Here is a 130,247-nt window from a genome sequence, read left to right on the forward strand (position 1 = left end):
TCCCCTCTGCTTCTGTCAGGGTAGGTATCCTGGCTATGCCCACCAGTGGACAGTTGTGGCTCTTCCTCCATCTGTCTGGGAGGGAGGCAAGGCCCCCTCACTACAATGATTCTTTCCTATCTGTTCTTGGCTATCTTCTCTCTCCTATAGCTCTCTAATCCCTTTAGCACTCCTCTGTACTTCAGCTTCTCTTTGATCATCTGCTATCTGTCCCAGCTTCATGCCTCCTCTTCCTGCAATGCCTTGCTTCTTCTAAGGGTATGTCTACACTACGAAATTAGGTCGAACTTATAGAAGTTGTTTTTTTAGAAATCGTTTTTATATATTCGAGTGTGTGTGTCCCCACAGAAAATGCTCTAAGTGCATTAAGTGCATTAACTCGGCGGAGTGCTTCCACAGTACCGAGGCAAGCGTCGACTTCCGGAGTGTTGCACTGTGGGTAGCTATCCCACAGTTCCCGCAGTCTCCGGAAATGAGATTCAAAAGTTCGTGGTTCTTGTCCTGTCTACCTGGCCAGTGCATCTGAGTTGAGAGTGCTGTCCAGAGTGGTCACAATGGAGCACTCTGGGATAGCTCCCGGAGGCCAATACCGTCGAATTGTGTCCACAGTACCCCAAATTTGACTTGGCAAGGCTGATTTAAGCGCTAATCCAATTTTCAGGGGTGGAGTAAGGAAATCGATTTTAAGAGCCCTTTAAGTCAAAAAAAGGGCTTCATCGTGTGGACTGGTGCAGGTTTACATCGATTTAACGCTGCTAAATTCGACCTAAAGTCCTAGTGTAGACCAGGGCTAAATGCTTCACACTCCCATGCCGCATTCCCCCTAGAGTGCTCACTTCAGGAAGTCGTTTTAGTGTGATTAGCAGTGATTTTCTATGTCAACGGCACATGCTTATTACCTCTGAAGTATGTGCACTTGCTAAAATTTAGAAGAGCTACAGTCATAGAAATTATTCATTTTTGAATAGGTTTCAGAGTAACAGCCGTGTTAGTCTGTATTCGCAAAAAGAAAAGGAGTACTTGTGGCACCTTAGAGACTAACCAATTTATTTGAGCATAAGCTTTCGTGAGCTACAGCTCACTTCATCGGATGCATACTGTGGAAACTGCAGAAGACATTATATACATAGAGACCATGAAACAATACCCCCTCCCACCCCACCGTCCTGCTGGTAATAGCTTATCTAAAGTGATCACTCTCCTTACAATGTGTATGATAATCAAGTTGGGCCATTTCCAGCACGAATCCAGGTTTTCTCACCCTCCGCCCCCCTAAACACAAACTCACTCTCCTGCTGGTAATAGCCCATCCAAAGTGACCACTCTCTTTACAATGTGTATGATAATCAAGGTGGGCCATTTCCAATCATACACATTGTAAAGAGAGTGGTCACTTTGGATGGGCTATTACCAGCAGGAGAGTGAGTTTGTGTGTTTGTGGGGGGGGGCGGAGGGTGAGAAAACCTGGATTTGTGCTGGAAATGGCCCAACTTGATGATCACTTTAGATAAGCTATTACCAGCAGGACAGTGGGGTGGGAGGAGGTATTGTTTCATGGTCTCTGTGTATATAATGTCTTCTGCAGTTTCCAAAGTATGCATCCGATGAAGTGAGCTGTAGCTCACGAAAGCTCATGCTCAAATAAATTGGTTAGTCTCTAAGGTGCCACAAGTACTCCTTTTCTTTTTGAATAGGTATATTTTAAACTTACAAAGCGTCAGTTGGTTTAAAATGACATGGTGGGAGAGGACCAAGTTCTAGCTTCTCTGAAAAATTGTATTTTATTTTAAACTGTCCTTTTGAAAGTACAAAAAACGGAGCCCTTGCAAAATGGGACTGTTCTAATGTTAGCAATATAGTAGCTCCCAGTCTGGGTTACCTCAATGTGCCTTTGGGTTGAGCTCATGAATATCGTAACATAGAAATGTAGGGCTAGAAGGAACCTTGAAAAGTCATCCAGTCCAGTACTCTGTGCTGAGGCAGGATCAAATAATCCCAAACCATCCCTGGCAGGTGTTTGTCCAACCTGTTCATAAAAATCTCCAGTGATAGGGATTCCACCACCTCCCTGGGAAGCCTATTCCAGAGCTTAACTACCCTTAGAGTTAGAAAGCGCTTCCTAATACCTAACTTAAATCTCCTTTGCTGCAATTTAAGCCCATTATTACTATTTTTTTTTTTTTACCTTCAGTGGACATGGAGAACAGTTGATCACAATCCTCTTTATAACAGCTCATAACATATTTGAAGACTGTTATGAAGTCTCTGCTCAGTCTTCTTTTCTCAAGACTAAGCATGCCCACTTTTTGTAACCTTTCCTGATAGATCCGTGTAATGCTGGCAGACCAGGTACCAGATCTTATAAAATCTGTAAGTGCCAGTTGAGCACCGACAAATTCATAGCTGGAAACCAGATCAGCTCACCTATATGTTCGTATTCTTTGAGATAGGTGTTAGACTTGTAAGGATGTGTTTAGACTCTATAAAATGCTTGTAAGTTCTTGCATGCATTAATCTTACTCATAACATCTGTATCCTATGTATAAGGTAATATGAAAGTTTTGCTTTATAATTGTAAAAATGCCTGCTCTGAACTTTTGAACTCAGACAGGAGGAGTGGGTCCCCCACCCATCAAGAAGAACTATCAAAAGTAAATGGGTAATTGTAGGACAAAAACTTTGATTGCCCCATCCACCCATGAAGAAGTTACCTGCAAGAGTGCTCATTCCATCGGTTTTGAACTCTGGAGGACGGGCATATAAAGATGCTCACAAAAATAAATAGTTATCTCTTTGCTGTTTGGACTCGCACAAGAGCTGGAACTAAGAAACAAAAGCAGAGCTCCCCAGGATCAACCTGGGTTAGCCCTAAAAGACACTCAGAGGACAGATTACTACATCGGTCTCCTTTTAGAACCATAGACTAACTCATTTGTGCAAATATTTGCCTACTTTAACCTGTAAATAACACTCACTCTTCTTTTTCCCAGTTAATAAATACTTACTTAGTTTATTATAGAATTGGTGTGAGATTAGAGGTACAAATTCACCTGGGCAAGTGACTGACTGGTCTTTTGGGGCTGGGAGCAACCTGAATATTTTGTGATCTTTGGTGTGAGTGACTATTTATCACTACGTCCAGCTTCTCTGAGTGGCAAAAGAGACTGGAGTCCTTAAGGGGACTGACTCTGACTCCATGGTACGACTGTTACAGTGATCCAGGAGTTCACTTTTGTTACTGGGTTGGTGAAATCTAATTATGCAACATACCACCAATTTGGGGTCTCTGCCCGGCTTTTTGTATGTAGTGTAGTTGTAGCTGTGTCAGTCCCAGGATATGAGAGAGACAAGGTGGGTAAGGTAATATCTTTTACTGGACCAACTTCTGCTGGTGAGAGAGACACGCTTTCGAGCTACAAAAAGCTCTTCTTCAGAGACCTGAAGCTCTGTATGGCTCAGAAGCTGTCTCTCTGACCACCAGAAGTTGGTCCAATAAAAGATATTACCTCACCCACCTTGCCCTGCTTTTTGACAGTCTTCTCTGAGGTTGGCATGCACAGTTGTGAACCACTCCAGACAGTGTGACTATCACGTTTTCAAAACCTTTTATCATTTATGTTGCTGTCTTCTGGACTCTCTGCAGTTTGTCCACATCTTTCCTAAAGTGTGGTGCCCAGCTAAGATCTCACACTTCACAGTGGCATTGTACTACTGTGCTGCTTCTTGTTCCATTCTTGTGAGCCTGTAGGTATTTGAAACTGATATTCAAGCCACCACATGTGGAACCAGATGCACACCAATCCTGGGTGGTGAAAGCCAGCATAGAACAACTGTGTCTGCTGCTAATGGAAATCAATACCTCCATTAGAGAAAGGAACCTGGCAGTCTTCTTGAAAAATGCCAATAGATCACCCAGTTCTGAAAGCCAGCACTGTATAGGAAAACCTTTCTATCACCTTGTTTCCAATAGCTTATTCTCAGGCAAAACCACAGTGAAACTAGACAATCCAGCTCCAGAAGGATGACATCAGCCAAAAGTCTGGATTCTTGGTTGTCAGGCTTCAGATTGGGGTACAGCCTGGAGACAGCCCTAGTAACACTAAAAGACAACCTCCTTATGGCAGTGAATGTCGCAATAGGTGTATACAAGCTCTTTAGCCTCCCTGCAGCTATTGACACACATGACCACAAGGTTTTGCTGACCTAGTTGCGTGATCCGTGTATTCTGGTCTCTGAGCACTGCAGGGAACATCAATTTTGTCAATTTCACTTACTGACTGGTTGACAAGAAGAGCAGAGAATCAGTGTGACAAACAGATGTGAATTTGTTAATCTGAATTTTGCTACATCACTTAATTAAGGAGCTAGTGTGCATTTCAGTTTATTATTTTCATGGGGACAGAAAATGTTGTTTGTAACTGAAGAGGAAATTAATCAAATCTGGTGTGTTTCAAACTTGACAGCATCTCTTTAAAATGTACTTGAACCTGTTTTACCCATCCCTAGTTTTCACCACTCCCTGGGAACATGCACCACTAAGAGTATCTTGTAAATCAAGAAAAACCAAACTCAGCGATTTATCATCCAGCTTAGTGTGGGCATTTTAATACACACCCAAGTCAATCGTGTAATTAAGGTGCAATGCAGTGTGTCAACTCAGTTTTCTTATTCAGCTTAAAATAGTAAAACTGAAAATTCAAGGGGCTCAAGCATGTCAGGCAGTGCTTAATTTGTAATGAAAGAAGTGCCGGGCCTCAAACAACCTTTTTACTTTCATAAGTGACATGGCAAGCCCAGGGGTTTCTCTCCAGGGCTATGAACTGCCAAGCCTAGAGGTGCCAGGCCACAGCCCTGGCAAGCCCTGGCACAAATTAAGCACTGAGTTCAGGTCCCAATTAATTTTAAATTAGAATGAATTTAAGAACAACTTAAAGAATTAGGTTGTGCACAATGTCATGGAGGTGCCCCTCACAGTTCCATAGCTAAGGTAAAGTCCATTTACATTGGTTTATCCACAGCTGATAGATCTGAACTAATTGTCTTTGTTTAACTGCAGCCAAGACCTACACATTATCCAACAATCACTGCTGGAAAACCTAAATCTTCCAGGTTTCAGAGTAGCAGCCGTGTTAGTCTGTATTCGCAAAAAGAAAAGGAGTACTTGTGGCACCTGAGAGACTAACAGTGTATTTTCCACTGAATGCATCCGATGAAGTGAGCTGTAGCTCACGAAAGCTTATGCTCAAATAAATCGGTTAGTCTCTAAGGTGCCACAAGTACTCCTTTTCTAAATCTTCCAGTTATATGGACAGAATTCAAATCTCTAGAGAATGACCTGATTTATAGAAGAACCTTATCCAGAAATAGAAGGACTGTATATTTCTATGCCCATGTGTGGAGGGGGAGGAATTACCCAAAAAAGTACTCCCAGGTTTGTTTATTTCCACGGTGTCATCCCCTTCTGAGCAGTGGGGGATGCAATGGTGCAGATCTTCATGAGATCGTGGGCTGTAGAGCACATGGAGACTAAGGGAAACACAGGATTAGCAGAGGAGAATCCATTCCATATATTTTGTACACAACGAACTTGTCTTCATGACCATTCTGTTCCCCTTTCTCAGCACTTTCAATAGAAATGAAATGAGAATCATGCTGCCAGTGTATTTGCTCTGTTTAAGATTCTTGTGACTTCTCTGGTGGAGGTCACAGTGCGAAGAGGCTACAAGATCTGCCATATTGCACGCAGAGTAGCTGTTTCCCAACCACTCTCTGCTTTTCTCCAGGCTGTTCTCCTTTATCAAGTTATGGACAACAAGTAATTTGCTCAGAAGGGCTGCTGGCAACTAATCAGGAGGGGGAGAGCTTATTATACAACCACACTTCCTCTTCACGTTCCCATGCCAGCTACCCTCCAGGACTTTCACTTTCCTCTGAGATATGTGAGTGAAGGGGCATACTGGAAAAAATATAAACAAACAACAATATAAACCCCCCAATTCTTCCCTGACCTATGCATGCTCAACTCCCACTGACTTCCTTTTGCTTGTGGATGCTTGACACCTCTGAGAATTCAGACCACTTATTTAGGTGCCTAAATCTGGATTTGGGTGCTTCATGTCAAGTTCACAAGTTTGAAAAGTTTAGAGGGGAAATGAAGGCTGCTACATACATTATTTTTATAACAAATGAAACAAAGAGGAAGTTGATAGTAATGAATATAAAACAGAAACTAGAAAGTCTAGAAAGCTGATGAGGAAAATCAAGGGACACAAAAAGAAATCTATGGCCAGCAGAATTAGGGACAATAATAAGGAGTCTTTTAAGTATATTAAGAACAGAAAGAATCCTGACAACAGTATTGGTTCATTACTAGAAAGAAATAGTAGAACTATAAATAATAAAGCAGAAGTGTCAATAAATATTTCTGTTCTATGTTTGGGAAAAAACAGATGATGTGGTCTTATCTTATAATGATAACACTCTTTCCATTTCACTGGCATCACAGGAGGATGTTTAACAGCAGCTACTAAAGTTAGATATTTTAAAATCAGTCCAGATAACTTGCATCAAAGAGTTTTAAAAGAGCTGGCTGAGAAGCTCACTGGACCACTAATACTGATTTTCAATATGTCTTGGAAAACTGGGGAAGTTCCAGAAGTGTAGAAGAAAGCTAATGTTGTGCCAATATTTAAAAATGGTGACTGGGATGAACCAGGTAATTATAGGCCTGTCAGTCTGATATCAATCCCAGGCAAGAAAATTGAGCAGATGATATGGGTCTCAATTCTTAAAGAATTAAAGTCCGGTAATATAATTAAAGCCAATCAAAAGGTGTTTATGGAAAATAGATCCTGTAAAAGTAAGCTGATATCTTTTTTTATGTGATTACAGATATGGTAGATAAAGTTAATAGTGGTGAGGTAATGTACTTAGGCTTCTGTAAGGTTTTTGACTTAGTACCCCCTGATATTTTCATTTAAAAAACTAGAATAATATAAAATTAAAATGGCACATATTAAATGAACTAAACACTGGCTAACTGATTGATAGGTCTCAAAATGTAATTGTAAATGGGGAATCATCATCGAATGAATGTGTTTTTTTGTGGAGTCCTGCAGGGATCTGTTTTTGGCCCTGTGCTATTTTAACACTAACCTGGAAAAAAACCTGAAATCATCACTGATAAAGTTTGCAAATGACACAAAAATTATGGGAGTGGTAAATAATGAAGACAAGAAGTCAATAACACATTGTGATCTGAATTGTTTGGTAAGCTGGTCTTAAGCAAACAATATGTGTTTTAATATGGCTCAAAGTAAATGTATGCATCTAGAAACGAAGAATGTAGGCCATATTTGCAGAATGGGGTATGTTATCCTGGGAAACAGTGACTCTGAAAAAAAAAAGATTTGGGGGTCATAGTGGATAATCAGCTGAACATGAATTCCCAAGGTAACGCTGTGGCCAAAAGGGCTAACGCAATCTTTGGATGCATAAACAGGAGAATCTCATGTAGGAATCGAAAGGGTATTTTACCTCTGTATTTGGCACTGGTGAGACCACTGCTGGAATACTGTGTTCAGTTCTGGTGTCCACAATTCAAGAAGGATGTTGATAAATTGGACAGGATTCAGAAAAGAGCCACAAGAATAATTAAAAGTTTAGAAAACCTGTCTTATAGTTTAGACCCAAGGGGCTCAATCTGTTTATCTTAACAAAGGGAACGTTAAGGAGTGAGTTCATTACAGTCTATAAATATCTATGTGGGGAGCAAATATTTAATAATGGGCTCTTCAATCTAGCAGAGAAAAGTGGAACATAATCCATTGGGTGGAAGTTGAAGACAGACAAATTCAGACTGGATATAAGGCATACATTTATAACAGTGAGTATAATTAAGCATTGGAACAATTTACCAAGTGTCATGGGAGAGTCTCCATCCCTGACAACTTTTAAATCAAGATTGGATGTTTTTCTAAAAGATATGCTTTAAGAATTACTTTTGGAAAGTTCTGTGGCTGGTGTTTTACGGGAGGCCAGACTAGATGATCACAATGGTCCCTTTTGGCTTTGGAATCTCTAAAAATTTTGACCAGCATCCAGAAAAACTAGTAATCAAAAGAACACCATTTATAGTTGACACTGTATGAGCTACTGCTTGATATTAGTGCTGTACAAATATTAGCTAATTAATTGAGGTTACTAATTGTCTGTAGTAATGTACTTCAATACAACTCATTATTTATCCATATGTTTGTGAGTATATAGTAAACAATATAAATTGAACATTAGTACTCAGATTAATTAGTATCCAAAGAGATTAGAGCTGGTTGGAGAATGGAAGAGGGGGAGTGTTCCCTGCAGCAAATTTCAACTTTTTGGCAAAACATTGAAAAGCAAAAACTTTTGGTTGAAAACTGATTGTAAATGCGTATGATACCAAATTGGGAGGGGTTGCAAGAGCTTTGGAGGACAGGATTAGAATTCAAAAGGACGTTGACAAATTGGAGAATAGGTCTGAAATCAATAAGGTTAAACTGAAGAAAAACGAAGTGCAAAGTACTACATTTAGGAAGGAAAAATCTAATGCATAAGTACAAAATGGGGAATAACTGGCTAGCTGGTAGTACTGCTGAAAAGGATCTGGGGCTTATAGTGGTTCACAAACTGAACACGAGTCAATAATGTGATGCAGTGGCGAAAAAGGCTAATATCCTTCTGTGGTGTGTTAATATGAGTGTTGTTTTATGTAAGATACAGGGGGTAATTGTTCTGCTCTACTCAGCACTGGTGAGGCTGGAGTACTTGTTCCAATTCTGGGCACCACACTTTAGGAAAGATGTGGACAAACTGGAGAGAGTCCAGAGTTTAATGATAAGGGTAGTGAAACTCTGGAATAGGTTTCCAAGGGAGGAATGGAATAACATCTGTCAGGCACAGTATAGGTTTACTTGGTCTTGCCACAGCACAAGAGGGCTGGACTTGGTAACTTGGATTCATAGATACTAAGATCAGAAGGGACCATTATGATCATCTAGTCTGACCTCCTGCACAACGCAGGCCACAGAATCTCACCCACCCACTCCTGCGAAAAACCTCTCACCTATGTTTGAGCTACTGAAGTCCTCAAATCGTGGTTTAAAGACTTCAAGGAGCAGAGAATCCTTCAGCAAGTGACCCATGCCCCATGCTACAGAGGAAGGTGAAAAACCTCCAGGGCCTCTTCCAATCTGCCCTGGAGGAAAATTCCTTCCCGACCCCAAATATGGCGATCAGCTAAACCCTGAGCATATGGGCAAGATTCATCAGTCAGATACTACAGAAAATTCTTTCCTGGGTAACTCAGATCCCACCCAATTACAGGCCATTAGGCCTATTTACCATGAATATTTAAAGATCAATTAATTACCAAAATCATGTTATCCCATCATAGCATCTCCTCCATAAACTTATCGAGTTTAATCGAAAAGCCAGATAGATCTTCCAAGGTCCTTTTCAGCTCTACATTTCTGAGATTCTATAATTCTATGATTGTTTGTCTAACATTTTAAATTTGATTAATTTCACTCTCTTGTTTGCTTTAGCTCTTCCCAAGGGCTACCAACAACAATTACACACACCTGCAAATTCTAAGTTCTGCTTGCCCTCCATACACATACCTTATCCAGTCATAACTCTGTCCCACCCCACTATTACCTGGTTTGGAACCCAGAATCCTGAGAAATTAACCTATCTAACCTTCCTTTCTCTAGCCACACTCTTCCCACACGCTTGATGTTCATTATACCAGATGGCAATAAAACAAACATATAAGCTGTTTATCAATAACATAAGCTACAAATAGGCTCTACCCATTCAGCTTCTGTCTAACTGATATCTCATCTCTGCCAGTTTTCAGCACTTTTTCCTTGGACAACTATGATTTTATCAGTAACTCTCTTTGTATTCTTTTCGCTAGTGTAGCAATGACAGTGATGCTAGATGTGAACATACAAATGGAGCACAGCATGAGCTAAGCTTGCCTTGCTGATTAGTACCTTACTCATCTGAGCAGTCCCATTGATTCATGAAGTAAGCTAGTATCCAGTGCCAGCGTGGCAGAAGCTGGCCTTAACTTAACCCCTTTGCACTGAAGATCACATACCTTCATGAAACGTGCTTTAAAAAGGAAAATAAGAGCCTGTATAGCAGTTTTCTGATGAAACTATGAGCAATGAAGGCGTTAGGGCATTTTTGTGCATCTCTCTTAGAGCAGCTCCTCCTTGCTATCTCTGGCGTATGAACTTCTCCACACCTTCTCTCCGTGCCACACCTTGTAGGAGAATAATACCCTGCCCGATACTTTTTCATTGTCACTGAAGGATTGCTTGGCATCTAAAAAATGTATTTGCAAAGCTTTGACGGCTCTGGCAGTGCTCTTTCTTGTGCTTAGAAAGGTGTGGCACAGATATCGTGCTACATACCTTAAACTTCAGAACTGGAGTGCCTTCCCTGAGAAAGGCTATGTACAATAACAGTGGTTGCTAGGACTGATGCAACTTATGTTGCAAGAATTAATCCATGAGGCAAGGCACAGCCACTGGTGCATTTTTCAGGGTGCATTGCTTATCAATTTGTGGCCCCCTGAAATATATTCATTTTGATAACTGCAAACATTGAAAACAGCCTTAACTTGTTTGCCTCTGCATAACAGCTCCTGTCACATGATATCGCTCCTCTCTCTACCCTTGTTAACATTCCAGTGGACATGCCACTGCAGAGGAAGACACAGAAGAGTGTGGCGTCTCTATGTAGCTAGAGATTTCCTTCTTGGAAAAGGAAGGAGAAGAGAGAGGATTTTGGGGAAGAGTTAAAGAAAGGAATGCTCTCAGGACAAACCAGTTGCATGGTTGGAGGACAACATACTTTTCATTCTACATAGACACATATACGTAGTTATAACATATGAGAAAAGGCTGGCTTCCAACTGAGGCTAGTTTAGCACTGCTCCTACTGATTTAGGCCCAGGTTTTTAAAGTTATTTAGACAATGTTGCATGAAGTGATGCCTAAATATCTTAAAAATCTGGGCTGTAGGTAGAACCACGGTCGCTACTGGACAATAAGAATATCCACACTGGATCTGACCAGTAATCCATCTAGTCCAGTGTTCCGTCACTAACAGTGGCGGTGCCTGATACTTTAGAGGAAAGTTCAAGAAATTCCATAGTTAGGGCCCTACCAAATTCATGGCCCATTTTGGTCAATTTCATGGTCAAGGGATTATAAAAACCGTAAACTTTCATGATGTCAGCTATTTAAATCTGAAATTTCATGGTGTTGTAATTGTAGGGATCCTGACCCAAAAAGGAGCTGTGTGTGTGTGTGTGTGTGTGGTGGTGGTGGTGTCACAAAGTTATTGTAGGGGGGTCTGTGGTACTGCTACCCTTACTTCTGCACTGTTGCTGATGGCGGTGCTGCGTTCAGAGCTGGGCAGCTGAAGAGTGGTGGCTGCTGGCTGGGAACCCAGCTCTGAAGGCAGAGCTGCCGCCAGCAGCACTGCAGAAGTAAGGCTGGCATGATATGGTATTGCCACCCTTACTTCTGCTCTACTACCTGCAGAGCTGGGCCCTCAGTCAGCAGCCACCACTCTCTGGCTGCCCAGCTCTGAAGGCAACAGCGCAGAAGTAAGCGTGGCGTAGTATGGTATTGTCACCCTTAAGTCTGTGCTGCTGCTGGCAGGGTGCTGCCGTCAGAACTGGGCGCCTGGCCAGCAGCTGCCGCTCTCCGTCTGCCAAGCTCTGAAGGCAGCGCAGAAGTAAGGGTGGCAATACCGTGACCTTCCTAAAATAACCTTGTGACCCCCCTGCAATTCCCTTTTGGGTCAGGACCCCCGATTTCAGAAACTCTTGTCTCCTCTGTGAAATCTATATAGTATAGTGTAAAAGCACACAAAAGACCAGATTTCATGGTGGGAAACCAGACTTCATGGTCCATGATGCGTTTTTCATGGCTGTGAATTTGGTAGGGCTCTACCCATAGTGGACAATTATAGAACACCTGCCCACAGAGAAATTTCTTCCTAATCCTGTCAGTTGTCAATGTATGCCCTGAAGCATGAAGATTTATAGCCATTTTTAAGGTTAAAATTTTGGCACAGGAATTTTTATTAAAATTCACAGGCAGGATGCAGGCAATAAACCATAAATCATGGAAACTGGAGTGCTGAAGCTGAACCCTGCACAGGGGTGGGGGACTAATTGTCCGAGCCCCGCTGGCCCTTATGGGGGTCTGAAGCGAAAGTTGCACATGGGGATCTATTAAAGTCACAGAATCCTTGACCTCCATGACCAAATCGTATCCTTAACCATTGTTTATTTCCTTTCCTCTTCAATGTAACTGTGGATGTTCCGATTATCCATATAAATGTCCAATCCTTTTCTGAGTCATACTTAGCCCTTGGCCTCATTGATGTTTGATGGTAATGAGTTGCCAAAATTAATTATGCATTGTGGATGAAAGCCAGCCCTGTATTTAGGACTTAACTGGGACTTAGATGGTGAATATGTCTTATCCTGATTCTCTGGGAGAGATGGTTTTTTCAGTGGTTTGGTATTTGTTGTTTTTCACTTTCACTGACTGCCCCCATATGACTCACTTGAAAAGCTGCTGCCTACAGACCTTGTAGGTTCAAGATCAGGTTTCAATTAGAAAAATGTGCCACATGCATGAACAGAATCCAGCCACCAGATGGGGATTGCACTAGTTAGTTAACTCTGTTTTAGTGTCTGGCCATTGGCTAGCACACACAACAGAGATGCTATATGTATTTCTAGAGAACTGAGGTTCGGTTAGCACACTCACTTCAGCAACAGTTATGGCAGCACTTCTGAAAAATCAGGTCCACAGTGTCTTAAACTGAGGTACCACAAATTAGTGATACTTCTGAAAATTTTGGCCATAATAATGATAGGTCCTGGAGGAAATAATGTACAAATCCAACCTGCAGGATTCTGAATAGTATGGGAATCTTTCTTGGAAGACTGCAGAAAGGAAACATTACATCAGACAAGTAGCTGCATACTCCCTGTTTTGGAATTGTCACAAATGATACTCCTCCTAAGTATTCCTGGCTGCAGGATATACCTGGTGAATCAATTGTCAACCCTCTCTCTCTCTCTCTCATACATTTGTGTAACAGCTGTACTGCACTAGACTATATTCTGATGTTTTCATATGGCTATCTTGCTAAACCCTTAGCAAGAATATGGGGTGGGAACATGAATTTGTAATAGGTTTTTATATTTAAAAACACAACAGGTAAATCAAGTACAGAAAATACATCTCGCTGAATATCAAGACACAGTGACCTCACAGCAAAGGATAGGTTAAAACTAACTAAACAACACAATACCATCTTGTTAACTCAGGGTAAAATAGAAATCAGGAAGCAATACAGCATATTAACACTGTATGGTGTGAAATCATTTGCTACACTAACAGTACTACAGTGGGGTTCAATCTCTATGCAAACCCTAATGTTCCTATACTGGTGTCATTAGAGGAGGTTTTGGAACAAATTGATAAATTAAACAGTAATAAGTCACCAGGACCAGATGGTATTCACCCAAGTGTTCTGAAGAAACTCAAATGTGAAATTGCAGAAAATATCATGTTGCCTCTATATACAGTAGAACCTCAAAGATACGAACACCAGAGTTATGGACTGACTGGTCAACCGGGCACCATATGGAATTAGAAGTAATCAATCAGGCAGCAGTGGAGACAAAAAAAAAAAGAAAAAGAAGCCAATACTGTCCTGTGCCTGTATTGTATTTTAAAGGTAGGCACATCTGGGCTGCCTGTCTCTATCCCTACCCCTATACCCACTCGCATGCGTGGGGCACCCACTTACAGCTAGGAGTTGAAGATGTTGAGATTCCCGGGCAAAGCTGCAAGGCCCTGCAAGGCAGGCGGAGCAGGAGCGGGATTGGGGTCTGCGCTGCTTTTCTGTAAGCCATGTGTGCTGTTTTCACTCCCCTCCACCAGCTGGAGGGGGACACACTGCTTTCACCACCACTCTCTACCCTGAGTTGTGAGAGGGACAAGCTTGCTCAGGCTGGGAAAGAAGCTGCCTACTTGCCTCTGGAACCTGGCCCAGAGTGTGAACTCCTGGAGCCGGAGCTACGTTTTGTTCAGAGTTACAAACATTTCAAAGTTATGGACAACCTCCATTCCTGAGGTATCCATAACTCTGTGGTTCTACTGTAAATCCATGGTTTGCCCACATCTTGAATACTGCATGCAGATGTGGTCACCCCATCTCAAAAAAGATATATTGGCATTGGAAAAGGTTCAGAAATGGGCAACAAAAATGATTAGGGGTATGGAACAGCTTTCATATGAGGAGAGATTAATAAATCTGGGACTTTTCAGCTTGGAAAAGAGACAACTAAGGGGGGATATAATAGAGGTCTATAAAATCATGATTGGTGTGGAAAAAGTAAATAAGGAAGTGTTATTTACTCCTTCTCATAACACAAGAACTAGGGGTCACCAAACGGCAGCAGGTTTAAAACAAACAAAAGGAAATATTTCTTCACACAATGCACAGTCAACCGGTGGAACTCTTTGCCAGAGGATGTTGTGAAGGCCAAGACTATAACAGGGTCCCAAAAAGAACTAGAAAAAATCATGGACGATAGGTCCATCAATGGTTATTTGCCAGGATGAGCAGGGATGGTGTCCCTAGCCTCTGTTTGCCAGAAGCTGGGAATGGGCAACAGGGGATGGATTGCTTGATGATTGCCTGTTCTGTTCATGCCTTCTGGGGCACATAGCATTGGCCACTGTCAGAGGACAGGACACTCGGCTAGATGGACCCTTTTGTCTGACCCAGGATGGCTGTTCTTATGGTTATGAACAGTTTTATCTTAATGCCACTGAATTTTAAAAGTCAACAGCCATTACTGGCAATTTCCCAGAAGCCATTTTAACAGCTCTTTGAAGCATAAGTATCAACTGTTCACTTTTGATCAATGATATTTAAATTGAAGCTGATTTACATGGTTTCCTAACCATCTAGTCAGTTAGGGAAGCTGACCTTTGATTACTTGTTAATAAATTCTCTATGCTGGTTATCATTAGGAAATTTTGGAAAGTGTTTGCAGATAAATGGGTCGTATCAGAGACCCCAACTCAGATCTTCTCAAGACTTTTTCTTGATTCCTCCCTTAAGCCTTATGCTTTTGGTATACCATGACTTTTTTGGGCCAGATTCTAAATCAGCATAATACTATTAAATTCAGTAGAGCTGCACCAGTTTACACCAGGTGAGCACCTGGCCCCTTATTCATATGCTTATTTTGGGGGCTGTTTCTCTTTTGTTTTCTAAGATTTTTTGTAACGCTCTAGCAATTTAACGCTAAGTGCATGCCCTAGTATGCTCCAGCCAATGGTATTTGATTATCTCCTAAGAACAATGAACCATGACTGTTTACATAAGGCACCAAAGCAGTAGATAGGGATCAAACGGGGGCTGTTATGAACAAACCACAGGACTTTACTGCTTGAGCTAAAGGAGAATTCCTTAGCTCTGAGTAAAATAGCAGGCTCTCGGAGCAAACCATGATCCCATGCCTTAAGCTAGTGTATTAGGTAAGAGATGAATCAGAAATTATGTCCTTTGGGGAAGAAAGCTATTGGTGGGTGACATTTAGGTATGTGGTCCTCTGCATTTGTTGCGCTGCTCTGCAAAGCTGTTCTCGGAAGAACACAGAACATGTTTTTGTCCGCAAGGTTACCTAGCTCTGGGAAAACTGCAGCAATTTTGAATGGTTCTTTGATGGAGGAGATGGTGATGCTGCCTGTGCGGTGAGGATGCACTATGATAGTTACGTGGACGGGTTTTCTTCTCTCTTTTACAGCTACTTAGGCTGGGCATGTCTACAAGGAGCAAGTGGGGAGCTAAATCTACCATGCGCAAGCGGGGAGCTAAATCTACCATGTGCTAGCCTGCGATGCACTAAAAGTTCCGTAGTGCACTTCGTGTACTGCTGTTTCAAAAAGCAGTAGAACAAATAATATGATAATACAAATAATAATTAAATAATTTATGAAGCACTGTATACTAGAAATAAGCAGAGTTCAGAACTCTGAGTGTGCAGTTCAAAATGTCTGGGGATTTGTGGTCTTGGTTTGACCTCTCATATTGAGATCCAGACATAAAGTATGTGTCCTAATCTGAATTTCCTAAGAGTTTGGGGATGTTTGTTTCTGAGGGTGGATTTGGGTCATTTTTATTGTGTATATATTTTTAAATGTTTATTTTTTGGCATACTGTGTGGGTATTTCTTTTTGACCATATAGTTCACTTGCACATGACAGCAACAGAGATAGAGGAGAATGGCTTGTAATCTGTGTGATGGGCTGCTGTACTCTGTAGAAATGTGTAAAAGTTTTCTCTCTTTTCCTTCTTCCAGTTTCAGCCTTGAAATATGGGTAAGCCACACAATCAACTTCTGTAGCATTCCTCTTTATCAAACAGCCTCCATTTATTGAATCTGCAGACAGCACAAGAGTAATTTGTTTTGTGATAGGTCTACTCTATACTTAAGGGAAACCCAGTATCATTCCATATTTATCTTATATTTATCAACATTTTCATGTACAGCTTTCACTTGTTGTATCAACACCTGTTCAGGGAAGCTCTGCTTATGGTTAACGAATAGAGCCCTGCATGGATACAAAAATTTGGATCTGTACCTGATCTGCATCCCTGGTAATTAAATTGTATCCAACCCGTGATCTGCACTCCACCTTTTATATAGATCTTCATCTGCACCCACAGCAGCATCCTCTAGAGCAGCAGTTCTCAACTGGGTGTCTGTTGAGCCCCGGGGGGCTGTAAGCTGGTTTCAGGGGGTCCGTGGTCCCACAGGGCTGAAGCTCCAAGCCCCGGTGCTCCCCCACCCCCGCAGAGCTAAAGCCCGGAGCTGCAATGTCCTCCCCCCCACAGGGTTAGAGCCTGGAGCCTCAGCGCTACCCACCATATGGGCCACCAGGGCTTGGGGCTTTAGCTCCACAGCATCACCAGAGCTTGGTGCTCTAGGCTTCAGCCCTGCAGGCAGACCCTTGAAACCGTGGCCCCCTTGAGAACTGCTGCTGTAGAGCCTGAGCCCCAATGTCTCCTCCTCTCCCATGGGGCTAAAGCCCAGAGCCTGCTGGCGCCTCCCCTCCCCCAAGCCTGGAGCTTCGAGCCTCGGTACTCCCTTCCTGCAGGGCTCCAAGCTTTAGCCCTGTTGGGGATGCCAGGTCTCGGGGCTTCAGCCTCACAGTGGGCACCAGTGCTCTGGGCTTTGGATTGAAGCCCACATTGAGATCCACTAATCTAGAGCCCTGCACAGATTGAAAAAAAATTAGATCCACATCCAATCTGTGATCCGCAAAGATGGGAAACAAATAACCTCATTCGCATCCGCGGATATCCGCAGATTTGCAGGGCTCTATATGCTGTCTGTCTGTCTGTCTCTGGTGCAGTTTCTTCTCTGAGTTTCAAAGCTGTGATACAGAGTGTGACCTTTTCGAAGCTGGATGTTAATTTTTCCAAAACTCTATCGGAAACTGATAGCAGTCTTCTGAAATTTTTGGCTAAATGGGGCAGCACTGGAAGACAGTTGGAGGTTACCTCTATGTGCTTTGTGAGCAGCATTTGACTAGCAAATGTAGAATGATGACCAATGGATCATACCCAGCACCTGAACTCTGAGTTAGAATCATAGCAATGAAGGACTGGAAGAGACCTTGAGAAGTTGTCAAGTCCAGCCCTCTGTGCTGTGGTAGGACCAAGTAAACCGGTCCTAGACCATCCCAGTCAGGTTTTGTCCAACCTGTTTTTAAACACCTCCATTGATGGGGATTCCACAACCTCCCTTGGAAGCCAATTCCAGAGCTTAACTACCCATACAGTTAGAAAGGGCATGGCTACACTTGCAGATGTAGAGCGCTTTGAGTTAAACCCGCCTTCGGAGAGTGCAGTAGGGAAAGTGCTGCAGTCTGTCCACACTGACAGCTCCAAGTGCACTGGTGGGGTCACATTTGTGGCACTTGCAGTGGCATTGGGAGCAGTGCATTATGGGCACTTATCCCACAGAGCACCTCTTCCCATTCTGGCGCTGTGGCTTGTGGGAAGGGGGCGGGGGCTGCAGGGCATTCTGGATCCTGGCCCAACACTCCATGATGCATCGGTTCGCATCCCAGCAATCCCTATGTCTCCATCCAAATTTGGCGCCATCTTTCAATGGTTTTTGTACTGTGCACTCTGTCTGCCCTTTCGGTCTGCGGGAATGGAGCCTGAATTACTGAGGAGTATGCTGACGAGTCTCACCAGCATGTCACATTTGGCAGTCAAGTTATTCCTTAAGATCCAAAGTGACAGTGAGGGCTCTGACGATGATATCGACTCGAGTATCGCATATGACACAAGTTTGCTTGTGGCATTCACGGACATGCTCACCACCATGGAACGGCGCTTTTGGGCTTGGGAAACAAGCACCGAGTGGTGGGATCACATCATTCTGCAAGTCTGGGATGACGAGCAGTGGCTGCAGAACTTTTGGATGAGAAAAGCCACTTTCATGGGACTGTGTGAGGAGCTCGTCCCCACCCTGTGGCGCAAGGACATGAGATTGAGAGCTGCCCTGATGGTGGAGAAGCAGGTTGCAATCTGGAAGCTAGCAACTCCAGACAGCTACCGATTGGTCGCTAATCAGTTTGGAGTGGGAAAGTCGACCGCTGGAATCGTGTTGATGCAAGTTTGCAGGGCCATTAATCTTATCCTGCTCAGAAGAACCGTGACTCTGGGTAAAGTGCATGACATTGTGGCTGGCTTTGCACAAATGGGTTTCCCTAACTGTGGAGGGGCAATACATGGCACATGTATTCCAATTCTGGCACCAGTCCACATAGCCTCCGAGTACGTTAATCAGAAGGGGTATTTCTCTATGGTTCTCCAGGTGCTTGTGGATCACCGTGGGCGTTTCATTGACATTAATGCAGGCTGGCCCAGAAAGGTGCATGACTCACGCATCTTTTGGAACATGGGCCTGTTCAGGAAGCTGCAAGCCAGGACTTTTTTCCCAGACCAGAAGATCACCATAGGGGAAGTCGAAATGCCCATTGTGATCCTTGGAGACCACGCTTACCCTTTAATGCTGTGGCTCATGAAACCCTACACAGGGAGCCTTGACAGCAGCAAGGAGCAGTTCAGCAACAGGCTGAGCCGATGCAGAATGACTGTGGAGTGTGCTTTTGGCCACTTAAAGGGCTGCTGGCGCTCTCTGTATGGGAAGCTGGACCTGACCGATGACAGCACCTCTGCTGTTATATCTGCATGCTGTACCCTCCATAACATTTGTGAAGGGAAGGGTGAACAATTCATTCAGGCATGGAACTCGGAGGTTCAACACCTGGAGGCTGAATTTGAACATCCAGAGAGCAGGGCTCTTAGAGGGGCCCAGCGCGGGGCTGCAAGGATTAGGGATGCCTTGAGGGAACAATTTGAGACTGAAATGTCTGGTGCCCTGCACAGGAGTGAAGTGCAGTGATTCCAATGTTAGTAGGAATCTGTGTTTGCTACGCTGACTTGCAGTGCCTGGGCTAAGGTATCTTTTACTTTATGCAATAATAAAGAATGTTTTTAAAGCCAAAAATCCAGTTATTGAAAAGAAAATTCATTTATTGAAAAGAAACACAACTGCTTGGGAAACAGAAAGGGCAAGGGGGTGGGGTGGGGAACGATACAATCACAGATTTGTGTATGTCCTGTTATCATACTCAGCCCTCCTGTCTGGAGTGCTGTGCAATGAGTGCTGCATTTCAGGATGGCTATACAGCATCGTGATGGGGGTTGAGTGCAGTGGGTAAGGGTCGTGGTTTTCAGGGCTGGGTGGTGAAGCTACAGGTGTTGGAGGCAGCTGGTGGTGGTAAGAACCCGGATGTTGGGGAAAGTGGTTTGGAGGTGACATGGGAGTGCAAGGGAAAGAGTTTTGGGACAAGGGCTGCGGGGAGGACAGGCGAGGTAGTGCTCCGCCTGCATGGCTACGAGCGCCTGGATAGAGTCCGCTTGGCGCTCCATTATGCTTATCAGCCGAGCCGTGCTTTGCTGCCGGAGCATTGTGCTTTTGTGCCGGAGCGCCTCATTCTGCTGGCGGATCCTCCTTTTACTCTCCCTCCACTCCTGCACTTTTTGATTTTCATTACTTGAATGCTGCATTACTTCATGCAACATGTCTTCCTTGCTTCTACGTGGCCTCTTTCTGATTCGTTGGAGTCTTTTGGCCAGTGATAACACAGATGGCTGCGATCTCAAGGTTGCATCTGTAAAGGCAAAATGCAACACTTAACAAAGGCAGCATTGTTCACACCAGACAGAGCAATGATTCCCCTATACTTAAGGGCAAGTACAGTCTACACAACAGCATAATTTGCCCATCCCAAAGCGAGCACACATAACCCACAGGAACCCCAAAATGGTGAGTAAGCACAGGGTCAAGCGTGACTGACTGTTTCATGGCTGTGCTGTCCTCTGGGTTTCTGTGCCTTGGGGAGAGCCAACAGCGGCAGGGGACCCCTATGCTGAACACTGTCCCCATGTTTTCCACAGGAGTTCGTCCTGGAAGATATCTTGCTGCTGAGGGTGACCTGGGAAGTAAGGGAGGGTCTTCTACTGCAATGTGGATTCCACCTTGGCCCATATGCAGCTTGCCTGTGTGCAGCAATGGTCTCCCCACCCCTCACAGCACAGTGGTGCGGACAAGTTAGCCTTACTGGGACAAGGACCACAGTGGCTCTCCCGAGAAACCTGTGCAAGCGCATTGCCCAAGTTCTGGGTGAGATCTTTGAAGAGATCACTGAGGCCGATTGCTGCAATGTGAGAGAGCACATCAACGCCCTATTCCACATCTAGGCATGCATGCTGCCCTAACCCTCCTCGCCCCAAGAGCCCGCAACAAATAACTTCCTTCCCAAAATAAAAGCCCCTTATCAGGAACCTGCTCTGGTATTTGTCCTTCCCCAAGCATCGGCTGCCGCGACTGGCTACCTTCCTCCTGGCTTGAGAACAGCTCCTGGCTGCATGCATCTAGGGTTTCTGGCGTGTCTTCCTCCACCTCAGCACCCTTGCTCTCACTTTGCTCCTCCTCCCCCTCCTCCCTCCTTGTTGGACTGGGCTTTGAAGTGTCCATGGTGGTACTCGGAGTGGAGGTGGGTTCACTCCCAAGTATTGCAGCCAGCTCTTTGTAGAAACTGCAGGTCTCCGGGGCAGCACCAGAGCAGCTTTTTGCCTCATGGGCTTTGCGGTAGGCATTCCACAGCTCCTTAACTTTAACCCTGCACTGCAATGCGTCCCGGTCATGGCCCCTTTCCAGCCTGTCCCTTGATATCTGCCCGAAGGTATCGTAATTCCTATGGCTGGAGCGTGGCTGGGACTGGACAGCTTCCTCCCGCCAAACACTGATGAGGTCCAGCACCTCGCCATTGCTCCATACTGGGGATCGGCTGGCGCGTGGAGGCATGGACACCTGGAAAGATTCGCTGAGAGCATTCCATGCCTGGCTGAGCAAACAGGAAGGGGATTTTCAAAATTACCAGAAAATTTAAAAGGTGGGTGTGACGGTTGGTCACCTGAGGGCAGGGCAGTAGAGTTCAAAGTGATGACCAGAGTGGCTAGAACAGGCATTGTGGGACACTTCTGGAGGCCGGTCAGAGTGCACTAGCAGATCAGGGAGTCCACACTGGCACCGCGGCGCTTCAGTGGGGGCGCACAAAACCTTATTCCACTCGCCGAGGTGGAGTACCAGGAGCACTCTAGCTGCAGAGTCAGAGTGCTCTACGTGCCTTGCCAGTGTGGACGGGTAGTGAGCTAGTGCGCCTGGGGCTCCTTTAATGCGCCCCAACTCGCAAGTGTAGCCAAGCCCAAAGGTTTTCCTCATATCTAACATTTATTTAGAAGGATGGATTCACTCAGCAGTTTGTTTGATATTGAAAAGATAAACATACTGAATAGTTTCCCTGAACATGCCCTATCTCCTGTAAATATTTCACCTCTAGAAACCAGGTAATTCAGAGGTATAGAAAGGCCCATTAGCTTCCATTAATTAATTCTGAAGTTTGTGGTGGTTGGCAACTTATATACTACTTTTACTTTTCAAGAGCTGCCCCGCTGGCAGAATTATTTTAATCAACTGTGTTTTGTAAAATATAAGACATGTGCAGAATATATCTTCATTCAGCAAAGTACGGAGCTTACTTTTCTGACATGAAGTACCCTTTACCAAGAACAGAGGTTACAAAATTTTGCTCTAAAGGCACATTTGCTATGTTAATACATCTACACACCTGATCTTATGGGGGGCTGAGCAATGTCAACTCCCAGTGAAGTCAGCTTGCAATATCCGGTCTTACATTTGTTACTATAAAAATGTCCCCAAATTATAGAACCAATGTGGGCCTGTTTAATATGCACTTTTTGTCGCCCCTAGATCTTGAGCGTGGCCGTTTCAGTGCTATAGAATCCTGTGTTCCTTTGTCCCTTGCTCATGGATAGAGCCTCTTCTTAACGTACAGAGTAATGAATTGCAACAGCAGAGGAAAATGGAGGCAATCTTTTGCCTTTGCCCTGTTAATATTAGCAGTAATAAAATGAAACACAAATGGCAGGGATTTGAAACAGGTTCTGGCATGAGATTTTTTTTTCTTGGCTGGTGGTTTTTCTCTTCTAACATAACAAAATGAGACAGCTATTTAATGGGTGTCAGATTCCAGTGTACATTCCTCGCATAACACTTCTGGAGACCTTTCCTTTATGAAAGATGGTGCTTCCTCACATACTTTTTGCATGTAAATATGTGTATTACATTCATTAAAACCTCTATTTGAGAGGCAGGTCCATTGCCCAGTGAGCTTTTATTTGCGTGGAGAATCCAGACTAAATCATGTATAGTATAGGTATCAACAGCCTGTGGGCTATTTCTGGGTCCATGAAAGCATTTTTACTTTGTGAACCCAGCCCTGCTTTATGTAAAGAATACAGAAGTACAGGACTATAGTAATCTCACAGGTATTTTTAATTGAATTAGTATTTGTACTGGGTGACACCCTTTTCCACACCTCCCACCTCCTCCATAAGTGACTCAGCCTCTGAAGGAGAAACCTCTGAGCCTTTCAGACAGTCAGATGGAGTGTGATACTGCTCTCTGTGAACTTTAACTACACATCAGTTCCAGGTGACCACCAAGACAATCACTGGAGTGGGCCAGCTACAGAGGACTTATTTATCGTATAGTGGTAAGCTTTACTTTTTAAAATATACCATATGTTTAAAGTGCAAGATTTTAAGAAGTGTGCAGTAATTTAGGATGCCCAATTTGTGCCCCATAAAGGGGCCTGATTTTTCAGAAAGGACTGCACGCCCTGTGAAAGTCAAGCAACTTTATGGTGTCTCAAGCTGGAAACCCAAAATCACTGCACACTTTTAGAAATTTTGGCCACAGTGTGTGCATTACATTATATATTATCATTTGTTATCTTGCGTTTGATTTTATTTAATTATATTTTTTATTTCTCAATCGACAAACTGGCTGCTCACCCAGCTTTCAATGAGAGGTGTTTTACTGGTATTTTCCCTTTGTTTTGATGCTTCTTTATAATTTCTATGGCATTTCTTCTTTAAAATGAAAATATCACAGGAAATAGAGGTGATAAAATAAACAGATCTCATTTTACTTGAACTTATGGTAAATGCTGAAAACACCATCAGTAGTTAACCTTTTAGGGGTAAATTATCAGTAAAGTATCTAGAAGATACTAACACACTTGCAAAGTGTGTATAAAGGAGTAAAATAGCTGTTTAGATACAAGACAGTCATTTTAGTGCATCATGAAATGAAACATATGCTTATGGATAACAAGGCATTTAGTTTCTTCACTGAAAATATTTCAGAGATATTCAGGTTGCAGTAAAAGTTATACAGTTGAAAAAAAAACCCTGCTGCACTGTATGCAAAATTTTAAAATTAATCTTTCATATATTTCTTAGTGAAAACAAGGTGCATAAAACTCAGTGTTCTGACCTTGTAGGGTGTTTTTTCTACTAGTTACAATTTCAAAGCTTAATTTCTTTCAAAACAGAATCTTCTCCACCCATGTCCTGAAAAACCAGTTTTGGTAGCTCTCTGTGCTGTGGATTGACAACTTATTTCTGTCTTACACTCATCTGCTCTTTTGGTAAACTTTTTCCTTTTTAACTTGTAATTTTTCCTGTAATTCAGATATATGGGATATTAATGACCTCTCTTAAAGTTATGAGCAACTCCTCAGCCCAATCTAAATGTTAAAATATCCTATAAAGTACACGGACCTGTTTTTTGAACTGTGCTGTAACAATGTTGCTAAAGCCTGAGTCTTGAGAAGAAATTTTGAGCCTGGGAGTCATTTTTTATTTAAATTTGTGTAAAATGTGTGTGGCTACTTGGAAGTGTGGCTCTCAACAATAAGGGCACTTGAAATAGTCAGCCCTTGCTAGGTAAACTCCAATTTGGGATTAAAAAAATTGTGAGTCAATTTCTCAAGGGTGTAAATGAGGGTGGAATTTAACTGTGTGTATTTATTTGCTAGGCACAACAATGTACTAGGTATTGTGTTTACTTAGCAACTGAATTTCCCTACTTTTAGTCTCCTTGTCTCCACTTCAGAATTGAAGGCAAGGTTCTGCTCTGGTAATAGATCGGGGGAAATAGCACCTGATCAGCCCCCCTTGTGCAGGATCCCAGCTGAAAAGCTGGAACTCTGACTCAGGCCTTGTCTACACTGCCAAGTTTGGTTGACAAAAGTGATGTTGACACTCAAAAATCGGCATAATAAAAATCAGAATTGTGATGGCTTGGATCACAAAAAATCCCCTTAGGAACTGCCAAGTGATGTGCTGAGACTACCCAGGTCTGAACCACATCCCCCAAATGCTGCAGGCTTAACTGAAAACAGCTTAAGAAGTGTTCCTGTCTCCAAGACTCAGGTACCCAGCTCCCAATGTGGTCCAAACCCCAAATAAATTTGTTTTACCCTTTTCATAAATATAAAGGGAAGGGTAAACACCTTTAAAATCCCTCCTGGCCAGAGGAAAAACCCTTTCACCTGTAAAGGGTTAAGAAGCTAGGATAACCTCGCTGGCACCTGACCAAAATGACCAAAGAAGAGACAAGATACTTTCAAAAGCTGGGGGGAGGGAGAAACAAAGCCTCTCTCTCTCGGTCAGTGTGATGCTTTTGCCGGGGACAGAACAGGAATGGAGTCTTAGAACTTAGTAAGTAATCTAGCTAGATATGCGTTAGATTCTGATTTCTTTAAATGGCTGAGAAAATAAGCTGTGCAGAATGGAATGGATATTCCTGGTTTTGTGTCTCTTTGTAACTTAAGGTTTTGCCTAGAGGGGTTCTCTATGTTTTGAATCTGATTACCCTGTAAGGTATTTAGCATCCTGGTTTTACAGAGGTGATTCTTTTTACTTTTTCTTCTATTAAAATTCTTCTTTTAAGAATCTGAATGCTTTTTCATTGTTCTTAAGATCCAAGGGTTTGGGTCTGTGTTCACCTATGCAAATTGGTGAGGATTTTTATCAAACCTTCCCCAGGAAAATGGGTGTAAATGGGTTTGGGAGGATTTTGGGGGGAAAGACGTTTCCAAATGGACTCTTTCCCAGTAATATACCGGTTAGACCTTTGGTGGTGGCAGCGATAAAGTCCAAGGGCAAAAGGTAAAATAGTTTGTACCTTGGGGAAGTTTTAACCTAAGCTGGTAAAAGTAAGCTTAGGGGGTTTTCATGCAGGTCCCCACATCTGTACCCTAGAGTTCAGAGTGGGGAAGGAACCTTGACAACCCTGTGTAAAGCTTAAGCAGGGCAAACTCATAAACTGTTCACCCTCTATAACACTGACAGAGAAATATGCAAAGCTGTTTGCCCTCCCCCCAAGGTATTAATACATACTCTGGGTTAATTAATAAGTAAAAAGTGATGTTATTAAATACAAAAAGTGGGATTTAAGTGGTTCCAAGTAATAAAAGACAGAACAAAGTGAATTACGAAGCAAAATAAAATAAAACACCCAAGTCTAAACTTAATATGGTAAGTAAGTGATTACAGATGAAATCTCTCCTTCTAGTCTGAGTCCAGCAATCACTCACACCCCTGTGGTTACTGTCCTTTGTTCCAGTTTCTTTCGGGTATCCTTTGGGAGTGGAGAGGCTATCTCTGGAACCAGCTGAAGACAAAATGGAGGGGTCTCCCAGGGGCTTAAATAAACTTTCTCTTGTGGGTGGAGACCCCCTCTTCTCTCCTATGCAGAATCCAGCTGCAAGCTGGAGTTTTGGAGTCACATCGGCAAGTCACATTTCTATGCATGACTCAGAACTTTACAGGTGGCAGTCATTGTTCACATGCTACCTTGAATGTCCCCAGGTAGACGTCTTATGTGGATTGGAGTCTTCCAAGGTTCCATTGTTCATTAAGTGTTTCTTGATTGGGCACTTAACTTGCAAATTCAGTTCTTAAGAAGCTGACCAAATGTCTTACTAGGGCTACTTAAAATCAAACAAGTACACAGTCAACATTCATAACTTTGAATACAAAAGTGATATATGCATACAAGTAGGATGAATATATTCAGTAGATCATATGTATGTTTACAGAGATATGTTACATGGCAAATGTAGCATAAGACATATTCCAGTTATGTCATATATACATCCATAAGCATATTTCCATAAAGCATTATGGGGTGCAACGTCACAGGAATGTCATGTTTACACTCGCTCCCTCTGTTGGCAGAGCGGGTACCTATCCCACAGTCCAGGTCGACGTCTTCTGTCGCTTGGTGTTGTGGGAAGGCGGAGTGGATTGCGGTGCATCTTGGGACCGGGCTCAATGTCCCATGATGCATTGCTTTCTGTCCCAGCACTCCATGGGCTTCTAGCTATCTTTCATGGCATTTTTCAATGGTCCTTCTTTGCTGTGCACCTTTGTGAGAAGAGATGGATCCCACTCCGCTCTCCTATGATCTGATAACTGTCATGAAGACATCATGGATAGCAATGCAATTAATCATGAAGTTCCTAATTGAAGAAGACTCCCAGTTGCTCAACACGCTGCATGATATGGATAGGAGCAACTTTAGATTGCTTTTGGCATTCACAAAACAGCTGCATAGGACAGATGTTGCTTTTGGGCTCGGGAAACAAGCACTGAATGGTGGGATTGTATCGTCATGCAGGTGTGGGAGGATGAGCAGTGGCTACAGAGCTTTTGGATGCAGAAAACCACCATCCTGCAACTGCGTGCGGAGCTCGCCCCAGCTCTGTGGTGCAAGGACACCAGAATGAGAGCTGCCCTATTGGTAGAGAAGCATGTGGCAAATGCTGTGTAGAAGCTGGCGACTCCAGATTGCTACCGGTCAGTCGCAAATCAATTTGGAGTTGTGAAGTCAACCATTGGGGCTGCTTTAATGCAAGTGTGCAGGGCAATTAATCACATCCTGCTACGAAGGACCATGACTCTGGGAAATGTGCCGGAAATAGTGGATGGCTTTGCAGAAATGGGTTTCCCTAACTGTGGCAGGGTGATAGATGGCACACATGTTTCAATTTTGGCACCAGACCACCTTGCGACAGAGTACATGAATAGGAAGAGGTACTTCTCCATGTACTTCTCCATGCAGGCACTTGTGGATCACTGAGGGCATTTCACTGACATCAGCATGGGGTGGTCCGGGAAGGTTCATGTCGCACACATCTTCAAGAACATCAGCCTGTATAGAAAGCTACAAGCAGGGACTTTCTTTGCAAACCAGAAGATTACAGTGCAGGATATTGAAATGCCCATAGTGATCCTGGAAGACCCAGCTTACCCCTTACAGCCGTGGCTCATGAAACCTTACACGGGACACCTGGATAGCAATAAGAAGCAGTTCAACAACAGGCTGAGTAGGTGCCGGATGACAGTGGAATGTACCTTTGGTAGATTAAAGGCACGCTGGCAATGCCTTTATGGCAGGTTAGACCTTAATATGGATAATATTCCCATGGTCATAGCCGCGTGTTGTATGTCGCATCATCTTTGTGAAGCTAAGGGTGAAAGGTTTGCTCAGGGGTGGAGTGTTGAGGCAGACCACTTGGCTGCTGATTTTGAGCAGCCAGATACCAGTGCTATCAGAGGAGCACAGAGGGGGGCAATTTGAAGCGTGGAGGCTTTGAAGCAACACTTTGAAAATGGGAACCAGTACTGTCACTCTGATTGGTGCTGCAAGGTTACATCACATGTAGTTTTCCCAGGAAGGAATGGTGACATTTGGGGCTTTACATTCCAGCAAGCACAGGAATAAACTGCCTGTGCATGTATTGGTAACGCCTGCAATCTCAATTCGTAGGAAACGAATAAAGCTGAGTTACCATTCAAAACCGTTGCTTTTGTTGCACAAGAAGCAACACACACACACACACACACACACACACAGATGCCTGCTGGGAAAGGAGGTACCAGGAAAGGGCAGACTTTCAAAGCTGTGTGTAGGTCCTGCTATCATTGTGAAAGTTGTCCAAGGGGATGGAGTGAAAGGGAAACCGAGAAATCCCGGAAAGCGGAAAGGACTGTGTGGGTGGAGTTTTGGGGGGGGAGCATGGAAAAGAATTCTGAATGTGCTGCAGGGGAGGGTGGGCACAGATCTGCTCAGTCTGCAGCATTATTAAGGACTTTAGCATCTGCGTTTGCTTCATCCACTCAGTTGCGTCCTTAACAAACTATTTTCTTTTCTGCCCTGCCTTTCAGCTTCCCACCACTCCTTGACATTCCCTTTTCTCTACATTGGAGTAGTGCAGTACCTCCCGGAACATGTCTTCTTTGCTCCATCTTGGGCACTTTTTTATTTGGCAGAGAGGCTCAGCCTACGTGTGAGGGGTGTTCCTGAAGGCCATATCTGCAGAAGCACAAGAAACAATGCACAGAAGCATGATTGTTAAATTCATGCACAGCATTGAAACATTTCAGTAAAATACACCTCTGGTAACAATCACTTTCTCACTGACCCTCGGCGAGCACACATCTCTGCGAACACTCAAAGCATGCTGAGTGTTGGCGGCGGCGTGGGGGTGCTCCACATGGGGAAGAGAGCACTCACTCTGCAAGGATTGTGGTGCAGCCAACTTGGGGAAAAATTCTAAAATTCTCCCACACTTTTCCATAGGCAGGTGTCATTCAAGCAGATATCTCACTGCTAAGGGTAACAGGGAAACAAGTACATTTACTACATGCTTGTGGCTCCTGTCCTGCTCCGTATGCTGCTCCCCTGTGTGCTGCTTTGGTCCCTGCACAAGTGATTGCCGAGTACCTCCAGGAAACTTTCCTGGAGATCTCTCTGGAGGATTCCTGTGGGAGCTCGGCGCGCATCAACTCCCTGTTCCATTGTACTGATTAGCTATGCAGGGAAATGCCCAGCTCACAGAATCACTGCCAGCCTCCCACATTTCTATGCCCTGAACCCACCTCCGGACTACACAAGCCACAGCTACTTATCAGGAGTCTCATCTCCTGCTGCTTGCTCACCTGGCTAGACACCTCTGAAGTGGAGAACAGTTCCTGGCTGCCTGCCCCCCCCCGGCCACATCCTCATCTAACTCCATCTCTTCATCAATAACTTCATCCTCCAAATTAGGACCTCTTTCCACTGCCTCTGTGCCCTCCAAAGTATCCACGAGGCTCTTGGCGATGCAAGTGGGCCACCACAGAGGATAGCGACCAGCTCCTTAGAGAACTGGCAGGTTTTAGGAGCAGCACTGGAGTGACAGTTTGCCTCCCTTGCCTTATGGTACACCTGCCTCAGCTCCTTTATCTTCGCTCTGCACTGCAGTGTGTCCCGATCACAGCCCTTTTCGCACAAGCCTCAAGAAATGTGCCCTTAGGTATCCCAATTCCTACGGCTCAAGCACAGCTGGGACTGCACAGCCTCCTCTCCCAATATTCTGAGCAGCTCCAGCAGCTCCACAGTGGTCCAAGCGGGACAGTGTTTGCTGCAATAACCTGCCAAGCTCACCTGGGAAGATGTGATGAGACCTCTCCATGCTGAGCTAACAGGAGATGGATTTCAAAAATTCCTGGGGCTTCTAAGAGGGAAGGGCAGATGGTTGTTTACCTGGCTGCAGGACAGTGGAGTTCAAACTGCTGACCGGAATGGTCACAATGGGCATTGTGGGACACCTCCTGGAAGCCAATTAAAGTGATAAAATCAAGCCTAACCCTACACTGGCATGTTGTCAACAAACATTTAGAGGAAAAAGACTTATGTCTCCCATCAGGGTGGTTGTATTTTGTTGCCAAAACAGGGCATTTTTGCTGCCAAAAATCGCATCGTAATGTGTATGCGTTCACTGTTTTGTCAACAAAACTTTGTAGTGTAGACAAGGCATCAGTTAAGGAGAAATGTTTCCCCTCTTATCACCCTACTCTTTCCAAAAGAATTAGCTTTGGAATGAGACGGGGTGGCACCACTGTGCTGTGGTAGATAAAGCTGGGTTTAGTGGGAGAGGAAGGAAGAGGCCCTATCTTCAATCAGGAAGGGAAAGCAAGGGCTGAAAAACACAACTAAACATTTGAATTGAGGCTTCATTAATAAGGACCAATAGCACAAGGGATGCCAGTCTTGATGGGGTATCTGGGCACCACTGCAATGAAATAATAAATAAGAATATACTGCTGGGTAGTCCAAATTCGGTGTCTAGACTAGGAGTGGAATTCTGGACTCATAGAAGTCAATAGCAAGCTATCATTGACTTCCAAAGAGTCAGGATTTCACCCCATGCACTGACACATATTGCACTGAAGAAATGTTATGGAATATAAGGGTGAAATTAATTCTAAAACTATCTAAATATGGATTCAAATGTTAGACTGATATTTCCAAATGATGATTAGTTGCCCATAATGTTTGCTTTCTAACACCTGGAAATCTCAAACAAGAGATTTATAATTGTTAGCATGGCGAAAAATACAGTTTAGGTTTAAATGAGTTTTTAGTTGTGTGGATAGTTACTATTCATTGACACATACTCATAAGCCTTGTTATTTTCATGGGAAAGAAGGGAGAACATAAAATTGTCGGACCTGATCTGACCAACTGCGTCATCAACTGATGGCAACTTTTAAGGAAATACTGTAGTTAACTTACTTTTGAAATTGGAGTTAAATAGGACTAAATGTATTTTTCAGTTAAAATGTCAGATATACCCTGGCCATATTTTACAAGTAAACAATAAGCCATGCAGAAGAGGATTAATAGTTGTTTCAAGAGAACAAAACAAAGTAGAGCAGAGAGATCCCTTTACTCTAATAATCTACCAGAATAGATTCTTACTGCCAAAATGTCTCTTGAACTTAAGCAAAAATAAATGCAATAAGTTAAAACAGGGAAAATGTAGAACATTAATTAGGAACATTCCTAACATGGAGGTGAATTAGACTGTGGCATAACTTATTAAGTGAAGCTGTGAAATCCCCATTTTTGGAGGCATTTAAATGCACAATCCATTAGAAAATGTGCAATTCATCCTTTCCTCTCCATTCTACTTGCTTAGATACTGTGATGTGGTATAAGAACCTAGATAGATCCCTGCTTCTAAAAGCTTTATTAAAATTCCTTTGCATGTGAAATAACAATCTATCACAACTAGGACTGGCTGGAAACCAATTCTACTTTGTGAAAAAACTTCCTGGTGTCACTCTCCACCTCACAATAGCCTGGTAGCTGGGCACTCATTTGAGATATCGGAGACCTAAATTCTGCCTGATTTGGAGCAGGGACTTGAACCTGGGTTCCCCACCTCATAGGCAAGTGTCTTTGTTGGATCATATTAAAGGAGTCCTGTATTAAAATCACAAATGAGTTTGATTCCCCAGAGTTTAAATTCCAGGGTATTACTAATTAAGAGGACTCTTGGTTTTTGGTACTGTTTCTCTCCCTCTATGTGTGAAACTTGCAAGCTGCTAATTGTGTTAGTACATTCTAAGACAGAGTCTGTTCTCAAAGCAATTGTTTGTAACAACAACTACTCACACAGAGAGAGACTCAAAGCAATACTCTGTAACAACAGAAACAGCACCCAGAGACTCCCTGCCCTTTTGTTGTATTCACCTCGCTTTGTTAACAATTGTGATTAAAATAGAGATAGAGGATGTATCTGGATGGATGCTTGGTGTGGATAATAACTGAATGATCAGGGAGGTGACAGCCTAAGAATCCAGTGTCCATCAGCTGAAGAAGGAGTCAAGTGGAAATAACCAGAGGACCCCCGGAAGGCAGACTGGAATCCACCCAATAGCCTCAAGAATGGGAGAACCAAAGAACAAGATAACATCTAGCAGCACGGAGCCGTCAGGAATGTGCCATCTGCTGATTGATTCAGCAACAGCTTGATGAAGCAATTCCCATAGACTGGCATAGGAAGAAATTCCTATAAAAATGGACTCTAGAAAGTGAGAACTTTGGGGTCTGATTCTGCAAACCAACTTCCAGGAGCATCAGATGAGCATCTGACAAGGCCCTGCTCCCTCCTCATGTCCAGGCCACCTGGCCAGTGGCTTGACATGAGCAACTCTAAGGCTGGTACCTATGATAACAACCTTGCAGAACCTCTGCGTGTGTGTGTGTATGAATGAATGAGTGAATAAATATGAGATTGAATGGAATGTTATAGCTACAACTAACTGCTTACTATGATTCTTTCTGTATTCACAATAAATGTGGCATTTTGCCTTTTCCCCTTTAATAAGATTTGGAGCAGGGACTTGAACCTGGGTTCCCCACCTCATAGGCAAGTCTTAATCACCAGGCTTCTGGCTATTGTGGGTTTTCATCTATGTTTTGACCAGAAATTCCATCCTGGATCTGAGAAACCTTCCTGAGAAAAAATTAATCAAAACCAATCGGTTTCTGCAAAACACTTTCGCTTCAATAGACAAATTTTGTCGAAAATTTGTAGAAAAATTCTAGTCATCGCTGTCTTCCCACCTCTCGTATTGTAAGCTTCCACTCTATTCAACATGCTACAATGAAAATAAGCTTCCACTCCAATCCCTTGCCTGCTGTCTGCTTCCCCATCACAATCAAACTCCTTATCCTTCCAGGTTTTACAAATCACATGGGTCCTACACTCTGTCCATTGCTCTCACCTTATTGTTCGCTTTGTCTCCTTTTGCATCTTGTGTTTTTTTGTGCTGCTTTCTACACTCAGAACAATCTCACTCCTCCTGTGTGCCCAGTGACTTTTCTTTCCTCCTTCAAATCCTCTCTGTAAGCCTAGCATTCTAACACTAATCTCCACGTGGGTATAGCTGCCATTCCCTTGCCTTGCCATTATAATGTTATAAAACTAAAACCAAAAATAAGTAAACATAGCAAAAAAAAAGATATTAACACAAGATAACACAAATCATTGTAACACTTTTCAGAGTAGCAGTCATGTTAGTCTGTATCCGCAAAAAGAGAAGGAGTACTTGTGGCACCGTAAGACTAACAAATTTATTTGAGCATAAGCTTTCGTGGAATTACTTCTGTCCCACAAAAAGAAAAGGAGTACTTGTGGTACCTTAGAGACTAACAAATTTATTTGAGCATAAACTTTTGTGAGCTACAGATCACTTCATCGGATGCATTCCCACAGAATTTCTCCTCTTACTTCAGTTTTGCAAGATATGATTTCCCTTGTCCTTCTGGTTTAATATCCTGATTCTGAAATAGATTGTAAGGTAGCTGGGAAGAAAACTTGTCATAGCAGATGTCCCTAAAGCACCATGCTTTACAGGCATCTAGTGCTTTTTTGTTTTGTTTTGTTTTGGTTGCTTATTTCTGTTCTATGGAGTAGGAAGGTGGAACAATGTATATCTATGAGAAACCCTGAATTGTATACTTTGTACAGCAAAAGCTTTGTTATCCAGCATGTTGGGGAAATGGAGGGTGCCGGTAAGCAAAATATTTTGGTTAACTAAGAGGGAGGGTATGTGGGTGCAGGAGGGGGCTCAGGGCAAAGGGTTGGGGCAAGGGTGTGTTTGTGTGCGGGGTGCTGGATCCAGGCGGTGTTTACCTCGGGTGGCTCCCTGCAAGAGGTGACATGTCCCTCCTGCTCCTAGGCAAAGGCACGTGCAGGTGGCTCTGCACGCTACCTCCACCCACAGGCACCACCCCCACAGCTCCCATTGGCCGCAGTTCCTCGCCAATGGGAGCTGCAGAGCCAGCACTTGGGGCAGGGTCAGTGCTCAGAGTCAACCAGCTGCGCCTCTGCCTAGAAGAAGCATGGACATGTCGCTGCTTGTGGGGAGCTGCCTGAGGTGAGCACCAGCTGGAGCCAGCACCCCACCCCCATTCCCTTGCTCCAACCCCCAGCCCCACATCCCCTACCGTACCCAAACTCCCTCCCAGAGCCTGAGCCCCGCACCCCCTGCTGCACTCTGAACCCCTTGTGACTGTTCCTCCACCCAGGAGCAACACGGACATGTCGCCACTTCCAGGGAGCCACGCGGAGGCAGGTTGGGAGCCTGCCGGCCCCGCGCCAACCAGACTGTAAACCAGACTTTCAATGAAGATCAGAAATGCTGGTTTATAGAGCCTTCCAGTTGGTAAACTGCTGGATAACACAGCTTTTACTGTAAATAAAAGGAGAAAAAAAAGTAACATTGAAACCTAAGACCATGTTCCGAAAAGCAGTTTTTTGACTGAAAAATTGAGTGGATTTCAGATGAGGAAATTTAAAATACAGAAATACGATGGGCCACTACAGAGAAACAGAAGGGTTTCATTGTCACTAAATTTTATTTTCTAGTTTGTGTATCGAATAGTTACCAAAACAACTTAGGCTTTTAAGATATTATATGTCTGGGAAATTCATCATAGTATTTAGTTATACTGATTAAACTTGCATGAGCTTTCTCCTTACAGTTTTAAAAAATAAGCAGTAGATTCATTTTCCTGAAAACAGGTTCTTTGACTGGCACCTTTGTGATGTCCTTTAAGGGCAAAGGGCTATAAAGTCAGAGGATGTCCCCATCTGGGAATTCCCCTGACACAGGACACTCCCCTACACTAACCATCAAAGGCCTGTGTGGGGTGCTGCTGCATCTGGCTATTTTCAGCTTGTGCAGGGACCTCCATGGGCCATTTTGAACCAGTGTATTTTAGAGCAGTCCTGAGTCCACGCTAAATTATGCTGCCACAGGGGCTGGTGCCAGGATCAGGAGCTGCAACTGGCTCCTTTGCAGCCTTGCCTGCAAGTCGACACAGATGTTAGCAAGCTCGCATTTTTTCTGTTCTTAAGAAAATCAGAAAACATCAGTATAATACTGAATGCTACAACTTTCAAGATATCTGGTACACACACACATGTCATTTCATCATTGCAGTGAATAAGGGCCACAGCTCTGCATTGCTAGTTCTGTATTTGGCTTAATCTACTGCTTATTGTGTCTACAATATGTAGAGTTTTATTAGGTGACACTGTGGCCTGACCGTTTGATTAAAAAAGATGCAAATAGAGCATACTCATGTTGTAACAGAATTTGAAAAAACCCTACTTTATCGGGAAGATCAAACTGAAGGTATTTTCATTCTGCTGGGGCACAAGGTTATGGCTAAATATAATGACCTAAACCAGGGATTGGCAATGTTTGGCATGCGGCCCGCCAGGGTAAGCTCCTTGGCGGGCCAGGCTGATTTGTTTACCTGCCACGTCTGCAGGTTTGGCTGATCGTGGCTCCCACTCGCCGCCGTTTGCCGCTCCAGGCCAATGGGGGCTGTGGGAAGCGGCAGGGGCTGATTGATGTGCTGGCCGCAGCTTCCCGCAGCCTTTATTGGCCTGCAGCGGCGAACCCTGGCCAGTGGGAGCCGCGATCGGCCAAACCTGCAAACATGGCAGGTAAACAACCAGCGTGCCAAATGTTGCCGATCCCTAGCCTAAACAGTTCTAAATATATCTGATAACAAATAATATTGGAATGTTACATACTTTAGAAACAGTAAGTATGGAGAGGAAAAGAGGGGAAAAAGAGAGCAACCAAAATCCTTATACCACAATGCGAGAATAGGATTTCTTGGATTTCTAATGGAATAAATGTCCAGTTTCTACTCTGATTGGTCACAAAGCTTTGGAGAGACAACCTGGTCTAGAGCTGAATATCACCTCAGGGAAGTATAATTTTGTGGGGAAATTCCACATTCTGGACAAAGCAGGAAATAATTATCTGTCTGCTTTATTCTTTTTAACAGCAAAGTTTTAAAGCTATTGAGAAGGCTGGAATATTAGAAGTACAATAGTTCCTGGGAGACAGATTGCAGGAGAGAATACAGGTGAATAATAAAAGCAGTTTATCCCAGAATTCTGCATAGTTTTATGGTGTGTAGAAGGAGTCTGCTTTATTTCATATGGGACTCTAAAGGAGGAAATACCAAAGTTAAAGTTTACTGTACAACTTTAGGGAGGACTTGTCTACACAGGGAACTGATCCTGGTGAACTATTCCCAATTTATTTCAGAATAAAGAGTGTCCATAGAGGAAGTTAATCAAGACTATTTAATCCATTTTAAATTCACCTAATCTTATTCTGAATTAACTTTCATGTGTAGACAAGCCCGTAGTCACATGAGAAGAAAGATGACAGGAGAGGCTCTGAATCTTTTTTTAACAAGGCAACAACTATCCTCTGCAAACTGGAATCTGCAGCATAAACACAACTGACCTCCGCTTTTTATGTGCTGAGTGTGTACCCCACATTCAGCCTTTAGTAAGAAGCCATATTTCCTCCTCCCTTGTGTACAGTGACAAGCTCATGACATGGTGTATTGATGTGCAGTACCTTAAAGATGGAAATTGAAAACTTGTCCATTAAAAGCAAAAAAAAAAAAAAGTATCTCTAAGTATTTATAAATAAGCACTTAATCATTGTCGTATTTAGATGCTAAAGAACAGAGAAACTTTCTTGTGAGTAAGTACAATTTGACATGGAGAAATGTGAACCTGATTTAGATTACTTGTATTATGATATTTTCAAATGAGGGATTTGGATAAGTGTTGCATACATGTGATGTATGGTTACATTTGTTTATGTGCAAGAAAACTTGACTATCCATATTCTGAATTGGAAGCTGGCTTTGTTTTGTTTTACACCAGCTGAAATTCAGCCCTGTGTGTAGAGGAGGCCTAGGAATCGCTTAAGCCCTATTTTGGGGGGTAAAGTGGTGCACAAGCCTTCTATTGGCTGTCTGCACTAGGGCAGATTCCACCCTCCGTGGGGCGCAGATGTGGAAGATGTCAGGGCCTCTATGCTGCCTGAAGGGTTGCAGCAGAGGGCAGTTTGTTGCCCCTGGTCTGAGAGTGATCACTTAGCAGCTTGGAGTGGCTTTTGGGCTTTGCTATGGCTGGTTTTGTACTCAGGTGGGGTCATTTTGAAGTTTTGCCTGCATTTCTTTGGTATTTTATTAGGGGGGGTGAGGAGGAAGAGAGAGATATTTCTAAGTATTTTGAGGGTTTCTGAGTCCAGCAGTACCTTTTTTTAAAATTTGTTGGAGGCTGCTTATGGGCCTGTCTGGAGCTGTTTTCATTTTCATTTAAAGTATCCTGGAGTTGTTTTTAAGCTTGAATTTCATTGGAACTGCATTCCAGTTTGTTTGTGTAGTGCTGGTGTTTTTCCTGTTTGAGCAGTTCTGCTCTGCTGGTTGAAATCTTATTGTGAACATCTGATACTTAATTTACTGCTACACTGAAATTGAGCCAAACTTCTTTTTCTCACTTTAACTTAGTTTTTCAAAAATTCTTTCTGATGTCAAGAACATAAGAATGGCCATAATGGGTCAGACCAAAGATCCATCCAGCCCAGTATCCTGTCTACAGACAGTGGCCAATACCAGGTGCCCCAGAGGGAGTGAACCTAATAGGTAATGATCTAGTGATCTCTCTCCTGCCATCCATCTCCACCCTCTGACAAACAGAGGCTAGGGACCTGGCTGTTAATAGCCATTAATGGACTTAACCTCCATGAATTTATCCAGTTCTCTTTTAAATCCTGTTATAGTCCTAGCTTTCACAACCTCATCAGGCAAGGAGTTCCACAGGTTGACTGTGCGCTGAGTGAAGAACTTCCTTTTATTTGTTTTAAACCTGCTACCTATTAATTTCATTTGGTGGCCCCTAGTTCTTATATTATAGGAATAAGTAAATAACTTTTCCTTATTCACTTTCTCCACACCACTCATGACTTTATATACCTCTATCATATCCCCCCTTAGTCTCCTCTTTTCCAAGCTGAAAAGTCCTAGCCTCTTTAATCTTTCCTCATATGGGACCCGTTCCAAACCCCTAATCATTTTACTTGCCCTTTTCTGAACCTTTTCTAATGCCAGTATATCTTTTTTGAGATGAAGGGACCACATCTGTATGCAGTATTCAAGATGTGGGCGTACCATGGATTTATATAAGGGCAATAAGATATTCTGTCTTATTCTCTATCCCTTTTTTAATGATTCCTAACATCCTGTTTGCTTTTTTGACTGCCGCTGCACACTGCGGGGACGTCTTCAGAGAACTATCCATGATGACGCCAAGATCTTTCTCCTGATTAGTTGTAGCTAAATTAGCTCCATCATATTCTATGTATAGTTGGGGTTATTTTTTCCAGTGTGCATTACTTTACATTTATCCACATTAAATTTCATTTGCCGTTTTGTTGCCCAATCACTTAGTTTTGTGAGATCTTTTTGAAGTTCTTCACAGTCTGCTTTGGTCTTAACTATCTTGAGCAGTCCTCTAAACAATGCTCAGAAGACTCATAGAATTACTTCAGAGTAATGTGATGTCTCCAATTCTTCAGCGCTGGAAGTGGGAGACTAAAGGAGGACTTTAGCATCCCTCACTTCCACCATCTATGGTTCACATTGGTGAAGGACAAGTTGAATAGTCTCTCTGTGGCATACACTGTCTCTTTAGGCTCGATCTCCTCCACACTATTAAGAGTCTGGATTCTATCCTGGAGCTGGAGGTGTAATTTCCAGCTTGGGTATGTATCATGATCAGTGGAATTGAAGTCAGAGGGTCGATGTTCCCTGGAGGAACTGTTATTGATGAGACATCAATGGAACAGGGAATGCAGAGAGTTAGGCTGGGAGCAACTTATGACACGAATAGAATAGTCCACAGGGTTTATTAAAGTTTCACTTGTTCAACTTAACCTGCATTTAGCTTCACTCATTGCAAATGAAATATGGTGGCAGTATCTGAGCTGGGAGTTTTCTGAAGTGCACCAGCTGGCAACATAAGTCATGGAACTTTGTCTGGAGCCCCCTGGAATGCTTGATTTTTAAGACAGAAACCTAGCCCAGCAATGGACCTGGTGGAACAAGGTGGGATCTACATCTGGGCGTACAAGAGGATAGCAACAGCAGGAAAAGAAAACTCTTACTTTACCTTATTGGGAAAAAAGGCAGAGAGATCTGCAGCACTTTGAAGCTCACCATAGCCTCAAACCTCACAATAGTGCTAGGAGCCATGAGGAAATATTGCTCCCCAAAGCAGAAGGAAACTATGGAGTAACACTGGTTTTTCACTAGACACCAATCTGAAGAGGAAGGCATACACCTCTGTGCTACTGCCTTATGGACACTGGCTGCTACATACCATTTTGGGAACTTGACAGACTCCCTGATTTGGGGCAAGGTAGTCTGTGGCACGTGGGATCACCACCTGAAGGAGCAGCTACTCCGGGAAGGCGATCTCACATTAGACAGATGCCTAGACGTGGGGCATACAGCGGAAGCCTCAAGAGAGAGGATGAAAGCCCAGAAATGCATGCAGGGAGATGACAGCAAAGGAGAGGAGCCAGGGTTCTATATCCATAGGAAGTTCCATTGGGGAAGGACAGCATTGGAAGGAATGTGGAAAGCTGAACCATTTTAGCAGTGTGTTTAAAAGCAGAGGATGGTCCCAGCATGATTCGGTCAGACTTGTACAAGATAGGGATGGCACATTAGACAGTGGTGATGACATCTTGAGTCTGAGAGCATAACAGGTTCAGACTAATGGAACAGGGAAGCAACAAGGGACAACACTAACCTCTGTGCTTGCAACAATATTAATAGGGAAATCCCCCATGTGATTTCAGCTGGACAGCAGGGCCTCCTGCAATGTGATTGCTCAGGCACAATCTAATAATGTACAATGAGAGCATAATGCAGTCCATAGGAAAATGTGACCTCATAGTAACTAACTTGAAAAATAACAGGCAGTACTGACTGAAGTTTGTGGTGGTGGATAGTAAGCACCACAGATCCCTCTTGGCCATACGTGCCATGGATCTGATCAGGATGCTGTAGTGCAAGAACCAAAAGGGGAGTTTCATGGACAATGGAGACCATTTTAAAAGCATATGGGGATGTTTTCAAAGGTGACAGGTGACTCAAAGGAAAGCTGTGATGGGAAGTCAACCCGACAGTCAAACCTGTGTGCTTACCACTAAGGAAATTCTGGTGGCACTATGAAAACCAATACACGAAAAGCTCAAAAGTTTGCAGAGCAGGGGTATCATAGCACCTGGAGATGACAGTTGGGCAAATTATCCATCTGCACAGACCCAGAGTCACTAAACCAGGCATTGAAAAGACAGAAAATTACAAGGTTTTCTAGACTGATACAGGGACAAGAGCATAAAATTCAATACAGAAATAATGCAACTCAAACAGCATGAGGTGGCATACATGGACATGTGCTCACAGTGGAGGAAGTGAAAACAGATCCCAACAAGATCAAGGCAGTCAGAAACATGCCAGCTCCAGTGGATGTGAAAGGGATACAGCACTTTATTGAAATGATAAATTTTCTGTCCAAGTTCTGTCCACATGTGGCTGGAGTAACAGAACCCATACATCAGCTCACAAGGCAGGATGTTGAGAGGGACTGAGTGGGTCCCCAACAGGAAGCATTTGACACACTGAAACAAATGATAATGGATGTCCCTGTCCAGAACTACTACCAGCTGGGAGAGCCACTGATACTCCAGTGTACTTCTGACCCTAATAGCATCCCAATGCCAGAGGGGAAGGGGCTCTCCGGTATGTAGTAGTGAGCCACAGCTGGCCAGACCAGCTCAGTGTACCCCAACTCACTGCTATCCTCTGTCATGTTAAGATATCAGAGGCAAACTGGCTGGTTATTAATATTATTGTGTAGTGTATGTATGGGTGATGTTTCCAGCACACATTTATAATTTTTCACATGTTCTGAAAAGGTGTAAGGCAGGGTGGTCTTAAGTCCCTCATCCTAGACAAAGGAATGTGGTTCTGGCTGCTTGAATGTGTCTCCAATGTAAATTAAGCAAGAAGAGACAACGAAATTACATTTATATGCAAGGTAGACAAAGCCATCTGGCAAACCAGGGTTGGGGAGGGCCACTTAACACTCTCAAGGAGGCGGGGAGGAGGGGCGCGGAATGGAAGCTGCAGCTCCAGGAAACCTTCCTGCCTCCTGAAACAAGGTCATTGAACTGTGGTAGATATAAGGAGAGAGAGAGAGAAATTTTGGCATTCTTCATGTGAGGAGACAAAGAAACCAACTGCTTTGTGCTCTGCATGTTCAATCCTGGCTAAGGACTGGCCAGCCATACTGGGAGAAGGACTGTGGTGAGAAAATTGCTGTCAACAAAAGACTCCAGTTTGCTCAGTGAGGTTTTAGTCTTAGAAGTGTATTTTTACTTTTGTTTGTAACCATTTCTATCCAAATTACTTCTACTTGGTATTACTTGCATATCTGTTCTTTGTTAATAAACTTCATCTCAGTAACTACCTCAGTTTAGTGTTTCAAATGGAACAGTGAAGCCAAATTAACAGGCTGGTGCTGTGTACTGTCTCTTTAAAGGAGCAGTGAACTTGTAAGGTTTGGTGTGTTCCAGTGAGAGGAGTGGACACTACAGGGGAGATGGTTTTGGGGAAACTCGGGGCTGGAGGGGCTGTTGGTGTAACCCTGCAAAGGAGTGACCAGGCTGGTGGAAGCCAGGGTGAGGCCACTGTGCTGTGAGCAGGCTGCTAGTATCAGGGCTCTGAGCCACAACTGCCCAGAACAAACAGCCAGAGCTACAGGGCAGGCGATTACTGGACTGGTTAGAACCCCAGCGCATCACAGTGATGCATCGGAGGAAGTTTTGGGTATAGCTCCTTTGCAGGAGAAGCCAGTCTCTTTTGCCAGCAGAGCCCTGTGAGACTGAATAGGGGCACACCCAAATAGAAAAAGAGCTTCTGGCTGTGGTATCTGGTGGAGCGATTATATCAGTACTTCTGTGGTCAGCTAGTAATAGTGCAATCAAACTACAAACTCCTAGAGACAATCATCACAAAGCCCCTTCTCAGTGCTCCAAAGAGATTGCAGTGCATGTTGAGGCACCTGTAGCGCTGCCAGGTAGAGATCAGATATTGTCCAGGACAATTATTGACGTTAGCTGACACCTTGAGCAGTGCATATATACCCAGCATGAGTGAGTTGGGGGGAAAGGGATGAGGGTATTGAATCCATTAATATTCTAGCTCCCACTAATGCCCAATTTCAATGGCAAAGCTGATGGAATCAAAGAGGCTATGGGAAAGGACATCTATGAGTACAGGCAGTCGAGAAAGCAATATTATCAATATCAATCTTTCTTGTCACGCAATTACAGACATGAAGGTTGCTATCTTACAACAAAAAAACTTCAAATCCAGACTCCAGCGAGAAACTGCTGAATTGGAATTCATTTGCAAATTGGATACTATTAATTTAGGCTTAAATAGACACTGGGAGTGGCTAAGTCATTATGCAAGGTAGCCTATTTCCCCTTGTTTTTTCCTACCCTCCCCCCAGACGTTCTGGTTAAACTTGGATTTATGCTGGAAATGGCCCACCTTGATTATCATACACATTGTAAGGAGAGTGGTCAGTTTGGATGAGCTATTACCAGCAGGAGAGTGAGTTTGTGTGTGGGGGGTGGGGGTGAGAAGACCTGGATTTGTGCTGGAAATGACCCACCTTGATTATCGTGCACATTGTGGGGAGAGTGGTCGCTTTGGATGGGCTGTTACCAGCAGGAGAGTGAGTTTGTGTGTGTGGGGGGGGGGCGGAGGGTGAGAAAACCTGGATTTGTGCTGGAAATGGCCCAACTTGATTATCATACACATTGTAAGGAGAGTGATCACTTTAGATAAGCTATTGCCAGCAGGAGAGTGGGGTGGGAGGAGGTATTGTTTCATGGTCTCTGTGTATATAATGTCTTCTGCAGTTTCCACAGTATGTATCCGATGAAGTGAGCTGTAGCTCACGAAAGCTTATGCTCTAATAAATTGGTTAGTCTCTAAGGTGCCACAAGTACTCCTTTTGTTTTTGCAAATACAGACTAACACAGTTGTTACTCTGAAACCAAATATTATGAGGCTGGCCAGAAGACAAAAGTCAAGTACTGGTAGGAGCATGGGGAGATAAAGGAAGAAGGAGGCATGCGTTGGGGCCCTATTTCACCCCGGGGTGTTTGCTACTTCCAACCACCCAACACAGATGTAATGAGGTGAAGTGGTGTCCGTATAGAATAAGTAAGCACTACTAATTATTCCTCAAGAAAGGCTTTTAATGATTTCCAACTACAATAACAGCATAAACAAAACAAGAAAAGGAAAACCAAAGACCAGCACTGAATAAGGATTAATACAAAAGGCAGATCATATTGAAGACAAGCGCAAGTACATGTAATACTGTGGACCATTTGCGAGTTCCTGAACAGTGACTCTAATATGCTGGTCCTGGGAGATCATAATAAAAACCCCGAAGACAAGCATAAGTAAAGCTATTATTCACCAGCTCTTTATTCCTGGTGACAAACTATTTCAAAGGCAACATAAAGCTGATGAATGACAGCACGACATGCATCTGCTCGGACTACTTAAAAGACAAGCACAAATACATGCAAAGCTATTATGCATCCGCCATCTACTATTGATTTTATGCTACAGTATCGATATAACTATGATCAATTTGGCTTGAGCGACCAAACTTCTTTACTCCATAGACTTACCCTGCATTCGACCGGAAATACGTTACCCTTCAGTTGGCCACTTTCCGCACTGACCAGGTACAGACAGTTGAGAAGTGCATGTCCCTTTGGTTTGGGGGTGTGGGTCAGGTTTACCAAAAACACACACACACACAGTCCCGTGCCTTCGTTCTTTTTATCTGGTCTGATGGCAGTGTTTTAGAACAGACCAACCAATCAGGGTGGGCCACATTGTTTATGTGGTTGCCCTAGTTGTATAATTGATGCGTATTTAATTTTTATGTCCAATTGTTAGTTGTTCATATAATTTAGGCCTATTTATTTTCTGTAGCCAATTAGATCTTGAATATGGGTAATTTGGGGTTGATAAGTACATAAGAGTTAGCATAAATTGTTATTTGGTTGCAGTGCGTCCTGGCCACAAGCTTAAGCTTTGTTTTTGCAAGGCTTACATTTTGAAGTATACGGAAGTTTGAGGCCTAACATTTGCAATACTTCTATTCCATTCAAGCTTGACAAGACAGTTGCTCAACTTATTCTCAGAGCAGAACCATATTTTCAAAATAAAGATGTGCTGAGTGAGCAGAATGGAATCATATTTCGAGGGCAGAGAGTTGTTTTTCTTGCCTCATTACAAAAGAGTGTTGTGGAAAAAATTCATACCTCACACCTGGACACTGACCGCTATTTTAGATGGGCATGAAAGCGTATTTACTGGCCATTAATGAATACACAACTGGACTCCTTGTTAGTAGGGTATGATACCTATCAGCTGTGTGATAATCACCAGTAGAAAGAGACCATGTGAGCTGCCCGCCTGACCATAGGAGAAGGTGGGAGTGGACTTATGTACCTTCAAAGAAAACCAGTACTTGATTACAGTGGATTCTACTCAAACTTCTTGGAGGTCAGTGCACTGCCTGATAAAAGAAGCAAGTCAGTGATTGGCAAACTGAAGGCCCACTTTGAAAGATATGGCATTCCGGACACCGTAGTCATTGATACCAGACCTCAATTTGCCTTGGAAGAATTCATGGAGTTTGTGCTCATATGGGAGTTTGACCACCACAATTCCTCCCTAAAATACCCACAGAGGAATGGTGAGATGGCCAAAAAAGTCCTGCACAAGCACTGATGGGATGAAGGACCAAAACCCTGCTACCTATTGCAGCCAGAAGGATGGATATACCTAAGAGAGTAGATGACCAATAATCAATGAAAGCTGGCAGTAGAGTATGGCAGGTCAGCCAAGGACCTACTGGCCCTGGAGACTCCTGTGAAGATCTAACCATTAGAGAGACACCAGAAGGAGTGGACTAAAGAAGTTGTGAGGACTGCAGAGGCACCCAGGTCGTATGAGGCAACTATGCAAGAGGGACAGGTGATCTCAAGGAACAGAAGACTCTTATAAGTCAGCAGATACAACACCCAGAGAGAGCCTGCAGAGATACAGAGATTGTCACTGAATGGAGAGACAGAGAACCATCCCGAAGCCAATCCCACAAGGAGGGAGGAGACTCCTCAGAGAGATAGAGTAGGCCAGACTCAGAGACAGGTGACAAAGACAGAGATAGCTCTTTCCCAGTGGGGTTGTCTGTTGAGGAGACCAAGCTATCTCAAAGACTCTGTAACCAGCTGAGTCTGTGGTAAAGACAAGACACCAACTTGGCAGTATGCTAGCAACATCTTACCGAAGGGACATGGGTTGGAACTTGGACATCAATTATTTGTTTTTAGTGTTTATGTTAAAATGTTTTGAAAGAGGGAAGGTGTGCCATGAAGTCAGAGGGTCAATGTTCCCTGGAGAGATGGTTATTGACAGACACAAATGGAACAGGGAACACCAGAGAGTAAGGCTGGGAGAAACTCAGCCACATGGGCAGAGAGCAGTCCACAGGGTCTAATAAAGGTTCACTTGTTCAAATTAATTTGCATTCCTCTTCACTTGTTGGGAATGAAACAGAGTAGGTGTATGTACATTAGCTTTGATGGAGCTAGGGTGCTAAAAATAGGAGTGTAGCTGTGACAGCGTGGGCTGCAGCTTGGGCTAGCCGCCTGAGTATAATTCCTCCCAGGACCATAGGTACTTTCTTGGGCAACTAGCCCATGCCACCACCCGTGCTGCCACAACTACACTTTTGTTTTTAGTGCACTAGCTCGATCAAAGCTAGCATGGTATGGAGCTGGAAACTACACCTTCTACTTGAAATGTAGCTGTACCCAATAACTGACTCCTGTGTTCCTGATTGACTATGCTGGAGCGTAGAGCAGGAAATCTTATATTGCATTTAAACCTTTAATGCAGTGGTGGGCAACCTGAGGCCTGCAGGCCACATGTGACCCATCAGGGTAATCTGATTGCGGGCCGCGAGACATTTTGCTGATGCTGACCACCTGCAGGCATGGCCTCCTGCAGCTCCCAGTGGCCGCGGTTTGCCACAGGGATGTGCTGGCTACTGCTTCCCACAGCTCCCATTGCTGGGAACGGCAAACCGCAGCCATTGGGAGCTGTGGGAGGCCGTGCCTGCAGACGGTCAATGTCAACAAAATGTCTCGCAGCCCGCAGTCAGATTACCCTGATGGGCCGTCTGCGGGCCACAGGTTGCCCACCACTGCTTTAATGGATATACCTTTGAGTATACCAAAACTTATATGGAACTTTAAGGACAATGTGATCATACACTGTAAGACTGAAACACTAGAAAAATATCTTGGAATTGTAATTTCGCAATACTGGGCCTTTTGGAGCATGCTGAAGGTGCTAATCCTAAAGCAGGTTTCTTAAAGTGGAGGCCTATCCACGGGAAAGACTGCAACCAGATCTTTAAATTGTTCTCCAGAATCTCGGCTTTCATTTTAAAAAAATTATTTGTAGCTGTTACTTTTGCAAAGAAAACATTAAAAACATAAAATGTAAATAGCCAATGCAGTGGTGTCTGTCTGAGTTTGCAGAGAGCCTGAAACAACAGTTCTGAAATGAATGGCCCCATTCATTCTATACAGATAACAATAATGCTACTCTAAGAGTCAACATTGTTAACTATTTCACTGCTTATAAAGCATTTAGGAAAGGAAAGGGTATGATATTATGAAGACCTACATCAGCATTACCCTGACATCATAGAAGATCTATAAAATTAAGAAGAGTAGGCCTTTCCAAAATCATGTTGAGATTGTTGGGGCCATAGCTGATTTCATTTCCTAAAGAGGTGCTCAGCTTTCAAATGTTTGGGAATCACTTCCCTAAGAAAACTGCCTTTTTAAAAAAAAAATCAAAGTCTTTATTGGAAAATAAACCCAATCCCTTTCTGTAGAAACAACGGGGCTATCGCAGATGAAGCAGTGCCAGAGTTGATTGCTTGTTAAACTTGTCAAAATGTCAAACTTCCTACTATTATTCAAGTACTGGATGAAATGAAGAGCAATAGATGGTCAGCTGTTGCCATGGTGTGCTGTTGTGGGTTTTTTTAGATCAGAGACTGTCTGGTCTTCTTGCTTTTTATAGCAATTTAGGTACCCTAAATTATGCGACAAAACTCATTGCTAACTAGAGATGCCTGTATGATAACTTACACTGAATGTCTTTGGAAGAATTCAGATATCTCTGCTTAATGTGTTGGCAGAATTTTTAAAGGGTATTTTATGTGTTATTACAGAGTCAGATAGGTTTACCAGAGCCTTGAACATATTTTTATTGGGTGGGAACTAAATAATGCAATCACATGTTTTGTACATTACACAGTACCAGTGCGTGCTTTGTACCAACAGACAAGTCAACAGGGAAAGGGTGTTGTTAGTGATTTAATATCAACATGTTGGAATTTAGATTCCTTATTAAACTGTGAGATATTAAGGGTGTAGGAAAGTTTTAAAGATTTTCTGACTCAGACCTGATTTTTGTCTTTAGAAATACCTTGTTAAATATTCCCATTTGCTTTAATCAGAGTCTTGGCTGTTTCAATTATTATTATGATGTCAGGAATCTTAAGCGTTTTCACTGAATGACTTTGCAAAGCTCAATTAAATAAGTAAAAATGCAGTAAAAATGCAATTTCTTGTCAGTGCTAGTTTTCGTGAATTTTAAATAATACACTGGCAGGGCTGCCCTTAGTATTTTTTTCCAAAATTGAGGAACTTTTTGTCACCCACCACCTCCCCGCAAAGTCTCTTCCTTCCCCTGGCCCTGACTCTTGTCTGTCATTCTCATATCACTCTGCCTTATATTGTTCAATCACATCAATCTCAAATAGTATAAATAAATAGGGTAACCATATGTCACTGTTTTCAGGGAATTTCTCTGTCATTCTTACAGACAACTGTTTTGTCCTGGTTTTTGTAAGCTCTAGCAGACTGGACACCTGAAGTAACTGCAGGCCTGCTGATGAGCTCCAGAGGGTATGTCTACACAGCTATTGGGAGTTAGTCTTCCAGCCTGGATGGACAGACTTGTGCTACAGCACTGAAAATAGCAATGTGGGCATTCCGGCTTGGGCTGGAGCTCGGACTCTGAAGCCTAAGGAGTGGGGTGAGCTTCAGAGCTTGAGCTCCAGCCCGAGTCCAAATGTCTAAGCAACAGCTACCCAGCTATTTTTAGCGCGCTAACCCGAGCCCCGCTAGTGCAAGTCTGTCGACATGAGCTGCGAGACACGCTCCCAACAACTGTGTAGGCATACCCTTGGGGGCCATCCCAGAGAATGTTCTAATATAATGTTCATAGAATCATAGATGATTAGGGTTGGAAGAGACCTCAGGAGGTCATCTAGTCCAACCCTCTGCTCAAAGCAGGACCAACCCCAACTAAATCATCCCAGCCAGGGCTTTGTCAAGCTGGGCCTTAAAAACCTCTAAGGATGGAGATTCCACCACCTCCCTCGGTAACCCATTCCTGTGTTTCACCACCCTCCTAGTGAAAAAGTTTTTCCTAATATCCAACCTAGACCTTCCCCACTGAAACTTGAGACCATTACTCCTTGTTCTGTCATCTGCCACCACTGAGAACAGCCTAGCACCATCCTCTTTGGAACCCCCCTTCAGGTAGTTGAAGGTGGCTATCAAATTGCCCTTCACTCTTCTCTTCTGCAGACTAAATAACCCCAGTTCCCTCAGCCTCTCCTCATAAGTCATGTGCCCCAGACCCCTAATAATTTTTGTTGCCCTCTGCTGGACTCTCTCCAATTTGTCCACATCCTTTCTGTAGTAGGGGGCCCAAAACTGGACACAATACTCCAGATGTGGCCTCACCAGTGCTGAATAGAGGAGAATAATCACTTCCCTCGATCTGCTGGCAGCGCTCCTACTAACGCAGCCCAATATGCCGTTAGTTAGTTGGCAAGAAGGGCACACTGCTGACTCATACCCAGCTTCTCATCCACTGTACTCCCCAGGTCCTTTTCTGCAGAACTGCCACTTAGCCAGTTGGTCCCTAGCCTTAGCAGTGCAATCCATCCCATCATCCAGATCATTAATGAATATGTTGAAGAACAAAAATGTTGCCACCAGACCTCTAATAAAGTCCTCCAGCAAACATCCCCTCCAAATATAGGCCCTGATTCACTACTTGCTTACATCAGTGTAAAACCGGTATAAGCGAGTGATGGATCAGGTACACAGAGCGGAAGGGATCAAGGGGAAGACAAAGGACTGAGAGAGTGTATGAATGTGATAGAGAGAATGAGGAAAGGCTATAAAGGTGAGAGCTGGAGAGGGAAGAGGAAAGAAAGTGAAGGCTGAAGCAAAGGGAAAAGGAGAGGAGAAAGGGGAAGAAAAACAAGCCAAAATCTTAAAACATAGAACATGTACAGAAGGGAATGGTAGTTTTTCTCTCTTCTCCAGCATCCAAATCCTCCTGCACAAACTACCCTGACCCGGCCACACTTACTAATAAAATATCCTGTGAATCCTAATATCCTGTGAATCCTGTGAACCCTTCTCCTTTTGGACAAGCATCTTATTTTCTACACTCTACAGCTGGTTGCTCTAGAAAGCTAGCTTCGTTTTAAATAAATTATGTCTCAAATTATTAAACAATTTGAAGTATTGCAGCAGCCCAATATTTTGGATTTGATTTTTTTTGTTTGTGTGAATTCATGTATCAGACTGTTGTATTAAGATTTGGACAGTTCACATTCTACTGATATCATTGACTATGAGAGGCTTTCATGACTCCTTGAAGACCTCAAGTATTTCTTGATCAGGTTCTGATTTGTAGTGAGTATTTATTAAGATGCTTTTAAGTTTTGAAATCTAGCTATTAATACTACAACCTGCTAAAACTCTCCAAGAGACAGAATGTTTCACATTTCTAACTGTCTTTGTGGCTAATTCTTAATCTCACCACAGTGTTGTTCTTTAATGTTTTTTTCTTTTAGATCCCAAAGGAGGATACATCCCTGAATAAAATGTCGACTTTCACCATAGGAAAATCATCCCCTAATCAAAGTGGTATGTTGATGCTGTTACTTTCAGGGTATTTAAAGCATAGGGGGAAACAACAAGCTCTTTTCATTGCATGTGTGCAGTATGTGAACCTAATCCAGGTGCCATTGTGCCCTCCATACAGGGGCGAAAGTAATTTAAAGGACTTACCGGTATGCTGGAGTCCTGAGCAGGGGGTGGGGCCTAAACGGAAGGGGTGTGGCCTCAACCTTTAAATCGCCGTCGGAGCCGTGCTGCCGGAGCCCTGGGGTAGTGGCGGTGGGGCTCCAGCAGCAATTTAAAGGGCCTGGGGCGGTAGTGGTGGCCGGAGCCCCGGGCCCTTTAAATTGCCACCTGAGCCCTGCTGCCAGAGCCCTGGGGTAGTGGCGGCGGGGCTCTGGCGGTGATTTAAAGGGCCAGGGGCTCCCAGCCGCTGCTGCTGCAGTGGAGCCCCAGGCCCTTTAAATTGCTGCTTGGAGAAGCCGGCCTGGTACGGTGTACCGGCTTACTTTCACCTCTGCCTCCATATTCTTGTTTCAACACGGTTTCAAATCAGACTGCATGCTGCCCACCCTGGAACAATGGCGGACTAGTTATTTGATTAGGCAATGCATGTAAGGACCGCTTTGGGAGGCAGAGGCAGCAGTGCTGCCTGATCCTTATCAGCATTTTCATTCTGCCTGAAGCACTGGGAATGCCAGCACCACACAAGGGAGGAGTGGGGGAGGGAAACAGCCAGGCTAGAGCATGGCTTCTGCTCGCATTAGTGCCTGTGGTTAGCCTGGAGACCAAGAAGCAGTATAGTGGGGGACATGGCCAGCAGCTGTTGAGGGAAGCAGAGAGAACAGGCAGCATGAGCAGAGCAGGCTAAGGCTTTGCAGAGAGAGAAAGGAAGGGGCGGGCTTATTCCCTGTAACATTGTCCTCTCCCCAATACACCCTGTAATTTGAGATTGTTGGAGAGGGAGAGACTGGGGAAAGAGGACTTGGGAAGACAGGACACAGGGAAAGAAAATGTAACTGATTGGTGGTTATCAGGCAAGATTTTTGTTACTGTCAACCCTGTCTGTAACAATGCCTTAGAAAGGAGAAATATGGATGGTGATTAGGAAAAGACTGATGGCAGAAGGTTGGGAGTTTGGGTTCTGCTTGGATAAATGTCCAGGTGTTTATTAGAAGCCTAATGACACCTATTCATCTGCATTTGACACAAGTGTGTTAAAAATCTTAAAAGATTTCAAGCCTTTCAGGTTCTGGTTTTGGCTGGACACCAAGAGTCCTCTCCTACGAAAATGAAAGTCAGTTACAATTTTACCACTGACTACATTGAAAGCAGGATCAGGACCCAGCTATGGAAAGACTCATAGCTGAACATTAGAGAACCTCAGAAAAGGCTTCGTTCAAAACCAGCTCCAAAACAAGAAAAGGCTAAATGGGCTTCTTACTTCACCTGATCTATTAAAATTAGGACTGTCAAACGGTTAAAAAAATTAATCACGATTAATCGTGAGATAAAAAAAATTAATGATTAATCACAGTTTTAATCAAATTGGTAAACAGTAATAGAATACCATTCATTTAAATATTTTGTATGTTTTTCTACATTTTCAAGTATAATTATTTCAGTTACAGTACAGAATACAAAGTGTACAGTGCTCACTTTATATTATTATTTTTATTAAAAATATTTGCACTGTAAAAAAGATAAAGAAAAGAAATAGTGTTTTTCACTTCATCTCTTAAAAGTACGGTAGTGCAATCTCTTTATCGTGAAAGTGTAATTTACAAATGTAGGTTGTTTTTGTTACATAACTGCACTCAAAAACAAAACAATGTAACAATGTACACTTTGTATTCTGTGTTGTAATTGAAATCAACATATTGGAAAGTGTAGAAAAACATCCAAAACTATTTATAACAAATTTCAATTGGCATTCTATTACTGTTTAAAAGTGCACTTAAAACTGCAATTAATCACGATTAATTTTTTTAATCAAGTTAATTTGCTTTGGGTTAATCGCTTGAGTTAACTGCGATCAATTGACAACCCTAATTAAAATGTTTTCCTTGGTTTTAAGCAAATATATTTATATTGCCATTTTTAATGACAGTAATATGAGGCTTTGTTAGTTGTTTCATTGCCACAGAGCAGCCATAGCAAGGAACCTCACTACACAAAGGAGAATGTCTCAAGCAGGAATTCTTATGGAGCAAAGCCACCGTTACATCCTTGAAATGGCCGCATGTGCTCGGCGCCATGTAAAGCTTACAGCTCAGTTTTGCCCATGCATTAAAGGTTGCTCCTTGTTTCCCTCTCCTCCCTTTTGTACTTGTTCAAGGACTAAGGACAAGCTGCAGCAAAATATATATACATTAAATCTGTATAAGCACATTAATATATTTCATCCTTGACTTAATCAGTACAGATACTGTTTGATGCAGATAGGGCCACACATAAAGTAGAAACGCACATTAACAGTAAACTCTTTGAACTACAGTATTACAAGCAAACATTAAATGCATATTGTTTAGCTGCTGCCTATAGATGGGGCTTCATTTCAAGTTAATTGGATTATTTAAATTAAGAATTATGATTATGATTAAAAAATCCAAAATGGACTTTTGGAGTGATTTCACTTTCATGATATGCCACTGGGGAGAAATGAATATTCCACACACTAGGCTTGATGTACTCTTGGGTATATATTGATGTGCATCTTGAAAACACCACATCTATGCTTGTGCTTATGCATAATAGCAGATTTTTAGAGACGTGTGAGAATGTAACTGACTTTAGAGCAGAGCCTTAAATGTGTTGGAAAGGGTTTGCAGGAGTTCTTTGCTTAAGAAGATGTTATCAATATGAAGGGAGTGCTGGGAAGATTTCCTTGCTTCCGATGGAGTTCTTCCTTTTGGATACTGCTAAACTATTCTTGCTGAAGATGGCTTTTATGCTTGGGGCTCATAAAAGTAATTTTGAAGAGCAAACATTTTGCACAAGATGTAAGGTATTAAACAAAATTACTCGGGGGGAGCGTACAGTTCCCTTTACAAAGTCTTCAAACCTCCATCCTCAGTTGTAAAATGTCGGAAGTTCTATTTGTTATTTTTATTCCGTGTCCATTACTATACTATTGAATACTGTGATATATTATCAATACACTGAGCAAAGTATACATTTTATAGCAAGTGCATTTAATATAGGTTTGTTTGCTAATTGGTGCTCTCTCCATCTTTGACTGTAACTATGAGAAAAAAAAATGTTTAAATGGAAAGAGAAATAAATACTTTCCCCACTCCTTCACCCCTCCACTCTGCAAGAATTAAGGTGTAGATTTTAACAGTGAGGGTAGTTAACCATTCGAACAACTTATGTAGGAATGCACTGCATTCTCTATCACTTGAAGTTTTTAATTGAAAAGTGGCCATCTTATTAAAAGATATGCTATAGCTCAAACAGAAGTTATGGGCTTGCTGCAGAAATTATTGGGTGAGGTTCTTTGGCTTGGGTTAGGAGGCAGTCAGACTAGATTATTATAATGACTCCTTCTGGCCTTAAAAATCTATGTGCACATGTGCCTGGTACAAAGGATATATCACAGCTTAAGAGAAGGAGAAATTAGGGAGACATTTTTGGAAGCTCATATTAAAATATTGGTAACATCACTGGTCCAGTGACAAAAATCTGTACTTGGTCTGCATGTGAACATCCCAGTCGTCCCACAGGGAACCACAGAAAATGGTAGAGGACACGTTATGGCTTGCAGTCTTTTACTGATTTTAAATGTAATACAGAATTCCATCTTTGTTCTCTGACATTGTTTTTTTACGAAAGAAAATATTTCTGAAGAATGTACTGTAGGCACTCTCCCTTAAAACAAACTATCAGCCCCTTTGCTGTGTTTCCCTTCCTCTATCTGGCCTATGTATTTGTGGTTCTTCATACTTGTCACTACACGTGAATTTCATGGATAAAAGGAACTTGGTTTCCTCTTTTTATAAGTCAAAATACCAGTGTGACAAATGAACACAATACTGACTGTGTATACTCTGTTTGTGAAGTGATATGTTTTTCCAAACACGAAGAGCATAACCATATACTTTCTATCTGAATGACATTTAGTTCTATCTGTTCAAATCCATTTTGAGTGAAGCAAGGAGTTTTGAAGTTTTTTTCTGTGGTGCTCAGAGGGTAGGCACATTATAGAGATAATCCAATAGGCTTCCCAAAAGAAAGGGTGCTGAACCCATTGTTTCTTAGCACTCCAATTTATTGAGTAAGTGGGTGTCCTTAATGAGGGTCTCATATGTAAATGTCATATGTCTAATTTGTCACCTCCAACTTGGCTTCAAAAGGAGTTTCCATGTGTCATGACTGCAGGATTGAGCCTCCACTGCAGCTGAACACACAATTAAAGGAAAGGTGCAGTAATGTTAGAAAACAAAGTGATGGTAGGGAGCTCAGATGGGGAGAAAAGGGTATAGCCGTAATAGGCTTAAGAATGAACGGGGAGGCTTTGCCCATGGGGCCAAACTACCACTAAAAGCACAGTTATTCATCAGCTGTCTAGTGCACTGAGAATATGTTCTCATGGATCATGTGAAATAATATTCTTCAGTGTACCAGGCATTAAGACTGTTTGTTAAGGTTATTTTGCATGTTTGCAACACATTCCGGGACATTTTCTAATTCACTCATCAAATCAACTCTCCTTGTGTTCGTTCAAAAGTAAATCAAGCTGTTGATATTTAAGCTGAAATTGTGAATTCAAACTGGTAAAGTGGGATTCAGGGACTTCTACACGGGTTGCTGCACTGCAGGTTATTTATCGGTAAAACACGGGACTCTTAGGAAGGTAACTTCTAACACCCAGATGACCCTGCTGAATGATCGCAGGTGTGGCTTAACAGACTGATATTACAGAAGCCTTGATCTTGGGTGTAATATCTAAAGATTCAGTTTGTGCCATAAATATATCTAGGTATATTGCAAACTTTCTCAGAAAAACAAGGATTTCTAATGCTACTCTAAGTTTTAGACCTTTATCGCATATTATTTTCAAAAGCTGTGTTCTGCATTGATAGATACAAAGAGTCCCACTCTTACAGGGAAAAACAGACAACAGGTTGTTCATGATGACAACAGCAAGCGAAGGACCCTGTTGCAGGATAGCAGCTGGATAAAGAAAAGACCTGAGGAGGAGAGGTAAGGAAAGAATTGATTTCAGTTCAGGCAGTAAAGATCATGTGCAGCATATTTTCCCTGACTGCAGGTTAACATACTCTTCCGTTTTTTTTTAAATTTGTTCTATTATCTAATTTTTTGCAAGAGTAATGCTTTAGCAAGTGGGTTGGCATTTATTTCACTGTAAGATCTCTATTGGCCCAACCCTGAGGTGCTGCTGAATGCCTCCTGCAAGCTGTGAACATCCTTAACGTCCGCTGTTACCTCAGTGGGAGTTTGGGGTGCACAGCATCTTGCCAGATGTGCTCAGCACCTCACAGGATGGGCTCAAGATGACATTCCCTTATGCTTTGATTACTGGAATACCTAATTTTTCATGTCTGGAAAAATGCCAATCATTTAATGTTGACACATTCATTTAAGGAACTTAATTGCGTCAGGACCAATACTTTAACCTCTTATGGTGCCCTATTATTATGATTGGTGATACAATAATGCCTAGAAACCCCAACTAAGTTCAGGCATCCATTGTGCTAAGCACCATACAAATACGTAGTAAGAGATAGTCCCTGTTCCAAAGAGCTTACAGACAAGAGCTGCTGTCAGTGGAGTTCAAATGGTTTAAAACTGGTGTTAGATCTGAGTCAAGACATAAATTTTTGTCAAGAAATTGGTCTTTGTTTAAATAATTTGATTTTCACCAAAGATCTGACTTTTTTTAATTGCAGTACTAATGAAAACTATGGCAGAGTTGTGCTTAACCAATACAAATCTCAAGATAGCTTAAACAGGTACAGTAAGCAGTATGTCTTTATGTCTGTCAAATGGTATTGCCACAGATAAAGGAAAATACACACACTAAAGTCCTGTTTATGCAAAGAACCTGTTTTGTTCAATTTGACCCTGCTCTTTCTCCCATTATCATTAACTACTTACCTCCTATCGACTTCAATGGGAACAGGATCTGGCCTTTAACTCTGAATATATTGGAGTACTGCATAATGTCGTACATCAATATTTGCATATTGTTTTCATTTTAATCAAATGAATAAAAATGTATATATGGTTATTTAGAATAAAATGTCATTTTTGCAAACAAATGCAAACTTTAAAAATAGTCTGTTTTTAATTACGTCTAACTAATTTTTCTTTATACCAGTAACTTGAATGAAAAGGAAGATCAGAAAGTTTTCCTTGGCCGATACAGATCTGATACTATTTTAGACAGGTAGCATATTCTTATATACAATATTTTGTCATTGTCATGCAAGTGGTGTTTTGTATCTGTTTTGTCTGCAAAAGGAAAAGTATTAACAAGTAAAATGACATAAGTGGCATATTAACTTTTGCATTTATACCACGGTAGTCTGATTTATTTATTTTTTAAAAATACTGTACATGTATTTTTCTCTCCAAGATCTTTTGTCTTGAGGAGGCATACGCGCTGACTTCCTCTGTTCCTGGGGGGCACTCAACCCCTGCTCCACCCCAGCCTCCACCCCGACTCCACCTCTTCTCTCAAGCCCCACCCCTGCCTCACCTCTTCCCGTCCCCGCTCTTCCCCAGGCCCCACCCTTGCTCTGCCCTGGGTCCTGCCCCCACTCCACCCCTCCCCCAAGCCCTCACCCCTGCCCCACTTCTTCCAGCCTCCACTCCGCCCCTGCCCTGCCTCTTTCCACTCCGTCCCCCATCTCTTCCTGCCCTGCTCCTCCCCTTCCCTCCTAGCACCTCCTGCATGCTGCTGAACAGCTGATTTGTGGCATATGGGAGGCGTGGGGGGAGGGGGGAGGGAGGCGCTGATCAGCGGGACTGCCAGTGGGTGCTGAGCACCTTCTATATTTTTTCCATGCGTGCTCCAGCCCCAGAGCACCCATGGAATCAGCGCCTTTGTGAGGAGGGATATATTGGTTGCATAGTTCTGTGTCCAGAAAGCATTCAGATAGCAGAATGGTGTACCAGTTTGCACATGAGCTTATGTTGATGCTTAGACTTGTATGCACGTTCAATAGGGAGTTCCTATTTTTATTATTCTGTGTCTGTAGCACTGAATAGGTTCTCCTATAAAAAGTAGTATTGTAAATGGAATTCCTTCAGATTTACTCTCATGTAAGTGAGTGGTGAATTGGGTCGTCTGTGTATAATATAAATATATACAACATTTCTGCCAGCAAATACAGTCTCTGTCATGTATGTGGCCAGCCTCAAAACATTCACATTGAGGAAGCCTCACCCAAGTTTCTCATTCCTTCCAAGTCCCTACACTTCCCTCCTACAATGGATCATAAACCCCTACTTTATTTATGAAAAGTGTAGGGGAAGGGGATGTGTCTTATTCTACCCAGATTTTTTCTCCCTTCTTACTGAGAGCTAATTAGATATGTGGGGAAGAGGTGGAAGACATGCCTTAAAATCAGCTAGTCATCATGATGATCTTTATGCTTTTATTTCTTTGTACAAAATATTACTGACTCCAAAACTGATGCAGTGAAGAATAAACACTAACAATTGCCTTCTATGATATCTGAGTCTTGAAAAAGGCGACTGAAGTAAATAAAAAGAACACTCACGCCAACCTCAGTCTTCCACTCCATTGTTGGAATGAGAGGCTGAGGTGCTGGGACAGTAACACTAGGGAAATTAAAGATGTAGAATTGGATTTTTCTGCAATGTCCTCAATAAAAAGCAGAATGAAGGACAAGTGTGTAAGTCTCATAGTGAATAACCGCTGGTTGAGAATTATCAGTACTTTAAGAAATTTTCATCCCTGTGGCCCCTGTAATGTGAGCAAGCTTAGTGAGACCTCTAGTGGTCTGCTGAATAACTGCTGGCTACAGTCACAAACTGTCTGGGGCATGAGCAACTTGAACTACTTACATATCTAATTTTAAGAATTAAAAAAAAAAAAATCTAGAAAACACATTGCACAAACTGGGCCCTGGAATGGCTATGCAAGAATTTCCATTGAAAGCAATCGGTGCCCCACGTGCGTATCTGAAGGCAGAATATGTAATTCTTTGTTTCAGTCAGTGACATCTGATTAGTGGTCCTATGGCTAATTATTGTTCTGTGTCTATTGCACTGGATAGGCACCCTTTTATAAAAAAAATACTGGAATTATTCTCATTTTTGTATTTAAATAAATGGGTCTTGACTGACAACCATTTTTCAGAGACAAGTGGGTGAGATAATATCTTTTATTGCAGTGATTCTCACCAGGGGTCCAAGGCCTCCTGAGGGCCCACGAGCAGGATTCAGGGAGGCCACCAACCAGGGCCAGCATGAGACTTGCTGGGGCCCAGGGCAGAAAGCCAAAGCCTTGCCATATGGGGCTGAAGCCCGGGCCCTAAGCTCCCCCACCCGAGCTTGAAGCAGAGCAATGTAGCTCTGTGGGGGCTCCTGTGACATAAGGCCCCAGACAATTGCCCTGCTTGCTACCCTGTAATGCCGGCCCTGGCTTTTAGATGCAGAAAACCAGTTATTGTGACACAGGTGGGCCATGGCATTTTTAATAATATGTTGGGGCGGGCTTCAGAAAGGAAAAGGTTGAGAACCCTTGTTTTATTGGACCAACTTCTGTGGGTGAAAGAAAGAAGCTTTTGTGTGCCACATAGCTCTTCTTCAGGTATTTTTTTTTCTTCAGAGCTCTTCAAATGCTTTCAGTTATTTAAGCACATTTAATATAAACAACCCCAACTTAGTAGTCATAATCAACCTTAAAGTATATATTGTACACTTGATCTTTGTGCAGAACTCCTATTGATACCAATGGGAGTTCCACACATGGAATGAGGATAGAACTGGGTAAGAGTTACCAGTTCTGCTAGAATATTTGTGATACTCAGACTTTAATGAAAGATAAAAATGCTATCTTATCCTAATAGTGAATTCACTAACAGTTTGGAAAAGTTTTAGGCAATGACTATAGAATTAATAAAAGGCATGAAAGGTCATGTGCTTGATCCTTAATGCAAATCTAATGGCTGAATAAAATCAATATTAAGTACAAATAATCTAACCCAGTGGTTTCCAAACTTGTTCCGCCGCTTGTGCAGGGAAAGCCCCTGGTGGGCTGGGCTGGTTTGTTTACCTGCTGCTTCCGCAGGTTCGGCTGATCGCGGCTCCCAGTGGCCGCGGTTCGCTGCTCCAGGCCAATGGGAGTTGCTGGAAGCGGCGTGGGCCGAGGGATGTACTGGTCGCCACTTCCAGCAGCTCCCATTGGCCTGGAGCAGTGAACAGCGGCCAGTGGGAGCTGCGATCGGCTGAATCTGAGGACCTGTCTGGTAAACAAACTGGCCCAGCCCGCCAGGGGCTTTCCCCCCACAAGCGGTGGAACAAGTTTGGGAACCACTGATCTAACCTTTTTGGCTGATGTTACCCCTGAAGGTCTCACGTCTGTTCCATCACTGATTCTGTACTAGAGTTTCTTCAAATCACATTGATCTCTAAAAGCCATCATGAAAGAATATTGTACCTCTCATGGGACACTGGAAGAGGGGTTTGATTGTAAATATACAGTACTGCCTCATCAAAAGACTTTTTAACAGTTTGATCTTAATAGTAGTCACAGCCACTTTAAAGGAAAAATTCTAATCATTTCATTTTAATGACGACTGTGGTAGTTACAGAATATTTAACCATTCAGAATTTGGACACAGTTTATAACCCTTTTTTCAGACACATGTATGCATTGAAATTATATTGGTTCAGTTACTATTCTTACTCATCAACGTTTGATGTACTGGCTGTCATAAGCTATGCAGCCTCACCAGGTAATAGTTGATGTTGCCATTTTATTCTTAGTGTATTTTTAAAGACTTGATTCTAATCTAAAGTTTTATGAAAATGTATTTTGTTCTGTATTTCTGTACAGAATTTCAGACACAAGAGATGCTGATAAAGCAAATAATTCCCCACGCTCAGAAAATAGGACAACTGACAGGTAAGAGTCTGAGACCTGCTAACCCTTAAAAAGATCCTTATACATTCTTATTACTTTTATTTTATTAGTGATGCATATATCAAGGATGAATAGAGAGCATAAACAATGGTGTGTGAAGTGACAAAGATTTCAGAGTTGGTCAGAATTTTTTTTTAATTTAGGTGAAAAACTTTTTCATCAAACTTTTCAGCAGAAAACTTTGACTTTGTTGAACAAATGAAAACTGAAAAACTGAAAGCAGTTTTGGTAGCTGAAAACTAAAAAAAAAATAAAAAAAATGGGTTGGAGGTTTTTGGTTTTTCAGAGAAAAATATCGAAAAGTTTTGAGGAAACCAGACACTTTCTGTGAAAATTTTCATTTTGTCAAACCCAATTTTCCATTCTCAAAAGGTTTTGACCTGTTCTAGGTTTTTTGTTGAGTCAGGGATGAACACATTAAATATATACTGGGATGACTGAACAATACTGTAAACATACCATCTAAATTAATGTTGGCACATGAGTAATTTAAGTCTCCATTTAAGAAGATAAAGGTCATAAAAGCTCAGCTATTATATTTATAAATGCAATTGGTCAAATTCCCTGCTGGTCCAACTTCATCAAAGTCAGTTATATCAGTGCTAAATTATGTCCAATATAGTTGGTTATGATAACCAAACAGTACACGTAAGTGTAACCCTGGGAAGTGGTGAGATAACTCTAAAGTGAAACTGAGTGACTATGACACGTACAAGTGAGACTATGCTTTCGTATTAAGATTTCTCACAACTTTGTTGTAAATCAGTATGGTAATGATATGTGAAATATTATATAAACTGGGTTTTACGTTGTCGCTGAAGATAATTCTGAATATGCCTAGAGGGAAATTCAAAAGAGGACTCATGTGGAACTTAAATGGTACATAGGATTTGCACTAGCCCTCTACTCATGTTCCCCTGATGAATGTTCATAACAAGAATTGTGATAGATTCCATACTATATTTATCCTCACTAGTTCAAAAGTTGAGACAGTAGGACAATAGGACTTATGAAATGCAAAACTCTTATGAGGAAATCGCTATAGGGTAGAATGTCAAATAATCTTGTAGGCATGTACTTAAATATACAGCATTCATCATCCATCATCATCCATCACGGCAACTCCCAAAGGGATGTAGTCTCCTTGTAAATCATGCGCCACCCAGATTGATCTCTAGTTCTTAAGATGGTTCTGGCTGGATATTCAGTCCATGGCCATCATTGATGATCTTATTACAACTCCAAAGCTTTTGGTGACTACATGATCGCTGACTCTAAAGCGGCATTCCTCAGTAAATGTTGAACTTTGTTGAACTTCCATTCTAATAATAAGACTGTACTAAGAAAGCAGCTGAAACCAAACCAGTGCTGATGGAGGTGGTTGCTGGCTTTGGTTACAGATGAAGATGAAGGGAATCGAGAATGTACAGCATTGCCACAATAATAGTATCTGATTAAGAAACATACAATTCAAAATGTGAAAACAAGAGATTTTTTAAATGTTTTGGTGGCTATAAAATGTAGTGTGGTGACATGGATGGATATAATGATCAAGATTTTTACAAGTGGCTAATGATTTTGGGTGCCCAATTTGAGACACTTTAAAGTACTCTGATTTTTCAGAATACCCTCTGAATATAAGGACCCTTCAAGGTATCTTAAATTGGGCATCCAAAACTGAGGGTCCTGAAATCACTAATCACTTTTGAAAATCTTAGCCAACATATGTAACTATAATTGTACCAATTAGTGTTTATAATTCCATCCATTAAAGAGTGCTGTGATAGTAGTTTATCAATTAAAATCATAACTTCACTGAAGAACAATGAGCAAACTAAGTCTCTTTCGTTAACAGACAGTCCTGGACTCCTTCTAACACATCAGCCACCACCTCTACACCTCCTGTGAAGCACAAAAGGTATTCAAGGTCACCTTTGTTTTGCTCTCCGAGGATATATACAGTACTGTTGTGCATCAGTAATGTGTTAAGATATATTGGAACAATGACTTCCTCTAACAAGTTTGGAATTCTTTTAAAAAGAATTCTGCTCCTGAAAATTATCATTATCTGGCTATTCCCCACTGGACCACTGTGAGGGCCGGGACATTCTTTTTACTGCCTATTTGGGTGGGGTCTACCACTGATTCTTGATTAGAGCCGCTACACACTACTGCACTACCAATGAACAATAATAGTACTGTCTTCTATAATGGATAAAAACGAGGGTTAGAAACTTGTTTGATTTCAATGGCATTAGCTGGGAGATGGAGAGAATTGGCTATGGAATAGAGAACAGAGTTGCCACCTGTAAGGTTCAGAACACCGGGACACGCAGTTGGATCCTGAGTCGATAAAACTGGACAACTGGCAGTGTGTACTGAGTACCCTTACAGATTTCCCAGGAAAGTTACCTCAGAAAAGGGAGATTCTGGGAAAACCTGCCCAGGTGGCACCCCTAGCAGAGAACTGAATTATTAACTAAAAATAGGCTGCTGGTGGATACCCATTTTCTCGTGCGTTTCCTTCCTGGCAGCACCTCCCAAATTCCGGCCCTTCTGGCTTTGCTCCAGTTCCATCTCCATTCCATATATTAACATGATCAGCAATTAAATTGTTGACATTGAAATTAAAGTATTGTTGTGTGCTAGCATTAACATCCCTAATGAGATTAATGGAGGTCAGACAGTTTACTCCCCTCAGTCATTTTCCTTAGGCTGTCTGCAGACTTGGGAAGACACCACTGCATGAATTATACTTGGTTCACATTTGGAAGGATTTTCTTCACAGCAATGATGGCTACAAACTTACTTTTGTTCAAATGAAAATTTAGATTCTGCAGAATCTGAATGTGTTATGGAGGCCACGTAAATACATCAAGCTGTCCAGATCTGTCAGCTGGGCTTGGGTGTTTCACCCATCCGGTTGTCCCTCATGAGACCTGTTTTATTGGCACAAGGGGCTAAATTCTTATTTCACTTGACTTGCATCAAAGAAGACCTTGGACCAGAGATTGTATTTTGTACATTGGTGGCACCATTATAATTAAAGGTTTCGCTTTATGTCCACTTGCATTAAATTTCCATAAAAATGCTCTAACAGAGTGAACAGAATGGTGTGTCAAGATGGTGGTTGCTATGAAGGCACTGGAAAATAAGTTTAAGAGAAGAAAAATAATTTAGGAAATGTTATAAGCATTTTCTATGTTACCTCTGATATTCTAATATTCTCCTTTCCAAATATTGTAGGGATAAATAGAATTAAATTGCTGTTCATCCACTAAACGCTACGTGCTCATACTCTATAATTGAATTATTCATTGATACTTAACAGGCAGTCTTGGATGCCACCACCAGTCTCCGGTTATAAGAACACCACAGTTACTGTGGAAAACAAAGGGTAAGAACTAAAAATTGCATTTAGGTGTTTATTATTATTATTATACCTGATCCTGCAAGGTGCTGAGGACCCTTAATTTCCACTGAATCAGCTCTCAGTAACAGATGTTTAGGATATTCAGAAAAACTTGTGCTAAAATTAGCTGTAGTTATGTAAGAAGTGAATGTTTAGTTTTTAATGCTACAGCTGCATCTGCTTTCTATCTGATGAATAATGAAACTGCTCACATCTCAATGTTAAATATGGATGAATTATTGAAAATGTGTATATATGCACACATAAGATGTGGGCGTTATCTTTATTATTCATACTAGTGAAAAACTGCTTTGTGATCTCAGTGTTTCTAAGTGAAATTGTATTTACAGAAGCAAAATTATATTAATGGAACTTAGTTGGACTACTCACATGTATAAATTTAAGCAGGTGCATACATATTTGCAGGATTGGGGCCTAAATGGCAGTTCTGCTCTCAGCTATGTGTGTAAAATTCTCCCTGAAGTGTGTGTAGCTGTAGAAGTGGTGGGGAATTTGGCCCAGAATGTTTGTTTTGAAAAAGAAATACAATTTAAAAAAGTTATGAGAGGAAAAACACAAACAAGCAAAAAGACTACAATGAATTTCAACAGTGTTGGAGAATTATTACATTGCGATACTGCGGGTAGTCTAGTAAAGATTATATTTCCCTCTCTCTTCTTCCCCAGTGAAATAAGGACAGGGGTGGATGTACTAGTCAGGAGTATATTGGTGGCTTTCACTCACTCCATTTTCTGAAGCATCATAAGGACTGATTTATTGAAAGCTTAGAGTTGTTCAAGAGAGAAGGTTTCACAGTCTCTTAATTTTTGGGCCCTGGTCTTTTTCTTCACAGCTTCCACCTGTGGGTGACTAATGACAGATTACACTACCTCCTCTGAAGCTGTAGTGAGCTAGCCACTAATTCACTTGTGATGCCTGCGGGCCCCACTGAGGCCTAAAAACATTACCTCTTAGTGACACAGAGCATGATTTTTGTTGCAGGGAAGTGAATGAGGAAGGATAGTATGGTGGTTAGAAATGTGTACATAAGCTTTATTTGTAGATATCTGTTTATATGTTATAGGCGGTGCTTTCCGACACTTTCCACTATAAGACTCTGTTTTCAGTTTGCAAACTTTTAACCATCTGGGCTGAAACTTCCTATGTCAGGTGTCTGCCTCAGACTGCAGAATTAAAACAAACAAAAAATTAGGGGGAAAATGTTGCTTAGCTCATGTAAAAAATTCCTACAGATGTTTTGCTGAGACGTTCTCGCAAGTCTATGCTTTGGAGCAAGGCATTGAAATTTGATAGGGGGTTGCCCTATGTCAGGGATAAGCCTTTTTCCTATGAAAATCCACCCAAACTTTGCCAAGTTGTATGCAAACGTGAAAGCTTATATGAACACATGGGCCCATTGTTGACCTGCTTATAATTGTTTAAATATATTCTTGCATATATTGAGCAAGTGCACTTTTCTCAGTAAAAAGAAAAACTTTGCACATACAAATTATGCATAAAAAGTATGTATATAAAATGTGGAGTTTTATATGTATAAGGCTGAATAAATCTTCAACCTGTCAAAAAATTTATACCTACATAACTTGAAATGTGATATCTGATTTACCCAAAAATTTATTAAAACAAAAAGCCACAAACAAGCAAAGAAACAAACAGTCAAAGAAACAAACAAACAAACCCACTAACTCTCTTATGGTAGGATGCAATACGGACAAATTTCAGCTGCTTTTGTTTTGTTTTTACTAAGTTGTTGGGAGTTGTGGGGGTGGAAGTCTGAAAACTGGCCTTTCATTGGAATGCTCTTTCCAATTTTACTGTGGAGTGGCTATGAATATTTCTGTAATAACAAATGAATGTATAGCTTTTTGTGAAGGAGCACACTAATTTCACCATTCTCAGTATTCTATTGCACCTCTCGAACCTCTTTCTAAATGGTAAATTAGCAAATAAATTTTCTTCTTAAAGAAAAATGCTTAGATTCCTTTCATTGTATATTTTACTACAGGCAGTCCAGAACCCTACCAGATTCAACAACCACAACCATAGTTGATACTAAACGGTAAGAATGAGCACGCTGTTTATGTTATAATTAATTCTGAAACATACTGTAGAAGTGAGTTTTTTTCTGTGCTGCAGTACAGTTCCTTTCAAGCCATTTAGCTCACTACAGCAGTGCTTCCCAAACTTATTCTGCCGCTTGTGCGGGAAAAGCACCTGGTGGCCCGGGCCGGTTTGTTTACCTGCCATGTCCGCAGGTTCGGCCTATCGTGGCTCCCATTGGCTGCGGTTCGCTGCTCCAGGCCAATGGGAGCTGCTGGAAGCGGCGGCCAGTACGTCCCTCGGGCCGCGCCGCTTCCAGCAGCTCCCATTGGCCTGGAGCAGCGAACCGCGGCCACTGGGAGCCGCAATCGGCCAAACCTGTGGACCCGAGTAAACAAACTGGCCTGCACAAGCTGTGGAACAAGTTTGGGAACCACTGCACTACAGAATAGCAACTCTGTGATAATCCTGAGTATTCTCTGGAGGTCTTTTGCCAATGGATAAACTTCCAAATGGATAAGTAGATGCAATACTTCTGCTTCCTTTTGCTTTTGATTTCAAAAACAATTTGTATCCTGGCATTTTCCTGAACACTTGTGCTCTTTTTCTTTTTCCCCCTTTCATTTTCTTTACTATGTGTGTATCCATAGAGTTGTTGTAGCTGTGTAGATCTCAAGATATGAAAGAGATAGGGAGTTCTGTGGAGCTCAAAAACTTCTTTCACTAACAGAAGTTGATTCAATAAAAGATATTACCTCACCCACCATATCCCTGTTCATAGAGTCAGCAGTTTCAGGAAGTTAGAATTCAGCATGGATGCGATTAACGTAGCTTCAGTAACTGTCTATATGCATAAGACTTTTAGGGCTCTTCTGGAAATTACATTACAGCCAATTTCATACCCTTCTATAAAAAACTGTTTTCTTGCTGTAGTGTAGGGTATGTATCTAAGATTTATGACTAACTCATACCCTGGCTAGTGTAACTGTGGGGAGAGCAGAAATGGAATCTGGGGTGTTGTCTGCTATAGTTATCCTGGCAGGGCAGGATTCCATCAGAGGGCTGCAGCTCCATGATGTGGGGTGCATTTTGCTGCTCCTGTGAGTGGAAGCAACCTGCATCCCGTCATCTGCCATCTAGTGCTTGCTGTTGAGAGAGGACACGCACCAGCCAACATAGGGGGAAGAGTCCTGTTCTCTACGCAGCAGATTAAGTCCTCTTGGGGATATGATGCATAGACATGAGCATTAGCTGTTTTGATCTCACAGCAGTCCACATCTGTGTGCAATGTATTAATCATGCCCTACTATTTGCTTTGTGGGAGGAAAGGCTCCCCACTTTTCCCTCCTTTTACAGTGGAGATGGCATGATTGTGCCCATAGAAAGTTGCAAACAAGAAAGCAAAAACCAACAATAACAACTACAAAACCCAACAACAAAATACACAAACATACACTGCATAAACCATTGCCCTCCCCCCTGCCCAACAAACAGCTTATGGCATTTTATAAGGAAATTTCTATCTTTGTCTATATGGGTTTTTATGCTGATTTAATCTTCTGCCACTGTCATTTTCATATAATCTAGCCCACTATATAATTTTAGATGACTGCAGCTATGCCTATTGGCAAAAAGAGGAGTTGAACTATGACACTTCTTATTACTCCAACTCTTTTTTTGTTTGTTTTACCATAACATATTTTAATTTTTAAAGATGGTGAGAGGTATTTCTACTGTATACACATAGCATATAATATTTCTTTTATGGTTTTATCCAACCTGCTATACAAGGACTGTTTTGAGTCAAATGAAGATGTAAGCATTGCAATTATTTTAACCTTCTTAGTTCGCTATCGTCTATCTGTTTAACCAAGATTCAAAATCACTGCTCAATAGAAGTACGGCACCTGATGCCGAAGTTTAGTTTCTGTTACATCATTGCTTGCTGCTCCCATTCTCATCAAAATGATGGATTTTTTTTAGAAATGCTGATCATAATGCATTTATTTTGGATTAATTTCAATATCTCACTACTGTCATGGCAATTGTAGAAGTATCCCAAGTAAGAGAACTGCAGAATGACTGGAAATGTCTTCCCAGCAGACAACCACCAAGTATTGAGCAAGGGAGGAGTAGAGAGTTTTACCTGTGTTAGGGTTCCTTCCCACTCTGAATTTTGGGGTACAGATGTGGGGACCCATATGAAAGACCCCTTAAGCTTATTTCTACCATCTTAGGTTAAAAACTTCCCCAAAGCACAAATTCTTTCCTTGTCCTTGGACGGCATTGCTGTCACCACCGAGTGATTTAGACAAAGATTTAGGAAAAGGACCACTTGGAGTTCCTATTTCCCCAAAATATCACCCCAAACCTCTTCACCCCCTTTCCTGGGGAGGCTTAAGAATAATAGACCAACGAATAGGTTAACAAAGTGAGCACAGACCAGACTCTTGGGTTTTTAGGACACTAAAAACCAATCAGGTTTTTAAAAGAAGAACTTTATTATAAAGAAAAAAGTAAAAGAAGCACCTCTGTAAAATTAGGATGGAAGGTAATTTTACAGGGTAATAAAAAGATTTCCCTCTAGGCTTAACTTTAAAGTTACAAAAACAGGAATAAACCTCCCTTTTAGCATAGAGAAAATTTACAAGCTAAAACAAAAGATAATCTAACACATTTTTTTGCTATTACTTACAAGTTTTGTAATTTTAACTGTATCATTTCAGTAGGAGCTGGGTTACCTGCTTGGTCTTTCTCTTTGTCCTGAGAGGGAACAACAAAGAGACCACAAATAAAACCTTCCCCCGCAACCCCCAGATTTGAAAGTATCTTTTTTCCTTATTGGTTCTTTTGGTAAGGTGCCAACCAGGTTATTTGAGCTTTTTAACCCCTTACAGGTAAAGGAGGGATTTTATGCTACCCATAACTGTATGTTTATAACAACCTGTTTTGGACAAAATTGATATGATTCTATTCCTTGGCCTCCTTTCTTCTTTCCACCTTATTCTGGCCTTCCCACTGCTAGTATATTCCCCTGCCTTCATTACTTCTCTTCTCCCACAGTGCATACCCCATACACACACAATTGCCCCGCAAGGCAGGCATTGTCCTCATGAGACTTTCATGACACAATTAATTCCTGGAGCACCTCTGATTATGGTGACCATATGTCCTGTTTTGGCCGGGACTGTCCCTTTATTAAGACCTGTCCTGGCTGTCCTAACTTTTTTGGCAAAAGTGGGCATTTGTCCCATTTGCTTTTGCCAATTGATCATCAGTTGGCAAGAACAAACAGGACAAATGCCCACTTTTGCCAAAAAAAAGTGGGGCACGCGTCCTTAGGTGGGTGCAGAGGAACATGCAGGTGCGGGGGAGTGGCAATGCCAGCTCTTGGGGCCGGGGGGGGAGGAGAAAGGGCTCCGGCAATCTGTGGGGAGACAGGGTTTTGGCGAGCAGCAGCACCAGCCAAGCAGGGGGACAGGCCAGGCTTAGGCAATGCCAGACCCACACAGGGTGTGGGGGGCAGCAGGGCTCGGATGATGAGTGACACCAGCCCCACATGGGGAGCAGGCTGGGCTCGGATGAGGGCTTGCATGGGGAGCGAGGGGGGCAGGGCTGGGGCTAGCCCCATGTGTGGCGGGAGGAGGGAAAGGGCCAGTACCACATGTAGCGGGGGGGGGGGGGGGCAGGGTTCAGGTGAGTGGCTCAGGCCAGCCCCACGCGGCGTTCTGATTTCCCTTTGGGAAATATGGTCACCCTACCTCTGATTGGTGTTGCCACCCTGTACTTGGCCATCAAAGATGGGAGTGAAGTGATCAGTTGTTCATATTTGTAAAGCGCTTTGAAGATGGACATGCTATTTTTCAGTGCTCAGTATTATTATAGCTAATAATAGCCACCAATCAAAGGAGAGCTTCCCACTTTGCTTGAAGCACGAAGGCCATGAAGTGGCGTGTTGAGCAGAGTTGCAGTAAGATTAAAATCAGAAGCAAACAGAGAGATGTGGAAACTACATAAGCAGGACTACCATAACATGGCCAAGCGTGGTGAGTCAGAGCACCACTAGCTTAATTCTAGGAAAAAGACCCTGTCTGTCTATCCCATGTTTATTACTATGGTTTCTTGGAAGGCAGTCGGATAACAAGCAGGTGGCCCATTGCTGTGGTAGCAAAGGGTAATTTGCTAGACATCAGATTTTTAAAATTAAAATTTGTATTATTGCTATTAAGAGAAAGCTAGAGCGTAGAGATGAATCGTTCCTTTGGATCTGAAAGCAGTGAGATACAAGGTTGTCCTGATATCTTCAGGAAGGGAGTTACCCAAACATGGTCTGACTTCAAAGAAAGCTGTCACTAGTTTTCAGGTAGTCTTATGAGCCAAAGAGCTGCTCTGAATTTTTCTGAACTCACTATGTCCAAGCATGACATGAATTTCTATGATGTCCCATTTCAATTCCATGTTAGTTAAGCACTAATTACAGGACACTTAAAAGAAACGTGCAATCCATGTTAAGTATCTTATCAGTTCCACTATAATTGAGCTTTTGGCTGTCAATTGAGTGCTGAAATCAAAGATGCATTGATCTGAGTATGTACTTTGGAGAATAGTTAATTGAGGCATGATTGTCTAAAGTAAAAACAATATGTAAAAATATGATAGAAATGTCTTAGTATTTTATTTTCAATATGTTATCTATGTTGATTTATGCTTTATTCATACACTAAGAAAACATTGTCTTATAAGGAAGGAAAAGTAAGATGGACGGTTAGATTTTTAAATACTTGTGAGGTGCTCCAATACTAGTGTTTGCTACTTCACATCTGAAGCGCGTATGGTTCTCTTTCTACAGAATTGCTTCTTCAGAAAATTCAGAAGGGCCAAAGATGTAAGTTTGTGGTATTTTAAATATTACGCTTGTAAAGCTCTTAAGCTTGGAAATACAGCACAGTTCTGTGCGTATTGTTGTGTACTTGCTTATAACAGAATGAATAGATAATTTATCTGAGATTTTCCTGATCACACAGGAGCAAGCAAAGAGGACATACCACCCAGTATAAATCTCCTTATCCTTCAAATAGTTTGAGCATTTCAGTGTACAGAGCTCAGCATTTAAAAAACGAACAACCCCTCTCCCCCACACCCCCCAAACTGTTCCCTGATTTTAATTCCACAGTTGTCGTTATTACCACAACTAATGTCCCTCAATGTTGAACTGACTCTTTGGAGGCAATCAATAAATGGAAGAAGAGTAAATGAGGGAAAGAGCAAAATAATAGGAGGGGAAATGGTAAATGAAGGTATTATTTAAGGTAAAGACTTAACTTAAGCTAAATCCATATAAGGCCCTCTGACCAATTTAAGAGCGCCCACACAGAGGACCTGTGCCAGTTTAACTAAATCAGTTTCTAAACCTATTAGTTAAATAAGTAAAATATTCACACATAGAGAACACTTAACTGACCTGTAATTTCATGGATTGGGTCTATCTACTACAGCAGTTCTCAAACTTTGTTATAGTATAGATTCCATTTTAATAGACAGATTGTCTCTTTGACCACACACTCCTATTCCCAATCCGATAGCCCACCTTCCCTCCCATTTATGATCTTATAACATCCCTGTAGAGACAACCCCACTTATTAACAATAATATTAATTATTATTATTAATAATTAATATTATGCATGATTTAAGGTATTTTAGCTGTCTTTTAATGTGATTTAGCCCTTAGATCTATATACAGCCTGCTCTCTTTGGACTAATTACAAAAGTTCCACACAGCAGTTTGAGAGTCACTGGTCTCAGATCTTTTTGACATTCATATCACATCTATTCATTGCTGCACAATAAAATGTCTAGTTAGTTCTTGATCCTACTAACACTTTTGCACATGCTTAACTTTACTTCCACAAGTAGCCCTGTTGACTCATGGGAAAGTTATTCAAGTGCATAAGTGTTTGCAGTATCAAGGCCTTAGTCTGCTAAAGGTGTTGCAATTATTATTTTGGTGAGAGAGAAAAATAATCTTAAAAGTTAAGAAAAATCAACCAGTATTCTGCTCACATTACTCTTCATATGAAAAAGTTCATATCAGATCTTCAGGGATTTTTTTACTACAAGTATTTTCAAACCTTAAACAAACCACAATTTATTACTAAATCCATAATGTTAAAACAACCAATCCGGAAACACCAGTTTTTCACAAAGCTGAATGGGTCACAGCACTGATGTGCAAAGAAGTGTTGTATGTGTGGGTATATATGTAATTATAAAAAATCTGTGGAAAGTAGTTGTCCTTTCTCAAAAAAACCCTAACTCATTACTATATTATAAACATAGGAGATACAATGATGGGTACTATTATAACTTATATATATGGAATGAGATTTATATAACTCAGGCATGTTACTCATGGATTAAATATATATTTAACATTGTATTGCAGGACTATCTATTCATCAGAACAAACTACACCTGAGAGATCAAAAACTGCTGTAGACAATCAAACCAGAACAAGGTATTACAAATAGACATAATCAGAATGATTGGTACGGAATGGGACAGAGAAATATACTGTAATAGATTTATTAGACCTCAATATTTGGTGGGTTACATGGGTTCTGTGGATGAGGGGAAGCAGTGTGGACCAAGTTTAGGACTAGAAGCCAGGAACTCCATGAGTGCTAACCTTGGTTCTGTCAGTGATTTGCTGCATTATCTTGGAGAAGTCATTACACCTTTTTGTGCTTCAATTTCCACAGCTGTCAAATGGGAGTAGTGTGGTGGGAAGTAAAGACCCCCCCCCCCACAGGCAGCAGCAGATACTAAAGGGTTAATGAAGAGAGCAATCACTCCCCAGGTGCTGCTGCATGGCTAGTTTGTAACAGCTGGGATAAAAATTTGCAACCCAGACAGAGCAGGGTGGCTGCTGGAGAAGTTGGGAGCCACCAGGGAGAAGTTCTACAGCATTAGACTGGGGGGAAGCTATCTAGCGAGAGCAACTTCCGGGCAGAAGGATCCAGGAAAAGGTTTACATGGAAAATGACTGAAAAGGCTGTACGTAATAAGCAGACCAGGGTGGCAGCAGGGGACCTAAACAAACAGTCCTTGCCTGCCTAATGCTGAGACCCAGAGGAGAGGTGAGCTTGGGTCCTCCTACAGCCTTCTGGACAGAAGGAGGAAGGGACTGCTGAAGCTCCAGATTCAGGCTGGCAGCCCTATCTTAAGACTATTGGACTTTATATTTGTTCCTGTTTTAACTTTCTTTGTTCCTTCCTGATGAAGAAGAGAGATAGGGATATTGGGTGTCAGGGCTGGTGGTTGGAAGCCCATCACAGGACCTTTAGGATCTTGGGGTGAGACCCCTTACTGCCTTGAAAGGGGAGGGACTCAAATGACCCAGCCACAGTGTGGAGCTATTAAAAGAGGCTGAGCACTACAGGCCACATTTTGGAGTGGATACCAAAAAGGAAACTGAGGCACGGCTGCCTTTTTTTCAAAGGTTTGGCCACAAGGGAGCACATTAAAGGGCAAGAGGCTGGATGATAGTAGTTTATACCTGCTTAACACAACTCACAGGCAGCATATAGTTAATGTCTGCACAGTGCTATGTGGGTAAAAGAGCCATGTTAGTGTTAGAGAGAAAAATGTAAACACAATTTAATGTGACAAATATTAAAATGTGTTTTTAAGAGTTAGTGTATATGGTACTGTATTTTGAAATACACATAGATAATATTAATCAATTATAAAAGTTGTCAATGAAGAATGTGAAAATGCTGATTATTTAAAATCCAGGCAAATTGGGAGGCTTGTCAGCATGGAAATGGTAAATTTTTTCAATGTATTCAGTAATAACTGTGCACTAACATTGACTCTGCGCCCTTGCCTGTAATATAGTGCCCTGACTATGCAATTCAGCTACATGGTTAAAACTGTGAATGCATTAAAATAAAGATACATTTAGAGATGTACTGAGAATTATAGTAGCTCACAATTTGCTATTTTTAATAGGAAAGGCTACAGATTTTAAGTCAGTTTAAATTAGCTCAATTTAATTGATTTGATTAACAAAGTATAATTTTTGGAGATCTGGAGCCATAGCATATGTTACCTTGTATTCTCCAGTAAATTCTACAGTACATTAGAACAGTACAAAATCAAGGAAAACACACCAAAGATGTCTGGCAGTGTAATTCTCCAGGAAGAAAGCAATGCTTCAGTGAAACATTCCTATCCACAAATCTTGGAGATTTTACAGAATAAAATATACCAGTTCATTAATTAGGGATGTTACAGCCATTCCCCACTATAAAGGCTTCTTAAAGTCTTCCTTAATCCCCATTCTCATTCAGTTCAGATCCATCCTCCCCTAGTGGTTCTCATTAACATATCAAGCTTTATATTCCAGTTCCTCCATTGGAGGAGAGCTGTAGGAACAGTATTTGACTGATCTACTATGTTACTATGGTAACCTTGCTCTGTAGTTATTTGTGTCACTATGTAAACTATAAGTAGCCTGGAAAACAGAGGCTAAATTTATCCCTTTATCCCTGATGTAACCAATCCTACAGTTTCATGAACCTACAAATTCTGCTAAATGTACATATCCAATAGTGCTCAACAGAAACATCATTTTCTGTTAAAAATCCTGCATTAATGCTATAATTTTGGCAAAAAGTATTTATGCCACACCAAGGAAAATTAACAGTAAATCTATTGTCTAATAATGATGAAGTTCACCAAAATAATATTAAGGTAATATTTTAGCTTCAGTGTGAAATACTTTACTGTCATGTAATTTTACTCAGAACTGTAACATTTAAATGCATTTTTAAAGATACATATTTACTTGGATTTTGTTTGTTCTCTGGAGAGATGTGAAAGTATTAATGAATTAATCCCCATTTAAAATGACCGGACCATGATACTTAATTCACCTGCCTTGTCTTCTGTAGGGTAAGAGTACAGCATTCTATTCATTCTTATGTGATTCTTAAATACGGATTCTTATTAATATTTATGAGGGCACGATAGCTATCAAATCCTCTTCATTTTGAGAGGGCTGTATTAGCAAGCAAAAACATATAACTGGAACAGACAAGTATGCTATTGGATACTACAGTTTACATTTTATGGCAAATCAGTCCTTGATTTTCTTTGCCATCCACATAGGATCCAAGTTGTGGTAAATCACCCCTTTTGAGGAGAACTGTAACTGACTCACTGTGGAAGCTGTCATTGCTAGCAGGAGCATCATTTGGAGGGAGGTTAGCTGAGATGGCTGTAAGGTGCAACGAATGTTAAGTCCACAGGGCAGTTTATCATGCAAGAGTCTTTGGAGCAGGGGGACTGGAATCTGGAGCTCCCAGGCTACAGAGTCATTCTCTCTCTCTCTCTGGTTCAGTGACTGTTTGAAGCAGTTGTTCAAAGTGAAACCGTGTCAACAGGAGAGACTGAGAGAGACACCCATCCTCCTCATTCAGAATATTGCATAGCTCAGTGGTTAGGGCACTGTCCTGAGAGGTGGGAGACCCCTGTTCAAATAATTTCTCCCTGTCAGACAGAGAGGAGAATTGAATCCGAGTCTCCCACATCCCAGATGAGTGCACTAACCACTATGCTAAAAGTTTCTGGTCACTTGGAGCAGAAGGATGATTTTGAATGGGTCCTGATCTAGTAGGTATGCACTGAGGGTACTGAATTGGGCCCCGCATGCAAGATAGGCGCTCCTCCACCTATCTCCCCCCAGTTTGAGTATTGCACTGGGGCTTCGGCATCCAGATCTCTAGAGTGGGGCAGCAGTGCCCATGCTCAGAGGCCACAGTTTAGGAAACTTTTGCAGCAAAAATGTAGGCACCTACAGGGTCAGGCAGCGGCTGAGTGGGGTTTTTGTGGATCACAGTGGTGCCTAAAATTGGGACTTAAGTCCCTTTGTGGATCTGGGCCAAAGTGCCAAACATGACTCTTTGGTATAGTTGGGAATGAGTCCGCCACTGGGCTTCTGTGTATGTTGGCCCCTCTATTTCTTGCAAAGGACATGCAGAGCCCTGGGGCTTCATTAATCTCCCTAAAAAAGAAAAAGAGGACTTGTGGCACCTTAGAGACTAACAAATTTATTTGAGCATAAGCTTTTGTGAGCTACAGCTCACTTCATTGGATGCATTCAGTGGAAAATACAGTGGGGAGATTTGTATACACAGAGAACATGAAACAATAGGTGTTACCATACACACTGTAACAAGAGTGATTAGGTAAGGTGAGCTATTACCAGCAGGAAGCCCGAGGGGGGGAGTGGGGGAAGAAAACCTTTTGTAGTGATAATCAAGGTGGGCCATTTCCAGCAGTTGACAAGAATGTCTGAGGAACAGTGGGGAGGGGGGGAGTGGAATAAACGTGGGGAAATAGTTTTACTTTGTGTAATGACCCATCCTCTCCCAGTCTCTATTCAAGCCTAAGTTAATTGTATCCAGTTTGCAAATTAATTCGAATTCAGCAGTCTCTCGTTGGAGTCTGTTTTTGAAGTTTTTTTGTTGAAGAATTGTCACTTTTAGGTCTGTAGTCGAGTGACAAAAGAGATTGAAGTGTTCTCCGATTGGTTTTTGAATGTTATAATTCTTGACGTCTGATTTATGTCCATTTATTCTTTTACGTAGAGACTGTCCAGTTTGACCAATGTACATGGCAGAGGGGCATTGCTGGCACATGATGGCATATATCACATTGGTAGGTGTGCAAGTGAACGAGCCTCTGATAGTGTGGCTGATGTAATTAGGCCCTATGATGGTGTCCCCTGAATAGATATGTGGACACAGTTGGCAACGGGCTTTGTTGCAAGGATAGGTTCCTGGGTTAGTGGTTCTGCTGTGTGGTGTATGGTTGCTGGTGAGTATTTGTTTCAGGTTGGGGGGCTGTCTGTAAGCAAGGACTGGCCTGTCTCCCAAGATCTGTGAGAGTGATGGGTCATCCTTCAAGATAGGTTATAGATCCTTGAGGATGCGCTGGAGAGGTTTTAGTTGGGGGCTGAAGGTGATGGCTAGTGGCGTTCTGTTCTTTTCTTTGTTGGGCCTGTCCTGTAGTAGGTAACTTCTGGGTACTCTTCTGGCTCTGTCAATCTGTTTCTTCACTTCCGCAGGTGGGTACTGTAGTTGTAAGAATGCTTGATAGAGATCTTGTAGGTGTTTGTCTCTGTCTGAGGGGTTGGAGCAAATGCGGTTGTATCGTAGAGCTTGGCTTTAGACAATGGATCTGTGGTGTGGTCTGGATGAAAGCTGGAGGCATGTAGGTAGGAATAGCGGTCAGTAGGTTTCCGGTATAGGGTGGTGTTTATGTGACCATCGCTTATTAGCACGGTAGTGTCCAGGAAGTGGATCTCTTGTGTGGACTGGTCCAGGCTGAGGTTGGTGGTGGGATGGAAATTGTTGAAATCATGGTGGAATTCCTCAAGAGCTTCTTTTCCATGGGTCCAGATGATGATGATGTCATCAGTGTAGCGCAAGTAGAGTAGGGGCATTAGGGGACAAGAGCTGAGGAAGCATTGTTCTAAGTCAACCATAAAAATGTTGGCATACTGTGGGGCCATGCGGGTACCCATAGCAGTGCTGCTGATTTGAAGGTATACGTTGTCCCCAAATGTGAAATAGTTATGGGTGAGGACAAAGTCACAAAGTTCAGCCACCAGGTTTGCCGTGACATTATCGGGGATACTGTTCCTGATGGCATGTAGTCCATCTTTGTGTGGAATGTTGGTGTAGAGGACTTCTACATCCATAGTGGCCAGGATGGTGTTTTCAGGAAGATCACCGATGGATTGTAGTTTCCTCAGGAAGTCAGTGGCATCTCAAAGATAGCTGAGCATGCTGGTAGCGTAGGGCCTGAGGAGGGAGTCTATATAGCCAGATCATCCTGCTGTCAGGGTGCCAATGCCTGAGATGATGGGGCATCCAGGATTTCCAGGTTTATGGATCTTGGGTAGCAGATAGAATACCCCTGGTCGGGGTTCCAGGGGTGTGTCTGTGCAGATTTGTTCTTGTGCTTTTTCAGGGAGTTTCCTCTGAAGCATCTGGCACATTAGTAACATTTCCTTAACTCTCACATTCAATCAGCGTGTGCTTGACATGACTAAAGTAAGTAATTTCAATTTAGTTATATCATTTTAAAATTATATATATTTTAACACTGAAAAATTAAAACTTAAAACTAACCTTTCTAGTCATATATTCTTTTATGTTGCATCTCTTCCCCACCTGTATTTTTCCTCCTTGTGTCTAAAAATTATTTGTGTGTATTATGTATAATTTAGATAGTAGGCTCCTCAGGGCAGGGGCCTTACCATCTTATACCCATATGATGGTATATAACTACTAAAGGAAACATAGATAGACACACTTTTTCCTTCAGATCTGTGTGATGGATCTTATTCATGCTGTGTTATCACTATCCTGTGCCTGTTTGTTATGTGATGTTCCCCTTTCAATGAGGCACTGAGAGGATTATTTTGCCCTTTGCCTTGAGCAATAACTTTATGATATGAGATAATTGTAACACCTATGATAATAGTTACTCTTTTTTGTTCGTTGCAAATATTTCAAAACCTGCATTAAGCAGTATGTTCAACAGGTGATACAGTTTGTCTATTATAAATCATCCTCAAGGTTCCCAGTATAATTTTATTCAACTGTCTATTAATGATCTCCTTTAGTAGGCAAGCAACGTAGGTGTCTTAGGGTTAGGTAAAGACTATACATAAAGTCCACACACAGTGAAACCTCTCTAAAAGCATCTGTCAGTATTGGATACACTGGGCCAGATACAACTCTAATGCACCTCTGCTGACTTAATCTGAATTATACCAGGAACGAATTTGTGCCAGTATGTTTAAAATAATTAATGAAGGGATTGCCACAAAGAATTTAAATAGAATATAATGAATCTATAACAGAATAACTTCAATTATTAATCAGTTCTAAAATTCACAAGCTGTTTTGGAGTATTTGAAAAGGCGCTCAGACACTATGGTCATCAGAGCCTTATAAAACTTGGATAGAGATCTTACTCAGCTGCCAAATTGCCTCTAGTTCTGCTGGCTGCTGCCTTGAACTTCAATGTCAGACTGTAGGAGTACTGTAAACACTGCAGAGGTGTTAAGCCTGTCTTTTTTGCAGGCTGTGTAGTAAACGCGGGTTGAGTAAGATGTTTCAGTGGTGTGTATGTGAATGAAGGGAGGTACTTTGAGAGCAAGTCTACAAAGAGTAGTCTTACTAAGTAACTTTTGTCTTGGAAGGAGATGGGGGTGGAGGTGAAGAGACCAAGCTCCAGCTTTCCATTGTCTATTTTATGCAGGTGTTTTCAGCATCTTTCATTGTTCAAGCTGCCCTAACCACTGCTTTTCAAAAGGAAATGAAATGCCACAATTTCAGAAATCATGGGGTTTGATTCTGTCTAGCTAATGATCATTCCCATAGTCATCCCATTTAATATGAGATGAAAGTTGTAATTTAAAAACAATCCAGTGGAACAATGAAAAAATGTAAAAGTGACTTTCTGCTTTTTCATTGACTGCTGCCATTTCTAGAGCCTTCTGCTGTTTTTAAGGTGGAGGTTGAAGCTGCCATGGATAGGGCAATACTTGGGCAGGGATGTGCTGCTACACAAAATATGTTTGCAAAGGGTGATGTTCCAATTACATGCAAACAGCATATATGGAGAGTGGATACCATTATGACCTGTGCCTCAGTTCTTACAACGCACAAGTGTAGCTTTTCCACACTGATGTATATGTCCTTCCCACTGGCTATTTATAACAGCACATGTACTTAGATAGTGACTTATGGTTCTGAGCTATGTTTTTGAGTAAGTGGCCTAAATTTGCGTAGTTACATTTTAGTTAGTAGTATGTGGTGAGAGCTCCTTGCCTGATTTAAATGTGGGACTCAGGTAGATGAGAGATTAACCTTTTCACTTTCAACATAGGCTGAATCATACTGAGAATTTCTTTCTCCATTAAATCTGACATATGGTCACCTGAATGTTAGTACTTCTGGAGGGGCATTGGGGTCTCCTTCAGGGAACGTGAGGTAAAGACTCCTGTCAGGCAATAACAAATTTAGATGGTAGCTGTATATATCTATATATTCCATTTTTGTAATATTCTTGTTTGGGAATTAAGATGCATTGCCAACTTTCATTTAAAAAAATAAAAGTAATTCATAAAAAGAACAACACATTCACTCCCTCTTGTAATGGTGGTGTATTTTGTGAGAACATATAATATATGGAATATTACCAACATGCCACAACTTTGACAATAGGAATTTTTTTAACCTTTCTGCAAAGTCAGACACCCTAATTTTTCAAATGATTATTATGAAATCAACAATAGCTTGGAGTTCTTCCAGGCTGATGGAATTGAGAGTCTATGGTCTTGTCTAAACATACAAGTTGTACTGCTTCAAATGTACTGCTACAGTTAAGGTGGTACAACTTTCCTAATGTGGGTGCAATTATGTTGGTATAAAAATGCTAATACTGGTGTAGCTTATACTCATATGGGAAAAGGAATAAACTATCCTGGTATAAAGGTGTCTTATACTGGCATAACTGCTTCCATATGAAAAGTTGTATCACTATTTTTGGTCAAACAAAAAAACCCCACACCTATCTCTGACATATTTACACCAATACAAATACTTACACTGAGATCCTCTATAAAAAAGTTAGCTATTTCTTGTGCTCATCTGCTTTTTTCCTAGTATTTGTACTTGATGGTAATTATCCCTGGCCTGAAGCCTTTAGTAAACTCTATTACTATATATAAATAAGAATCTTTCAGTTGTGTCTAATCTAGCCTCTCACCCTGCTTAAGTATCCCACTAAAACATCACTAGGTCTTCCTTTCTGGCTGTCTCACTTTGATGCCTTCCTAATTTATCTTCCCTTTCTAGGTAATATATTTGGGCAGACTACTAGAATGTGACATGGGACACCACTCACTCACCCACAAGACTGTTGGGTACCTAGTTACTAAAAAAGTAGGATTGATCCTGGAGCAGGTATAGAGTGTATGGTGCTAATAACTGCTGTCACATCTGGGCTTGGCTGAAAAGGCTGATTGTTATAAAAAGTAGCTTTTGACTTTCAAGACTGCTTTTTCTTCTGAAAATTAACACACAAATTTCTGGTGAGAGAGTTTTGCACCAAAGCAAAATACGAAAAAGGCCCCATGTTAACTGCCTTTATACTGAGTGAGAGATTCTGCATCTCATTTCTAGTATACATGGCACCCGATAGTTTTAAAGTTAGAAGTGCTGGTTTGCATCTCTTCTGTTCAATGATATAAATGATGTGCCATTGCAGAGCTGCTGTGAAGAGATCCAAATGCATTATTTCTTGTAGTGTTTACAAGGTCATACTTCTCCTCAAAGCAGAATTGAATGAATTGCTGTCCTTTATTCAGTGATCTTTCCCAGTCCACATCCCCTCAAAATATTCTAAACAACTTTTCCTCTGCATTTAAAGCTCTGAAATTCTCTGTGCTATGCAGCACATTGTGTTTTGGCACTGTATAAATGGGTTTTCACAGTCAGCTGCAGACCTCTTCAATTTCATCATCCTTGGCTTCTGTTGGTGCAAGGCTTAAATGAGGGCTCCTTTGAAAGAAACCTGGCATTGATTAGTCTGGATCGCAACAGGAATGAAAACGCAGGCTAATTCAGAATAAATGCTGTTCCTTTCTCGACTTACTTTTTCTTTCTCATTTACACATTTACAAAGTCTGTTACAGGAGTGTTGAAGGGGCCCTGAACAGTCAGTCAATGCTCAGAAAGGCCTGTTATGTCAATCTTCGTCTCATGAAAATCCTGAATTACTTACTACGTTTCAGGGTGCGATTCCTTTTGATCCAGAATTTGGATGTTCCAGCTGGAAATTTGTAGTTGTTTTTGTAACCTGAAACTGCCCTTGTCCATGCTGATGTTATTAGGACAGTGATGTCTTCTGAGGTTTTAGTTCAACTTCATTATTGAAGTGTCAGTGTATTCAAGGGTTTTGTCAACCTTTTCTTGGTTGTATAGTGACTGACTTAAGACCTGAGGGGCTTATCTCTTAATGACTGCAAGTCATTATTTAAATAGAATGACCGCAAGTCTTCTAAAATTATTGTGGCTGTTGGCTTGCTGGACCAGAAAGCCATATCTCTTGTAGAATAGTTTTCACCTTTGTATTAATGGATGTGCGAACACAAGCAGAGCTTTCCCACTGTAAAAGTGGTAAAAAAAAAAAAAGTACTGTAATATTTAAAGCCACAGCCTATTTGCGGGTGTTGTGCAAAAGGGCTGTGCAGCCATAAGAATTCATGGTGGCCTTCTGGGTAACTCCGTGAGAATGCCTTTGGGAACTATGCAGCAGCACACACCAGCTGGATGGGTTCTGCCAGACTTCTACAGGTGCAGTCATTGTCCCCATGAACTGATACAGAGGGATTGGGAGCTCTGGCCACAAACACTACTGCTCTCTTTGTGGGTGTAAGAGGGTAGCTGACTTATTAAATTAAATTCGGGCTGGCTCTCTTGTTCCAGTCCAGGGGTGCCCTAGTATGGTGTAATTAGGACAGAGGAACTGCCATTGGGAGTTAGTAATGGGAGAGAGCCCAAAGGACAGAAAGTTCAGAGTCCTGAGCGTCTAGAGTCCTAGAGCAGAGCTGGCTGGGAACTTCAGGGAGGGAATGCCTCAGCTCTTGGAATCATCACTCAGTGAGTTACATCTTAATTTAAGCAGTGTTTACACTGAGGTTTTTCTCAGTCTCTCACTGTTATACGCCACCGCTGGAGCTACACTGGTGGTAGAAATGGTGAAAGCACTACAGTAAATAGCTGCCAGACCTGTTCTGAGAGAGATTAGATTAGACAGAGGCATGAACACTGGCAGATGCTTTATAGTACATTTTTGCTACCATAGGTGTAGCTTCATCAGGCAACTGTAGGAGTTTTTAAGAAAAAGCTCACTGCAGACAGACTGGGTCTTGCAAATGCTGATTCATCTAACTAGTCCTGCAGGTAATCCCATTGAAGTTATTATGCTATGTGTCTTTATAAATAACCATCAAATCTTAACTGTAGTTTTTAACCTGAGCGGTAGGGATCTATAGCCTATTACCACTCCCTTCAGTCAGCCAGTTGCCCTAACTGAAGGAATTTGCAAGACATCAGTCTTGATTACTTACTTTAATCCTGCCAAGCAGATGCTGCATGAGAGAGAGAGAGAGAGAACTAAGGAAGTGTTACCTGTGTAAACTTTAATATATCATCCAGGTTACATTTTATGGAAGAAGCGTTTGTTCCAGGAGAACCATAAAGCATAGCCAAACAGATCAGTCACACAGATCACAACATATATAATTTATTAGGATTATTCAACTTTGTTCTATAAATCGGAGTAATTGACAGGGTGGGTAAATACAGTGTAGAACTCATATTTTATTACAGAAGAAGTATCTCTTTTTTGTTCATGTCCCTTTAGACAGGAAATGAAATTACACCCTCCTCCCCAAGCCAATCAACACTCTATTCCCCAGTGTACTGAGAATAGCTTATAAGGAAAAAAATGCAGTTAGCTGAGGAGGTATTAATTAAAATATGAACAGCAGAGTAAATTTAAGATTAATTTAAAACATTGGATGTTGTCTGAGAGTTGCCGTAAGTTTGGGTTTTATTTTATTGTCATGATTTCCAGATGAAAATAAATAACTCGCCCTGCCAGAGAAATGGCATATCTGTGATCTGTTTCTTTCCTTAGCCCAGACTGCGATTCCCGCACAAACATCCTCCTTCTCACCCTGCGGCCTGATCTCACCTACCCTCTGCTCTGAGTGTAGTAGGATGAAGATTTCTAAGGGAGCAATGATGAAGAATAAAGGATAGACTATCCGAAGGAATTCTTCTTTATCTGAAATTTCTGGACACTGTCTGGGAGTATAAGTTAGCTAAAATAAACTATGTTTACCTGGAAAGAATTTTAAAATACATATTGAAATTTACCTAAACCAGGGTTGAAAATCAGAAGTGTTTTTAATGCAGTTTCTTTCTTCTCCATTAACAGAGAAATGTCAGCCACTAGGGAAAACACTCAAACATAGAAAAGCTGTGACTTCAAGAAACCCTCCCTCCTCCCCAGTTTATATGTGGCCAGCCCTTAGAATAGCAACAACAAAGCCCTCTTTGATTATACTTTTGTGCTATTCTTAAATACTGCATTGTGATACTAAGACAATGTAACGTTTTGAGCTCTATAAGTACCTAAGATAGAGATTTCTTGAATATGTATTAATTTAATATTTCAATCTATTTTGTTTGTATTTTTAACTTCCGTACCTATTATGCAATATTTGGTAGGAAACCACTGGATTCTTTTTAACATTTGACTCTAATATTAATACAGGAAGAGCTGTAGCAGTTTGGGTGTTAGATTGAACTTCTTTGGAGCAGGTGCTTGTATATATTTATATAAAAACATATAACTATATTAATAGCATTTAATTTTTTATAGGCAGGTATCTCCAACAAAACCTGGCATATTTGCTGCTGAAAGAAGAATCACAACAGAAAGAACAACAAGGTAGGGCCGACATACCGTTAATTGTAAATTGTGACACAATTTTTATAAGGCAGGAGTGGCCAAAATTTTTTTATTGCAGACTTTGGGTACAATTTTTCAAAAACCTCTAAGTGAGTGAGGCTCCGAATGGGATCACACCGACGTGAACTAGGCACCTTTTTAGTTTGCGCCAATTAACAGTAGGATATTCCAGCAAGATCTATATGGGGCAGTTAGAGCACAACATGGTAGAGCACTTTGCAGTTCATACCCCTTGTAGAGTACTCCGCAGCACTGTGTAGACAAGCTCTAAGTCTCTTTAAAAGTCAACGGGACTTAGGATCCTAAGTTACTTAGGCACTATTGAAAACTTTATCTTTCATCTTAATAGTGAGACTGTCTCTTGGAACATCCCTGATTGCTCAGACCAACTTGTCTCTTACTGATGAGCAAATAACATTTGTGTGGCAACTAAAGTAATTACATGGAAAAGTAATAGAAAGTATTTTAATCTTGCTTTTAGATGGCTTTTTGTGTTACTTAGCCTTTTGAAACAAGCAGGAGAGTTGGAATCATGTGACCAGCAAGCTCTTTCTGGAGAATAGTTTAAGAATCACTACTATATGGAAAATAATAGTCATATATATCCTATTCCCTCCCCCCCCCCCCCCACCCTGCCACACTATATTCTTGAATACTTTAAAAAAAACAAACCAAAACCCCACCATCCAATGCTCTGTCTTTAGGGATTACGTCACAAAGCAATGGTGAGGATAAACTGAGTTTCATGTGTAATCTCATGACTCCAGGAGCTGCAGCTTTAAGAAAAACACCAAATATCAGGATAGAATCATGAGTCGGCAACCTGGCGGCACTAGCACTATTAGCTGCTTTCCTCCTGCAGGCTCCCGTCCCTATTCTGTCCACCCACTCTGTTTCCCCATTTGCTCTTCCTCCCTTCAGCAGCTCCTGCTCCTCCCTTACTTATAGATTCATAGATTCATAGATATTTAGGTCAGAAGGGACCATTATGATCATCTAGTCTGACCTCCTGCACAATGCAGGCCACAGAATTTCACCCACCACTCCTAAAAAAGACCTCACACCTATATCTGTGCTATTGAAGTCCTCAAATTGTAGTTTGAAGACCTCAAGGAGCAGAGAATCCTCCAGCAAGTGACCCATGCCCCATGCTACAGAGGAAGGCGAAAAACCTCCAGGGCCTTCCAATCTGCCCTGGAGGAAAATTCCTTCCCGACCCCAAATATGGCGATCAGCTAAACCCTGAGCATATGGGCAAGATTCATCAGCCAGATACTACTTCCTGTCCCCCTGTAGTTCTGGTCTCCCTTGTCCTCCCCAGTACCCTGTCCCCTATCTCCCCACCCTCCAGTAGGTCCTGCCTTGTTTCCCAACTGCCCCCATGGTTCCTGTCACTTCACACATTCCCAGAAGCCCCTCACCTTTCCTGCCTGTGGAGCACTCATGTCATGTCACCAATGCTACCTCTTCCCCTTTCTGTTGCTCCTTGTGTCTGAGAAACTGCAGGGCAATTTGAAAGCAGCCAAAGGGGAAGGCAGAGAGGTCTTCATCTTGCACCTGCATGCTTCATCAGGCACCACAGTAGCCCCTGTAGTGGCAGCAGTCCAAGCCCTCCTGCTTTCTAGAGCCCAAGTGAATGTGTAACATTCATTCTGGGATGCAGGAATGTGTGAAGGTCTGCCTACATACATTAGTGTCACATGAGATCTGTGGCATTTGACATGTCTTCAATTCCAGGATCAGGGTTTAATTAAGACAAGATGTAACAAGTGCCTGACTCCCATTGACTGCAATAGGCTTTGGATCAGGCCCCAGGTGAGTTAGAAACAACTAGGGCTATGTTAGGGCTATACACTAGAGACTTACAGCGGCACGCTATCAGCGTAATTAAACCATCTCAAATGAGCAGCGGTAGCTATGTGGGCGGGAGAGCATCATCATGAGATAGGCTTAAAAATAATAAATTTTGGATTCTTTTAATCCGCCTTCTTTTTTGAGCCTTAAGGTTTGTTTTCAAGCATTTCTCTACAACCAGGGGCTAGAAACTTACTTTTCTTTTAATGAAAGCTGAGATTCTCACATAATCAAATGAATCTGGAGCTTTAAGAAAAACATTAAATACCATGAGACTTGTGATAACATAGTGAGAGTTGGCAACACTGTGTTAGTGGCCACAAATATATCAGAATTACAAACATAACAAATTTGAACTTACCCGTGATTCTAGAAGAATATGTAGAATACATATTTATTAATAGCTCTTACGTAATGTTAGACAATTGATGTTGAATGTCCTCTGAGTCCCTCATGCTAATTTTGTTTGATCCTTAAAGAAGACAAGATCTTGGTAATCCCAAAGTGAATCCCACAGCTGACAAATGACAAGGGGAAATCTTGCAGAGCCCTTTGTCTTTATCTTTCACGAAATGTGTGTTTGAAGATAGAACTGTTTAATGTGCAGCTATTGGAACGTCAAGTAATAAGACATGCAACACTGTGCACTAGGAGAATGAGACTGCGCTCTACAGGAAGTCAGAGTGTTACTGTAGTGGGAATTGCTGTTTTCTTGTTGTCCTCTATTTAAGAACAGCTTTATACTTCCAACCCAACTCTCATTTCCTTCACAAATCAATGATACAAGATATTAACCTAATTAAAGTATACAGGCAATGTTAGGATTGATTTTTAGGTACAGCTGGTTGCAAAAGTTTTTGACCAAAAATTTTACATTAGAAAATGCAGTTTACTGAAATGGAAACATTTTGCAAACACACGTTGAAATAGGAAATTATAATAAGGTAAAAATGTTTCATTTTGACTCATTTCATTTCAACATTTATTATTACCATAATTTATTATCATATATTACATTATTTTATATTGCTTCAACATTTTTGAAATGAAGTGATTCAGTGCTACTGAAACTAAATATTTGAATAGCTCTGTAATCAGAATTTGTTTGGAATTTTCATTCTGCAATAAATATTAAAATTTTCAGCTTTTCTTTCTGATTTGGAATGAAAATACATTTTGACAAGTGACAATTTTCCATGGAACAGAAATTCTGTTTTCCAACCAGCTGTAATTTTATGGAGAGCAAACTTTAAATTGTGATATGTCAGACAATGGAAGTGTTGTCTGCCAGCTAGAGACGAGAGGGTCTAGAATGAGTGGGTTTATCCAAGTAACATGCCTCCCAGTTCATAGCTGGACATGCTGTCCCACCAACACAGTGAGAATTAAATCAGAATTCTGCTGGTCCAGAGGGGTGACTGTTGAATCTTCTTGGCTTGTATTGAATAGTCTTCCCTCTGATTAGCTTCTTCTAGTTTATGCTATGTTTTTTTTTCTCAGCAAGGACTCATTCTTCATACATCATAGTAATATTCTGCTGATTTTATGATTCAGTAATCTCATGGTTTAAAGTTCATTGCTGGCTAAAAGGCATGCAATTTTTTTTAAAGTTATTGAAGTAGGGGTTTTTAAATCATGATTATGAATGCTAAGAAGGCATTTACCCTTTTGTTGCATATGTTAGGTGTAGTTGGTTGTTTCTAAAACATAATCAGGTGTTACTTGGATCAAATGGAAATACCTGAATGGGTATATATTTACAGGTTATATATCATTGAATTAGCAATGTAGGCTTTCAACTTTGCCATCAATTTAACTCCATCTTTCTTGAAAAATGTGTCAATAACCTCTTTACTTTAAGCAAGTCCTTAATTTTAGCAAATGGACAATTGTATGTACTGACTGTGACCTGCTCTGGTTTTGCTTTATCTTTTATAGGAGCCAAGATCTTGATAATCTAAAAAAAAATCCCACAACTCACACAGATGACAAGGGGTAAGTCTTGGAAGCATCTCGGTTTCTATTTTTCTGATGCAGGTGGTAGTGTATAACTATTGGAGTTTGAAAAAAGACTAATATTAAAATCCATAAAGTCCTTAAAGGACTAAAAAGTAGCACCGGCTGTTCAGAAGTACAGGATGGCATTAGAATGTAAATAATAGCAATGATGAAATAACACTTATGCACTATTAACTAATCAGTCAGCACCCAGGTGCTGGAACTAGGGATGATGGGGGTTCTGCCGTACCCCCGGCTTGAAGTGGTTTCCATTATATATAGGGTTTATGGTTTGGTTCAATGGCTCTCAGCACTCTCACTACACAAATTTTTCCAGCACCCCAGCCCAGGAGGGTGTGTGTGTGTTTGTGTGAGAATCATTGGCAATCTCCATGCACGTTTATAGCTGCCTCAGAGTTCATCAGTGTCCAGCACAACTTCCTATGTAACTTTAGATATATTTTGTAGGGGATTAAACAAAATTTTGAAGAACTCAGAATAGCTGTGTTTGCCAGAGACAGAGCAGAGTTAAGCAGTTAATAAATTGCCCCACATTCTAAAGGGACTGACTTGTGTGTTGGACCTCAATGTCAATAGAGAGAGATTCAGACCAAGGTCCTTGTTGTCCATAAACCATTTTAGGAATGAGCTAAAGCAGGAAGCTGCCACACTACTTTGCTAGTAGGAGCTAGACAATGATCTCCACACTTAGGAGCAGTTTCAGAGTAGCAGCCGTGTTAGTCTGTATTTGCAAAAAGAAAAGGAGTACTTGTGGCACCTTAGAGACTAACAAATTTATTTGAGCATAAGCTTTCATGAGCTACAGCTCACTTCATCGGATGCATTCAGTGGAAAATACAGTGAGGAGATTTATTTACACAGAGAAGATGAAACAATGGTGTTACCATACACAATGTAAGGAGAGTGATTATTTAAGATGAGCTAATACCAGCAGGAGAGCAGGGGGTGGGGTGGGGGCGGGAGCCTTTTGCAGTGATAATCAAGGTGGGCCATTTCCAGCAGTTGACAAGAACGTCTCAGGAACGGTGTGTGGGGGGGAATAAACATGGGGAAATAGTTTTACTTTGTGTAATGACCCATCCACTCCCAGTCTCTGTTCAAGCCTAAGTTAATTGTATCCAATTTGCAAATGAATTCCAATTCAGCAGTCTCTCATTGGAGTCTGTTTTTGAAGTTTTTTTGTTGAAGAATTGTCACATTTAGGTCTCTAATCGAGTGACCCGAGAGATTGAAGTGTTCTCTGACTGTTTTTTGAATGTTATAATTCTTGACGTCTGATTTGTGTCCATTTATTCTTTTACGTAGAGACTGTGCAGTTTGGCCAATGTACATGGCAGAGGGGCATTGCTGGCACATGATGGCGCATATCACATTGGTGGATGTGCAGGTGAACGAGCCTCTGATAGTGTGGCTGATATGATTAGGTCCTATGATGGCGTCCCCTGAATAGATATGTGGACACAGTTGGCAACGGGCTTTGTTGCAAGGATAGGTTCCTGGGTTAGTTGGTTCTGCTGTGTGGTGTGTGGTTGCTGGTGAGTATTTGCTTCAGGTTGGGGGGCTGTCTGTAAGCAAGGACTGGCCTGTCTCCCAAGATCTGTGAGTGATGGGTCATCCTTCAGGATAGGTTATAGATCCTTGATAATGCGTTGGAGGGGTTTTAGTTGAGGGCTGAAGGTGATGGCTAGTGGTGTTCTGTTCTTTTCTTTGTTAGGCCTGTCCTGTAGTAGGCGACTTCTGGGTACTCTTCTGGCTCTATCAATCTGTTTCTTCACTTCCGCAGGTGGGTACTGTAGTTGTAAGAATGCTTGATAGAGATCTTGTAGGTGTTTGTCTCTGTCTGAGGGGTGGGAGAAAATGCGGTTGTATCGTAGAGCTTGGCTGTAGACAATGGATCGTGTGGTGTGATCTGGGTGAAAGCTGGAGGCATGTAGGTAGGAATAGTAGTCAGTAGGTTTTCCGTATAGGGTGGTGTTTATGTGACCATCGCTTATTAGCATGGTAGTGTCCAGGAAGTGGATCTCTTGTGTGGACTGGTCCAGGCTGAGGTTGGTGGTGGGATGGAAATTGTTGAAATCATGGTGGAATTCCTCAAGAGCTTCTTTTCCATGGGTCCAGATGATGATGATGTCATCAGTGTAGCGCAAGTAGAGTAGGGGCATTAGGGGACAAGAGCTGAGGAAGCATTGTTCTAAGTCAACCATAAAAATGTTGGCATACTGTGGGGCCATGCGGGTACCCATAGCAGTGCTGCTGATTTGAAGGTATACGTTGTCCCCAAATGTGAAATAGTTATGGGTGAGGACAAAGTCACAAAGTTCAGCCACCAGGTTTGCCGTGACATTATCGGGGATACTGTTCCTGACGGCGTGTAGTCCATCTTTGTGTGGAATGTTGGTGTAGAGGACTTCTACATCCATAGTGGCCAGGATGGTGTTTTCAGGAAGATCACCGATGGATTGTAGTTTCCTCAGGAAGTCAGTGGCATCTCAAAGATAGCTGGGCGTGCTAGTAGCGTAGGGCCTGAGGAGGGAGTCTACATAGCCAGACAATCCTGCTGTCAGGGTGCCAATGCCTGAGATGATGGGGCGTCCAGGATTTCCAGGTTTATGGATCTTGGGTAGCAGATAGAATACCCCAGGTCGGGGTTCCAGGGGTGTGTCTGTGCAGATTTGTTCTTGTGCTTTTTCAGGGAGTTTCTTGAGCAAATGCTGTAGTTTCTTTTGGTAACTCTCAGTGGGATCAGAGGGTAATGGCTTATAGAAAGTGGTATTGGAGAGCTGCCTAGCAGCCTCTTGTTTATATTCCGACCTATTCATGATGACAACGCCACCTCCTTTGTCAGCCTTTTTGATTATGATGTTGTTTCTGAGGCTGTGGATGGCATTGTGTTCTGCATGGCTGAGGTTATGGGGCAAGTAATGCTGCCTTTCCACAATTTCAGCCCGTGCATGTTGGCGGAAGCACTCTATGTAGAAGTCCAGTCTGCTGTTTTGACCTTCAGGAGGAGTCCACCCAGAATCCTTCTTTTTATAATCTTGTTAGGAAGGTCTCTGTGGATTAGTATGTTGTTCAGAAGTGTGTTGGAAATATTCCTTGAGTCAAGGACGTCGAAAATAGGATTCTAGGTCACCACAGAACTGTATCATGTTCGTGGGGGTGGAGGGGCAGAAGGAGAGGCCCCGAGATAGGACAGATTCTTCTGCTGGGCTAAGAGTATGGTTGGATAGATTAACAATATTGCTGGGTGGGTTAAGGGAACCACTGTTGTGGCCTCTTGTGGCATGTAGTAGTTTAGATAGTTTAGTGTCCTTTTTCTTTTGTAGAGAAGCAAAGTGTGTGTTGTAAATGGCTTGTCTAGTTTTTGTAAAGTCCAGCCACGAGGAAGTTTGTGTGGAAGGTTGTTTTTTTATGAGAGTATCCAGTTTTGAGAGCTCATTTTTAATCTTTCCCTGTTTGCTGTAGAGGATGTTGATCAGGTGGTTCCGCAGTTTCTTTGAGAGCGTGTGGCACAAGCTGTCAGAATAGTCTGTGTGGTATGTAGATTGTAATGGATTTTTTACCGTCAGTCCTTTTGGTGTGATGTCCATCTGTTTGCATTTGGAGAGGAAGATGTCTGTCTGTATCTGTATGAGTTTTTTCATGAACTTGATAGATTTCCACTCCATACCACTCCCATTATTTTACGCCCCTTCCCCCTCAGTCTGGGCATAGCTATAACTCCCTGAGCATCAGTGCTACCATATCCAGTCCAAATTTTAATTTAAAGGGAAATGTAGCTTTCACATTGAGCCAGAGTCTGAGAGACACAGAGGCCTGGAACTACAAAGGTACTTAAGTGTTTAAATTCCAGTTTTAAGCTCCACTGTGATCCACAAAACTCCTGCTGAACCCTGTAGATGCCTAAACTTGCTCAGTGCCTAAATTTTCAGGGTAGAAGATTTCTGCCTTTTGGCATGCACACTGCCACTTCTCTCTAGGTACCCAGATACCATCGCCCACCTAAGCCTCAGAGCGATCCACGAACTGGAGAAAGATAGGCACCTTCTACCTAATTTGTGTGCAGGGCCCAATCTGGTAGGTGTGCTCAGAGGCTGCCTACTGGATCAAGTCCCATTCAAAATCTAGAAGGAGATGGAGGTCATGATGCTCACCTTATAATGTTTAGCTTAGTGGTTAGAGCACTCACCTAGGATGTGGGAGGCCCCGGTTTAATTCCCCCTCTCCTGCCCAGCAGAGGGAGACACAGGATTTGGACAGGGATCTCCCACCTCTCAGGTGAGTGCTCTAACCACTGAGAGGTGGGATATTCTGATGTGGGGTTCCCTCAGTCTCTCCAGTTGAAGCTGTTCCTCTGTGGGTAAAAAGTCATTGGAGCAGGAGGACTGGACACTAGGTCTCCTGTCTCCCAGGTGGGTGCCCTAACAACTCTTGGACATTTTGTCTCTGGACCAGTAACTAATTATTTGTTCACAGTGAATATCCACAGCATCACAATACCTAAGTCCCTTTGTGGATCTGGCCTGCATGTCACTGACACAACTGGAAGTTGAGGTGCTCAGTGACTCTTAGGAAGCATCCATCTTTTTGCAGGATTAAGCTACTATGAGTAGACTCAGTTAACTATGTTCCCCTTTGCAGGCTGAACTGTGTGAGAGTCCTCCACATCAACATGAAATCTATACTAGCATCTTCTTGGTTCACAAAGAACAACTTTAAAAAACAAGCTAAAAAAGAAGTTTGTAGTCAGAGCTAACTGGCTAGTTGGAGTGAAGTTAACTTTATGGTTTTACTCCCCACCTGCAGCCCTAGAAAGGATTTATCCTTTTGTTGTACTGGTTACAACTGGTTACACATTGTTCCATTTTTTTCAAGTCAGTAGAGAAAGAGAGAGTTATTTAAAGTCAAAATAAAGTTCTGTATTAAAATTCAGCTACTTGTTTAATCTTACTTGTAAAAGTGAAAGTGTTTCTCTACATTTAAACTGTAATTGTGTTGTATTTGTAATACAGTCATGTGTTATGGTTTAATTCTTCATATTAATTTAAGGAAGGTGGTATTAAAATACTTCACAACATAAGATGATTAGCACAGCTTTAAATCTACCATAATTTATTGGTATAATAATTTAATAGAATAAGTGGAAAAATTAATGTTTTTAATTCTAATTTTTGTTAGTTTTTAAATGCTTACATTTTTAGTCCAAGGACGGAAATTTAAATAAAGCCTCAGTAATCATATATGACAGTAGATCACTTCTGTCATTCCAAAAAACACACTAACTGGACAAATGTATATTTATTCAGAAGTTCCTTAGCAGAATGCAAGCTTCTTTAGTTTTAGTGTTCACAATATTTCTTATCTTTGTGAACTAATGCTAGAAACAGAAATCTATGCCATAGAAGATTGTGAATTAATGTCAGAATTCTTCAGAAACTTCATTTCTTTTTTCACTGGCACATATAATGTAGAGTAGGAATCTAAATCATTTGATAGTTTTCATATATTTAGATCCACAAAAGGGAATACTTCTGTGGGAAGCATCAGAATTTTTCCTCTTGCAAATGGAAAATTAAGTATATTTTTGTGACTATCAATAACAATTTGGCATAACTATTTGTGAACTATTAACAAACTTATTCAGTATGCATTATTTCCTGGGGAATGTGCATGTTTTTCTTCATTTTTTAAACAGAAATCCTACTTATATCCAATTTTATAATCAAGCAGAATATTTTAACATCACTCTATTTTTGTTGTTTCACAGAGGAAAAGACCTTGATGATCTCACTGTTGTAAATACTGCTGCATAGAAAAATAAGAGGCAAGGCCTGTAGTGAGGTTTCTCGCATATTGTAGAAGAGTTTGTAGTTGGGTAGCTGCTTAAGTGTGAGTCTTGTTACTGAGGGTTTATTTCAGTAAATGTGGTTACAGGCGTCAAAACTAACAACAATTAATTGTCTTGGTCTAGGTTATTAAAGTAAAACCATGTTAATTTCTTTTTAACTTGCAAATAAATACAAGATAGTAAATGGAAATAATTCAATGTAGATATTACAGAGGATTTTATTTTCTATTATTGAAACTGAAAATGCTCAGCATACATCTGCTTTAATAAATAATAAAGATGGGGGACTCTCTCCTGGAAAGTAGTGTTTGTCAGCAACCAGGACAATGGTGCAGTGTAGTCAGCAATCTCTTACTTGTGGAAAAATTCTATGCTTTTTCCTTTTTAAAATGCAAGTCCATCCTTATAGCTAATTTGTAGTTGAATTGAACATTTTGACCAACACTGAGGTATATTTCATTTTCACAGAGGCCAAGATCTTGACGATCGCATTGAAGTAAAGGCTCCTGTGGAGCAAAATAAAAATCGGTAAGACTTAATTCATAGCACGGTCTTACAGTCATTGAAAATTAAAATGGTTTGTAGTGGTGGAGCATTTTCCTGTGCAGTACTGTGCATGGGAATGTTCCTTACCAATGTAAGCATGTCAAAGTTTCAGATCTTTAGAAAGACATATGAATGTATTTATAAATTTGCCTAATATAATAAATATATAGCTGTATTTATTTATTTTTTTAAAAAGTCAGAAAACATTACTCCCTTAGTGCATGCAAATGTCTTGGTGTCACAAAGAAGTACTTGTAGGTGTATTAAGGTGTTTGATAGTTTAAAGCGTACATCAGTGCTTCTAGGGTTCCTGGTCACTTGAGCTGTTGAAGTCTTGATTCATTTAAAAGCGGCAAAGAGTCCTGTGGCACCTTATAGACTAACAGTCATATTGGAGCATAAGCTTTCGTGGGTGTGCATCCAACGAAGTGGGTATTCACCCACGAAAGCTTATGCTCCAATACGTCTGTTAGTCTATAAGGTGCCACAGGACCCTTTGCCGCTTTTACAGATCCAGACTAACACGGCGACCCCTCTGATGCTTGATTCATTTAATGTAACTAAATTTAGCAGTCAGTCTTTCAGGGAAAACATTCATGGTATTTTGTCTTCATTTAGAGAGAATCCTTCATTAAACTTTATATCTGAATGGAACCCCCTCCCACTCTAAATATTTAAGAAGAATTAGTCATTTCAGTAAATGAATAATTTCAATCCTTTTCTTAAAATAGAGGTGTTCACATCACAAAAGTCCCTATCAAGATACTACCCTGGCTAGCAGTCTCATCAGAGAGGCAAAGACTGAAAGTATATAGAGAATCAACTTCTCTTTCAGCTCTTAAACTAGTTCTGCCACATCAAGGTTGAGGCACAAGGGAGGGTACCGCTTCATGCTACATGCTGTGCATGTAAAACACTGAAATGGAGGAAGATTCATTTAGTGGAGAATCCAGACCTTGGCAATCTCACTGCAGCAAATCAAACAGCAGGCAAAATAACCAGTGTTCAGGCTCCTGGTTATCACTTTCTCTCTGAATTTAACTTTTGGCAGAGTTGTAACTTTTGACATACGGTGATAGTCGCCTTTTGTTTGAGCTTCACTGTTTAAAAAAAGTCACAAATATTGTTAGTATTTCCTATTTAAATCACTGCATTAGGTTGATGAGGTTAAGTTTATGCTCTGTAGAATGTCCTGTTTAGAGCCATGAAAACTCTAGGAAACTGGGATATGTATACAGGAATCCTGGTGCTGCTTTGTTTGTCTATCTAGCAGCTAGCTAGTCATTTCTAATGCACCCATCACCGTATTGCACCAAAACATGTTCTTTGGACCCTGTTTTCCATGTGGCTTGTTCCTGAACTGAAATAAAACTCTAGTTCTAAAAAAAATTAACCCCAATATTGATTCCTTATTTTTTGTTGTTAAAAATCTGTGTATCTGTTCTGTGCTGGTATTTTTAAAGTCCCCATTTAAAATGTAATATGTATCCAAAAATCCATTGCCAACATTGCAGAAATACAGATAACATATAAAAACCCCACAATCAACACAGCAATTTGACAGTAGAAATGAAAACTATTAATGGGAACCTTACAGAGTTTGGCATTCAATTAATGAGAAAAACATTTAAAAGTTTGGACATGTATCCAAGTCTACAGAGGTCCCCAACAAAACCCAGAGCCTTGTACCCCACACAATCCCCTTGCCAGAACAGGTCTTGTGATCATACCAACATCTCCATACCAAACTAGCTGCTGTTGTCATCTTGACATGAGGTTCTATGGCCTTTTGGTGTCTTTAGTGGCCTCATTTTCAGATTCTATGTGTGTATTTGTGCACCCTGTCTGGTGGAAGCACAGCCTCTTTATCCCCCCACCCTCCCCAGCTCTCTCCCTCTTTCACAGACCCACAAGGGATTCTTCTTGCCCCTATCCTTGCTGACCGCATACCTGCAGATGTCTTGTTTTCGTGTGGGTAGTGGTCTTTATAGCTTTCACCCTCCTGATGTCTTCAGGGCAAGAGGGCTAGGTAGTAGCTCCTTATTAGTGTCTTCAAGGATTAGGGAGCATTCAGTGAGCCACCTGAAATGGCTGATAAGGACTCCCTGAAGTTATCAAGGAGGAGCAGTTGGTAAAAGCCACCAAGCTCCTTCCCCGGGTAAGTGACATCACTGGGCGTTGGACAGGTGGCGAGAGTGGATGTGCCAGGGAATGGGCTTGGACAAAAGGATGGAGGTGTGTGATGACCAAACTAGAGCCAGTACTAGCTCCAGACAGAAAATAGACCCAAACTACTAAGATCAGTTTGGATGTGGGTCATCTTCAGCTGAATAACTCTTTCCAAAGTTTAGGAGTTCGGGGGGTGAATAAAATGGTTCTTGTTTTGACCATCCTTTATTTGGAGGTCTTGGTCCAGTTGCCAACTGGTAAATGTCCACATCACAAAACCACCGCCACAAGGCACTAATTGGCAACCTTGTCACCACTCTCATTAGAGTTGCCAGGGACTGTTTGCGGATGGACACTGAACAATTGGCTCACAACCTAGAGATGGTCCCTCCAGGTCACCATAGAAGCTATATGAGAACTTGTATGGTTGCTGCCCCCACAGCTTGAGATCTCTGGGGGCACGCAGAAGGATTTAGTCTGCTGGACTGCCAATCTGCCATATTTCATGGCTTCTAAATTCACACCCTTTTTTAAAAAAAAGGAAAGAAAAAACGTCTCCTGTTCACTTTCTAATGTTAGTAACACAGGGCCACATTCAGGCGTCACTGAAAGTGGTCTGACTGTGCATGATTTAAAAATATACTTTGTGTCATAAATCTTTGTCTTGTCCTTGGTTTATTTCAGGACAACTGAGCAACCCTCTGATTCTGCTAATGCTCCAAATAACCGATCTGACACAAACTACTTTTATGACAACAGAGGATCCAGGTGCTGTAGTCAATGAGTTACAAAGTTTAAATAAATAAATAATGCCTCAAGCACTCTTCCTTACACAAAATCCAGGTGAACAGGCTTTATGTGCAGAAGTTCCATAGAGACTGGAATCCTCCCACCAGCCTGTGGAGTGGCAAGGAAAACAAAGGATATATTTACTGGGGTTGTGCCCTTACACTCTCTGCCCCACCCAGAAACCTCCTTCCATGCTGCTATGGACAGAACCTCCAGGTCACACTGCTCCAAGGCATATGGTGGGCAGAGACACCGTGTGTCATCTCTCACCTTTCTCAGCAGAACTGTACTGAGTTTTCTGCCTTACAGGCCATGCACAGACTGAAGCAAAATAGATTTTTTTAAAAGATGCTTCCCTTTCAGTGCTGGAGTCTCTTCCTTTAGCTAGAATCTGTAACTACAGACACTTATATTGTAAATCTCAGTGAAAATTGACCAAATTTATATGCTGGATGCCTGGAAAAAGTACCAATTTGCCACTTATTGAAGGGTAGCAGGAAAGCAGGTGAAAATAAGAAATAACATGTTTTTCTGCACAAAGTCATAACAGGATTATCAAATGATTAAAAACCTTTTGACAACAAATAAACAGTATATCATTCTGCCTGACTGAAAGAACATTCTGGATGAGGAATTGAAAGCCTCAGTGACATTTCTGTTTAAACATGAAAATGAGTATAGTCACTCTTCAAGAACAAACAGCACAACCATATTACTAACACAGGGCTAGACTGTGCCTTTAAGCACAGTCCTGTGTAAGTGGCAGTCCATAACTTCACGTACCTAGGAGGAGTAAAGGGAAGGAACTGTGACTTTGAACCATAATTCCTTCACTCCTCCTCACTTGCTCCTTGTCAGAGAGGAGGGTGGAAGAATTCTGCTACTGACCTTTATCCAAAGCAGTTCAAGATGCCATTCAGTCCTGAGGAATGGGACGTGCATTGTGTCAGCTGGAGCCAAGGCTCCACCCATCCCTGCCCTCTCCACCCACTCCCTACCTCTTGCTTAGAGGGGAAGAAAGAACCAGGTGTACAATCCTTGCTCTTCTTCCTACATCTGCAACAGGATGCTGAGGGTTCTTGCTTACTCTTACACTTGTGCATTGCCACATAGGCCTGGGCGACAATTTGGCTAAGAATGAAAGGAAACATAACTTCAGGACTCAGAATAAATATTCAACACACACATTCATCAACATTTTGCAGCTGGCATACAATTTCTCAGTTGTCATGGCTTTTGTAACCTTGTGACTAGCTTTGAGTAGTGTAATGGAAATAAAACCATAATAGTAGGCAAAGAGTGAGCTGCAGCATGTAGTGTTCTCTTTAAACTTGACAGAATATGTACCCTTTACTGGGACTAGAAAACCAGATTAATTCATTAAAAGTATTTAAATGAAATGAAATGTCCTCATATGTTGTTCTATCTATTTTTACATAGTTAATTCTTCAGAAGAGTGCTAAGTACTGTGCTATAGGTACTAGACCAGGTAGCAACATGGCAAATTAAGGGGAGAGTGGCAGGATTGAAACTAAAAACAATTCTTCAGAATATGGAATTTCCAGGGGAAGGAGGATTAGATTTCATCCCAATGTTAATTATTTTTGTACATCTCTATTCTATGTAGTGAATAGTTTCCTGCTATCATATGAAACAACATGCACTCAGTTGCTGACTGAGGGCCCAGGCTCCCCGGAACTTTATGAGGGCAAGATTGGAGCCTAAAATAATCAGTGAAATTCAGGTTTAGGAATTATCCTTGTTATTATTTACAGCCTCTCATAATTGTTTTGCATATAGTATAATTAATCTTTTTTTAAAGATGTAGTTATACATGTGTTTGTGTATTTCAGAAATAATACTTCAACCAGTTACTCAAGTCCAAAGAATAAAGTCGTGTACACAAGGACATACGAGGAGACTAGGTACGGGAAAGATTCGTCCAGGTATTTTTCTCTATAGTTTTTATTTATGCAATAGTTCTGAAAATATCAGTTTAAGCACGAACAATGTTATTTTCAGGCATAGTGCACCCAATATGAAAATTATGTTGAGTGCTGGATGCATAGTACATACAATGACATCTCCATCCCTGATTTAGTTTTAAAGTTTGAACTATCATAACATCCCAATATCAGATAGGGCAGCTTAATGTAAGGTAGTTGGAGAGCAGATTGGAGAGAAACAATTGGAACAGCAAAGAGAAGTTCAGAGAGGCCAGGTACAACTGAAAAATACAGATATAAAAATGCAGAGATGAACAGGAGACTCTGACTTATATGGATGTTTACACATGCATAGCAACCTCTCTGACTTGGCCACTTGTGATTAAAGTAAAGACCATGGCAAACTAAATTCAGATCTGTTTTTTGGTGGCTTGGTGTAAAGCCAGGGTACAAGTTTCTCAGCAGAGGGACGCTCACTGGAAAGAGGTTGCAATGATGTAATGCGACTACAGCCTCCCCTCAAAAGCCAACACAGCCTAAAAAGTAGGTAGCACTAGATGCGTGAAGTGTTATGGTCATGCAGACTGTGGGATGCAGTTCATTGTAACCCTTTGGGGCAGCCTCTGCCACCTGGGCTACTGTGGAGTTTTCTAGTGAAAATTAGAGATGTCCTGCCATGGTGGAACTCCCATGAGAGTCTGGAAGTCTGTGGCACAACTAGGCATGGAACCAGGATTTCCTGAGTCCCAATTAGTGCCTTAATCACAAAACCGCCCTTACACTCTCTGAAAGAAGGCATCTAAGACAAGTAACCACTACTGTAAACTTATTTTTAACTGTATTTATAAAATGGTGATACAAACTATGTAATTATTACTTTATGACAGGTTTCAGAGTAACAGCCGTGTTAGTCTGTATTCACAAAAAGAAAAGGAGTACTTGTGGCACCTTAGAGACTAACCAATTTATTTGAGCATAAGCTTTCGTGAGCTACAGCTCACTTCATCGGATGCATACTGTGGAAAGTGTAGAAGATCTTTTATACACACAAAGCATGAAAAAATACCTCCCCCAACCCCACTCTCCTGCTGGCAATAGCTTATCTAAAGTGATCACTCTCCTTACAATGTGTATGATAATCAAGGTAGGCCATTTCCAGCACAAATCCAGGGTTTAACAAGAACGTCGGGGGGGGGGGGGGCTTAGGAAAAAACAAGGGGAAATAGGTTACCTTGCATAATGACTTAGCCACTCCCAGTCTCTATTCAAGCCTAAGTTAATTGTATCCAGTTTGCAAATGAATTCCAATTCAACAGTTTCTCGCTGGAGTCTGGATTTGAAGTTTTTTTTGTTGAAGAATTGGTGACTTCTGGCCACCTACTACAGGACAGGCCTAACAAAGAAAATAACAGAACGCCACTAGCCGTCACCTTCAGCCCCCAACTAAATCCCCTCCAACGCATTATTAAGGATCTACAACCTATCCTGAAGGATGACCCAAAACTCTCTCAAATCCTGGGAGACAGACCAGTCCTTGCCTACAGACAGCCCCCCAACCTGAAGCAAATATTGGTTATTGGTGTGCTCAATGAAATTTATTCTTGACAATAAAGTAGCCAGAACAAGCTCTGTTAAAAAACTGAACATTTAGCTCCCCAAATAGTTAAATTTACTACAGTATTTCCTGTTCTCAGTATAAGGAGCTTTACAATTACTGTGGTAACTAGACATACCATTCTGTAACAAACAACTTTATATTTTAATGGTGCTCACTGTACTTCTAGGGATACATCACAATTTTAGCAAAAAATGATTGGCTAGTACTAAAAGGGCAGCTCTTCTTGCACTGGTAGAAAAAAAAGGCATTTCTCTGGCTCCTGATGCTTTTTCTAACAGATATGCTTCAGTTCAAACAGGAATTAATTCAGGGGAGTCCTCTGGCCTGGGTAATACAGGAGGTCAGACTAGATGATCATAGTGATCTCTTCTGACCTTATAACTGATCAATCTATAACATTTAGATCACATGCAGTAAAAATATCATTTTTCAGATTTTCCTTGATGGGTTTGTGATTTCAGTTTGAAATGCTAAGGAATTATAAAACAGCACAGCATAAAACTTAGCATTTAGTTTTAATTTACATTAAACTGAGATTTATTTTCTCAATTGAGTGTTAAAACAAAAAATGACAAAACTCATCTCTCAATTTATTTTTACCACGAGACCACTGGTTCGGGTACATGTTAGCATTTATGAAGTGCACATTTTCCTTATTTCAGGAAAGCTTTGAAAAGCCAAAAGTATTGCTTGCTAACTACAAATCATTCACTACATTACAGCAAATCACCCAATGATGCATATGAAGAAAATGTCGCTGGAAAGTCTATCAAAACTGTTTACTCTACTTCTGATCGGTAAGTATCTATCTATGAATAGTGCAGTGTGCTATCGAGGAACACTGACGTTTTACAATAGCACCCATATCTACAGACAAACAAGCAGAGTGGAAGCCACCACAATCATGATCAGACTGTCTACTCAGACAGGCCTGCCTTTCAATGGAACCTTGCCATTTCCATGACCTTGTGCTCTGCGTTATAGGTTACATTACGTTAGGGCTTGTCTATACAAACAGTCAGTTTGCGACAAGCTGGGGTGCAAATCTACCTCAAACTAGCCTGCTGCACACTAACTGTTTGTGTAGATCCTCCTGCCATGCACTAAATGTTCCCTAGTGCCCTTTGATCAACAGATCCACACAGACAGTTAGTGCACGGCAGACTAACACGAAGTAGATTTATACCCCAGCCTGCCATGCACTAACTGTTCATATAGCCATGCCCTTAGTCTTGCCAGTGCTGACATTTACAATCTTTAATAAAACAATGGCCAGTGCTTTAGGTGATAGAGTTGGCTCTGAGCTTCTGTATATATCTACTTTTGGCAGATGTTGGTTTTGGACAATTCTCTTTGCTATAGTGGAGACAGTCTGTAATGAACAAATGTTTAGACCACAGAGATGGATAAATAGACTGATGTGGGGAGTGGGAGGTGGTGTGCACTTAAGTTTTATTTGTAACAGTAGGTAAGATATTTCCAAGTACGGAGGGAATACCTGCTCAAATCAGTAATACCTCACCTATTAATAAAAATAAGTTTTTAACTGTGCCCACTATTTTAAATTCAGATAATATTCACATTCCCATTATTTGGGAATAATCACAGTCAGAAAAACTCATAATGAAAATAGGGCTAAAATGTGAATGTTTAGGGGTGTAGGTATGGATAGTCTTATAGAGCAAACAGCAGCAGTAAATGGGAATGGATACAGGAGCATAACAGTGTGTGGATGTGAGCAAAATTAGTTCAATTTATGTAGCCAGCACAGCAACAGCAGATGAGGATGTCTAGAGAAAAGATCGGGGACAATATGACAAAAAACGGTAAAGAGAACTGAGAGGATGAGTTACTACAGAAAATTCTTTCCTGGGTATCTGGCTGGTGAATCTTGCCCATATGCTCAGGGTTCAGCTGATCACCATATTTGGGGTCGGTAAGGAATTTCCCCCCAGGGCAGGCGGGAAGGAATTTCCCCCCAGGGGAGATTGGAAGAGGCCCTGGAGGTTTTTTGCCTTCCTCTGTAGCATGGGGCACAGGTCACTTGCTGGAGGATTCTCTGCTCCTTGAAGTCTTTAAACCACAATTTGAGGACTTCGATAGCTCAGACATAGGTGAGAGGTTTATCGCAGGAGTGGGTGGGTGAGATTCTGTGGCCTGCATTGTGCAGGAGGTCAGACTAGATGATCATAATGGTCCCTTCTGACCTTAATATCTATGATCCAAACAGTACACATGTTAATTTGACGGCAATGAGAGCAGGAAACTGCTTCCAGCTGCTTCTGCACCAAAACTCAGTGCATGATTGGGCACTCGACTGAGAGTCTAAATCCAACCATCAAGTTGCTGGGAATGCTCCTCTGAGATATTAAGTTTTCCTAATCACTAGCTTCCATCCCTGCTCCCTCCACTTAAGGTATGTCTGTACAGCAACTTCTTGAGCCAGTGTGCTAAAAATAGCAGTGTGGCTGTAGTGGCATGGATGATGGCTCAGGCCAGCCATCCGAGTACAATCTCGTTTGTGTGGCCCCTCCAGGTACATATTCAGTCAGCTAGCCTGACCCACCACCCATGCTGTTGCAGCCACACTGCTGTTTTAGTGTGCTACCTGGAGCAGAGATACTGTCTACCTGTGCTGAGCAACACCCTCCCAGCTACTGGGTACACAGGTACCTTACTGTGTACACTCCCAGGTAGCCAGCAACTTAATACATTCTGACTGCTATTTAGAATCATTCAGCTCACCAAATAAGGCCAGTATTCTTGCTACCTGGTAAATGTATTAATCAGGTTGCCCATCCCTGCAGTGCATACATCACTACCATTAATTAGAACATGGAATATCGATGCATCATTATTACATTCCTGACCGATGTGCTGTATACTAATGGCCTTCCACAGTAATATACTAAATTAATCAGTTTTCCCTCTTGATTTCAATGGGGGCTGCTTTTCTCACAGTTGGTGTTATATTATGTACACACAGGAGTATAATTGAAAAAGATATGTGTACATACTGCCGGAAGCCGTTGGGCATAGATTCCAAAATGATCTTAGATGCCTTACAGATTTGCTGTCACTCAACTTGCTTCAAGGTAAGAAGGGGTTTCACTTCCTGCCATGAAATATAAATAAAAATATATCCTGAACAACATGAATTATATTACATATATCATAAAACAATGTGTAGGCCTTAGCACCTCTCCCTCCAGGAGCAGAACAGAGCCTGCACTGGGAGACAGAAGTTTTTACCTTGGCACCATGCACCTCTTTTTCCCCTCTTCCGGTCCTATGGGTGGTGAGGGAACCAGCAGGGCTGCTTCAGATTTTCCCACCCGCTAATCCTGCAAGAGAAGCCTTCAGTTGTATTGACTTGCAGTCTTATCCCCTACATGTCACAGAACCCTCTTACCACTCCTTTCTAGGAGGAGTTTAGGGGACATTAATTGTTAGGATGCTCTGGAAATCTTATGAAGGAGCTGTATTTTCCAGGGACTAGTAGGAGTTAGTGAGGCTGGGCAGTACAGCATAGGTAAAGTTACCCCTTTGATGTGAACAGTTAGCCAAAATGTGGAATCTTGTGGGTTGTCTCTATTAGGAGAGAAATTGATGATGGAATCAGATATTTCTTTCACGTAATCATGTTTATTTAGAATGTATGTAAAGTCCCATTTCCCTGAACACAGTAAGAATCAAGCAAGAGACAATTTCACTGCTCACAGTTCCAAGCCCTTTTCTAGTCAACGCTTTTAGTTTTTTCTCAGTGGCAAACTATCAGTGCTTCTGTGTCTGGTTCTTCCTTGCTGCCTTTTTTGGTCTCCTTTTGTGGTGTTTCTGAATGCACCTCGCTCTTGCACTCAGAGCTCAGTTTCTGTACCAGTCTTGCATGGCCTGTGTTTTGGGAAGTGAATCCTGTTTCAGCTATCTATTTCATAAAGGTCAAGATTGTTAAACAGCACACTTATCTGAACCACCTTAGTGGAAAAGGGAATTAAGAATATTGGGGAGGAAAATCTACAGTTTGCAAGGCAGAAGGTACTGAACCTTGGGCACCGCATGAAAATAATAATTTGACTATGCTGATTAGGATTGCTATTCCTTGGAGAGATTGTGTTCAGTGACACTGAAATACTATTGGCCACAATTCTGTCCTTGGATGCTTACATGCTGGAACTTAAATAAATATTAGACAGATTTTTGGATGTCTTTTTTACATAAGACTGTGCATATAATTATGTGTTAAAGTGTGAAGTGTGCAAAAGACCTCTGGAAGATCTGAAAGCAGGAGACAGCATTTGGATTTACAGAAATACTGTACATTGTGAACCCTGCTATTTCAAAATTAAAGGTAAGTTGTAGGAAGATTACACTGTAGCAGATTGGATTAAATGCTCTGTTTTCTCTCTCAAATTTCCAAAGTATCTTTCACAAAATGCAATACCATTTTTGTTTCAGTGACGGTTTCTGGTGACATCTGTCACACTGTCTAGAGTGGCTCACAGCCGTGAGTGCCAACATCAGGGCAGACTGTCAAGAAGCAGGGCAGAGACCCCAAACTAGTTGTATGTTCTGTAATTAGATTGCACCAACCCAGTAACAAGTGTGAATTTCTAAGCATTATAACCATCTTACCATGGAGTCACAGACAGTCTTATTGGGCAGTCCAGTCTAACTTGCCACCAACGCAAGCTGAACTTAGTGATACAGTAACTCTCCACTTAACATTGTTTCGATCTTACGTTACCCTAAAACTTGGGCCGGGACCGCTACCCATAGGAACGGTAAGCCTAGCCCAAAGTCCCCTACCCATAGAAACCCTAATGCTAGGGAGGAGATGCCTACCCAGAAGAACTGTAATGCTGGGGTGGGGATGCCTACTCATAGGAAGCCCAACCCTAGCACGGTGATGCCTACCCATAGTATCTGACCACTAAGTATCTGGCCCCAATATCTCTTTACAACAATTCAATTGCCTTCATTTTTGTGTGTTTAGAAAGTGTTGATTGTCTATTTGCTGTGATGCTTCTACTCAGTCTTTTCTTTGTCTTGCAGAAAAATGGATCTACTAGTTTTGGCTTCCAGAAACTAGGATAAAGATACACCAGTATTTAGTTAAATACATCTTCCTAATAATTAAACCTATGTAAAATGTTTAATTTTTTTTGTTAAGACTGACATATTCTAAATATAATATTACTAAATAGTCACTATAGGAACATAATCTATGAGACTTAAAATGACTATAAATACTTCCAGAAAGCAACAGAATGTATGGTTCAGTATGTCCATCAGATGAATGAAAGTTATTTCTACATGTGATTTAGCAAAAGTAGAAATGTATCATATGGAAGGACATATCTCTGCCTGTGAGTTTTGAAGGACCTGTTTTCTGTTTATCCAAAATATGCCTGGTAACAAATAAAGAATTGTTATCTTTATATGCTATGTTTTTAATATTGATACATTTGTAATCAATGTGTTTTTGAAAACCAGTGGTCTTATGGTTATCCAGTACAGTTATAAAATGTATACTCTACATGACATTACTTTCTTATATACAGTATACACTTTTGCAAGGTGGTGGATGCAAACACCTTGTGACTGCTAATTATAAAGAACATAAAAAGCACTTTTCTTGGCATAGAAAATATATTAAAGAAATGAAAAGAACTGTTCATTATTTGTCACAATACATCTGTTCACAAAGAGTCAGCAATATTCTGCATTATTCACTGAGAGTCATAAAGTAGTTCAGTGATTTATTGAGCTACAGTGATAGGTTTTGGCTCCTGCATTCTGTCTTGGGATCTTTGCTTGATCTTTTACATCATTAACATTATTTGACATTATTAACATTAATTTTTTCTCCTTTGTATCTCAGCAAAAAATCATTGATCAAGTGTGACTATGAAAGAATACTTTTTTTTCAAAGGGGTAAAAAAAAATAAAAATGCATGTGGAAATCAACTGGTTCCCAGACAAAAACCTACTGGTGAAAGGAGCGTTTAGTTGAAAGAACTACCTGGGTATTTCTTATTCCTTCTCTGCTGTTACTTAGAAGACAACTGGGTAATGCAGATCAAAACAATTTATTTGAGGAAAAGTTAAACTTAATGGGCTAGATCTTGCAATGTGGTCAAGCAGCGTGGAGTGCACGTCATGTATAGTCTGTGCAGGGGTGTGGCTTAAAGTTCACCTTTGCAGTCCTATGATTTTGCTACTATTCTGTGCAGTTCAGTCCCCCTGCAGTGTGAGGGCTGCTGCAATTTAAGCAGAGTTGCAGTGGTCACAAGGGGCTAAAAACAGGTGAAGATTAGCATAGTGCAGGGTGTCCTGTCCATACTTCCTTCGTCCAGACATGCCCGCCCCTGTCTTTCCTGTCAAATCTGTAGCAGTAGGGGTAATAGGCATGAAAGTCCCTCAGCTGTACCCTCTTTCAGGGCCTAGTTAAGATTGTGTAGGGCAAGGCAGCGCTTACATAAAAGATTATTTGGCCTACTGGTTTTTATGAAACCTTCTTGTGAATTAATTAAAGCAACTTTAATAAACATGTTATTGTAAATATGAATCCTGGTTTGAGCCAACTGCTGACAAATACTTTCCAGTTAGAGTGCTGGGACTTCTCTGCTTCATAAGGGAACAATGTCCACAATGACGTGGAGAGAGTTGGTCCAAAATATTTAACACTAGAGGATACATATTCAGTCCTAGTGGAAGCCTGCACCTGGACCAACTGAGATTGGCCGTGTGTGGTTACAGAAGAAGTTATGAATTAGAAACATAGCACTGGGATCTAGAGGCCAGTGTTGTCCACATCTGATATTTTGTTTCAGTCCATTGCAAAGGTTAGGGGCCAGTAGAAAATCTAAACAAATGTGGGGGGCATTTAGATCTGGGGATTTGATTCAGGCCCATCCATAATAAAAATGTTTAGTGGCTGGGAAGCAGCAATATAAAAATAATAATACATAATTCTGTGCTCATGAATTCATACTTGATAAGCAGCCACGGTAATTGTGCCATATGTTTTATTGTTGTTTTTATTATATGTATATATGTGCTGAAAAATAATAACAGTTTTTTGGCGCTTGAAGTTTAGCACATAAAAGGACTGGAGAGTAGTATCTATTTAAAAATATCATATTAACATCTCAATGCTCATGTAGCAAAACTAAATCTCTTTTGCATCCTTTTTGCATATCATTAGCGTATAATGTTTAATTTTTCTTTGACTGGTGCTTCATGGAAACATCCAAAGGAACAGTTTTGCAGGCAGCTGTTTTAATGAATCCTTTATCTTCAATAATGCCTTTAAATTATACTGAAAAGCTGCATTGAGGGATGCTATAGTAAATTATGTGGGTTTTTGTGATTCATCAAGACCATTTTCTCGACATGTAATGGATACTTCATTTTACAAAGCAGGGGCACAGCTCCAAAGAAGGGGAGGAATCAAGCAATAAGGAAAAAAATAATACAAGCATGGAGAAAGAAATAATCTTTATAGAATGGGAAAGTAGATATTAATATGTTTCAAAGATGTAGTTTACTTGAGGATTACTCACTTATTGAATAACACAGGTGTGACAATTAGGGTCCAGACACCCTAAATAGAGAAAAGGGTGTCTGAAACCCCAAAGAACAAGCAACTGAATCAACAGCTTGTATATAATGTTATGTATAAATATGTCTCGTAAAGTCTCTGCTGAAAGCTTGTAATGTTCTGAACTTAAGAGTCATTAGGAGATATGTATGCAGGTTATGTTTATGAATGTATGCATGTATATGCGTGTAGAAAATGGCAATTGTAATTGGGGGACCTTCCAGGCTAGTTGTTTACATAAAACTCCCAGCACCTAGCATTTTACAACCCAGAAAAAATCAATGATGGATCATTAATGTTAATGGAAAGACATTGACACTGAAAAGGAAACACCATTCTTAGGCCTTGTCTACACTACACGGTTAAGTTGACGTAACAGACGTACAGCCATCGCACTAATTACTTTGGTTTTTCATGTCCACACTACAGTTCCCCTGCCAGTGGTGCTAATCCTCACCACAAGTGCTTGCACCAACTTAAGTGTGGCAGTGTGAGGCGCTGACAGCCCAGTTCTGTAGACTCTGCATGAATCCTTCAGCTGGGAGTTCCACTGTTGGATGTTGATAGCCCGGGCTGTCGGCTCTGTGCAGAGCCCCACTGCCTGATGCTGACAGCTTGGGCTGTTGGCTCTGCGCGGAGCCCCGCTGACCAGTGCTGACCGCCTGCATGGCACTGACAGGCAATGTAAATAGTGCAGGGTCTACACAGACACTGCATTGTCCTAACTACATCAACCTAAGCACTACTCCTCTTGTGGAGGTAGAGTTATTAGGTCAGTGTAGTGGAGGACTTATAGTGGCTGCATTGTGCTGTAGTGTAGACACAGGGCTAAGTCGACATAAGGTTGAATTTGTAGTATAGACCTGGCCTTAGAAGACTAAGGAGGAGGAAGTTTCCCCTGCTCTGCGTTACTATTGTCTGAAAGAAAGAGGAAAAAAACCTGCAAACTCTGTTACAAAGGAAGGGAGGATTTTGAAGTGACGTTTATAGAAACAGAGGGCCAACATCTAAGTGGGGTGCTGTCTGTGAAACACTGGATCCCCTTTCAGACAGAGGGCATGCTGGGAAACTGTTCAGAGGCAGTGGTTAATTTGTATTAGAAAAGGGAATTTAGCTAACATAGACGTACAATGCCTGATGATGCGTCTTTATGGTTTATTTTCTGAGTAACTTGTATGTTTTCGCTTTTCCTTACTATTTCCATCTTTGAATCTGTGATTTTTCCATTAAATAAACTTTTTGTTTATTTTTACCCCAAGCAGGTCTCTAGTGTGCAGACTGTGTGTGTGCCAAAGTGAACTGATATTTGGGGCAGGTTTCATGCCATTCTGTGATGAACCAGAGGGGAAAAGCCCAAGTGTCTGGTAGTTAAGAATTCTGGGAAACAGATTTGTGGAGACTTGGGACCAGAAGGTGTTGTTGAGGGCACTCTGCAAGGAGTAACTTGGCTGAAGAAAGCCAGGGTGAAACCTTATGCTTGTAGTCAGACCTCTGAGCCAAAGCAAAATGTCATGGCCACTTTATTACACCTTTCATAGGCTGGGTAGTTCCTTTGTGCGCAGCCCATTTACTTGGACTCTATATAGATATCTGGATCTGGTTCTTTAGTCTCTGCTCCCTCATCCTTGCTCTCCTGACACTTCTAACATAATCTGGTCACTTTACCTGCTTCTTAGGCCTCTTCCCTCCCCAGTGATTTGTTCTTGGCTCCCTATGTTGTGTGCTTGGGTGGCAGGTATCAAAGGCAAGGGTAGGCTGTACCTTCTCAAACAACCTAGCATGGCCCTGCCCATGCTCCGCCCCCAGGCCAGGCCCCCTCCTGCAGTTTCCAAAGCACACTGCTTGGCTAGGGCTGGCTGGCCTGCTTCCTACAGGAGGTCAGGGCGGCTGGTGCTGGGGCCGTGCCGCCTGGAGCATGGGGGCTGGCCACGCCTCCTGGAGCACCGGGGCCAGGAGCACTGCTGCCTGGCACATCAGGGCTGAGGCCTCACCCCCTGGCTGCCCAGCGCTGAGGCTGGGGGCCAGGGCGGGGGTGACCTTGGTTCCTGCAGGCGTGGGGGGGGGGGCAGATGGGAAGGGGCAGGACTGGGCACAAGGGGAGGCACCAGAGGCTAACTTTTCTAACTCTCTAATATATATCATTTTTCTGCTTACTTATTAAATCTCTATATACCCCCCACCACAGGTCTGATTTTGCTCTTACTTACCGTGATGTAAAATCAGTGTAAATCTATTGACATCCGTGGAGTGACTCCTGATTTATACAGGTGTGAGTGAGTGGAGAAGAAAGCGGATTCCCCATTTCCCTGCACCTTGTGAAATCATTTACAGCGATTCAAAGCTGAATGCAAAGTGGGTATGGAACATACCAAATTGGAACGGTCGCATTTTACCCCAATCTGCATAGATGTCAATGACTACACAAGGTGCAGAGCCGTGAATAATCATTCCTATATCAATATATGCAAAGCCTCCTATGTTACCTGTCTCACCACTCATCCCTAGCATGTGCCTTATGATATGTGCCAGAAGCAGGGTGGGTGGGATAGAGTGATACTCTGATACTGCTGCCTCAGGCACTGTCTGCAGGCAGCATCATTTAGAGAAATCTTAAAGCTGCTGTAAGTTACACCAGGGGTTGTTTTCGTGCAAGGTCAGGAGAATGGAAAGGTAGCACCATGTTGCCCACTCCTCAGCTGCACCAGGCACAGGCTCCTCCCTCCTCATTCTCCTGGACATCAGTGTGGTATCTGAGCCCTCTTTTCTGTGGGCCTCCCCAAGGGTCAGTTCTTGGCCTTGTGGTTCTTTTCTGTGTAAATTCCCCCTCTCTCCTTTTATCTCTACTGCTAAAAGGACAGTGACAAGTGGCTCAGGACTAAAACGGAGGTTTTTGTTGACTTTTTTGTAACAAAACCAAAGATTAATAGCAATGGCACCACATTGAGATCCCACTTCTCATTCTAACCTTCGAGACTCTTTACAACCCCTCTCCTTACTGGTCTGCTCTTATTTCTTGCCTCATCATCCCTGCTGCCTCGCTCCCTTTTGCCAGCAGTGCCAGCCCTGCTAACCCAATCATCTGTTTCTCCAACAATCACCTCTTTTAGTATGCCTCTTTTAATGCTAACTCTTACGTGATTCATCAGGCCACTGTGTGGTTCTTAAGATCTCTCTTTAAGACCCACGTCTGTTGTGGTGCTTTTAAGAACTCAGCCAGTGATGGTTTTCAGGGCATAGGCAGTTTAGTTAGCACTTTATTTATAGATAATTCATCATTATTAATAATATAATAAATATTTACAACTATTGAAATACAAATATATGTAACAATTGTACTAATTTGACTGAATCTCTCTTTTCTCAACCTTAATATGCACTTGTCTTCCTAGACTGTGAGCTATTTAGGGCAGGGACTTTATCTTGTATATCTTGGTGCAGTGCCTAGCACAATGGGGCCCCAATTCTGATTGGGGCCTCTCTGCACTACTACCATATCAAAACATAATTAATAACTATGTGTATGGATCATGACAAAAGCAGAACATCTTCCTCAAAATAACTACCTTGTAGTTTTAATAACTGGCTAGGAGCTTCAGTGCCGTATCACAATTATACATTAACAGCTACATTCTCATTCTCTACACCAAGACTTGCAATTACTTGGTTTTGTCCTATAAAAGTCAATATCAGAGTTTAAATCATGCAGACAACCCATGGGTCAGTCATGACACTATTATGCATTCAACGGACACCTATTTTCAAAGTAATCAGCCAGTTAGTGAGTTTAAAAAAAGGGCATCCAGAACTTAAAATCACCTACCAAGACAACAACACAAGATCTGAATTGTTTCTGAGAAAAAGTTCAAGCCAATATATCTCCTAATGTGGAACAAGGAATTTTTGCTAATCTGCAACTGATGTTCATGAGAGTACTTTTATACCAAAGTATTCAAAAGAAGCATAAAAGAGACAGGAGGAGGAGACAGATTAGAGGCAGAACTTTAAAGAAAAAAGTTAAGGACAAGTAGACGCAGAGCTTTTAAAAGTGGAGGATGAGAATTTGGAAAGCAATAATAAGCATACAATCTCAGGACATGTCCATTCATGGAGTGTTGGCATATATTCTGTTGCCACTGAAGTTAATGGTAAAACTTCCAGTGATTTCAAAAGAAGCAGGCTCCAACCTTTTGTGTTTAAAACTGGGGTCCTTGCAAACATTTGTTTTATCCTTGTGGGCAAAGTACAGCCCGGGGGCCACATCTGGTCCTTCAGACGTTTTAATCTGGCCCTCAAGGTCCTGCCAGGGAGTGGGGTCAAGGGCTTGCTCTGCGCGGCTCCCAAAAGCAGTGGCACATCCCCCCTCTGGCTCCTACATGCAGGGGCAGCCAGGGGGCTCTGTATGCTGCCCCACCCCAAGCGCTGCCCCCGTAGCTCCCATTGGCCAGCAAAAGGGGCCAATGGGAAGTGCAGGGGTGGCGCCTACAGACAGGGCAGTGCGCAGAGCTGCCTGGCCACACCTCCATGTAGGAGCCAGAGGGGGGACATGCTGCTGCTTCTGGGAGATGCTTGAGGTAAATGCTGCCCAGAGGCTGCACCCTTGACCCCCTCCTTTTCCCCAGCCCTGATCCCCCTCCTGCCCTCTGAACCCCTCAGTCCCACCCTCCTGCACCCCAGAGCCTGTACCCCGAGCCGGAGCCCTCATTCCCCCCACCTGCACCTGCAACCCCCTGAAGTTCTATTATTATGATTTAAAACCATCAAATATTTTGAATTATAAAGTGTTTTGAAGGTGTACAAAGTAGTGTAATTGGTGCTTGCATTTTACTTTACTGCAGGGAGTTAGGAGATAAAGCTATTTACAAGTGAAGGTGGTATGTATTCATACTCCTATGTTAGCAATGTGTATATTCCCATATTACATGGTGCTTACAGGTTCAAGCCCTATTCTGCATTGGCAAGTGTGTCTAGATTAGGGTTTTGTGCCCATGTGTTTACATTGGTGTAGTTATAGCAGTTTACACTAGGGCTGTCGATTAATCGCGATTAAAAAAGTTAACTCACGATTAACTTTAAAAAATTAATTGCGATTAAAAAATTAATCACAATTAGTCGCCGTTTTAATTGCACTGTTAAACAATAGAAAACCAATTGAAATTTATTAAATATTTTGGCTGTTTTTCTACATTTTAAAATATATTGATTTCAATTACAACACAGTATACAAAGTGGATAGTGCTCACTTTATATTATTATTTTTATTACAAATATTTGCACTGTAAAAATGGCAAACAAAAGAAATAGTATTTTTCAATTCACCTCATACAAGTGCTGTAGTGCAATCTCTTTATCATAGATTTTTTTCTTACATATCTGCACTCAAAAACAAAACAATGTAAAACTTTAGAGCCTACAAGTCCACTCAGTCCTACTTCTTGTTCAGCCAATCGCTAAGACAAACCAGTTTGTTTACATTTCCGGGAGATAATGCTGCCCGCTTATTTACAATGTCACCTGAAAGTGAGAACTGGCATTTGCATGGCACTTTTGTAGCCAGCATTGCAAGGTATTTATGTACCAGATATGCTAAACATTTGTATGTCCCTTCACGCTTTGGCCACCATTCCAGAGGACATGCTTCCATGCTGATGATGCTTGTTAAAAAAAATAATGCATAAATAAAATTGTGACTTAACTCCTTGGGGGAGAATTGTATGTCTCCTACTTTATTTTACCCACATTCTGCCATATATTTCATTATAACAGTCTCAGATGATGACCCAACACATGCTGTTCATTCTAAGAACACTTTCACTGCAGATTTCACAAAAAAACAAAGAAGGTACCAATGTGAGATTTCTAAAGATAGCTACATCACTCAACTCAAGGTTTAAGAATCTGAAGTGCCTTCCAAAATCTGAGGGGGATGAGGTGTGGAGCATGCTTTCAGAAGTCTTAAAAGAGCAACAATCTGATGCGGAAACTACAGAATCCGAAACACCAAAAAAGAAAATCAACCTTCTGCTGGTGGCTTCTGACTCAGATAATGAAAATGAACTCGCTTCAGTCTGCACTGCTTTGGATGGTTATTGAGCAGAACCCGTTACCAGCATGGATGCACGTCCCCTGGAATGGTGGTTGAAGCATGAAGGGACATATGAATCTTTAGTGCATCTGCCACATAAATATCTTGCGACAATGGCTACAACAGTGCCATGCGAACGCCTGTTCTCACTTTCAGGTACTATTGTAAACAAGAAACAGGCAGCATTATCTCCTGCAAATGTAAACAAACTTGTTTGTCTGAGTGATTGGCTGAACAAGAAGTAGGACTGAATGGACTTGTAGGCTCTAAAGTGTTATGTTGTTTTATTTTTGAATGCAGTTATTTTTGTACATAATTCTACATTTGTAAGTTCAACTTTCACGATAAAGAGATTGCACTACAGTACTTGTATTAGGTGAATTGAAGAATACTATTTCTTTTGTTTTTTTACAGAGCAAATACTGGTAATCAAAAATAATAATATAAAGCGAGCACTGTGTATTCTGTGTTGCATTTTGTATTTTGTGTTGCAGTTGAAATCAATATGTTTAAAAATATTTCAATAAATGGTATTCTATTATTGTTTAACAGTGTGATTAATCGTGATTAATTTTTTTTATTGCGATTACTTTTTTTAATCACTTGTCAGCCTTAGTTTACACTTCTCATTCAGTCAAGCCTCTTACCCCCACTGTGATAGTTTGGGGAACATGTCTGTGCCCAGTAATGCATTTCATTTGGTTTTATTAATGTAATTTGTAATTGCAGCCATAATTGCATCATTATGGATTACACCATCCATTTTATAACAGTGATTTAATATGGAGTGAGGAGACTATATCCGGAAAGCTGTTATAGAGCAATCACAGGTGAACAACATTGAACCACTCTCTTTTGCTTGAACAATGGAGTTTCTGTTGGCAGAGCCTTGGCCTTTGAATGGACTCTTCACTGTAGCCTGTTAGGGTAGAAGGGAGTTGGAGACAGCTGCATTTGCCCCTGCTTCTCCCAGGTTTAAATACATGGCTGGGACACTGACAGTTTCTCTGCTTGACCACCTATCCAAAGATGGCAAGGGACCGTTTCAAAAGGTAGCTGCTTTCTAAGCCAGGGAATCCCTTTCATAGCCAAGAACAGTAGACACAACTGGAGGGAGTGGAAGCAGGAGAGATTTTTGCCTCCCCTAAAGGACTTGGATCAAACTCAGCACTCACAAAAGGGTGTAAGGTCAGACTAAGGAGGTTACGTTCAGGAGTTTGTTGTTTTCCATAGATCTGTAACAATCCTGTGCTTTTTAGGAGCAACGTGTGTTTGTTTAAGAAGTTCCTTTGATAAGACAGTGTTCCTTGCTGTACTGTTATGTTGTGCCTGAAGGTGTTAACTAGAAAACAGCACTCCCCATAGCTAGGTGATCTCTGGGAGGAAGGTGTCTGAACAAACTGGGGGCTTGGATGGGCTGAGGTACTGGTTCTGGGGTCTAGGTGGCCAGACTGTGTGATCCTACTGCTCAAGAGTGGTGTCAGACAGAGGGTCTGCACCCGAGTTGTGCACCTGAGAGACCCTGAGCGAGGCTCAGTGATCAGTCACAACCCAGACCTCGGGGGCTTAGCAGAATGTGGAATTCAGAAGTTGGAGCCCATCACAACAGTCTGGTGTCCCTTGAGAGAGCAGCACTGGAATGTTGGTTGTGACACCCTATCTTTTTGAGTTTCCATAGACTGACCATCACTTTTTTTTTCTTTTTGTTGGTAATTCAGTCTTTGATTAAAATACATCTAGTGATGAGCAAAAAACTTTAAAGGTGAGATGCTTGGTTTACATAAGAATTCAAATTGTTGCATCCTTATCCAAATCTCTGTTGAGAAAGTGTATGGGAATTCTCACAAAGATGGGTCGGAAATGGTGCAGGAAGAGTGATTTGTGTGGTAGTTCCTGTTCTAATCCCATCTAGATTCAGGAAGTGTAGTGGTTCATTACACGAACATTTCTGGAAATTCAGAAAAGTTTTGTGCCTGGTCCAATTTGAATTTGAAAGAAAGTTTAGGTGGTTTATTTTTTAACCATCGGTCCCTTAATATAGACTCGTAGATTCGAAGGCCAGAAGAGACCATTGTGATCATCTAGTCTGATCTCCTGTATAACTCAGACCATATAACTTTCCCAAAATAATTCCTTTTAGAAAAACATACCATTTTGATTTAAAAATTGCCACCACAACCCTTGGTCAATTGTTCCAGTGGTTAACTACTTTCACTGTTAAAAATATATATCTTATGTCCAGTCTGAATTTATATATTCGTTTATGTTTATTCCCATTTATGCCACCCATTGGATTATGTTATACCTTTCTCTGCTAGACTGAAAAGCCCATTATCAAATATTTGTTCCTCATATAGGTAGTCAACTAGTCAAGTCACCTTGTAACCTCATTTTTGTTAAGCTAAATACATTGAACTCCTTTAGTCTATTACTATAAGGCATGTTTCTTAATCCAATTCTTGTGGCTCTTCTTTGAATCCTCTTCGATTTATCAACATCCTTTCTAATTTTTGGACACCAGAACTGGATGCAATATTCTAGCAGCAGTCATACCAGTGCCAAATACAGAGATAAAATAACCTACTCGAGATTCTCGTTTATGCATCACAGGATTGTGTTAGCCCCTTTTGGCCTCAGCATTGGACTGGGAGCTCTTGTTCAGTGATAATCTATTCCCACATGTTTTTCAGAGTCACTGCTTCACAGGATAGAGTCCCCATCCTGTAAGTATGGCGTACATTCTTTGTTCCTAGATGTATTCATTTAAATATAGCCATACTGAAACTCATATAATTTGCTTTTGTCCATCGTACCAAGTGATTCAGATCGCTCTGTATCATTGATTTATCCTTTACTTTATTTATCACTCCCCCAATACTTATGTTCTCTGCAAACTTTATCAGTGATGTTTTCTTCCATGTTATTGATAAAGATGATAAATAGCATAAGACCGAAGAACCAATCCCTGCCCGTTGCTGCTGGAAATACACCTGCAGTTACCCGCACAAAATTATATTTCATTCACACACTCTAGGGGCACCCACCCTTACCCCATTCCTCGGGCTCAGGCATGACCTTACGCTCTGTGAGTTTGCAGGGTCTTTTACCAGTGAAAGAGCCTTACACAGTAATATCCGACCTAACCTCTATTTATTAACAATTAGCAAAACAGAATGCACATGCTAAACATACAATGCTCACTGCAGTAAGGCAGATGAACTTTTCTTGATGGCCAATCAGGATCAGGTCATCTAGGGGACTCCAGCTTAAGAATCATAGAATATCAGGGTTGGAAGGGACCTCAGGAGGTCACCTAGTCCAACCCCCTGCTCAAAGCAGGACCAATCCCCAACTAAATCACCCCAGCCAGGGCTTTGTCAAGCCTGACCTTAAAAACTTCTAAGGAAGGAGATTCCACCACCTCCCTAGGTAACGCATTCCAGTGCTTCACCACCCTCCTAGTGAAAATTTTTTTCCTAATATCCAACCTAAACCTCCCCCACTGCAACTTGAGACCATTACTTCTTGTTCTGTCATCTGCTACCACTGAGAACAGTCTAGATCCATCCTCTTTGGAACCCCCTTTCAGGTAGTTGAAAGCAACTATCAAATCCCCCCTCATTCTTCTCTTCTGCAGACTAAACAATCCCAGTTCCCTCAGTCTCTTCTCATAAGTCATGTGTTCCAGTCCCCTAATCATTTTTGTTGCCCTCTGCTGGACGTTTTCCAATTTTTCCACATCCTCCTTGTAGTGTGGGGCCCAAAACTGGACACAGTACTCCAGATGAGGCCTCACCAATGTCGAATAGAGGGGAATGATCATGTCCCTCGATCTGCTGGCAATGCCCCTACTTATATATCCCAAAATGCCATTGGCCTTCTTGGCAACAAGGGCACACTGACTCATACCCAGCTTCTCGTCCACTGTAACCCCTAGGTCCTTTTCTGCAGAACTGCTGCCGAGCCATTTGGTCCCTAGTCTGTAGCGGTGCATGGGATTCTTCCATCCTAAGCGCAGGACTCTGCACTTGTCCTTGTTGAACCTCATCAGATTTCTTTTGGCCCAATCCTCTAATTTGTCTAGGGCCCTCTGTATCCTATCTCTACCCTCCAGCGTATCTACCTCTCCTCCCAGTTCAGTGTCATCTGCAAACTTGCTGAGGGTGCAATCCACGCCATCCTCCAGATCATTAACGAAGATATTGAACAAAACCGGCCTTAGGACTGACCTTTGGGACACTCCACTTGATACCGGCTGCCAACTAGATATGGAGTCATTGATCACTACCCGTTGAGCCCAACAATTTAGCCAGCTTTCTATCCACCTTATAGTCCATTCATCCAGCCCATACTTCTTTAACTTGCTGGCAAGAATACTGTGTCAAAAGCTTTGCTAAAGTCAAGGAACAACACGTCCACTGCTTTCCCCTCATCCACAAAGCCAGTTATCTCGTCATAGAAGGCAATTAGATTAGTCAGGCATGACTTGCCCTTGGTGAATCCATGCTGACTGTTCCTGATCACTTTCCTCTCATGCAAGTGCTTCAGAATTGATTCCTTGAGGGCCTGTTCCATGATTTTTCCAGGGACTGAGGTGAGGCTGACTGGCCTGTAGTTCCCAGGATCCTCCTTCTTCCCTTTTTTAAAGATGGGCATTACATTAGCCTTTTTCCAGTCATCCGGGACCTCCCCCAATCGCCATGAGTTTTCAAAGATAATGGCCAATGGCTTTGCAATCACAACTGCCAACTCCTTTAGCACTCTCGGATGCAGCGCATCCAGCCCCATGGACTTGTGCTCGTCCAGCTTTTCTAAATAGTCCCGAACCACTTCTTTCTCCACAGAGGGCAAGTCACCTCCGCCCCATGCTGTGCTGCCCAGTGCAATAGTCTGGGAGCTGACCTTGTTCGTGAAGACAGAGGTAAAAAAAGCATTGAGTACATTAGCTATTTCCACATCCTCTGTCACTAGGTTGCCTCCCTCATTCTGTAAGGGGCCCACACTTTCCTTGACTTTCTTCTTGTTGCTGACATACCTGAAGAAACCCTTCTTGTTACTCTTAACATCTCTTGCTAGCTGCAACTCCAAGTGTGATTTGGCCATCCTGGTTTCACTCCTGCATGCCCGAGCAATATTTTTATACTCATCCCTGGTTATTTGTCCAATCTTCCTCTTCTTGTAAGCTTCTTTTTTGTGTTTAAGATCAGCAAGGATTTCACTGTTAAGCCAAGCTGGTCGCCTGCCATATTTACTATTCTTTCTACACATCAGGATGTTTTGACCCTGTAACCTCAATAAGGATTCTTTAAAATACAGCCAGCTCTCCTGGACTCTCTTCCGCCTCATGTTATTCTCCCAGGGGATCCTGCCCATTAGTTCCCTGAGGGTGTCAAAGTCTGCTTTTCTGAAGTCCAGGGTCCGTATTCTGCTGCTCTCCTTTCTTCCTTGTGTCAGGATCCTGAACTCGACCATCTCATGGTCACTGCCTCCCAGGTTCCCATCCACTTTTGCTTCCCCTACGAATTCTTCCTGATTTGTGATCAACAGGTGAAGAAGAGCTCTGCCCCTAGTTGGTTCCTCCAGCACTTGCACCAGGAAATTGTCCCCTACATTTTCCAAAAACTTCCTGGATTACCTGTGCACCTCTGTATTGCTCTCCCAGCAGATATCAGGGAATTGAAGTCTCCCATGAGAATTAGGGCCTGCGATCTAGTAACTTCCATTAGTTGCCGGAAGAAAGCCTCGTCCACCTCATCCCCCTGGTCTGGTGGTCTATAGCAGACTCCCACCACAACATCACCCTTGTTGCTCACACTTCTAAACTTAATCCAGAGACTCTCAGGTTTTTCTGTAGTTTCATACCGGAGCTCTGAGCAGTCATACTGCTCTCTTACATACAGGGCAACTCCCCCACCTTTTCTGCCCTGCCTGTCCTTCCTGAACAGTTTATATCCATCCATGACAGTACTCCAGTCATGTGAGTTATCCCACCAACTCTCTGTTATTCCAATCACATCATAATTCCTTGACTGTGCCAAGACTTCCAGTTCTCCCTGCTTGTTTCCCAGGCTTCGTGCATTTGTGTATAGGCACTTGAGATAACTTGCTGATCGTCTCGCTTTCTCAGTATGAGGCAGGAGCTATCCCCTCTTGCGCTCTCCTGCTCATGCTTCCTCCTAGTATCCCACTTTCCCACTTACCTCAGGGCTTTGGTCTCCTTCCCCCAGTGAACCTAGTTTAAAGCCCTCCTCATTAGGTTAGCCAGCCTGCTTGCGAAGATGCTCTTCCCTCTCTTCATTAGGTGGAGCCTGACTCTGCCTAGCACTCCTCCTTCTTGGAACACCATCCCGTGGTCAAAGAATCCAAAGCCTTCTCTCCAACACCACCTGCATAGCCGTTCGTTGACTTCCACAATTCGATGGTCTCTACCCAGGCCTTTTCCTTCCACGGGGAGGATGAACGAGAACACCACTTGCACCTCAAACTCCTTTATCCTTCTTCCCAGAGCCACGTAGTCTGCAGTGATCCCCTCAAGGTCATTCTTGGCAGTATCATTGGTGTCCATGTGGAGAAGCAGGAAGGGGTAGCGATCTGAGGGCTTGATGAGTCTCGGCAGTCTCTCCGTCACATCGTGTATCCTAGCTCCTGGCAAGCAGGAGACTTCTCGGTTTTCCCAGTCGGGGCAGCAGATAGATGACTCAGTCCCCCTGAGGAGAGAGTCCCCGACCAACACCACCCGCCTCCTTCTCTTGGGAGCGGTGGTCGTGGAACCCCCATCCCTAGGACAGTGCATTTCATGCCTTCCAATCGGTGGAGTCTCCTTCTGTTCCCTTCCCTCAGATGTATCATCTAGTCCACTCTCCGCATTAGTACCTGTAGAGAGACCATGAAAATGGTTGCTTACCTGTATCTGCATTGCTGGTACATGGACGCTCCCCTTTCTTCTTCTGGAGGTCACATGCTGCCAAATTTCTTCACTGTCCTCCTGTCCCCGCAGTGCAGCCTGCTCTGAATCTTCAGAACATTGTGTCCGTTGAAGCATATCCTGATGTCTGTCCAGGAAATCTTCAGTTTCTCTTATGCAATGCAGGGTCGATACTTGTTTCTCCAGACCTTGAAGCTTCTCGTCCAATATGGAGACCAGCTTGCACTTTGTACAGACAAAGTCGCTTCTGTCCTGTGGAAGAAAGACAAACATGGCACATCCAGTACAGGTCACAACAGCTGAACACTCCCCATCCATATTACCATCCTACTATGAGCTTCCTCAGGAGTTGTAGTGACTACTCAGAGAAGCCGGCAAGATGTAAGCCTCAGTGGGCTCTCCCCAGGCAAACTCCCTCTGTTAGCCTCTCTGCTGTTCGCTGCTCAGCTGGTTCGCAGCTGACTGGCTTTTTATAACAGTCAGGCCCACTCAAGGCTCACCTGGAACAAAGCACTCCCAATTCACACTTTTCAAACAACCAGTCAAGCACACGGTCAAACTGTCCCCACAACAGACACTCAGATACTTACCAACACAGCCTCCCTAATGCAGCCCTCCTCTCAGGCAGATCCCAGGCACTTCTTCACAGTGTGGTTGGTAGGATATTGAGATCTGGCAGCTCTGATCTTGAGGCTGTGTCCTGGAGTTGGTTCCCAAGCACTTCCTTTTGGACCCTAGTTTATATAGTGAAACTTAAGTCTTCCTTAGCTGTACCTTAACAAATCATTTTACTAAAATATTACTAAACAATTTTCTAACCAATCCTAACAGACTGTAAAACAATCCTTTAACCAATTATACCCCATCACCTTAATTGATTTACATCAGCAAAATTAATTATGTAACAGACAGAAAGAATCAAGAACCAGACAGAGACCATACAGATAAACAATAGAGAAGTGGGGACCACAAAGACAAAACAATAAAGAAATGAGGATTTCACAACACAACTATTGATAAGTGATTTCTTGCCAGACAGAATGCTATCAAACTAAGTTTTCTTTAATCATCTTAAGATCTGTTTCTTTATCTGGTGATGATGGATGCTATTAGGACAGGATCATCTTCTTAACAGCCTGATATTACATTGTTTTAATGTAATTTAAATGGAATGTGAGGTTTTGACTTTCTACTTCTTGGCTAATGGCTGCTGCTCTCCTAATATGGTTGCAGACAAAGGCCTTAGGCCTTGTATGGTTGATTCCTTGTTTACAATTGTATTATGGGACCTATCAGGTAGGCAGTTTTTAAGCCATTTCATGTGTGCCATGTTAATTATGTATCTGTGGTGTCAATTTAAATGCCATACTGAAGTCTAACTGTATTTTAGCTACGCTATTGCTTTTATCAACCAAACTTGTAATCTCATTAAAAAAATTAAATTAGTTTGACAGGTTCTATTTGCCATAAACCCATGTTGATTGGCATTCTATATTACTCTCCTTCAGTTCTTTATTAATCAAGTCCCATATCAGCCATTCCATTACCTTGTCCAGGCTCAATATAAGACTGACTATAATTACCTGGTTCATTCTTTTTACACTGTTGGCACAAATTAACTTTCTTCCAGTCTCCTGGAACTTCCTTAGTTTTCCAAGACTTACTGACATTCAACATTAATGGTCCAGTGAACTCCTCAGCCATCTCTTTTAAAACTCTTGGATGCAAGTTAACTGGACCTGCTGATTTTAAAATGTCTGACTTTAGTAGCTTCTGATTAACATCCTCCAGAGATACTAGTGGAGTGGAAAGAGCATTGTCACCATCATATGAATGACTACATCATCTGTTCTTTCACAAATACAGAACAGATTTATTGAACACTTCTGCCTTTTCTGCACTATTATGGATAATTCCACCATTTCCATCTAGTAATGGACCAATACCATTGTTAGGATTCTTTTTGTTCCTAATATACTTGAAAATGCCTTCTTATTGCTCTTAACTGTGCTGGCCATAGATTTCTCCTTGTGCCCCTTTGCTTCTCTTATCTATTTTCTACCATTGCTAGATTCTGATTTATATTAATTACTATTAACTTCTACTTTCTTCCACTTGTTATATATATATTTTTATAGCTAGCTTCACTCCCCTTTTAAATCACGTCATTTTTAAACCAGTATGGCCTTCTTCCTTGACTGTAGAATTGTGGCTTTTGGGGCGCCTAGCAAAGTAGTCTTAAACAATTCCCAATAATATGCTTATACAGTTTTACAGCAAGAAAAGGACATCCAACCTAACATACTATGTTCTTTGGGGTTTTATTCAATCACAGTATCCTGTTTTTTCACCTTGTCCTTCAATCTTTTCCTTCTCAGGAAACAAATCTACTATAGGGACTGATGTGGTGTGTGAATTATTCAGATGTTCCTTGTGTGACACTGCACCCCATATTCTTCACAGTGATATCATGATATGATTATGACATAGTTATGATGTATTTTATGCAAGATAGGTCATGTGAGATGATATTGAAAAGATTATGATTTACTGAATATGATATCCTATTTGTATGCATATATCATTTTTGTATCTGAAGTTAGGAATATTGACTATGTATCTGTATTACAAATGTGTTTATACATGAGGCACGCCCACCAAACAAGATGCTTTCATTCTGAAAATCTGGGTAGGGAAGGGCCATTAGAGAAAACAATAGACCTTAGAAGAAGCTTATCTCCTACCTGGGGGCCTTTCTGAGGAGGCTACAAACAGCCTCTGAGTAATGGCTGCTGTGACACTACAAAGACATGTGACCAGGTCACCTGGTGCTGGACTCCATCTTGAGATATCAATATTTTTCCACTGACTGGCATGGGAACCAAGCTTTGAAACAAAGGGTTCCTGCCATATGCAAAAGCTATATAAGGCAGGGGAGTGACATCATCTTGGTTCTTCACTGACTCCCCACCCAAAGAGACTCCTGGAAGCACCTGTGGAACAAAGACAGAATTGGGGGAAATGCTAGACCCAGGCTAAAGGTATTTTGAGCCTATGAATGGAACACCTGGGGATTCCAAGCTGTAAGCAAGTGCAGCTTGCCCCTTAAGAATCTGCAGCCTGCTTGTATCATCACTTAGGGTGAGACTTTGCTATTCATATCTGATCTATACAGTATATTAAGCTTAGTCTCTGTGTTTTGTTTATTTGCTAGGTAAACTGCTTTGATCTGTTTGCTATTCCTTATAATCACTTAAAATCTATCTTTTGTAGTTAAGAAATTTGTTTTTGTTTTGTCTAAAACCAGTGTGTGGGAGTCATAACTTGGGATAAAAAGCTGTTGTATATTCCTCTTCACATTGAGGGAGGAGGCACATTTCATTACGCTGTGCAGTTCTCTGTGCAGCACAAGAAGGTATAATTTTGGGTTTACCTTCCAGAGAGGGTGCGTGCCTGAGTAGTTGGGAAGTTCCCTAGCTGGAGCCTTCCCATGCAGGGCTGATCACAGTGTCTGCATGTAACTGCAGCTGGGTGTATCCCTGCCTGTATGTGTGATGGTGAAAATGCAGGCTGGAACCTGGAGAGAGTTTGTCACAGCAATAGAGTGTAAAGGGAGCCCAACCTGGTGGGTTGGGGTGGGGAGGCTCAGTGGTAACCCAGTTCCAGATGGCACCCCAGAAGGAACTCGTCACATCTTGATGCATCATGTGGCCAATGCTAAATACAGGGTTCTTTTTCACAGTCTAAGTTTTAATTTCTAAATACAAGAAGGTTAGTTAGCATTCAATTCTATTACCCTAAATTCACAGGAAAACTGCAAATTATAAAACTAGGTATATTTATCTGAATGGAGGAGGTGCTGACATAGTTGCTATCAAAATTGTTCTCAGCTTAATAACAAATATGTTGATTTTATTAAATCAGCTTCCCTAACCAAACACAGACAAAGAAATAAAAAGGAAGACAGAAAAGGAGAAAACAGGGAAGAAAAACTATCACTGTGAGTTGTATGTAGTGATATTTTACATCATGATGAAGCAGGGAGCATGTCTTTTGGTTAAGCAGAGGCTGTGGTGTAGGGTTAAGTCAGGCTGAAATCTGGTTTAAAGGCAAAATGCATGGGCTTTAAATCTCTCTTTTTAAGTCTCTCTCTCCAGAGGTAGGCTGTATGGGTTGGTTCATTGTCATGACAGATCATGCATAATCTTAAACATGGATACTCTAACAGTATCATGTCATTAATGATAAGCTGTAACCCCATCTGTCCCCAGAACGCACACCTGGCTGATTGTGTTCTTTACTTTTCATGCATATGTGATACAGGCTCTGTGGGTCAAATTATACCCTCATTTACAGGTGTACATGAAGGAAAATGCAGCTGCACAAGTGGCCCTGAGAGCGTAATTTGGCTTGTACAGTCTTTATTATTGGTGATGATGATGATGCATGAGAAGGAAACATCCCTCTGTGAATTTTAGAATTTTGGTTTTCAGTTATAGCATTTAGGGGGCGGGTGGGAGGCTAAAGAAATTATTTTAAAATTTGATATGGAATTGATGAGACAAACTAGAACTCTCGATAATCCATTATTGCAATAACTTTTCACAGTGGAACTGTACTTTAAGAATATCAGCAGACCTTGGTCTTACCTTCTCTGTTCTGTCTTTAATGCAACACATCCCTTTGTGTAATTAAGACTGGATTACTGCTGTGCCTTCTATCTTGGGTTGCCTAAGAAGCAGCTTTAGCCTGTAGCTATTATGGAAGAGAGCAACATGCTTATTATCAGGGATGGGCAGATGGGACTCAGTCCCCCTGCTGCTTTGTTCTCTGCAGTGGGTGTCTATTGGCATGTGTTTTGATTTAAAGATTTGTACAATACTACATGAAGACCTAAGTAGTTTAACTCGACCAATGTTTTGACACCCTTTGGGCTAGCTTACTCTTTCAGGATTGGGAGTAGCAGGTGGCAGGCACATGTTACAATATTATAAGTTTGAATCAGACAGATTGATCAATAAATAAAAAGGGAGGAAATATGAAATGACAAGGACTTCATTGTGGTATGTAACTAGCTGGTAACATTTTTTCTTTTGCCCAACCTTGTTGGCAAATATTGAGTCGATGACGAAAGCTGTTGATCCCTGTTGAGACATTAGTCACGTGAACACTGAAAAAATGTGCCAGGGTAGAAAATGTGTTAACTGCACTGTTAAAGAACATGACGGTAAATATGATTTTGTCATGAGTGTAGACAAGGACATGCGTAGACAAGCACTGAAGCCCCCATAACCCTTGCTCTAGCACATGCATTTATTTTTGTTAATAAAAATGTGCCCATCCAGAGCTCTGAGTGCATGCACAATATTATTAAAAATACATGCAAATTTAAAAGAATGGTCACAAAAGAGAAGAACCTCTTCCTTACTCAATGCACCCCTTTAAGGAATGCCTGGGAAAATAAATAGGCTGGCTCTGTAATATTCCTTAATGGTCAACAAATTCAAGCTCCGTCCAAGAAAGGGGAAAGGGTAGGACAATGAATTCCAAACTTGAGGACCCTTCCTGGAAAAGAACCTGCCACAACGTTCCTTCTGTTTAAACTTGGGGGCTTTTACCTCCATTGCCTCTCGCTGTGGTGTCACATGAGAAGGCATCTCCGAGGCTCTGTCTGCAATGGTGACAGCATTAGTCCAGTTCAAGGGGGACAATTGGTGTCATGTCCACACTAGTACCTCTCCTTGTAGCTGAACTAGTGGTAAAAATGGTTGGAAAATTTAGAAAATGTCTAGTGCAGAAAAGAGCTAAGGTAGTCAGGTATTCAATAACCTATTCTCGCTAATTGACTAAATTGCTTTGGTTGTCTGGTTCAAGGAGCAAAGTTCATTTTCTATTTCTGTATCTCTATCCACACACACACATCTTCCTGTGTGTGCACCGCTGATGTTAACACTGACATTTAGTGTTTGCCATTGACTCACATACACTTCTGGTTGTCTTGTGATAAATCCTACTGGGTTAACACATGCATACTTCTGAATGTTAGTGCTTACTGCTTTTGTTAGTGGTTAAATACCTAATGGCAATTGGTGCATTCCTTTGTCCTTGAATATATTTCTATTTCTGCTTCTCATAGAAGTGCATGCATAACTGAACAATTTTAATGTTACTTTTTGAGTTAGTGTAGAACAAAGAATAATAGCAAGTATTATAAACAAAGAGGTGCTTGCTTTGGTTCTCATACTAAAAATGGCTAGTTAACACTTTTAGCAAATTTATGAAAATGTGTTGATAATTTCTTAGTAATTTAGTAAATTACTTTGACATCCTGGCCTTAGTAATATTAACACCTGCTTTTCCAGATAAGATTGTGTTTTCACTGATGTTGATTTTATGATTTGGACCCTAAATACTGCAGGGATTTTATTAAAGCAATTCAGTCTTTGAAGAATTGGTTTAAACTCACTACCTCTTCAACCTCAAGCTTTAAGATGATGAAATTTGTTAACTGTCAGACCAGTTCAAAAGTATCTAAAAGTTAGGAGCAAAGTTCATGACAGTATAAAGTGGATGAGAAAGAAAGACCGTCATATGTGAGATTTCAGAAAAAATAGAAACAATATACAATTTGCCTTTTAGAATTAGATAGCAACCGCTGGATAGATTACTTGAAGATAAATGAGAAAATCAATGATAAAATCTATTGCAGTATAATGAGAGATCAGCAATTTGCCTGGGGCTTGCATCTATGCATAGGCAGATATGTAGGAGCTTATTCTTCTTCACCTAACTGGAATAATGATTGCACCTATCAGTAGCTGAGAAAACTGGAATGTATTATTCACTGTAAGTAAAGATGGCAGAATTGGGGCCTCAGTAATTTTTTATTCTATTAATATTTTGAAATGTCCTTTATGTAATGGGTAGAGAGTACAGGAAAAAAAAACCCTTTTCATTTGCTTGTTTTAAAGGGGATCTTGGTACTGTCCCCTACATTGGGTATTGTATTAATCCTACAATGAGAAAACTTACAATATCTGGAAGTCAAAAACGTTCAGAACCTGTCATATCTTCCCTTCCACCCAATTACAGTTACTGTTATTGTGATGCAAATAACAATTGTGCCTAGGAGCCCAAAACAAGATCTGAGGCCAATTGTGCTAGGCGCTGTACAAGCATAAATTAAGGCAGTCTGGCTCCAAAGAATCTAAATAGACAAGACAAAATGGTGCTGGACTGAATGAGTCCAATGTCTACTTGGATTCTGGACAGGGAAATTAGGGTTAATCTTCTCTTCAGGTCAAATCCCAGGTAGGGAGTTGGCACTGTGAATATGCAGATTAAAATAAAAATATAGTAGTGTATCTGGTGTAAATTGGTGTACATAAAGCATGGTTTTGGACATATTTGGCTCTATAATTAACTCCTTAAGAGACCTTGGGCATATAACATCACTACTCTTGCTTTCTCATTCTCTAAAATGGGGATAGTAGTCCTAATTTACCTAAGAGGGATGTTATGCTGATTAATTAGTTTAATGTTTGTTCAGTGATTTGAATGGGTCAAGTGCCATTTAAGTGCAAAGTGTTATTCATTTAACTACTGCTTAATTGGCTATGCACCAGTACTGTTATCTTCACTGTTAAGAGTGAATAACTTGGAGTTAGTTTACTGTTGTATCTGTGTGCTCTTTAAATTTCTGTTATTAGACTCACTATATGATCCCTACCTTCCATCTTGGAAGGGCAACATGCAAACAGACACACTACATTTTATGAGCGCCAGCATTCAAGTAAAAACAACAAGGAGTCCGGTGGCACCTTAAAGACTAACAGATTTTTTTGAGCATAAGTTTTCCTGGGTAACCCCCAACTTCTTCAGATGTAAACTACCATGTGGAACAGACATAAGCTTTCAGTCTCACTGCCAGTCGGAAGTGAGTAAAACAACAATAGTGTTGTTTAAACACTGAACAAATTCAGCTCTATAAAAATTATTAATCATTCCATTATTAAACTAAGACTCAAACTGTAGTACAAGATAATCGAAATGTTTTGAGCAAAAAAGGAAATCTATCTC

The 130,247-nt window shown here is 41.7% G+C and overlaps 1 protein-coding gene across 4 annotated transcripts; it reads left to right on the forward strand.

Moving 5' to 3' along the window:
* Positions 1-23,217: 23,217 nt before the first annotated feature.
* SCEL (sciellin) lies at positions 23,218-106,676 on the forward strand. Of its 4 annotated transcripts, none has more exons than XM_073326255.1 (20): positions 23,218-23,321; positions 50,481-50,553; positions 55,611-55,731; positions 56,439-56,501; positions 56,870-56,938; positions 60,581-60,649; positions 62,523-62,585; positions 63,999-64,064; positions 66,106-66,159; positions 70,990-71,025; positions 72,585-72,656; positions 84,680-84,748; positions 88,562-88,618; positions 94,959-95,018; positions 97,890-97,973; positions 99,848-99,940; positions 102,281-102,355; positions 104,545-104,653; positions 105,804-105,906; positions 106,611-106,676. In XM_073326255.1, exons 2-20 carry the CDS (start codon positions 50,511-50,513, stop codon positions 106,625-106,627), a joined length of 1,323 nt encoding a protein of 440 aa, XP_073182356.1. In that variant the 5' UTR covers positions 23,218-23,321; positions 50,481-50,510; the 3' UTR covers positions 106,628-106,676. The 4 variants fall into 4 exon arrangements, with proteins under 4 accessions (XP_073182356.1, XP_073182450.1, XP_073182538.1 ...); XM_073326349.1 differs by having other exon boundaries at positions 99,848-99,919; XM_073326437.1 differs by having other exon boundaries at positions 55,635-55,731.
* Positions 106,677-130,247: the final 23,571 nt, after the last annotated feature.

This window comes from Lepidochelys kempii, chromosome 1 (assembly GCF_965140265.1).
Source record: "Lepidochelys kempii isolate rLepKem1 chromosome 1, rLepKem1.hap2, whole genome shotgun sequence".
In the NCBI taxonomy this organism is placed as follows: Eukaryota; Metazoa; Chordata; order Testudines; family Cheloniidae; genus Lepidochelys; species Lepidochelys kempii.

Coding starts and splice junctions, on each gene's coding strand:
- SCEL (XM_073326255.1), top strand. CDS start 50,511: ATGTCGACTTTCACCATAGGAAAATCATCCCCTAATCAAAGTG. Junction 66,160..70,989: donor ACCATAGTTGATACTAAACG/GTAAGAATGAGC, acceptor CTCTTTCTACAG/AATTGCTTCTTCAGAAAATT. Junction 102,356..104,544: donor GTTTACTCTACTTCTGATCG/GTAAGTATCTAT, acceptor ATGTACACACAG/GAGTATAATTGAAAAAGATA.